The sequence below is a fragment of the Sturnira hondurensis genome, unplaced genomic scaffold, assembly GCF_014824575.4.
Source record: "Sturnira hondurensis isolate 20B ecotype Veracruz unplaced genomic scaffold, ASM1482457v3 Scaffold0007501, whole genome shotgun sequence".
Classification (NCBI taxonomy): Eukaryota; Metazoa; Chordata; class Mammalia; order Chiroptera; family Phyllostomidae; genus Sturnira; species Sturnira hondurensis.
In genome coordinates this window covers 37,328-181,506 of record NW_028080132.1, presented here as the reverse complement: position 1 = coordinate 181,506, position 144,179 = coordinate 37,328, and the positions used below count along the sequence as shown (strand labels likewise).

Here is a 144,179-nt window from a genome sequence, read left to right as displayed (position 1 = left end):
AAGATAGTTTATTCAATAAATGGTGTTGGGAAAATTGGACAGTTATATGCACAAAAAGGAAACTAAATCACCTTCTCAAACCACACACAAGAATAAATTCAGAATGAATTAAAAAACAAATGTTAGTCTCAAGACCATAAAAATCCTAGAAGAAAACATAGGCAGTAAAATCTCAGACATTGCTTATAGCAATATTTTATTCAATATATCTCTTCAGACAAGGGAAACAAAAGAATCTTCTATATCTTTACAGACTTTTTTATTTGTTTATTTTATCATTTATTGAGAGAGGTGCACTAAATCTCCCACTATGATTGTGGAGTTGTCTTTTTCTCCATAGAGGCTATATGGATTGGGTGCCTATAAATTGAAATTTCTTTTTACAAAAAAATCATTTTCATTATTATGAATGTACCTCTTTGTCTCTACTAATGCTTTTTCCCCTCAAGGGTTTTTGATCTGCTGTTAATATAGTGAGGTATGGCCCCAACTCTTAACCTTGCTTTAGTACACCCTTTGTGTTCACAGCCTTTGCCATGTAAATTTGTAATGCTCTCCTACCATAGGTTGACCAGCTCTTCATTTGCCTTTGACATCCTCTTCATGACATCCCTTGAAGTAAAGGCTGTAAATGGGCTTGCACATGGGAACTTGCTTTCTTAGGCATTTTCCATCTCCATGACAGTATGCTCAGGCTAACCTGGTTGGTGACACCCGGAACAGTGCTAGGTCACCGTGGTCATACTGGCTGAGCCCAGTCTGGATCAGCAGAACAGATACCATATTTTGCTGTGTATAATGCATACATTTTTTGCCCAAGTTTTTGAGAGAAAAATAAGGATGCACATTATACATTGGTAGTACCTGAAATACCTTGTATCTGTTCTTGTGTTTTATAATTATTTGTTACATAAAATTTCTTTTGTTACATAAAAATGCTAAAATTCCTTTATAATATAAAAACCAAGTATTTAAACATAAATAAATAAAAACTGAGTTAAAAAATTAAAATGAAAGATTTTTTATCCTGAAAGTTTGGGTCAAAAACATGGGTGCACATTACACATGGCAAAATATGGTAATCATTCAGCTCAGGTATGTCAACAGTAAATGCTTATTTTTATAGGTGACTGAGGTTTTGTCTCTGGTTGGTACATGACATTATTCTGGTAATGCAACACTGATAAACATCATATACAAGGTACATCTCTTTGTCCAGTCTTTTATCTTCTATCTTAAAGCAACCTCTTGTGAGGAGCACATGGTAGGTGTTGTCATTTTAACCCACTTAGACAATTTGTGTTGTTTTTTTTAACTGCACCACTTGCTTAGTCCATTTACCTAGAAAGGGATTGCTGATATATTTAGGTGTAAATCTGGCATTTACTATTTGATTTCTTTTTGTTTATTGTTACATGTTCCTTTTTCACTTTTTCTTGTTTTCTTTTGGATTGAATAATATTTATAATTTCTTTTTGTTTCCTTTGTTGGCTTATTATATATATATATACACACACACACACACACATACATACATATACATATATATATATATACACACCTTTCCCCAGAGGTTACTTTAACTTATCAGAATCTATCTTCAAGTGATTTAATACCAGTTCACATAAGTACAAAAGCACACATTCAGTTCCCTGCTTCTGATCTTCGAACTATTGTCATACATTTTACTTTTACAATTGTCATAAGCTGCGATATTCATTGTTATTGTTTTTGCTTCAATCTTTTATCTTCTGAAGTGATTTTATAAATAAGAAAATCATTATTTTACATCCACTAACATATTTAATATTTCCACTGCACCTCATATGTTCATGTACATGCCATTCCCACCTGGTAACTTTTTCCTTCATACTGAATGACTTTCTTTAATATTTCTTGTAGTATAAGTCACCTGGGATTAATTCTTCCAGTTTTGAATATCTGAAAAGGTCTTTATTTCACATTTATTTTTTAAAAATGTATTTATTGAGTGTTGAATTCTAGGTTAACATGTTTTATGTTTTTTTCAATTCTTTAAAGATGTGTAACTTTCTGTTTATGGACAAATTATATTGCATTGTGTATATGTACCACATTTTATTTATCCATTGAACAACTGATGAAAACTTAGGTTGCTTGTGTATCTTGGCTATTGTAAATAGTGCTGCAGTGAATATAGGGGTGTTTATATCTTTTGAAATTAGTGTTTTCATTGTCTTCTAACAAATACCCGGAAGTGGAATTGCTGGATCATATGGTTGTCCCATTTTAAATGTTTTTGAGGAATCTCCATACTGTTTTTCATCATGATTGAACCAGTTTACATTCCCAGCAATAGGGGATGAGGGTTCTCTTCTCTACATATTCACCAAACTTGTAATTCCTTGTCTTTTTGATAATAGCCATTGTGACAGGTGTCAGGTAGTATCTCATTGAAGTTTTGATTTGCATTTAACTCATGATTAGTGATATTGAGGATCTTTTCATGTACCTATTGGCCATCTGTATGTGTTCTTTGGAAAAATAACACATTTTTTTCTATTCAGGTCCTTTTTCCATTTCTTAATCACATTGTTTTTTGATACTGAGTTGTTTGTATTAATTCTTTATGTCTTTTGGATAGAACCCCCTATGAGATATAAACTTTGCAAATACTTTTTCTCACTCAGTAGGTTGCCTTTTTTTTTATGTGCAGAAGCTTTTTGGTTTGATATAGTTCCCTTCATTTATTTTTGCTTTAGTTGTCCTTACCCGAGGAAACTGGCCCAAAACATATTCCTAAGATTGATGTCAGAGTTTACTGCCTGTGTTTTTGTTTTAGGAAACTTTATGGTTTCAGGTTTTACATTTAAGTCCTTAATCCATTTTGAGGTTTTTTTTTTGGTATATGGTGTAAGACAGTGAACCAGTTCCTTCCTCCCTCCCTCCCTCCCTCCCTTCCTTCCTTCCTTCCTTCCTTCCTTCCTCTTCCTTTCTTTTCTTTCTTTTCTTTTTTTTTCTGCATTTAGCTGTACAGTTTTCCTCATACCATCTATTGAAGAGACTGTCTTTTCCCTATTGTATAATCTTGCCTTCTTTGTCATAGATTAATTGATGATGTAATGTGGATTTGTTTCTTGGTTCTCTGTTCTGTTCCTTTGACATCTGTGTGTCTGTTTTTGTGCCACTACTATGTTGTTTCCATTACTATAGCATTGTATTATATTTTGAAATCAGGAATGTGATACCTCCAGCTTTGTTCTTCTTTCTCAAGATTGCTTTGGTTATTTGGGATTGTTTGTGGTTCCATACAAATTTAGAATTCTTTGTTCTTGTTCTGTAAAAAATGCCTTTGGGATTTTGATAGGAATTGCATTGAATCTGTAGATTGCTTTGGGTAGCATGGACATTTAAAAATGATTAATTCTTCCAGTCCATGGTGTATCCAGCATGGTATATCTTTCCATTTATTTGTGTCATCAGTTTCTTTCGTCAAAGTCTTATAGTTTTCAGATCTTTTACTTCATTGGTTAAATTATGTTTAAGTATTTATTCTTTTCAATGTGATTGTAAATGGGATTGTTTTCTCAGTTTCTTTTTCTAATAATTTATTATTAGTATAAAGCAATGCACCAGATACCTGTATGTTAATTTTATATCCTGTAACATTACTGAACTCATTTTTTCTAATATTTTTTCGTGGTTTTCTGTATATAGTATCATGTCATCTGAAAACAGTGACAGCTTTACTTCTTTCATTCAGATTTGGATTCCTTTAACTTTTTTTCTTAATTGTTGTGGCTAGGTCTTTAAATACAAGATTGAATAAAAAGAGGTGAGAGTGGGCATCCTTGTCTTGTTCATGATCTTAAAGGAAAAGCTTTTAACTTTTCTTTTTTCCAAAAATTATTCTTTTTAAAAATATGTGCTTTAAGCCCTGGCTGGTGTAGCTCAGTGGATTGAGTGCGGGCCTGCTAACCAGAGTATCACGGTTCGATTCCCAGTCAGGGCACATGCCTGGGTTGCAGTCCAGTTCCCAGCAGGGGACTCACGAGAGGCAACCATACATTGATATTTCTCTCCCTCTCTCCTTCCCTTCCCCTCTAAAGATAAATAAATAATATCTTTAATATATATATATATATACAATATACATATACTTTATTGATTATGCTATTACAGTTGTCCCAATTTTTTCCCCTTTACTACCCTCCATCCAACAACCCCCATTCCATCTGGCAATCCCCGCCTTGTGTTCTTCCCTGTGGGGTCATACATGTAAGTTCTTTGACTAGTCCATTTCCTGTAGTGTTTTTAACATCCCCTTGCATGTTCTGCACTTACCAATCATGCTTCTTAATCTCTGCATGTTTCCCATGCCCCCCATTCTCCCTCCAAATGATCTCCACATCTGTGATTCTGTTCCTGTTCAGCTTTTTAGCCTAGTTTGTTTTTTAAATTCAGTTGTTGATAGTTGTGAATTTATTGCAATTTTAATGTTCATAGTTTTGATCTTTTTTATAAAGATTTTATTTATTTATCTTTAGAGAGGAAAGGAAGGAAAGAAGGAGAGAAACATCAATGTGTGGTTGCCTCTCGTGAGTTCCCTGCCGGGAAGTGGCCCGCAACCCAGGCATGTGCCCTGACTGGGAATTGAACTGCGATCGTGTGGTTCTCAGGCCCGCACTCAATCCACTGGGCTACACCAGCCAGGGCTGATCTTCTTTTTCTTAAATAAGTCCCTTTAATATTTCACGTAATAATGGCTTGGTGATGGTGAACTCCTTTAGCTTTACCTTGTCTGGGAAGCACTTCATTTGCCCTTCCATTCTAAATGAAAGTTTTGCTAGATAGAGTAATATAGGTTGTAGGTCCTTGCTTTTCATCACTTTAAATACTTCTTCCCAGCCCTTTTTGCCTGCCAAGTTTCTTTTGAGAAATCAGGTGACATTCTTATGAGAACTCCTTTGTATGTAACTATGTGCTTCTTTTTTGCTGTTTTTAAGATTCTATCTTTATATTTAATCTTTGACATTTTAATTCTGTGTCTTGGTGTGGTCCTCTTCGTGTCCATCTTGTTTGGGACTCTCTTTACTTCCTGGACTTGTATGTCTATTTCCTTCACCAGGTTAGGGAAATTTTCTTTCATTATTTTTTTCAAATAAGTTTTCAATTTCTTGCTCTTCCTCTTATTCTGGCATCCCATCCCCATGATGCAAATGTTAGTTCATTTAAGGTTATTCCAGAGGCTCCTTACCCTATCTTCATTTTTTTATTCTTTTTTTCTCCTTGCTGTTCTGATTGAATGTTTTTTTCTTCCCTGTGTTTCAAATCATTGATGTGATTCTCAGCTTTATCCACTCTACTGTGGGTTCCTATAAATTTTTCTTCATTTTGTTCAGTGTAACCTTTATTTCTGATTGCATCATTTTTATGCTGTTGAAGTACCCAATGAGTTCCTTGAGTGTCCTAATAACCAGCATTTTGAACTCTGCATCTGATAGATTGCTTATCTCCATTTTGTTCTTTTCCTGGAGTTTTGTTCTGTTCTTTCATTTGGGCCATGTTTCATTGTCTCATTTGGGCAGCCTACCTAGCCTTCCTGTGTTTATTTTTATGTATTAGGTAGAACTGCTTTGACTTCCTGTCTTAGTAGCATGGCCTAATGTCAGAAAGCACACCAGTAAGTTGGTTGAGCCAGAGCCTTCAGTCTAAGGTAGGGCAACCTGTGTGAAGCAGGTTGATGGAGTATCAGATACGGTGCTGCTGCTCTGTGGCTCTGTGTTAAGGAGTGCTTAGGAAAGGATCCTTGGGTGCTTCCTGGGCTCTGGAGTTTTGTCCAGGAGGAAGTTGTCCTCTAGCACTTTTCTTTCTCCCCATATGCCACTGGTGCCCTTCAAGCTCGAGCCCAGAGGGAGTGAGTCTCAGTAAGTCCTAAGTCCATTGTGGACCCTTTAAGAGGAGACACCTGAGAAGCCTGCAGTTTCTTCCTCTGCCCCAATCTGTACTGTTTTTCTACAGGCAGAAATTATGGGGATTTACCTTCTTGGCACTGGAGCCCTGGGCTGGGTTGTCTGATGTGGAGCTGGTATCCCTTGCTTCCGAGCTATCACTCCTGATTTTTATTCACCACATGTGTGTGTGGGGCCAGCCAGTTCTGCATCTCCATGTCTCTGCCCCTCCTGCCCATCTGAATGAATATGACTTCTTTAATTCCTTGGTTGTCAGATGTTCACACAGTTTGATTTCCTGACGGTTCTGGGTGATAGTTGTTTTGTAGTTTAGTTATAATTTTTGCTGTGGTTGTGCGAGGATGTGAGCCGTGTTTACCTGTGCCTCCTTCTTGATCAGAAGAAAAGCTTTTAGCTTTTAATCATTGTCTTATGTAGTGTTTATTATGTTGAGCTAAATTCCTCTGTGAGCACTTTATTGAGAGGCTTTATCATAAATGGATGTTGAATTTTGTCAGATGCTTTTCTGCATCTGTTGAGGTGATCGTAATTATCTCTTGTTTTATTAATGTAGTATATATCCTTGATTTTTTGGTGAATGTTAAAGCATCCTTGCATTCCTGAAATAAATTCCACTTGATCCTGGTGTATGATCCTTTTAATGTATTGTTAAATTTAATTTGCTAATATTTTATTGAGGATTTCTGCATCTGTGTTTGTTCATCAGGGATATTGGCCTGTAGTTTTCTTTTTTCTTTATAGTATATTTGTATGGTTTTGGTATCTGAGTAGAGCTAGCCATGTAAAATGAGTTTGAAAGTGTACCTTTTTCTTCAAATTTTGGAAAATCTGAGGATAGATTTTAACTCTTCTCTAAATGTTTTATGGGATTCACCTGTGAAGCTGTCTGGTCCTGGACTTTTGTTTTTAGGAACTTTTTTGATTAATGATTCAATTTCATTGCTAGTAATTGGTCTATTCAGATTTTCTATTTCTTTATGATTCAGTTTTGGAAAATTGTTTGTTTACAGGAATTTATCCATTTCCTCCAGGTTGTGCAAGGTGGTGTTTTATAATTGTAAATAGTAGTCTTTAATGATTCTTTGTATTACTTTGGTATTGGTTGTAACTTTTCATTCATTTCTGATTTTATTTATTTGGAGACCTCTCTTTTTTTTTCTTGATGAATCTGGCTAGGGGTTTTTCAATTTTGTTTATCTTTTCAAAGAACTAGCTCTTACTTTTATTGATCTTTTCTAAATGTTTTTAGTCTTTGTGTCATTGTTTCCACTCTTCATCTTTCCTTCTACTCACTTTGGGCTTTGTTTGGCTTTATTTTCTAGTGTTTTTAGGTGTGAGGTTAGGTTGTTTATTTCAGATTTTCCTGCTTCCTGAGGTAGGTGTGTGTTTCTGTGAACTTCCCTTTCAGGGCTGCTTTAGCTATGTCCAATAGATTTTTGAATGTTGTGTTTCCATTTTTATGTCTCAAGGTATTTGTTTCTTCCTTTTTCCTTTCTTTGTTTACCCGTTGATTGTTTAATACCATCTAGTTTAGTCTCCATATGTTTGTGTTTTTTCCATTTTTTCTTGTGATTTATAGTTTTATACCAATGTGATCACAAAAGATGCTTGATATGATTTTTATTTTTCTAAATTTATTGAGGCGTGTTTCGTGACTCAGCATGTGATCTGTCCTGTGGAATGTTTCATGTGCACTTGAAAAGAATGTATATTCTGCTGTTTTGGGGTGGAATTTTCTGTATATATCTATTAATTCTATCTGCTCTAATGAATCTTTTAAGTTTATTGTTTCCTTATTTATTTTCTGTCTGGTTGATTGATAAGTGGGGTATAAAGTCCCCTACTATTGTATTACTGTCATTTTCTCGCTTTATGTCTGTTAGTATTTGCTTTTTTAAAAAAAGATTTTATTTATTTATCTACAGGGGAAGGGAAAGAGAGAAGGAGAAAAATATTAATGTATGGCTGCCTCTCATGCATCCCCTGCTGGGAACTGGCCTGCAACCCAGGCATGTGTCCTGACTGGGAACCAAACCACGATCCTTTGGTTCGTAGGTCCATGCTGAATCCACTGAGCTACACCACCCAGGGCAGTATTTGCTTTATATATTTAGGTGATCCTATGTTGGGTGTATAAGTATTTATAAATGTTATAGCCACTTCTCGGATTGACCCCTTTGTTATTATGTAATACCTTTCTTTGTCTTTTGTCACACTGTTTGTTTAAAGTCTAATTTATCCTATATATGCATTGGTACCCCAACTTTCTCTTTGTTTCCATTTGCATAGAAGCATCCTTTTACTTTCAGTCTAAGTGTGTCTTTAGCTCTTAAATGGATCTCTTACAGGCGACATTTAGATGGGTCTTTTTTTTCTATTCACCACCTTATGACTTTTGTTTTGAGCATTTAGTCCATTTATATTTACAGTAGTTATTGATAGGTGTGTACTGATTTTGTTAGTTGTTTTCTGTTCTTATTCTCTTGCCTTGTGGTTTGATGACTTTCTTTTTTCTTTTTTTTTAAAGATTTTATTTATTTATTTATTTTTAGAGGGGAAGGAGAGAGGGAGAGAAACATCAATGTATGGTTGCCTTTTTGTGCATCCCCTGCTGGTAGTTAGCCTGCAAGGAACTGGTTTGCAACCCAGGCATGTGCCCTGACTGGGAATCGAACCGCAATCATCTGGTTCGCAGGCCTGCGCTCAATCCACTGAGCTACGCCAGCCAGGGCTCTGATGACTTTCTTTAGTGTTATGTTTGGATACATTGACCTTGACTTTTTTTTTAACTTTGTTATATGTTTTTGGCTTGTGATTATTATGAGGTTCACAATAAATATATATAATCTCAGTACCTTTTAATTTGGTGTTAGCTTAAATTCAAATGCATTCTACAAGCATTATGTTTTTACTCCCACGCCACTAACATTTATTTTATTTTATTTTATTTTTATTTTTTAAAATATATTTTATTGATTATGCCATTACAGTTGTCCCATTCCCCCCTTCATTCACCTCCACCCTGCACACCCCTCCCCCACCATTCCCCCCTTTAGTTTATGTCCATGTGTCACAAGTTGTTTAGATTCTATATTTCCCCTACTATTCTTGCCCTCCCTCTATTTTCTACCTACCATCTATGCTACTTATTCTCTGTACCTTCTCCCCCCTCTCCTCCTCCCACTCCCCTGTTGCTAACCCTCCATGTGATCTCCATTTCTATGGTTCCACTCCTGATCTAGCTATCCTCTTAGTTTGCTTTTGTTTTAGGTGTGGTTGTTAATAACTGTGAGTTTTCTGTCCTTTCACTGTTCATATTTTTTACCTTTTTTCTTAGATACGTCCCTTTAACATTTCATACAATAAGGCCTTGGTGATGATGAACTCCTTGAACTTGCCCTTATCTGAGAAGCACTTTATCTGCCCTTCCATTCTAAATGAAAGCTTTGCTGGATAAAGCAATCTTGGCTGTAGGTCTTTGGATTTCATCACTTGGAATAGTTCTTTGCAGCCCCTTCTTGCCTGTAAGGTCTCTTTTGAGAAATCAGCTGACAGTCTGATGGGAACTCCTTTGTAGGTGACTGTCCCCTTATCTCTTGCTGCTTCTAGAATTCTCTCCTTCATTTTAATCTTGGGTAATGTAATCATGATGTGCCTTGGTGTGTTCCTTCTTGGGTCCAACATCTTTGGGACTCTCTGAGCTTCCTGGACTTCCTGGAAGTCTATTTCCTTTGCCAGATTGGGGATGTTCTTTTTCATTATTTGTTCAAAGAAGTTTTCCACCTGTGGCTGTTCCTCTTCCCCTTCTGGTACCCCTATAATTCGGATGTTGGAATGTCTAAAGATGTCCTGGAGGTTCCTACGCCTCTCATTTTTGGAATTCTTGTTTCTTCATTCTTTTCTGTCTGGTCATTTTTTTCTTCTTTCTGGTCCACTTCCTTGATCTGAGTCCCAGTTTCCTTTCCATCACTATTGGTTTCCTGTGCATTTCCCTTCACTTCAATTAGTTTAGCCTTCATTTGTTCCTCTAATTTGTGACTAAAATCAACCAGTTCTGTGAGCATCCTGATCACCAGTGTTTTGAATTGTGCATCTGAAAGGTTGGCTATTTCTTGGTTGCTTATAATTATAGGCTCTGGGGCTTTGAGCTGTTCTTGAGCCATATTTTGGTCTGTTAGCACCTGTTATGTATGAGGGATGGAGCCTTAGGTGTTCACCAGGGCGGGGCAACCCCATTGCTAAGTTGTGACGCTGTACGTGGGGGTGGGGTCAGAGAGGGGAAAAAATGGCGCTTTGCTCCGCTCTCTCTGGATTTCTGTCCCCTCTGCGGCTTCCCACAAGCAAATTGGGTCCTTCTGGCGCTGGTTCCTGGGTGTGTGGGCCTGTACACCCTCCAGGACCCTGTGGGTCTCTCCAACGAACTCTTTGTGAGCCTGGGAGCCTCTCCCGGCCCCTGGACCCTGAGAAAGTCCAGTTGGTGCTTTCAGGCACTAATTCCTGTTGCTGGGGCCCTACCCAGAGCGGTCTGTCTCACTGTTCGCTCCTTCGCTTGGTTTATCTGCACGCGAATGTGTGACTGCGGTCAGTTAGCCGCCCTGCGCCCTCACTGGGTCCGCTTGTGGCCCCCCCATGCTGGGGTCCACCAACCGCTGCTGCCTACACTCCTGGGTCGGTAGGACCGAACGATCTTTCCTGCCTGACCCCACTCTGACAATGATTCTGCCCCTCTTACCGGTCTGGCTGAGTGGTTTGTTGTTGTCAGACTTCTGTACAGTTCAATTTTCTATGTTTTGCCTGCGTTTTTGTTACTAAAACTTNATACTTCTTTCCAGCCCCTTCTTGCCTGTAAGGTCTCTTTTGAGAAATCCGCTGACAGTCTGATGGGTACTCCTTTGTAGGTGACTGTCCCCTTATCCCTTGCTGCTTCTAGGATTCTCTCCTTCATTTTGGTCTTGGCTAATGTAATTATGATGTGCCTTGGTGTGTTCCTTCTTGGGTCCAACTTCTTTGGCACTCTCTGAGCTTCCTAGATTTCCTGGAAGTCTATTTCCTTTACCAGACTGGGGAAGTTCTCCTTTATTATTTGTTCAAATACGTTTTCCACTTGTGGCTGTTTCTTTCCCCCTTCTGGTACCCCTATAATCCGGATGTTGGAACGTTTAAAGATGTCCTGGAGGCTCCTAAGCCTCTCCTCATTGTTTTGAATTCTCATTTCTTCATTCCTTTCTCGTCGGATGTTTTGTTCTTCCTTCTGGTCTATTCCATTGATTTGAGTCCCAGTTTCCTTTCCATCGCTATTGGTTTCCTGGACATCTCCCTTCATTTCAATTAGTTTAGCCTTCATATATTCATTCCTCTAATTTGTGACTATAATCCACCAGTTCTGTGAGCATCCTGATAAACAGTGTCTTGAATTGTGCTTCTGAGAGGCTGGCAATTTCTCGGTTGCTGAGAGTTATCGGCTCTGGGACTTTGAGTTCTTCTTGCGCCATCTTTTGGGCTGTTCATGCCTGTTCCGTAGCAGGATCGGAGCCCTAAAGTGTTCACTAGAGCAGAGCAACTAAGTCACTGGGTTGTGATGTTGTATGTGGGGGCGGGATCAAAGAGGGACAATGGCTTCCTGTCTGCCGCCTGCCGCCACGTCCCCCACCGGTGCCACAGCCACCACCGTCACCAGGCCCACGCATTTCGTTCCACTGCACGCGAGTGTGCCACCACTGTCAGCCCTCCACCACTGGGTCCGCCCCCTGGGGCCTGTGTGGTCCGTCTCACTGTGTGCGAATGTGCAACCTTGGTCAGTCTGCCCCGCACCCCGCCTGCGCGCCTAAGTCTGTCCTGCCCGACCCAGCTCCGCTGCTGGTTCCGCCTCTCTTACCATCCCCGTTGAACGGTTTGTAGCTGTCGGACTTCCGTATAATTCCGTTTTCTGGTCTTTGTGTGTGTCCTAGTTCTCCAAAACTTTTGTTGTATTCAAACTTGGTTGTGGGAGAAGGCACAGTGTTTCCACCTATGCCTCCATCTTGGCGAAAGTCCTAAATATGGCATGCATCTCCTTTTTATCCTGGAAAGTTTTTGCTTAAAGATCTGCTGATAGCCTTGTGGAATTTCTCTTGTATGCAATACATTGTTTTTCTATAGCTGCACTTAAGATTCTTTGTCCTTAACTGTTACCATTTTAATTATAATGTGTCTTGGTATGGTTCTCATTATATCTTATTGGGGCACTCTGGGTTTATGTGACCTGGAGGTCTGTTTCCTTCTCCCGATTCGGGAATATTTCTGCCATGATTTCTTCAAATAATTTTCCTGGCCTTTTTGCTCTCCCTTTTCCTTCTGGAACCCTTATAATGTGAACATTATTTTTCTAGAGGTCCCTTAAGGTATCCTCACTTTTTAAAATTCTTGTTTCAGTTTGCTTCTCTGTCTGAGTGAGGTCTGTTGCTTTGTCTTTCAGCTCATTGATTCTTGCTTCCAATTCTTGCTTTCTGGTGTTGAACCTCTCTATGTGTGCTCAAGGGGCATCCCTCACGCACACTGCTCATTCTTGCTGGCTGTGGCTGGGCTGAGGTTGCTGCGCTGAGTGGGCTAGGTGCAGGGCACTTGCCTGACCAGATTGTGGTATGCCTGTTGCCCATCTCAGTTGTGACATAGCTGCTCTGTGCGGGTGGAGGTGGCACAGAGCACATACACTGATTTTAACAGTCTAGCAGGTGGACACCAAAAATGATGCCTACCCACTCCATCACCAGCAAGTCAGAATAAAACTGCAAAAATGGCACCTGCTGCATTTCCATCCCTGGAGAAATTCTCTAGAGGAACCTTCCTCTTTGGCAGGCATTTTAGGATTAGTAAGTGGGCCTCCCTCATTTATCAGCTCTGTGCTTTGCAAACTCGTGCTTTTGTGCTTGATCACAAAGTGGGTAGGTCTCTGTGCTGGCCCTCTCTTTTTTTAAATTATTTTTTATATCCACAATCGAGGTTATGTTATTGATTTGAGAGTGAGAGAGACTTCCATTGATAGGAGAGAGAAACATCAATTGCCTCCTTTATGTTCCTTGATCAGGGATTGAATCTACAACCTAGGTGTATACCCTGGCTGGTTTTTGAACCTGCAATCTTTTGGCATATAGGACAACACTCCAACCAACTGAACCACCCAGCCAGGCCTGTGCTGGCCCTTTAATAGTGGGTTCTTGGTTTCAGTGTAGTGTGGGTAGGGCACAAAGTGTGTCCACTGGTGCTAGTGGGCTACAGGAAGGGACCAAGAATGGCCCCTGTCTAACTCCATTACCAGTGAGTTAGAATGAGATTGCAAAAATAGCTCCAGCCAGTGTTTCTGACGCTGGAGGAAGTATGTGAAGGTTCTTGTGTTTCCAGCGGCCACTTTAGGATAAGTAAGTGGGCTTCCCTCACAGGTGGTCTAGAGGCTTTTCAAACTTGCTTTTGTGCTACATCTAAGAATAAGTGGGTCTACATGTGAGCACTTTAAGATCTGGTTTTCCATTTCCTACAGCTCTATGGTTCCCCTGGACTTAATTCCTGTTAGTTCTCCATATTAAACATATTGGGGGCATATCTTTATGTTGCTGGACTCAGGAGTCAAGGTGCTTGATGTGGGGCATAGTACCTTCACTCCTGCAAAGTAAGTACGGTATTTTTGAGATTCCACTTGTGGGATCACATATCTGGGGTGGAGTCCCAGATGAGTCTCTGCCTCTCTTCCCCATCTCCGTGTGGCTCTTCTGTGTTTTGTTTGTAGGCGTTGTTTATCCAGCACTCAGGTCCTTTTCTGAGGGAAATTATTCCATGCAGCTGTAAATTTATTGTGTCCATGGGAGGAGGTAAGTTCAGGGTCTTTTCTACTACCACCATGAATTCTTCACTGCTGGGTAATTTTTTATTGGATTCTAGGCATTGTGAATTTTGCTTTTTTGGCTGCTTCTTGTATTAAAAATACTCTTGAATTTTGTTAGTTGGAAACATTTTGATTCTCTTGAAGATGGCCTTTAAGCTTTGCTAGGCCAGACCATAGCAGACTTTAATGTAGGCCTACTTCTCCCCACCACCACGGCAATCCCCTTTTGAGTGTGCTACTTAGTGCCCCATGAATTACAAGGTTTTTCTGCTTCGGTGGAAACATCAGCTATCCCCAGCCTTTCATGAGACCTGGAGATTGTCTCACCACCTCCTTTTGTGTAGTTATTTCCTTCGCCTCAGGTAATTTCTTTACAAGCACGTGCTGATTAACATTCAGTCGGAGGGTCAGGGAAGGCCCAGGGAGGGCCCTTACTTCCCAGTCTTCGCTTCTGTCGGCTCAGTTCAGGGATACTGCCGAGCACCACCTGCTTCTGACTCTTGGTGCTTCATCCCAGAAACTCTGTAGAGACTGTGAATGGAACATTTATAATACTCAGCTCCTTTGTTTCCCTCTCTCAGGGACTGCTATTCATCACTGTCAATTGTCCACAGTTTGGAAACTGTTTTGGCATATCTTCTGCAGTTTTTAGTCACTTGGGTAGGAGGGTTACTTCAATCCCCACTCTCCATTTTGGCCAGAAGTGGGCGTTCAGGATATGTCCCATTAACCACAACCCTGTAGTGCCTTTCACAGAAACAAAGTGGGCATAACAGAGTTCTCAGAGGAAGAGACTATTGCCTGGGATCAGGTCCTTTAAGACTATTCGTGTTTGTTTTTAAATAGTTTGTACCTCCCCCCAAATTCCACACACTCTGAAAGATTCTATGTATGAGAACAATATTCTCCTATCACAGTGAGGTAAGAAAATGTAGTGACAGCCAGATGTCCCTCAATATCTGTTTTTCCTTTTTGTGTGTGTAAAAGGAAAGGAAATGTTTATTTAAAGCTATACAAACTTAAAGTAGTGACCTAATGTCTTCATTAAAATATCAAAGTCTTTTAAGATACCCAGGGAGCACACAGTCCTTCCTTCTCCCTCTGCCCTAATCTGGAGTACCATATCTCAGAAAAAGACAAAAGATGTAGTCAGTGATCCAGGCTCCTGGCACCATCAGCTGTGTCATCAGCCAGGATCTCCAGCTAATCCAATGCCATGTGGCACCTAGTCATGGCCTACTAGTGAAAGTCCTTTTACCCTTTTCCTCCAGGCAAAGTCTCTCCTATTTCTTAAAGCCACGTGGCCAAAGAGTGCACCCCAAAGCTGTGGGATCCTCACTCTCGCCAAAGCTGCGGAGGTCCCCACTCTGGCAAAACCACATGGTTCTCTCTGTTTTTCTTTTTTACTAGTAAGAGAACCCCTGTCTGCCAGTGAAATGTCGTGTTCAGCTTCTGTGCATGTCCTTAGAACACAGGGAGCACCTTCTCTGTTCCCTCCTCCTTTCTTCTAGTTGGAGTTGGGATGCGGATATGGCTTGAGCAGCCGCCGGGGCCCTGAGAAGGAGGCCCGGTGCTGCAGCAGAGCAGCAAGGTGGCCAGTGTCTGGGTCCTTCATGTGATGTTGTGAAGCCACGTACCACATACTTGTTCTTCGTGCCTTTGAAATGTTTTGTTGGCAAAAGAAAAACAAACCTGTCTTATTTCAGTCATTGCTGTCTTGAATATTCTTAATCCATTCTTCATGGAGGCTGCCCTCACTGATTCGGTGTGGGAGGGGAGAGAAAGGGAAGGCAGGCACCGTGTGAGAGTCACGTACTGGTCAGGGATCGTGTTTTTCATATACCTCACCCATGCCTCTAAGTTCTTAGGTTATTTCGAGAGCATGTTGCAGTTTAGAAAACATCATGTGATGCTGTCAGCATCTGTTAGTTGGCTAGACCAGAGGATATGGTCCAAAAAGAGAAAACCAAACCTTGAATGATGCAATGAACACTCAGTGAGTTAATGGGAAAGGTGGAATGAAGCTCTAGTCTTCTGCACCGAATCCAGTGCATTATCTTAGGTTATGATTTTTTTAACAAATCACTTATTTTTGTTGAATTTTTCTGCAAAATGGTAGGGTAGGAAACATTTAAAGGAGCTATTAGGGCCTCATTGTTTCATTTGTCGTTCCAGCAAAAGGGTGTATCATGCTTAAGAAAGTCAACAGGATTGAGGTAAAGAACCAGAAGAAAAGGCAGAAAAAGCATAAGCCATGGATTGCACGCATCTTCAACCACAAATGTTACGTCACCTACCTTACTGCCTGCTACAGCTGCAAGTGGAACGCTGAGCCGGAGAAAAAATCTAGATGTGGCCCCTGCTGCTGCTCTTGGGTACAGAGAGGGGATATGCACCACACTCTCTGACATGGGGAACTACGGGCTGGTCCCTGCCGCCAAGAGGGCTCTGTAGTCTCCAGAACTGGGCGAGCCCAGGCTATGGTTCTCCCGTGAAAGGTCTGCCACAATTCTGGAGCCAAAGTTAACCTTACTGAAACATGCTTGTCTTCTTTCACTTGCAGTCTTCACTTTGCCTTCTTACTACCTGTTTTATATCGCTCATTTATTCATTCATTGACTTTTGCTTTTATTCACTCAGTTAACCTTGAAGAAAAATGAGGTTTTGGTACAATTAAATGTTTTGGGCTGGGATTATAGGAATGCCTGAATATTTAACTTTCTCTTCATTGTGAGTTCCCAAAGGAGCTATGCTCGTGAGAAAAAAAAAACGACAGCCAGTGAGAAACAAGATGCCCCTTCATTATTGGTCAGACTAATGCCTGGTTTTCCCTAATGAACTCTGGTAAGGCTGAGTGGTGGCATGTGGCCTAGCCTCATTGCAATAGCAGTGTTCAAGGTAGGAGACATTGATGGCCTGGATTAGAATAGTGATGGTAAAGATGGAGAGGAGTGACTCGATTCAACGGATGCTTATTATGTAGGGATGTGGTTGTAAGGCACGTGAGAGCTATAAAAGGGGAAAGATAAGGGGAGGCTTCATGGGAATGGTGACATTCAAGGCGGTGTGGTAGAACTGAAAAATCTCTGAACCACAGCTCAGTAGTGCATTTGGGTCCTAATTCCAACTCTGCTGTTGGGCTGGTTGTGTGATCTCTGAGCCTCCCTACAGCTGGAGAATTGAAGTTGGTCATTCTCATGGCCCTGTTTTTGCTCAGGGGAAGGAGTATAGCATGTAACATAGGAGCTAAGATCTTTTGTCTGAGAAAGGCTGCCTGGATTCAATTTATGCCTTCACCACTGTCACCAAATTAGAGCTTTATCACTGTGGGGTCTCGGGCAGGTTAATTAACATTCTGGCGCTTTAGATTCCTCAGTTGGATAATGGAGATGCTAACAATAGTATTCATCAATAGTGTTTGTTGTGAGGATAGAAGAGATAATATATGGAAAACACTTAGAGTTGGGTTCAGCACAGAAGTGGCTCTCAATAAATATTAGCTATTTTTATTGATGTCTTAGAGTCCTTGACTTGTGGAAATGACCTTCCACATATAGAAACGATTGTTCAGGGGATTCTAAATAGGAAGAATAAGGTGGTCAGAAGTCCAGAGATAAAGAAGCACAGTGGTGTGTTTGGGGAAAAACAAATGTTCAATGTTGAATTTAGTGACATGTGAGTTAATAAATGGTAAGTGATGGGGTTGGAAAGGAATATTTTAATTAAATTATGAAGATTTTTATGCCACACTATACTATTTAAACTTAATTCTATAAACAGTGGGAAGCCTTTAAAAATTTGGGCGAGAATGGAAACAATGAGAATCAAAATACACAGATAGACTTAACAGAAACCGTTTTATTGAGTACTTACAGGATGCCACTGTGATTACTACCACTGAGGCCTCTGACTCTCCTGCATCTTCTAGTGAGATGAGTTAGGTAATAAACAACAAATAAAGAAAGGTGATTTCAGATAGCAGGAAGAGCTTTGAAGGGGATAAAAAGAAACATGTGCTAGAAACGGGGAAGGGAGCAAGATTAGAGGAGATCTCTTAGAAGGAGGGGAATGTGAGCCCTCCCCTCAGTGAAGAGGTAGGGCCCGCCATGTGTACGTCTGGGGGCAAAAGTCTTCCAGGCAGAAGAACCAGGAAGTACAAAGCTCTTGGTGGAAACAGATTGGGTTATGTTCTAGAAACTTGAGAGAAGGTCAGTGTGGCTGCAGTTCAGAAATGGAGTCAGTGTGTAGAGTGGGGTGAGGTCAGGGGTGGGCCAGGCTTGATCATGTAGGACCTTGTGGGCCACGGCGGGCAGGTTGGATGGTATTCTAGGACAACGGGGAGCTCGGGGAGGGTTGTGAGCAGGGGAGGGACATTATCTGATACATGTTCTTAAAAGTTCACCCAAGTTTTATGTGAAGAGTAAGACCTGAGTCAAATCCTGCACTCTTCATCCTCTGACCCTCAGAAGTGGGAGTTCAGTGAGTACCTGCTTCCTGTAACATCTCTCCTCTCTCTAGAATAGCCTTCCTGTGTTTTCTGTTTTATTTCTTCATCCTTATTCTTCACAATAACCCCGTGGTTGAGGCAGAGTGGGGATCACTGTACTCATTTTTAACAGAATAAAGGCAGTGTCCCTGAGAGATGGATTTCTTACTACCATGATAGAGACGTGTTAGGATTATAACTGAGGTAGCAGCCCAAACCTAATGTTTCAGGAAGGGTTTGGCAACCTCTGGCATGACTGGTGTGTGTTGTCATTTTTAGCGTAGGGGGTTGCCTTCAAGGCTCATTGCTGAGTTGACTATCTACTCGGCAATGACATTCTCTGTCATGGCTTTGGGCTCGAATTTCTGATCTGGGCAGTCTCCCTGTCACTTCTTGTCTGTGTGACCTTGAGTCAGTTACTTTCTCTGAGCGTTAGCTCTCTGTGCTGCAAAATGAGATTGACAATGCTTATATGTTATATTGAAAAATAAATGAATTAAGAAATATTGAGAAATAAACAACTGTAGCTTATAAAGTCCTAGCATTGTGCTAGCGCGAAATAGGTACTCAAAAACAGGTGTATTCCCTAACCCACTTACATCCCACCAACCCAAATGTTGGTAGATAAATGACTATATGAAGTGATGAACAGTGAGTTAATGAATTACTCACTGAATGAGTTATTAAAGAAAAATTTGGTAGATGAAGAGATGGATGAATTCATCAGATAATTGTTGAGAACCAGCTGCTTTTAAGGAACTTCATTAGATACTGGCGGTACAGAGGTGTGCAACAGAAGTTCTTTTCCTCAGAGCAGAAACTGCCACAACAAATATGGACACATAAACCCATAATTCTGTTTTAGTGTGATAAATGTTACAGTAGCTTATACAGAGTCCCATAGGGGTAAGAAGAATACAGTGTTCAGTGCAGCCCGGGGAGAGTCATGCATGGCACTGTGACTGCACAGACCTTTGGCAGGTGTACACAGGCACCGCTGAGGTAACGTGGATCAATGGAGTTAAATTTTACTTCCTTTTTTCTCTTCCCAGAGAGAGCAGTTATTTTGCCCATTTTTGGTTACTGCATTTTGCGTGTCTATGGTTTTGCTGTTGGTGTGGATAGAGACCTCAAATGACTATCACAGCTTTGACTGGTGAGTTTCACTTTTTGTATTTTCATTTGTGAAAGGGCTCTGTGGTCTGATAGCCACCTGGATCCTACCCCAGGTTGAAAGGATCTAACGGCGTAAGAGGGAGGGTGGACAGATTGGACTTTCCACACCTGGTGCATGAGAGGCCTGACCCGGGGCAGAGCGAGGATGCCCGCACCCTCACCTGCGGTACTTCCCGTCCACTTGTGCTCCTCTCCCACTTAGACCAAGTCTGGTATAGTGGGACGTTTCTTTGTTCTTCCAGTGTTTGCAGTCCTGTTCCTCAGTCTTTCTGTCTGGGTTCCTGATGCCTATGCCAGTTGGTCTCCATGGTGTCTATCCACGAACACCCATGTCTCACCTCCATCCTCTGCGTCTTTTCCTCTGGAGGCTTCCTAGGACTGTGAATCAGAAATGGCTGTCCCTTGTCAGCACCCTTGCGTGGCCAAACTCCTACTCCTGGACTGCTTCCAGCTCTTGGAGTTTCTCTGACAGGTTGTTGTAAATCTCACCCGTTATTTGGTATTTAGGGGAGAAGGAGTATATTTGAGTATGAAGCTTTTTAAATGGAATACAGTTTTTTCCCCTTTATAGTTGTAAAATGTGGTTTGTTATTTTAAATGTAAAATGGACAACAGTGTGTGATTGCTGAGGGGAGGGAGGTATAAGGGGACTAGATGATAATGGAAAGAAATACAGTAAAGATTGTATTTTTAAAAAATCAGAAAATAGAAAAATTTGCTTAGTCTTAGTCACTCATTGGCCTCATTCCCTGCCTTTTTTGTATGCTTATTTTATATTATTATGCTCATACAATATATGTAATTTTGCTTTTGCTTTTCACATAATGTAATTATAAACATTTTGGTTAATTATTGAAATTCTCTTTTAAAATATATTTTATGCTCTGTATGCTATTTTAATAATAATATGCTATTTTATAATAATATGCTATTACAGTTGTCCCAGTTTTTCCCCCTTTGACCCCCTCTGCACAGCACCCCCATTGCCTCCAGCATTCTCCCCCTGCTAGCTCATGTCCATGGGTCATGTGTATTAGTTCTTTGGTTTTTCCACTTCCTATACTATTCTTAACACCCCCCTGTCTAGTTTATACCTACAAATTATGCTTCTTATTCCTTGTATCTTTCCCCCCATTCTCCTCCTTACCTCTTTCAGCTGATAACCCTCCAAATGATCTCTATATCTGTGATTCTGTTCCTGTTCTGCTTGTTTGCTTGGTTTTGTTTTGTTTTGTTTCTTAGATTCAGTTGTGGATTTATTGCCATTTTATAGTTGTGGATTTATTGCCATTTTAATGTTCATAGTTTTTGATCTTCCTCTTTTTCGTTGTAAGAAATCTTTAAATAAGTCCCTTTACATTTCATGTAATAATGGCTCGGTAATGATGAAATCCTTTACCTTATCTTCTCTGGGAAGCACTTTATCTGCCCTTCAAAATGGTAGCTTTGCTGGATAGAGTGATATAGGTTGTAGGTGCTTGCTTTTCATCACTTTGGATACTTCTTACCTGTCCCTTCTAACCTGCAGAATTTCTTTTGAGAAATCAAGTGACAGTCTTATGAAAACTTTTTTGTAGGTAACTATCTGCTTCTCTCTTGCTTCTTTTAAGATTCTTTCTTTATATTTAACCTTTGGCATTTTAATTACGATGTATCTTGATGTGGTCCTTTTTGTGTCCATCTTGTTTGGGACTCTCTTTGCTTCCTGGATTTGTATGTCTATTTCCTTCATCAAATTAGGGAAGTTTTCTTTCATTATGTTTTTCAAATAAGTTTTCAATTTCTTGCTCTTCCTCTTCTCCTTCTGGCACCCCTATGATTTGGATGTTGGTACATTGGAGATGTCCCAGAGGCTCCTTACTCTATTCTCATTTTTATTAAAAAAATCTTTTTTCTTCTTGCTGTTCTGATTGAATGCTTATTTCTTCCTTATATTCCAAATTGTTGATTTGAATCCTGGCATCATCCCCTTCACTATTGGTTCCCTATAGACTTTTCTTTATTTCACTTAATGCAACCTTCATTTCTGTGTGGGTCTTTTTTACAGTGTCGCAGTAGCCAATGAGTTCCTTGAGTGTCCTGATCACTAGTATTTTTAACTGCATCTAATAGGTTGGTTATCTCCATTTTGTTTAGTTCTTTTGCTGGGGTTTTGTTGTGTTCTTTCATTTGGGCCATGCTTCTTTGTTTCTTTAGTTTAGCAGCCTTCCTGTGTTTGTTTCTGTGTATTAGGTAGAACTGCTTTGACTCTTTGTCTCAGTAGCGTGGCCTGTTGTAGAAAGCATACCTGTAAATTGTGTGCAGCAGAGCCAGGGCAGGGTAACCTACTTCACTGCTTTGTGGCTCTGTGCTGGGGGAGGGCTTACAGAGGGGACAGTGCTGCTGCCTGGCTTCTGGAGGCTTCCCCAGCACTTGCCCTATTTCCAGTCACCTCCTTTACTCCCTGTATGTGACTAGTAACCTTCCATTGGTTGTCCATGTGCTGTATCCCAGAGAGGGTGTGGCTATGTATGTTCTAAGTCTGTGTGGGCCCTTTAAGCAGAGTCTCCTGAAAATCTAGCAGTTTTTTCTGCCACCCAAACCCCCACTGGTTTTTACAGCCAGATGTTCTGGGGATTTAAGCTAGAACCCTGTGCTGTGTGGTCTGGCCTGGGGCTGGGGTCCCTGCTCCCGAGGTGTGCCTTCTGGTTTTGATCTATGAATGTGGGATGGCTTGTTCTGCCACTGCCACCACCTCTCTGCCAATCTCCGTATCTTGGCCCCTCCTACCGGTCTGGATGAATGTGGCTTCTTTAAATCCTTGGTTGTTGGATTTTCATGTAGCTTGGTTTTCTGACACATCTGAATGTTTTTTGTTTTGAGGTCGAGTTGTAATTTTTCTGTGGTTGCATGAGGAGGCAAAGCGTGTTTACCTATGCCTCCATCTTGACCAGAAGTCCAGGAATGAATTGGTAAATTTCTTAATGAATTAGTATTTAAAATCATTTCAAAATATTTCCATATATGGAGATGCTATAATACAGTAACTTAACCACTTTTATTATTAGGAATTACAAATCTTTCCAATTTTCTTGTTTTTATAAAATAGGGGTGCAGACAAATCCTTATATTCTGACTAATGTTCTTAAAATAGAGTCCCACAAGTAGGTTCTCAAAGTTATAGCAATTTCTGTCCTAAGAGAGGTGTATGAAAGTTTTCATTTTCAAGTCCTTTTTCTTTTTTCTTTTTTTTTTTTGCTCTATCCCTCCACTCCTTCATGAGCTGTCAGCCTGCTCTCTATATATGAATCTGTCTCTATTTTGCTTGTTAGTTCATTTATTCATTAGATTCCACAAATGAGTGAAATTATATGTTATTTGTCTTTCTCTTACTGGCTTCTTTTACATAATGTTCTCTAGGTAAGAGGAGTTTCCATTTTTAAACTGCCATCAGCAGCATTAACTAATCTGATTTTGAAAAAATTTAAATTAATTTTCAAGATAGAATTTGTTAAAATTTTAATGTCATCATTAAGTTTCAAAACTAGTTTATATAACTAATTTATTTTCTTTTTAGTTTTCTTCTATTCCCCATTTATATTTAATAACTATTTAGTAAGTATCTTATCAATTAACATGTAATTTTTATTTATGGATTAGTTCTAAATTATTCTATAACACTTGAAATAAAATTTTTTTCATTTATTTATTTTTATTAAAATTTTCCCAATAAGAAAACTTTCATTAGGATATGATTGACATATAACATTTTATTAGTTTCAAGTGTACAACATAATTATTTGATATTTGCATATATTTTTGTGAAATGATCACCACAATAAGTCTAGTTAACATCTATCATCACACATAGCTACGTTTTTTGTGATGAGAACTTTTAAGATTTACTCTCTAAGCAACTTTCAAATATATATATTAATAACTGTAGTCACCATGGCCTGGAAGTCACCATGCTGTACTTACATCCCTATGACTTACAGAATAAATAACTGAAAGTCTGTCCTTTTTTTCCACCTTCACTCATTGTCTGTCACCCAGGCCCTGTCTCTTGCAATCACCAATCTATTTTCTGTTTTTACGATTTTGGTTTTCTTAGATTCTACATAGAAGTGAGAACATGCAGTATTTGTCTTTCTCTGTCTGACCTGTTTCACTTAGCGTAATGCCTTCAGGTTTCATCCAGGTTGTTGCAAATGACAGAATTTCTTCTTTTTTATGACTGAATAATATTTCATTGTGTGTGTATATGTGTGTGTTGAGTGTACGCATGAGGTGTGTGTACACATAGTAAAAATGACTTGTTGGCATCATTCCCAGCCTTTTTTGTATGCTTATCATTATATTATTATGTTTACAACACATGTGTAATTTTGTTTTTCCTTTTCACCTAAAATAGTTATAAACATTTTGGTGAATTATTGAAACTCTTAATGAACAGCATTTAAAATGGTTTCAGCCCTGCCTGGTGTGGCTCAGTGGATTGGGCGTTGGCCTGTGAGCCAAAGGGTCGCTGGTTCAATTCCCAGTCAGGGGACATGTGTGAGTTGTGGGCCAGGACCCCAGTAGCAGGTGTACAAGAGGCAATCACACATTGATGTTTCTCTCCTTCTATTTCTCCCTCCCTTCCCCTCTCTCTAAAAGTAAATAAATAAAGTCTTTTAAAAATGGTTTCAAAATATTTCATCATATGAAAATGCTATAAATACACTTAATTTTCTTTATCCATTCATCTATTGATGTACACTTAGGTGGTTTTTGTGGCTGAGCCACAAAAAAATAACAGTGTTATTGTTAATAACACTGAATGAATCTGTGGATACATATATATTTTGAATTAGTGTTTTTGTTTTCTTTGGATAACTGCCCAGAGTAGAATTGCTGGATTCTGTTTTTAATTTTTGAGGAACCTGTCATACTGTTTTCCATAGTGGATGTATCAATTTACCATCCCATCAACAGTGTACATGGATTTCCTTTTCTCCACATCCTCGCCAACATTTGTTATTTCTTTTCTAGTAGCTATCCTAGTAAGTATGCAGTGGTATGTCATGGCAGTTTGGATTTGCATTTTTCTGATGATTAGTGATATTGAGCACTTTTTCATGTACCTGTTGGCCATTTGGTTGTTTTCTTTGGAAAAATATCTATTGAGATCCTCTGCATATTTTTTAATTGGATTTTTTTCCCTTTTGAGTTGTATGAGTTCTTTATATATATTGGATATTAACCCCTTATCAGGAACATGATTTGCAAATATTTTCTCCCATTTGGTGGGTTGCCTTTAACTTTGTCGATGATCTCTTTTGGCATACAGAGGCATTTTCACTTTATGTAGTCCCAATTGTTTATTTTTGTTTTTGTTGCCTTTGATTTTCTTGTCAAATCCAAAAAATCATTGCCAAGATTGATGTCAGAGAGCCTATCACCTGTGTTTTCTTCTGAGGTTTATGATTTCAGGTTTTATGTTCAAGTCTTTAATCCATTTTGAATTGATTTTTGTAAATGGTTTAAGATAGTGGTCCAGTTTCATTCTTTTGTATGTGGCTCTCCAGTTTTCTCAACACCATTTATTGGAGAGACTGTCTTTTCCCATTGTATATTCTTGGCTGTTTTGTCATAAATTAATTGATCATATATGCATGGGTTTATTTCTGAGCTCTTTATAATGTTCTGTTGAACTATGTGTCTGTGTTTTTTCCAGCACCATATTATTTTGATTGCTATAGCTTTGTAATATTGTTTGAAATTAAGAAACATGGCATCCCCAGCTGTGTTATTTTTTAAGATTGTTTGGCCATTTTGGGTCTTTGTGGTTCCATACAAACTTTAGAACTGTTTCTTTTATTTCTGTGAAAATGCCATTGGAATTTTAATAGGGATTGCATTGAATATGTAGATTGCTTTGGGTATGATGGACATTTTACCCAAACAAGTTCTTTCAAACAAGAGCATGGAATATCTTTCCATTTATTTGTCCTTCTTCAATTTATTATTAATGTCTTTTAGTTTTCAGTGGACAGGTCATTCCCCTCCTTGGTTAGATTCATTCTTAGATGTTTTATCCTTTTTGATGCAATTGTAAATGGGATTGCTTTTTTAAATTTTTATTTCTCATAGCTTATTATTATTGTATAGAAATACACCAGAGTTTTGTATACTGATTCTGTACCCTACAACTTGACTGAGTTTGCTTATTAATTCTAACTTTTTTTGTGCAGTCTTTAGGGTTTTCTATATATTGTATAACATTTTGTTACCTACAAATAGTAATAATTAACTTCTTCCTTTCCAATATGGATGCATTTTATTTCTTTTTCTTGCCTAATTGCTCTAGCTAGGAGCTCTAATAATATGCTGAATAAAAATGATGAGAGTGGGCATCCTTGTCTTGTTTCTGATCTTAGATAAAAAGTATCTTGCTTTCTGCCATTGAGTATTATGTTAGCTGTGGAGTTGCCCCAGTTTAATTGGATGTAATTGACATAAACCATATATATTTAGTTATATAACATAATGATTTGATATATGTATATATTGCATAATGAATACCACAATAGTTAACATTTATCACCTTACATAGTTGTGAATATTTTCTTATGTGGAGCCCTTAAGATATACTCTTTTAGCAACTTCAAATATATAATACACTATTGTTAACTATAATAGTCATGATGCTATATATTATATTCCCATCATTTATTTGTCTTATAGCTGGATATTTGTATATTTTGGCTACCTTCACCAACTCCCTGACTCTCCAGCTCCTGCTTTTGGCAACCACCAATCCGGTTTCTGTTTCTACGAAGTTCTTTTTTAATCCTCACCCAAGGACATTTCCTCATTGCTTTTAGAGAGAAACTAAAGGAGAGATACAAACATTGACATGAAATAGAAACATCTACTGGTTGCCTCCTGTATGCACCCAGACTGTGCCTTGACCAGAGATCATATGTGCCTGGACTGGGGATTGAACCCACAACCCAGGTATGCACCCCTGGAAATTAAATCTGCAACCTTTTTGTTTATGGGGCAATGCTCCAAGCTACTGAACCACATTGGCCAGGCATCTATGAAGATGGTTTAAAAAAATTCTTACCTAAGAAGTAAGATTATAAAGTATTTGCCTCTCTGTCTGACTTATATCACTTAGCATAGTGCCCTTTGTTGTTGCAAATGGCAAGATTTCTTTCTTTTTATAGCTCAATTATGTATATGTAAATATACATATATATCATGTTTTTTATCCATTCATATATCAGTGGACACTAAAATTGATTTCATGTCTTGACTGTTGTGAATAAAGCAGCAGTGAACATGGGGTTGTAGATATCTCTTTGGAATATGACTTCATTTCCTCATCTGTGTACTGTGAAGTGGAATTGCTGGATCATATGCTAGTTTTAAAAAAAATTTCTTCCGTGGAAACATTATATCATTTTTCCATGGTGGCTCTAGCTATTTACATCCCCACAAACTGTACAAACTGCCTTTTCTCCACATACTTCTGGGCTTATGTCTTGTATTTTTGTTAGTAACCATTCTAACATGTGTGAGGTGATAGATATCTCATTATTGTGGTTTTGATTTGCATTTTCTTGATGATTAATGATGTTGAACATCTTTTCATGTACCTTTGGCCACTTAAATATCTTCTTTGAAAAAATCTCTATTCATTCTTTTCCTGCTTTAAATCAGCTTGTTTGTTTTTTTACTATTGAGTTTGTATGAGTTCTTTATATATCTTAGATGTTAAACCCTTATTAGACATGTGGTTTCCTAATAATTTCTCTTTTGTTACCTCTTCATTTGGTTGGTCATTTCTTTTGCTATGCAAACACTTTTTAGTTTGATGTAGTACCACTTTTTTTTGTTACTTTTGCTTTAGGTGTCATGTCCAAAAAGTCTTTGCCATGACCAATATCAAGGAGCTTTTCCTCTATATTTTCTTGTAGGAGTTTATGGTTTCACATCTATTTTGAGTTAATTTTTGTGAGTGGTGTAATATAGCAGTCTGTTTCATTCTTTTGATTGTGAATTTTCTATTTTCCTTGCACTGTTTACTGAAGAGACTCTTTCTTTCATTAAATAGTCTTTGCTGCCTTGTCAAATATTAGTTGACTGTATCTGCATGGATTTATATCTGAGCTCTAGGCTCTGTTGTATTGGTCTGTCTTTATGTTTTTATGCCAATACTATACTATTTTGATTACTATAGCTTTGTAATATAGTTTAAAATGAAGATTGCTTTGGCTATTCAGGGTCTTTCGTAGTTCCATATGAACTTTAAGATTTATTAATAAAAATGCCATATATATGGACACTATGGGATTTAGATAGGGATTGTATAGAAGTAACAAATGGCTTTGGGTAGCATGGAAATTTTGACAATATTAATATACTAATCCATAAACAGGGGATATCTTTGCCATGTATTTGTGTCTTTCAGTTATTTCATCAATGTCTTATAGCAGCGATTTTCAACAGGTGTGCTGTAGAGATTTTTAAAACATTCAATACCTGACTATGTAGTCAGGGGCACTGACCTCTTTTCCCTTAGATTGTCAAACAGGAAAATGGCAGCAGCCAATGCAACAATAGCTGTCTGGTGTGAATGAATCAAAATTATGCCTATTTTTGTCAGATCAGTAAAAATATATTTTTTAGTGTTCCGCAGACTTTAGTAATGGGATTATGTGTGCCATGAGATGAAAAAGGTTGGAAATTGCTGCCTTATAGTTTTTAGTGAACAGGTCCTTCACCACGTTGGTTAAATTTATTCCAAGTATTTTGTTGTTGTTGATGCTAATGTAGGGATTTTTTTCCAGAAAATTCATTATTAATGCATAAAACACTGATATTTGTATATTGATATTATATCCTGCAATTTTACTGAATTCGTTAATTAGATGTACAGTTTTTTGTTTAAGTCATTAGGATTTTTTTATATAAAATCATGTAATCTGCCCCTGGCTGATGTGGCTCAGTGGATTGAGTGCCAGTCTGTGAAAAAAAGAATCGCAGGTTCAATTCCCAGTCAGGGCACAGGCATGGGTTGCAGGCCAGGTCCTAAGTAGGGGCACACAAGAGGCAACCACACATTGATGTTTCTCTCCTTCACTTTCTCCCTCCCTCCTCTCTCTAAAAATAAATAAGTAAAATCTTAAAAACAAAACCATATAAAATAAAATCATGGAATCTGCAAATAGAGATAGTTTTACTTGTTCCTTTCTAATTCTGATGCCTTTTATTTCCTTTTCTCACATAATTGCTCTGGTTAGGATTTACAATACTATGTTGAATTGGAGTAGAGAGAGTGTGTACCCTTGTCTTGTTCCTGATCTTAGAGGAAAAACTTTCAACTTTTTTATTTAAATTTTTATTTATTTATTTTTAGAGGGAGGGGAAGAGAGGGAGAAAGAGAGGGAGAGAAACATCAATGTGTGGTTGTGTCTCACGTGGCCCTCACTGGGGTCCTGGCCGACAACTCACTCATGTCCCCTGACTGGGAATTGAACTGACGGCCCTTTGATTCACAGCCCACGCTCAATCCACTGAGCTATACCAACCAGGGCTCACATTTTTATTGTTACGATGTTAGCTATGGGCTTGTTGTATATGGCCTTTATTATGTTGAGGTATATTCTTCCTATATCTAATTTGTTAAGAGTTTTTATTGTGATTGGATCTTGGATTTTGTCAATTTTTTTGCATCTATTGAGATGATCATGTGGTTTTTGTCTTTCATTGTGTTAATATGATGTATCACATTTACTGACTTGTGTTTGTTGAACCATGCTTGTATCACAGGGATGAATCTTAATTGATCATGACCCTTTTAATGTGCTGCTAAATTCAGTTTGATAGCATTTTATTGTGAATTTTTACATCTATATTCACCAGGGATATTGGCCCTTAGTTTGCTTTTCTTTTAATGTTGTTATTTGGCTTTGGTATCATGGTGATGTTAGCTTTGTAATATGAATTTGGGAGTGTTCTCTCCTCTTCAGTTTTTTGGAAGAGTTTGAGAGGGATTGGTGTTAATTCCTTAAGTATGTGGTAAAATTCACCAGGGAAAGTGTGATCCTGGGTTTTTCTTTGTTGGAAGGTTTTTGATTACAGATTCATTCTCTTTACTCTGTGTTGGCCTGTTCAGATATTACAGTTCTTCATTATTTGGTCTTGGTAGATTGTATATTTCTAGGAATTTATTTGTTTCTACTAGGTTGTCTAGTTTGTGGTATATAGTTGTTCATTGTAGTTTCTATGAGCCTTTCTATTCTATGGTATGTTTGTAATGGTTTCTCTTTTATTTAGAATTATATTTATTTGGGTCTTTTCTTTTTTTTCTTAGTTAGTCTTGCTAACAGTTTGTTAATTTTGTTTATCTTAGTTCCATTAATCTTTTCTGTGGTTTTTCCGTTCTCTGTTTCACTTATTTATGAAATAAGTTGGCACTTGAATGAAGGGGAGGCCTTGAGGAGGGACCGAGCTAGAGAGCCAAAAGTGTGTCCTGTCGGTCTCCCTCCTCGTCTCCCACCAAAAGACTCTGGCCACTCACCATGGTGGCTGTGCAATGGGGGAGAAGAAACACTTTCAAGGAAATCTGTGGACACCAATTCCGAACTGACATTTATTCCTAGGGAGATAAACACCACTGTGATACCAGTCGGAGTAGGGGACTTTTGGATGTAGGGAAATCAATGGAGTTTTGGCTCAAGCCCATCTCTATAGTGGATCCCCAAACCCACCCTGTGGTTATTTCTCTAGTTCTGGAATGCATAGTTAGGATAAACGTACTCAGCAGCAGACAGAATTTCCATAGCAATACCTCATCTTCAAATAGAAGTTGTATTTGTGAGGGTGAACTCCAGTAGGTCCTGAAGCCACAAGTAGTTTAATGGGTAGTTTTCCATTGCTGCCACAACAAATTACCACAGATTGAGTGGCCTAAAATATTATTCATTTATTATCTCACAGTTCTGTAGGTTAGAAGTCAGGGATTCTTGGCTGGGTAATCTACATAGGATCTCATAAGGCTGAAAAAATTGTGCTGGTTGGACTGAACTTTTACCTATAGGTCCTGAGTGAGAATCTACTTTTAGGGTCATTCAGGTTGTTGCTTGAATCCATTTCCTTCTAGTTGTAGGAACAACATGCCCTTTTTTTTTTGAGTTTTTTAAAAAAATTTTAATTGTTGTTCAAGTACAGTTTTCTGCCTTTTACTCCCATCCCAGCCCACCCCCAGTCCTCCCCACCTCCCTCCTATTTCCATTCCCCCCTTGTTTTTGTCCATGTGTCCTTTATACTTGTTCCTGCAAACCCTTCCCCCTTTCCCCTGAAATTCCCTCCCCTCTCCCCTCTAATCACTGTCAGCCTGTTCTCCATTTCAGTGTCTTTGGTTACATTTTGTTTGTTTGTTTGTTTTGTTGTTTAGCTTCCTATTAAAGGTGAGATCATATGGTATTTGTCTTTTACTGCCTGGCTTATTTCACTTAGCATAATGCTTTCCAGTTCCATCTGTACTGTCACAAAGGCTACCACATGCGCTTTTTTAATGGTTGTCAGATGAGAGTTTTTCTCAGCTTCTAGAGGCCAGTGCATTCCTTCACTTGCGGCCTTCTCTGTCTTCAGAGCTGGCAACGGTGTGTCAGTTCCTTCTCATATTTCAGGTTGCTCTGACTTCTTCTTTCAACTCATCTCTCTGACTTCCTCTTCTGAGACTAAGAGCTCATATGATTACATTGGATTCACCTAGATGATTCAGGAATATCTTCCTATTTTAAGTCAGCTGTTTAGTAACATTAATTACATCTGCAGTTTTTTTTCTTTACCATCTAACATAATATCATCACTGGTGTGACATCACAGGACAGAGGTCACAGGGCCAGACTTTTGCCAGTGTTTACATATATGACATAGATTTATGACATGTGTATATCATATGTAAGATTACATACATGAAATTTTCTCTTCTCCCATTCCTCTATCATTGAAAATAAGATGTGTTTATAGTTAACCATATATCAGTACTTAAATTAGAGGTATAAAACACCATCTGGTGGTGATAAAGGTACACTGTATTTTTTTTTAATAAAGAGGGTTGGTGTGGTTGTGGTTGTGGTTGTGGTTGTGGTTGTGGTTGTGTGAGAGAGAATTGCGTGCTGGCAGCCAGAGAGGAAGGAGGACTACTGGAGCTGTGTACAGACATCAGGTGGCTAGAGGGGAAGGTGGTAGTGCACTGGCTGGGGCCGCTTAGCTAGACTGAAGCTGCACTTCCCAGGATTCCATTCTCACTATGGGATTGGGTTAGGGTTAGTCACAAGAGAAACTCACATAAAATTTGGAAGTGGGGAGTGAATCAGAAACCTTTTTTTTTCTTTCTCACTCCGAAGACCAGTGGTGGTGGGCCCAGGCATTGCAGCAGCCCTGGTGCAATGTCAGTGTCTGGTATTTCAATTAGTGCGCACCGAGCGGCACCTGTGCCTGCATTCTCCCTGTGCCTGCATTCTCCCTGTGCCTGCATTCTCCCTGCTCCTGCCAGATCTTCAGGTTCTCCATGTCCTAGGCCAGATAAGTTGCAGCTCAGTGATGAAAGGTACCAGGTTCTCCTGCAGGTCACCCTTATCATCAAGTTTGGAGTCAGTGTCTTATGACTTTGTTAAATTAACGTTTGTTAACTGGAGCACAGAGTGCTGGATGGTGATTCCAGGCTACAAAAAGGGTGTTTGGGTGGTTAAACAGCAGATCAGAAGAAAAATTGAAACTGAGATATTTATCACTCGTAAGTACTGGACAAAGTACATGGCAGGCCTTGAGGGGCCATCCTGGGCCAGGGCCAAATCAGTCAATTCAAACTAAAAGAGCAGGGTTTTGGTAAGACCCATGTAGTTCTGACCTAGGGTGCATAGGGCATCCAGGCTCTGGCAAGCAGGAAACTGTTGATCTCAAGTCATATCAGGAACTTACATTTGCTTCTGACTCAGTGAGCCGCTATCTAGGGCACACACTTCCCTGGGGCTTCTTGCTGAAGCATGATGTTTGCAGATACAGCAGTGCCACGGAGCTGCTTAGCTCAACTCGACACAGTAAGAGACAGGCACAGACTTTGTGTTTTCTCTGTCCACTCATGGGTTTCAGTCTGTCCTCAGGTGTTTTAGTTTTTTACTGTGGGTTTGGTTTCTTCTCAGGGTTTCATTTCTTTTATATGTTGTGTTCAGTTTTCTTTCCCAATTGCTGGCCTGTCTGACTTCTGGCAACGTTAGGCCAGATTATCAGAACAGATGTAACAGCCTCACATAGCTTTTTTTCTATAATAGCATAAGGTGTAATCCCAACAATAAATGCATTTCTCAGTGATCCCAGACCAATACAATATTTTTTAATTATTTTGGAAGAGTTTTCAACTATTACCTTTTCACATTGCTTTTACCCTATTTTCTAGTGCCTCTATTTTTGAGATTTCAATTTTATGTACATTAGAACTTTTTTCTTTATCCCCTAGGTGTTTTGGACTTTCTTCTGTATTTTCCATATTTTTTATGTGTCTCTGTTTAATTTTTTATTTTTTAACTTTTTGTTTAACAAGTTCTTATTAGCTTTGTCCTAACTGCTATTAACTCCATTCACTGAGTTCTTAATATTTGTTGCTGTATTTTTCTTTCTAAAATTCTTAATTGACCCTGTCTTTAATAGTACCTTACTGAAATTTTAATGTTTTCCTAGTCTAAATATTTTAAAGATAATTATTTAGAAGTCTGTGTCTGATACCTCTATTCTCTAGATTTGCTGAAGATCTTTTTATGTTGTCCATTGTTTCTTTTGGCATTCACTAATGTGGTCTCCTCTCCTGGTATGCCTTTCGCTTGAGCTCCAGACATTATATATAAAAAGTTGTACAGGTCTCTTTGGCTGGGTGGCTCAGTTGGTTGGAATGTTGTCCTGTACACCAAAAGGTTGCAGGTTTGATTCCCTGTCAGGGCACATACCTAGTTTGTGGGTTCAGTCCTGGTCTGAGTTAGTGTGTGAGGCAGCCAATCAATGTTTCTCTCTCTCTCTCTCCCTCCCTCCCTCTCTCCTTCCCTCTCCCCATTCTTCTCTCTCTAAAATCAATAAACATATCTTTGGGTAAGGATTTTTTAAAAAGTTGTGTAGGTAATTTACATTATGTCTTTTCAGAGAGTTACTCTGACAGATAAGTAAGGGTATTAGCAAACACTATTAATTTTAACCCAGTTTTACTCCTAGATGGTTCAAAGCTAGGATTCAGTCCCCAAAACGCAGTCTGTTTCCAGTTTGTACTTACTCCTAGGCTGTCGCCCTGAACAGCCCTAAAATGAAGTATATTATGTTTCCCAGATTTTTTTCTCCCCTGTTTGTCCTCTTAGTGCTGCAAGGTGCAGGAAACCCTCCTTCCTGTGTTTCACCCACTACTTATATAGAAAAATCACCTGAAATGCCAAATTATAGCACTGGATTTCCTCTGTTATTTGCATCTTGGTTCCTTAGCTCTTTTATATTGTTGCTGTTGTTGTGTGAAAGTTTTTGTTAAGCTGTTTTTGAACTTAAAACTGCAGCTTACAGCAAAGTAGTTAAGAAATAAATAGTATTTCAGGATGTTTTCCAGTTCTTTCACACAGTAATAAATCAAAATCTTGTCACATTTGGAAAAGAACACAGATCGGGTATCTAAATGTTCGAAGTGTCGTTAAGGAATACCCTTCTCTCTCTGGAACAGTGAGTTCAATATTACTAACATGGCTGCTTAGTGGGGTGTACTGTAGCATCTTAGACCCGGGAAGTACTTTGCAAATCGTCCCTCAGTGTTTTTCCCACATCAACAGAGATTTCCTTTACTTTATAAAGAAGGGCTAAAGTTTACCTGGTGAAAAATTTTAAGGCGAATTATGTCAATTACAAGCCAACACCAGTCTGTTTTGTTTCCAGCCCTCACTTTTTTCTTTTTTTTAAAAAAAGATTTTACTTACTTATTTTTCAGAGAGAAGGGAAGGGAGGGAGAGAAATACCATGGTGTGGTTGCCTCTCATGCACCCCTCCACCAGGGGCCTGGCCTGCAGCCCAGGCATATGCCCTGACTGGGAATCAAACCAGTGACTCTTTGGTTCCCAGGCCAGCACTCAGTCCACTGAGCTATACCAGCCAGGGCCCCAGCTGTCACTTCTTGTCTGTATCTGTCTTGTCCAGGTATCTGAAGAAACAACTTTCATCTGAGATTTTCTCTTCTCTCTAACATATAGGTTCTTTCTTCTTCCAAAGCTTGTCTTCCTTTTCCTATTAATGATATTTATTTATTTAAAATTTTTATTTTTCAATTATAGTTTACATTAAAATTATTTTGTATTAGTTTCAGGTGTATAGCACGATGGTTAGACAATCACCTACTTTACTTGGTTCATTTATTATGCCCTTGAGATTCCACATATAAGTGAAATCATATGGTAGTAACCTTTTTTTGTCTTATTTCACTTAGCATAATACCCTCTAGGTCCATCCATGCTATTGCAAATGGTAAGACTTTGTTCTTTTCTTATGGCTAAGCAATATTCCATTGTGTATATCTACCACCACTTTTAAAAAGTGTTTTATTTATTTAATTGTTGTTCAAGTACAGTTTTCTGTCTTACTCTCATCCCAGCCCACCCCTCCAGTGCTCCCCACCTCCCTCCCATTTCTACCTCCCTTAGTTTTTGTCCATGTGTCCTTTATACTAGTTCCTGTAAAGCCTTCCCTTTTCCCCCTGAAATTCCCTTCCTTCTCCCCTCTGGTCACCATCAGCCTGTTCTCTATTTAAGTGTCTTTGGTTATATTTTGCTTGCTTGTTTGTTTTGTTGTTTAGGTTCCTGTTAAAGGTGAGATCATATGGTATTTGTCTTTCACTGCCTGGCTTATTTTACTCAGCGTAATGCTTTTCAGGTCCATCCATGCTGTTGCAAAGGGTAGGATCTCCTTCTTTCTTTCTGCTGCATAGAATTTCATTGTGTAAATGGAGCATGGTTTTGGGATCCATTCATTTACTGATGGGCACCTAGGTTGCTTCCAACTCTTGGCTATTGTAAATTGTGCTGCTATGAACATTGGGATGCATAGGTTATTTTGGACTGGTGTTTCAGGGTTCTTAGGATATAATCCTAGCAGTGGAATTGCTGGGTCAAAAGGCAGATTCATTTTTAGTTTTCTTAGAAAATTCCATACTGTTTTCCATAGTGGTTGTACCAGTCTTCAATCCCACCAACAGTCAACTAGGGTCCCATTTTTCTCCACAACCTCTCCAACACTTATTGTTTGTTGCTTTGTTTATGATGGCCATTCTGACCAGTGTAAAGTGGTATCTCATTGTGGTTTTAATTTGCATCTCTCTGATAGCTAGTGATATTGAGCATCTTTTCATGTACTACCACACCACTTTTTTTAATCCACTCATCTTAATGGGCACTTGGGTTGCTTTGTACCCTAGCTATTGCTTTTGATTTGGTATTTTGGGTTTCTTCAGATATTTATATCCACAAGGGGAATTGCTGGGTAATAAGGCAGTTTCACTTTTAATTTTTTGAGGACCCCCCATACTGTTTTCCATGGTGGCTGCACCAATTTGCATTCCTTCCAGCAGTGCACAAGAGTTCCCTTTTCTCCACATCCTTGTCAACATCATTTGTTGTTTTATTAATGATACCCATTCTGACAGGTGTAAGGTGGTATCTCATTGTGGTTTTAATTTACATTTAGCTAATGATTATTGATATTGAACATCTTTTCATATGTCTATTGACCATCAGTATGTCCTCTTTGGAGAAGTGTCTATTCAGGTCCTCTGCCCATTTTTAAATTCAATCATTTATTTTGGGGGGAGTTGACTTGTATGAGTTCGTTAGAGATTTTGAGTATTAACCTCTTATCAGATGTGTCCATGGCAAATATCTTTGCCCATTCAGTAGGTTGTTTTTCATTTTATTTATAGTTTCTTATTCTATGCAAAACTTTTTATTTTGATGTAGTCCCATTTGTTCAGATCATTTTGATTCCCTTCCCTGAGGAGATATGTCAAAAAAATTTTCTAAGAGAAATGTCAGAGATTTTACTGCCTATGTTTTCTACTAGGAGTTTTATGAATTCATGTCTTACATTTAAGTTTATAATAAATTTTCAGTTTCTTTTTGTATATGGTGTAAGAAGGTAGTCTAGTTTCTTTTTTTGCATGTATCTGTCCAATTTTTCCAAAACCATTTATTGAATAGACCATCTTTATCTCTCTGTATGTTGTTGCCTCCTTTGTTCTACATTAATTGACTGTGTAAGTGGGAGTTTATTTCTGGGCTCTCAATTCTGTTGCATTGATCTATGTGTCTGTTCTTATGTCATCACCATGCTGTTTTGACTACTGTAGCCTTACAGTATAGTTTGAGATTAGGTAGCATGATACCTCCAAGTTTATTTTGATTTTTCAAGATATCTGTGACTATTTGGGGACTTCTATGGTTCTGTATAAATTTTTGGATTATTCTAATTTTGTGAAATATGCCATTGATATTTTGATAGGAATTGTGTTGAATCTATAGATGGCTTTGGGTATTATGGGCATTTTAATGATGTTAAGTTTTCCTAGATATGAGCATGGTACATGCTTCTGTTTATTTGTATCTTCTTCAGTTTCTTTCATCAATATCATTACAATTTTTTCAATTAAAGTCTGCTTTCAATATTATTTAATATTGGTTTCAGGTGTACAGCATAGTAGTTAGACAATCATATACTTTACAAAGTGTTTCCACCAATATTTCTAATACCACCTGGCACCCTATGCAGTTACCACAATATTATTGATATATTTCCCCATGTTGTACTTGACATCCCTATGACAGTTGTATAACAACCAATTTGTACTTCTTTTTTTCTTTTTTTTAATTTAATTCTTGTTCAAGTACAGTTTTCTGTCTTATATTCCCAGCCCTGCCCCCACCCAGTGCTCCCCACCTCCCACCCATTTCCACCCCCAATTTGTACTTCTTAATCCCTTCACATCTTTCACCCAGCTCCCAACCCCCTTTCCTCTGGCATTTTTCAGTCTGCTCTCTGTGTCATTGAGTGTATTTCAATTTTGTTTGTTTGTTTTGTTCTTTAGATTCCACATGTAAATGAAATGATATGATATTTGTCTTTCTCTAACTTACTTCACTGAACATAATACCTTCTTCATTTATTATAATTTTCCTAATGCAGATCTTTTATATGCTCAGTCAAATTTATTCTGAGGTATTTTTTGATGCAATTGTAAGTGGGATTATTTTTTTTGTTTCCCTCTGATAGTTCATGATTGATGTATAAAAATGCAATCTTTTCTGATAATTATTTTGTATCCTGCTATTTTACTGAATTTATTTATCAGTTCTAGTAGTTTTTTGGTGGAATCTTTGGGGTCCTCTCTCTATATAATGTTATCTGCAAATAATGACAATTTTACTTCTTTACTTTTCAGTTTGAAATCTTTTATTTCTTGTTCTTGTCTGGTTGTTATGGCTAAGACTTCCAATACTATGTTGAAAATGGACATCCCTGCCTTGTTCCTGACTTTTTTTTTCATTTATTTATTCAGCAAGTATTTATTGGGCTTACGCTGTGCCAGACACTAAGTAAGGCAACAAAGAAACAAATCTGATAGGACACAGCTCTTCTGAAAATGTTTACAGTCTTGTAGAGGAACAGTCACAAGTACAAATAATTTACAGTATAATGTGAAAGATGCTCAGTACGGGTACAAACCCAGTATCGTATTGGTGCAAAGGAATGGTCCATTCAAACAACAGCAGTTTGGAAGGTGTGCAAAAGGGTGGAGAATATTTTTTGCCTGTGGTAAAATTCACATAATATAAAGTTCATGATTTTAACCACTTTAAAGTGTGTAATTCAGTGGCATTTTCTATATTCACAATGTCGTACAACCATCACCAGCATCAAGTTCTGGAATTTTCAGTACCCTAAAAGTAAACTTTATACCCATTAGAAATCAATTCCCATATCTTCCTCTACCCCAGCTCCTGAAAACTAGCAATCTGCTACCTGTGTACCTGTGTATGGATTTGCCCATTCTGGATATTTCTTTTTTTGTTTGTTTTTTTCTTGTTTATTTTATTTTTTAATATATTTTATTAATTATGCTATCACAGTTGTCCCATTTCCCCTACTTCACTCCCATCTGCCCAGCTCACCCCCTCTCACCCACATTGCCCCACTTTAGTTCATGTCCGTGGGTCGTACATATAAGTTCTTTGGCTTCTACATTTCCCATACTATTCTTACCCTCCCCCTGCCTGTTTCCTACCTACCATCTATGCTACTTATTTTCTGTACCTTTTCCCTCTTTCTCCCCCTCCCACTATCCTGTTGCTAACCCTCCATGTGATCTCCATTTCTGTGGTTCTGTTCCTGTTCTAGTTGTTTGCTTAGTTTGTTTTTGTTTTTGTTTTAGGTATGGTTGTTAATAATTGCAAGTTTGCTGTCATTTTATTATACATGGTTTTTATCTTCTTTTTCTTAGATAAGTCCTTCTAACAGTTCATGTAATAAGGCCTTGGTGATGATAAACTGCTTTAACTTGACCTTATCTGAGAAGCACTTTATCTGCCCTTCCATTCTAAATGAAAGCTTCGCTGGATAGAGCAATCTTGGATGTGGGTCTTTGGATTTCATGACTTGGAATACTTCTTTCCAGCCCCTTCTTGCCTGTAAGGTCTCTTTTGAGAGATCAGCTGACAGTCTGATGGGAACTCCTTTGTAGGTTACTGTCTCCTTATCTCTTGTGCTTCTAGGATTCTCTCCTTCATTTTAATCTTGGCTAATGTAATTATGATGTGCCTTGGTGTGTTCCTTCTTGGGTCCAACTTCTTTGGGACTCTCTGAGCTTCCCAGACTTCCTGGAAGTCTATTGCTTCTGCCAGACTGGGGAAGTTCTCCTTTATTATTTGTTCAAATGAGTTTTCCACTTGTTGCTCTTCCTCTTCCCCTTCTGGTACCCCTATAATTGGGATGTTGGAACATTTAAAGATATCCTGGAGGTTCCTAAGCCTCTTCTCATTTTTTTTGGATTCTTGTTTCTTCATTCTTTTCTGGTTGGATGTTTCTTTCTTCTGGTCCACACTGTTGATTTGAGTCCCAGTTTCCTTCCCATCACTATTGGTTCCCTGTGCATTTTCCTTTATTTCACTTAGTGTAACCTTTATTTTTTTTTTTTTTGTCTAATTTGTGACCAAATCCAACCAATTCTGTGAGTATCCTGATCACCAGTATTTTGAACCGTGCCTCTGATAGGCCAGCTATCTCTTTGTCACTTAGTTGTATTTTTTCTGATACTTTGATTTGTTCTTTTGTTTGGGCCATTTTTTTTGTCTTGATGTGCCTGTTACATAGTGAGGGGCAGAGCCTTTGGTATTCACCCAGGAGGGGTAACGCATGTTGCTGTGTTGTGACGCTGTATGTGGGGGAGGAGTCTGAGAGGGAACAATGGCACTTGGTCCCATCTTTGCTGGATTTCAGTCCCTTCCCCTGCTGCCCACAAGCAAATTTGGCCCTTCTGGTGCTGATTCCCAGGTGGGTGGGCTTGTGTACATTCTAGGACCCTGTGGGTCTCTCCAACGAACTCTCCTGTGAGGCTGGGAGTTTCTCCCACTGCTGCCTCAACCCCCATGGATTTTTTTCCCATGGATGTTTTTAATCGGTGCTTTGAGGCTTTATTTCCCAGAGCTGGAGTTCTGGGTTGCACCATCTGCCTCGCTCCCCAATTGTTCCTCCTGATTTATCTCTTTACGAATGTGAGTCCGTCCACTCCACCAGTTGGCACCGAGGGCTTGCTGTCCAGCCACAGCCTTGTGCACCATGCTCCACAATCCTGCACTGGGTCTGCCAGCTGCTGCCTCGCCATGATCCTCTCTGTGCACCTGTCTCCACCCCTCCTACTGGTCTGGATGAATGTGTCTTCTTTAACTCCTTGGTTGTTGGACTTCCATACAATTCAGTTATCTGTCAGCTCTGGTTGCTTTTTGTTTTAAAATTGTTGTCCTTCTTTTGGTTTTGCGAGAAAGCACAGTGTGACCTACCTATGCCTCCATCTTGGCCAAAAGTCTTCCGAATCTTAAGGGAAATGCTTTTAGTTTCCCCCCATTGAGTGTGATGTTGGCTGTGAGTTTCTCATTTATGGCCGATATTATGTTGAGGTTTGTTCCCTCTATTCCCTCTTTTCTGTGAGTTTTTATTATAAATGGGTGTTGGATTTTGTCAAATGCTTTTTCTGTACCTTTTGATATGATTATATTATTTTTAGCATTCATTTTATTTGTATGATCTATCACCATTGATTTGTGGATATTGAACCAACCTTGTATCTCAGTAGTAAATCCCACTTGATCACGGTGTATGTTCTCTTAGATGTATTGCTATATTCGGTTTGCTAATATTTTGAATATTTTTGCATCTATTTTTATTAGGGTTAATGGCCTATTATTTACTTTTTTGTAGTTTTTTTTATCTTGTTTTTGAATTAAGATAATAGTAACCTCATAAAGTGAGCTTTGGAGTCTTCCCTCATCTTTAATTTTTTTGTGATAGTTTAAGAAGGACAGCTATTAGTTCTTTAAATGTTTGATAAAATTCACCTTCGAAGCCATCTGGTCCAGGATTTTGTTGGGAGTTTTTTGATTGCTGCTTCAATTTTATTGGTTATAGTTGGTTTGCTGTTTCTTCTGGATTTAGGCTTGGAAGATTTTATGTTTCTAGAAATTAATTCATTTCATCCAGATTGTCCAATTTATTGGCATGTAGTTCATAATATTTAATTATAATCATTTTTATTTCTTTTATGTCAGTTGCTACTTCTCTTTCATTTCTGATTTTATTTATTTTATTATATTGCATTGATTATGCTATTACAGTTGTCCCATTTTTTCTCCCTTTTATTCCCCTCTGCCCTGCATTCTCCCCCCAACAACATTTCCCACCCCTTAGTTCATGTCCATGGATCGCACATATAAGTCCTTTGGCTTCTCCATTTCCTATATTATTCTTAACTTCCCCCTGTCTATTTTGTACCTACCAATTATGCTTCTTATTCCCTATATCTTTTTGGCCATTCTCTCCCCACTCCCTCACTGCTGATAACCCTCCATGTGATCTCCATTTCTGTGATTCTGTTCCTGTTCTAGTTGTTTGCTTAGTTTATTTTTGTTTTTGTTTTAGGTATGGTTGTTAATAATTGCGAGTTTGTTGTCATTTTACTGTTCATAGTCTTTGATCTTCTTTTTCTTAGATAAGTTCCTTTAACATTTCATATAATAAGGGCTGGGTGATGATGAACACCTTTAACGTGACCTTATCTGAGAAGCACTTTATCTGCCATTCCATTCTAAATGAAGGCTTTGCTGGACACAGTAATCTTGGATGTAGGTCCTTGCCTTTCATGACTTCAAATACTTACATCCAGCCCTTTCTTGCCAGTATAGTTTCTTTTGAGAAGTCAGCTGATAATCTTATGGGAACTCCTTTGTAGGTAATCGTCTCCTTTTCTCTTGCTGGTTTTAAGATTCTCCCCTTATCTTTAATCTTGGGTAATGCAATTCTGATGTGCCTTGGTGTGTGCTTCCTCGGGTCCAACTTCTTTGGGACTCTGAGCTTCCTGGACTTCCTGAAAGTCTTTTTTTTTTTTTTCTACCACATTGGGCAAGTTCTCCATTAGTTTTTCAAATAAGTTTTTAATTTCTTGCTCTCCTCTTCTCCTTCTGGCACCCCTATGATTTAGCTGTTGGAACATTTAAAGTGGTCCCAGAGACAACTCATTAGGAATAGCATTTTAAAGTTGTTCCTATCCTCGCCTAATTTTTTGAATTCTTGTTTCTTCATTCTGTTCTAGTTGAATGTTTATTTTTTCCTTCTGGTCCAAATCATAGATTTGAGTCCCAGTTTCCTTCCCTTCACTGTTTGTTCCCTGTATATTTTTTCTTTATTTCACTTTGTATAGCCTTCACTCTTTCCTCTATTTTGTAACCATACTCAACCATTTCTGTGAGCATCCTGATTACCAGGGTTTTTTTTTTTTTTAAGATTTTATTTTATTTTTAGAGAGAGGAAGGGAAAGAGACAGAGAGGGAGAGAAATACCAATGAGTGGTTGCCTCTTGCATGCCCTGTACTGGGGACCTGGCCTGCAACCCTGGCATTTGCCCGAGTGGGAGTCAAACTGGCAACCCCTGGTTTTCAGGTTCACAGACTGGGAACACTAGCTGGGGCTTGTTACCAGTATTTTAACTGTGCGTCTGATAGATTGGCCATCTCTTCATTGCTTAGTTCTGTTTTTGGAGGCTTGTTCTCTTTTTCACTTGGGCCATATATATTTTTGTCTTCCCATGGCTGTTATATTGCAAGAGGTGGAACCTTAGGTATTCACTGGAGCGGGGCCACTCACATGTCTGTGTTGTGGTGCTCTGTGTGAGGAGGGGGTCCCAGAGGAAACAATGGCACTTGATCAGCTCCTAGTGGGCTTTTAGTCACTTCCCCTGCTACCCACAAGCAAATTGGGCCCTTCTGGTGCTGATTCCAGATAGGTGGGTTTGTGTTTGTTCTAGGACCCTGTGGGTCTCTCCTATAAACTTTCCTGTGAGGCTTGGAGTTTCTCCAGCCACTGCAGCCCCACAGATTTTTACAGCTATAAGTTTTGAGGCTTTATTTCCTCACACTGGAACCCTGGATTGCACGGTCTGTCCTGCTCCCCACTTGTTCATCCCAGTTTATCAGCACACAAATGTTGGACTGCCTGGTCCTCCAGCAGCTGCCTTGCTGCATGTCCTCTCCATCCCAGTTTCTGGTCTCCACCCCTCCTATCAGTCTGAATGAATGTTTCTTCTTTAACTCCTTGGTTATTGGACTTCCATACAGTTTGATTTTCTGGCAATTCTGGTTATTTTTTGTTTTTAAATCTGGTTGTGTGAGGAAGCAAAGTCTATCTACCTGTGCCTCCATATTGACCAGAAGTCCTCCAGATTTTATTTGTTTGAGTCCTGTCTCTTTTTTTCTTGATGAGTCTGGTTAAAGGTTTATCAATCTTGTTTATTCAAAGAACCACGTCTTGGTTTAGTTGATCTTTTGTTTTATTTTATTAGACTATATTTTGTTTATTTTTATTCTGATCTTTGTTATTTTCTTTTTTTTCAACTCACTTTGGGCTTTTTTGTTCTTTTTCTAATTCCTTTAGGTCTAAAGCTAGATTGTTTAATTTCCATAGCACTTGACTACCCATTGGCTTTTTGTTTCCTTCATTTAGGTGTTAAAAAAATACATTGCTCATATTTGTAGTTGTTACCCTTAGCTAGTGAGAGGTAAAGCAGAATTTTGGATGGCACAGCTGTTACTTTTCTCCCCATGGCAGTGTGTTGTGGAGTTAGACTTGCCTCCCTATTCCTTGCTCTGTGAATGTTCCCAATGCCTCACTACTAGGTGTTTTTTCCCCACCATTACTATCAGCTGACAACTGGTGCTGATATATAAAGCATTGTGGTTTGTACGTATGTATTGGGAGAGGATGCAAGACAGCTGCATCTTTCAGCGATGGGAAGGAGTGAAAATGTCCTGTAGATTTCTTTTTTTTAAGATTTTATTTATTTATCTTTAGAGGGGAAGGGAAGGAGAGAGGGAGAGAAATATCAATGTATGGTTGCCTCTCATGTGTCCCCTGCTGGGAACTGGGAACAGGCCTGCAACCCAGGCATGTGCCCTGACTGGGAATCAAACCGCGATCGTGTGGTTCGCAGGCCAGCGCTCAATCCACTGAGCTACACCAGCCAGGGCCCTGTAGATTTCTTTATGTGTTAGTGCAGAGAGTGTGGATTTAGGTGAGGGGATTGCCTCAAGAAGGCTGTCTGCGTATTAGGTAGATCTATATCTCCCAGTCTTGGCAGGATGGCTTTTTATAGTAGGTGTATTATGGGCCTAATGATTCAGTCTCCCTGGTTACCTGAATTGGGTGCTTTGGGTGTGTCCCTTATTTGGGTGTTGTGTGTGCCCTGCTGTAGCAGTTAAGGCTGTTGAGCCTTAATTGCTATTGTATGTCAGTGAGTGGTATGGAACCTCAGTCTGACTGGCTGTGAGCATGGGCTATGGCTACAGTGGATGAGTTGTTTTGTGGGACCTGACCCTGTGGAGTGGGATTTGCTTTAGTGGGGCTCTGGTGCCTGACAGGTCCACCCTTTTTGTGTGTTGTTTGTGTCACTAGTATGGTGGTGGTCTGGTGTGGTGAAGCCAGCCATCATGTGTTGGTTCTGTGGTCTTTGGGGAGGGTTTCTGTTGAAGGCTAAGGTTAGCCACTGTCTGTGTCCAACCCAGGCCACCTATAAGGAGCTATAAAATGATCCAGTTGCTAGCATCTGTGCTGGACTTTGAGGCACCTGGGAGTGGTTATGCTGTGAACTGAGGCTAGCTGCCACTAGTGCTGGGCTTTGTACAATTTAGCAAGAGTTACAGGGCATGCTGAGGCCAGCCACTGCTAGTTTTAAATTTGTGGACCTTTTAAGAGATTTTAGGAAAGTATGCAGCTTGGACCCAGTCCACTGCTTGTATGGATTAGCCTCTGAAAGTGTCAGGCCCCCTGCATGAATTGGGTAGGATAGGGTCTCAGAGAATCACCAGGGTGGGGTGAGAGCAGTGTTAGCCAGGTTAGTGGAGACTCAGATTTGGTGTGTGTGCACCAGAGGGCTGCATGTGTGCGTGGAGCTGGGTAGGAGTGCTCAACAAAGGAACAATGGTACCTGTTGGAACGTTAGTCCCAGAGAGTGCTGCCTTTCCAGGCCTCCCCCTGAATCCTGATTCTTCTGTTTCTCCTCCTGTGTCCTTCGTATTTTTTGAGCTGCTGTCCATTCACTTGAGCTTAGGGTGAGTGTTTGTGAGTCAGTGAGTCTGTTCTTGAGCCCTTTAAGAAATTCCTGGATCTACAGAAGCTCTCCATTTCACTGTGTGCAGTCCCTGCTGATTTTCATAGCCGACTATTTGGAAACTCTTCTTCCTGGCACTGGTGCTTGAGACTGGAGAGGCTGGTGTGTGGTTGGGACCTCTGGCTCCTCAGTTGGGCCTTTATGGCCAAGATATCCCTCCTGATTTTTCATTGCTACACATTGTTTTGGAATCAACCTGTTTTTCCTCTTGGCCCCTCTTACCAGTCTTGACATAACTTTTTTATGTCCTTAGTTACAGGAGCTTTGTTCAGCTAGTCTTCAGGTGGTTCTGTAATTTAGTTATAATTTTGATTTGATTGTAGGAGGAAGCAAGCACACTTTCCTATTCTGCCACCTTGTTGGAATTCTGAAGATCTTAAATATACTTATTTTGTGGTTGATTTCTGAATTATATTTTCTTGGGTGCATGTTACCCTATTAGTTGGATCCATTGCATTCATTTTTTGACATTCTTCATGTTTTCTGATTTCTAGTTGTAAATTCACCTTCTACACAGTACTCTTACCAGTGGCTTGATCTGAGGTGGCTCTTGCCAGGGTGGCTGCTTGCCTGTTTCTTTCTTCTTGGTGTGTCTTATAGCCCCTGACCAAAAAGAATTCCTGTTTTAATTTTAATGTGCTTATATGTTTACTAATTTATATATTATGTCATCAAAATTTAATTTCTCCAGGTTTTGTATGGAGAGAAGCTACTTTCTGTTATCTTGAAATGTAATCCAAATATTTAGTTTTTTATTTTTTAAATTATTTTTTATTAAATTTTCCATTATAATTTATCCCCTCTATCCCATTATCCAACTCCACTCACTCCCTTCCCCCTGCAACCACCACATGGAAGAGTCTAAATTTTTTGACATATGATACCTAGACAAAGTGTAATACTGTTTCTCTTAGCAAATAATCAGTAGTTTTCTCTCATAAACTTTTGGAAAAGAACCCATCAAGACTGTTTTAATGGCCCAGATATCTTACATGGAATAGAGCAATTACCTCTTGCCTGATCTGTGGAGCTTATGACCTGCTGAGAAGTCAGCTGCCTTGGCCAGGGTGTAGAAGTCTGGGCAGACTTGGGGTGTCTGTGACTGAGTTGAGTGACTTTGGATCGGGGCCACTTCCTGTGAACCTGACTGGCACTTTCTCCTCATGGGAGATCCTCTAGAACCATCCTTTAGGCTTCCAGCAGATCCACCCTCTGGGCTCCAGAAGCTCCACACACCTGACATCTAGTGACTGCCTTGCTGAGGTCAGAACCAAGTCTGGGACAGATTGAATTGTGTGGCTCGGGTGCAGGGGCCACATCCCCCACCTTCTCTGAACAACGACCAGCATCTCTCCATAATGGGACAATCACTTGAAACTTCCCTGATGATTCACTGTGAGCCTGCCTCATGCAACTCAAGTACCACCAGAGGCTCTTTCAGTGACTGAGTCTAACAGACACCTGACAAGTGAAGGCAGGCAGAGGCAGATCTTAGAGTGCCTTGGGAGTTTTGCTCATCTGCACCTGGACCTGGTGCTTGTAAAGGCTGTCCTTGGTATCCAGTGTGGCTCTTTCTGTGTGCAACCATGCCCAGCAGGGGCAGTAACATCATAATTAAAATGACAAAGGTTAAAGACAAAGAGAGAATTGTAAAAGCCACAAGAGAAAGACAATTGGTTACCTACAAGGGAGCTCTAATAAGACTGTCAGCTTATTTCTCAACAGAAACATTTTAGTCCAGAAAGGATTGGCAGGAAATATTCAGTTATGAAAAGCAAGGACCTCCAACCAAGACTACTTACCCAGCAAGGCTATCATTTAAACTTGAAGGAGGCAGCCCTGGCTGGTGTAGCTCAGTGAATTGAGCGTGGGCCTATGAAGCAAAGGGTCACTGGTTCGATTCCCAGTCAGGGCACATGCCTGGGTTGCAGGCCAGGTCCACAGTAGGGGACACAGGAGAGGCAACCACACATTGATGTTTCTCTCCCACTCTTTCTCCTTCCTGTCCCCTCGCTCTAAAAATAAATAAAATACTTTTAAAAAACCTTGAAGGAGGCATAGTTTTCCAGAGAATAAAAAGCTAAAGGAGTTTGTTACCACCAAATCAGCATTACAAGAAATGTTAAAAGGCCTTGATTTAAGAAGGAAAAAAAAACCCAGAGGAACATAGTTTACAAAATAAAATAGCAATAAATAGGTATCTGTCAATAACACTTAAATGTAAATGGCTTAAATGCTCCAATCAAAACATGTAGGTAACTGAATGGATAAGAAAATGAAACCCATGTATATTCTCTCTACAAAAGACCTGCCTTAGATTAAAAATAATCACAGCCTAAAAATAAAGGGATGAAGAAAAACATTTTATGCAAGTTGAAATGAAAAAAAAAGCTGGGGTAGCAATACTTACATCTGACAAAATAAATTTTTAAAAAACGGTAAAAAGAACAATCCATTAAGAGAATATGGCCCTTGTAAACATTTGTGCACCAAACATTGGAGTACCTAAATATATAAAGCAAGTTTTGATGGACATAAAGTAGAGATTGACAGTATATAATCATAACATGCCCTTTTAACATCCCATTAATGTCAATGGATAGATCTTGCAGACAGAAAATCAACAAGAAAATGGTGGCCTTAAATGACAATAGGTCAGATGGATTTAATAGATATGTTCAGAGCATTTCACCCTAAACAGCAGAATATACATTCTTTTCAAGTGCACATGGAACATTTTCTGGCATATACCAGTGTTAGGACACAAACCAAGTCTGAGTAAATTTAAGAAGATTGAAATCGTATCAAGCATCTTCTCTGACCATAATGATATAAAATTAGAAATCAGTCACAAAAAAGAACTGAAAAACACACAAAGACATAGAAGTTAGATAACATGGTACTAAACAGTAAATGGGTTAACAAAGATCAAGGAAGAAATCAAAGGATATCTTGAAACAAATGAAAATGAAAACACAACAACCTCAAGTCTATGGGACACAGCAAAAGCATTGCTAAAAGGGAAATTTATAGCATTACAGGCCTACCTTAGGAAAAAAAAGAAAAAACTCAAGTAAACAATCTAAAATTACTCTTAAAGGAATTGAAAAAGAACAACAAGCCCAAAGTGAGTTGAAAGAAAGAAGTAACACCAATTCAGAAGAGCCTATGCACCCCAATGTTCATAGCAGCACAGTTTACAATAGCCAAGTGCTTAGGTTGGAAGCAACCTAAGTGTCCATCAGTAAATGAGTGGATCAAAAAAACTGTGGTACGTTTATACAATGGAATACTACACAGCAGAAGGAAAGGAGGAGCTCCTGCCCTTCGCAACAACATGGATGAAACTGGAGAACATTATGCTGAGTGAAATAAGCCAGGTGGTGAAAGGCAAATACCATATGATCTCACCTACAAGTGGAACCTAATCAATAAAACAAACAAGCAAGCATAATTATAACCAGAGACATTGAAGTAAAGAACAAACTGACATTAACCAGAGGGGTGGGGAAGGGGAATAACAGGGAAAGGAAGGAAAAGGGTCATTAAGGAACATGTATAAAGGACCCACAGAGAGAGTCAAAGATGAGTTGGATTGAGTGTGGGAGGCAGGGATGGATGGGGCAGGGGAAAGTGGTGGGGGAAAATGGACATAACTGTACTTGAACAACAATAAAAAAAAAAGAGTCAATGAGACAAAAAAATTAGAGCAGAAATAAACAGAATAGAGTCTAAAAGAAACAATACAAAAGATCTATGAAACCAGAGCCATTTCTTTGAAAAGATAAACAAGACTTTATCAAGATTCATCAAGAAAAAAAGAAGACCCAAATAAATAAAATCAGAAATGAAAGAGGAGAAGTAATACCTGACACCAAAGGAATAAAAAGGATTGTAAGGAAATATTATGAACTTCTCCATGCCAACAAATTGGACAATCTGAAAGAAATAGATAAACTCCTAGAAACAACTTTCTAAAACTGAATCAGAAAGAGTCATAGAATCTGAATAGACAGATTACAACTAGTGAAATCAAAGCAATATTTAATAAAACAATCTCAACACACAGGAGTTCTTACCTAGATGGCTTCACAAATGAGTTTTACTAAACATCCAAAAAAGAACCAATACCTTTTCTTCTTAAACTATCACAAAAAATTCAAGAGGAAGAAAGACTCCCAAGCTTATTTTATGAGGCCACCATTATCCTAAGTCCAAAAACAGATAAAGACGCTACAAAGATAAATTATAGGCATATATACCTGATGAAAATAAATGCAAAAATCTTCAACAAAACATTAGCAAACTGGATCCAGCAATGTGTTAAAAAGATCATCTACAATGTTCAAGTAGGATTTATTGCAGAGATGCAATATTAGTGCAATATCCACAAATCAGTGAATGTAATACACCATGTAAACAAAATGAAAATCATAGGATCATGTCATTAGAAAAAACATTTGATAAAATTCAGCATCTATTTATAATAAAAACACTCATAAAAATGGGAATAGAGGAAACACACCTAAACACAATAAAGGCCATATATGACAAACCCACAGCCAACATCATACTCTATGGGCAAAAGCTACAACTGTTTTCCTTAAGATCAAGAACAAGACAGGGACGTCCACTTTCACCACTCTCATTCAATATCGTACTGGAAGTTCTAGCCACAGCAATCAGACAAGAAGAAGAATTAAAAGGTATCCAGGTTGCAAAGGAAGAAGAAAAACTTATTATTTGTAGATGACATGATACTATATAGAGATAACCCTTAAGAACTACTAGAACTGATAAATTCAAGAAAGTAGTAGGATGCAAAATAAATATCCAGAAATCAGTTCCTTTTTTATACAGCAATAATGAACTGTCAGAAGGGGAAACTGAGAAACAAATTCCATTCACAATTGCTTCAAAAAATACCTCAGAATAAACTTAACCAGTGATATATAAGACTTGTTTTTTTGAAAATCATGACACTGAAGAAGGAAACTGAAGAAGATTCAAATAAGTGGAAGCATATACCATGTTCACTACTAGGAAAAATTAACATAATTAAAATGTCAATCTATATCTCCAAGGAGGACATACAGAGGGCCCATAGATATATGAAAGGATACTCAGCATCATTAGCCATCAGGGAGATGCAAATTAAAACCACAATGAGATACCACTTTACACCAGTCAGAATGGCCATCATAAACAAAGCAACAAACAACAAGTGCTGGCAAGGTTGTGCAGAAGAGGGAACCCTATTGCACTGTTGGTGGGAATGCAGACTGGTGCAGCCACTGTGGAAAACAGTATGGGGTTTCCTCAGAAAACTAAAAATGGAACTGCCCTTTGACCTGGCAATTCCACTGCTGGGATTATACCCTAAGAATCCTAAAAAAAACAATTCAAAAGAACCTCTGCACCCCAATGTTTATAGCAGCATTATTTACAATAGCCAAGTGCTGGAAACAGCATAAGTGCCTATCAGTAAATGATTGGATCAAAAAACAATAGCATATTTACACAATGGAATTCTATGCAGCAGAAAGAAAAAAGGAACTCCTACCCTTCACGACAGCATTGGAATTGGAGAGTATTATGATAAATAAGCCAGGTGGTGAGACAAATACCATATGATCTCACAAGTGGAACCTAATCAACAAAAAAGAAGCAAGCAAAATAGAACCAGAGACACTGAAATAAAGAACAAACTGACAGTAACCAGACGGGATGGAGGAGGGGTATAAAGGGGTGAAGAAGGGGAAGGGTTATCAAGGAACGTGTATAAAGGACCCATGGTCAAAGACAATATGGTGGGATGTGGAGGGGTGTGTAGGTCAGGGGAGAGTAATGGGGGGGGGAAATGGTGACAATTGTGATTGAACAATAATAAATTTTTAAAGAAATCTAAGAAAAACCTTTTTAAAATGTCAGTCTATAGATTCAGTGTAATTCCTATCAAGATACCAATTGACATATTTCACAGAACTAGAAAAATATTTCAAAAATTTATATGGACTGTAAAAGACCCTGAATAGCCACAGCAATCTTGAAAAAGGAGAATACAGTTGAAGGAATCATACTACCTGATATCAAACTTTATTATAAGGCTATAGTGATCAAAACAGTATGATACTGGCATAAAAACAGAAACATAGACAAACAGAACAGAATAGAGAGCCCAGAAATAAACCCTCACCTTTATAGTCAGTCAATATTTGATAAAGGAGGCAAAACATACATTGGGGTATAGTCTATTCAATAAATGGTTTTGAAAAAATTGGACAGATTCATGCAAAAAAAAGTGAAACTAGACTACCTTCTTCCACTGTACACAAGAATAAACCCAAAATGAATTGAAGACTTAACTGTTAGACTTGAAACCGTAGAAGTTTTACAAGAAAACATAGGCAGTAATATCTCAGACATTCCACATAGCAATATTTTTTCAGATGTCTTGCCTTGGGCAAGGGGAACAAAAGAAAAAAATAACCAAATGGGATTAACAAATTAAAAGTTTTTGCACAGCAAAGGAAACCATCAACAAAATGAAAAGACAGCCCACTGAATGGGAGAATATATTCATCAATGATACATCTGATTAGGGGTTAATTTCCAGAATATGTAAAGAACTTATACAACTCAACACCAAAAAAACCCAGTCCAGTTAAAGAATTAACAAAGGACCTGAATAGCCACTTATCTGAAGAAGACATACAGCTGGCCAATAGCTAGCTGTATGTCCATCTCAGGAAAAGATGCGCAACATTACTAATCATTAGAGAAATGCAAATTAAAACCACAATGAAGAGTTCCAGCCAAGATGGAGGCATAGGTAGAAACACTTCACTTCCTCGCACAACCAAGAGAAGGATAACAACCAGTTTAAAAACAAAGAACAACCAGAACTGCCTGAAATTCGACCTGTATGGAAGTCTGACAACCAAGGAGTTAAAGAAAAATTCAGTTAGACTGGCTGGAGGGATGGAGTTAAGTAACCATTGGGTAGAGAGGACACACAGCAAGGCTGCAGACCACATGGGCATGTCAGGGGTTGACTAACCAGGGGTCCCACATTCATGTGCAGAAAAGTTGGGAGAAACAATGGGAGTGAGACCACAAAACCCATGGTATCAGCATGGGAAACTAAAGACTCAAAACCTCTGGCTGTAAAACTTGTGGGGGTGGCAAAGGCAGGAGAGACTCCCAGTCTCACAGGAGAGTCCATTAGAAAGACCTATAGGGTCCTAGAATGTACACACACCCACCCACCTGGGGAAGCAGCACCTGAAAGGGCACAATCTGCTTGTGGGGAGCGAGGGAAGTGATGGAAAGTGGGGCAAGAACCAAGCAAGTGGCATTGTTCCCTCTCTGACTTTTCCCCCACATACAGTGCTGCAACACAGCAAAGAGGGTTGTCCTGCCCTGGCAAATACCTGAGGCTCTGCCTCTTACAATGTAACAGGCATGCAGAGACAAAGAAATATGGCCCAAATGAAAGAATAGATCAAAACTCCAGAAAAAGAACTAAGCAATGAAGAGATAGACAACCTATCAGAATCAGAGTTCAGAACACTGGTGATCAGAATGCTCACAGAAATTATTGAGTTCAGTTGCAAAATGAAGGAAGAAATGAAAGCTAAACAAAGTGAGATAAAGGAAAACACACAGAGAACCGACAGTGAAGGGAAGGAAACCAGGACTCAAATCAATGATTTAGAACCTAAGTGGCAAACACAAGGCCCACAGGCCAAATCTGGCCCTCCACCTTGTTTTATCAGCCTGGCACTTTGTTTCTACCCTGCAGCAGTGCCAAGCTCTTACTTAACTATTAAGGAGTAGTTACATTTACACAGTCCTAAAATTACATTCAGCCCTTTGAAGGCAACCTTTAGACTGATGTCGCCCCTGGTGAAAATGAGGTTGACACTCCTGATTTAGAACAAAAGGAAGGAATAAACTTCCAAATGGAACAGAATGAAGAAACAAGAATTCAAAAAAAAAAATGAGGAGAGGCTGAAGACTCTCTGGGACAACTTTAAATGTTCCAACACCCAAATCATAGGGATGCCAAAAAGAGAGAGGAAGAACAAGAAATTGAAAACTTATTTGAAAGAATAATGAAGGAGAACTTCTCCAATCTGGTGAAGGAAGTAGACTTCCAGGAAGTCCAGGAAGCTCAGAGAGTCCCAAAGAAGTTGGACCCAAGGAGGAACACATCAAGGCACCTGAAAATTGCATTACCCAAGATTAGAGATAAGGGTAGAATCTTAAAACCAGCAAGAGAAAAGGAGACAGTTACCTACAAAGGAGTTCCCATAAGATTATCAACTGACTTCTTAAACTGCATCAGCAAGAAGAGGCTGGACATAAATATTTGAAGTCATGAAAGGCAAGGACCTACATCCAAGATTACTGTGTCCAGCAAAGCTTTCATTTAGAGTGGAAGGGCAGATAAAGTGCTTCTCAGATAAGGTCACATTAAAGGAGTTCATCATCACCCAGCCCTCATTATATGAAATGTTAAAGGGACTTAGAAAAAGAAGAAGATCAAAGACTGTGAACAGTAAAATGACAACAAACACAACTATCAACAACTGAACCTAGAAACAAAAAAATAAACTAAGCAAACAACTGGAACAGGAACAGAATCACGGAAATGGAGATCATATAGAGGGTTCTCAGTGGGGAGGGGGAGGAGAGAGATTGGGGAGAAAGGTACAGGGAATAAGAAATATAATTGGTAGGTGCAAAATAGACAGGGGTAGGTTAACAACAGTATATGAAATAGAGAAGCCAAGGAACTTATATGTGCCACCCATGGATGTGAACTAAGTGGAGAAGGGAAGGGAATACTGGAAGGTAGTTGTTTGCAGGGCTGACGGGTTATAAAATGGAGAAAAAAATGGGACAACTGCAATAGCATAATTAATAAAATATACTTAAAACATATAAAACTATAATGCAATATCACCTCACATCACCACCAGAATGATTGTCATCACTAAATCAACCAATAAGTATTAGCAAGGATGTAGAGAAAAGGGAACTCTCATGTTGGTGGTGATGCATTAGTTCAGCTAATGTGGAGAGCAAAATGGAGTTAAAAAATTTTAAATGCAGATGCCTTTTGAGCCAATGATTCGACTTCTGGGAATATATCTGAAGAAATCTGAAACATTGAAAAGAATGTACGTGCCCCTTTGTTTATTGCAGCATTATTTGCAGTAGTGAAGATTTAGAAGCAGCTTTCGTGTCCATCAGTGGATTAAAAAAGCTGTGGTACATTTATACAGTGGAATACTATGTGGCCATAAAAAGGAAGGAAGTCTTACTCTTTGTAACAATGTGAATGGACCTGGAGAGCATTGTGCTAAGTGAAATAAGCCAGTTAAAGAGAAAGACAAGTACTATATGATTTCACTCATGTAGAGTCTAATCCACAAAATAAAATAACAAACAAAATAGAAGCAAGCTTATCTATAGAGAACAGACTGAGCTGTCAGAGGTGAAAATGGTGAAGATATCAAGCATAAGAAAAACCCTAAAATATATGTAAAGTGAGTAATTAATGTAGTGTCCGTGATGGCATTTATGTAGGGGAACATACAGGCATGTAGACAAGGAAACTGCCAAACTGGAAAGCATTCATTTTATTAAGGTGGTGAACTTAAGGGTGACTTTTCTCTTTTGGAATTTCAGAATTTCCATATTAATATATTACTTTTGAAAGAGGACATCATTTTTAGTATATATTCTAAATAACAGAAAATCCATACCATTACACAGATCCCCATTAAGGTATCACATTGTGTATGGGTGAAAGTTAAAATGCCTGACTAAATGTCCCCAAGCTCTTTACAGATATGTTCCTAAATGCTTCTCTTCTTATCTTCCTCAGTGTTTTTATGCCACACTCGTCCAGTCTTGACACAAAGCTCCTATTTTCTTGTATATTTTAAGGACTGAAACGTGTTTTTGCAGGGTTATTTATCTAATAACAAGGTACTGGTTCTTATGGTCCCTTCTTTTGCTGAGTTTATTTGGAATCCTGGCTGCCTACACTGCATTGCTGTTGGTGAGTAATGTTCCCCGTTTCTCCCACTCCCTGAGTAGCCTCACAAGGTATGGTATGGTATGGTGCTCAAATGGGGCTGGGAACCCTCAGAACCTAAGATTGCTCTTATCTAAGCAGAGTTAGGTTTGCAACAACTGCTTGAATTTTAGGCACAGGGGATTGATGGAGAAAAATGGACTTGTGCTATTAGAAAATGAATCTTGTCACTTTAGCCCTTTGAAAAGTTGGCGGAACATCCTTTTTCTGTTCCCCTGTTTCATAGCCTATTTTATGGTTCACTCAATATTGTTATTTTAGGCACCCACAGCTTTACCTTTAGGCACCCTAGCAGTACCTTTACACATTGAACTAACTAATTTCATTTCCTATCTCCTGAGAATCAGTCTTTCTGGGCCTTACAAATTAGCTAATTTTTTAAACCTGTTACAATGTGCAACTGCTAGTCTGCTAGTCCAGGTGCAAATTACATTTTAGCAAAAGTATTTTGGCAATAGTGACATTGCTTCTGTTGTTACATAGTGGTGTCATGTAGGGGTAGAAATTCAGACTAGGCCAGAGAAAGGCCTGTGGAAGTGGATTGGAAAACTTCTGGGAGAGTAACTTCTAGGTAATGGGAGTTGTTTGGTGCCCAGTTATGGGTAGGGCATATGCATCTGTTATATCACAGTTTCTTGTTCCCGCTGATACCTGGTTTGATACAGAGGAATGAAACCTTCAAATCAGATGCCATTTGCATTAATTTTTTTCAACAAAATATATTAATCATTGTGAGTGATAATTACTGAGTTATAGAGAGATTTAAAAAAACATAAGCAGTTCTTGTTTCTAGGCATTGCATTTCAAAGGATATGTATGAGATAGAAAGTTACAATAGTCCCTTAATTCAATGAGTTTAGAATCTAGAATCTAAATCTAAATCTAAATCTAAATCATAGACAGAAGTAACTAACACAGGCAGAGCATTTTCATTGTCATTAGAGAGACCTAAGTAAAGTTCTGCATGGATTCTGGAAAAGAGGTGACTTCTGCCAAGAGGATTAAATAAGGCTTCTTGGAAGAGTCGGCACTAGAGTGGGATCATGAAGGGCTGTTGGACTTGAACCTGAGTGTATGCGGGTGGAGAGGAGCATCCCAGGTGAGAGACAGCATGACAAGGTTGGTGAGACAGAACAGTACGGGTGTGACAGTGTAAGAGGGAAAGGCCAGTCTGTTGGGGTGAAGGGTTTGATGAAGAAAAGGGGAACGAGGCTGAAAACATAGGCCTGTGACGGCTTTGGAAGCCTGGAAAGTGAGTCTAAATCTTTGGGCATAAATCAGATTTCCATTTTAGGAAAATTGTCCTAGGAGTTGTGGTGTGGAGGGTGACTATAGGCAGAGAGACAAGTTAGACACTTTTCTTTATGAAGTGGAAAATGCAGATGAATGAGGTGATGTGGGCTGGGCTCCGGCCACTGAATGGGTTGCTTTCACACACAGTAAACGTGAACTGCCGTAGCTGGCTCTTGTGGGGGAATGAGTTCTACTGTCTAATAACCAGTATACTTTAACCAACCCTACTCTACCTTTTCTGCATGCATACAGTGGCAACAACAGGAACAAGAGGGAGAGCTGAGTTCTATTTCCAGCTCTATCTTTGGGTTACTTTTATCTTGGTCAAGTCATATTACTCTTCTCAGACTCAGTTCCTTTTGTTTGAAATGAGAATGATCATATTTAATAAATTGGTATTTTACAGGACTGGGTAAATGAAATTATGTACATAAAATTATTTTGGTAAAAAGGGAAGTGCCATATACATTCCTACACTTAATTATGTCCTAAGCATCTGAGAACTCCAGTTTTGCGTTTTCATCTCCACACAGACTGAGTGCCTGCCTAAGTTGACATTGAAATCTAACTAAGACTTATTGACTAAATCCAGCGTTCACAGCTGAGGTTAAGAGTTGTAACAGTGACACTGGTTCCTCAAGAAAGAGCTTTTAAATAACCCTTGGACATGCTGTCCCCTGTCCTCTGTTCTCTCACAAGTGGGTCTAAGTAATAATTCCAGGACTAAGGTCCATCACAGGGAAAAGAAGTTAGAGGAACTTAGGAAGGATGTTGCTGCATGGAAAGCACAATAATTAGTTCTTCCTGGGGGTGCTGGCAATAGTTACCAGAGGAGGGGGCATTTGAACCTGCTTTGAGAGGTCAGTGGCGTGGGGAGAAAGAGCTTTTGAGGCATCGGAACAGCGTGGCAAACTCCCAGAGGCTGAAAAGTGCAGGTATGGCAAGAAGTGATGGAAGGGAAACGCATTTGAATACAGAACAGGGCTGTGGGGCACAACTTGGTGATGTCACAGTAACCTCCATTTTCTTCTTTGCTTTTTCAGGTACTTGGATTTTTGCTGATTTGGGAAGGCTATGAACTCTACCTGCACTGGGGTCATAAGGTGGGACATTTGAATCTTCACGGAAACCTCAGACCAGGACCGAATGTGCCTTTTTGGCACTCACTGTTAATGCAGAGTTGTGCTTTCTTCATTGTTCCCACTAGAAGGAACAGGTCTACTTACTGTGTTTCAACTGAAATCATTAAATTTCTAACAGATAGGACCGATTTTCTGAAGGATCTGAGCATGAACTTTATTTTCCTCACCGCTTTATTAACCTACTCTGTGACTCTCTTCTTCCCGTCCCATTCAAACCTGAGGCCAGCTCCGTTCCTTTCCCAGGCCTATATAGTCACAAGGACATTCCCATTTCAGTCATTGAAAGTTCGTTTTGTTGTGGTAACCCAAACTCCCACTGGGTGACTTTCCCCATCCCCCACTGGTGGAGAGAGCACATTGCCCCATGACCTCTGTCACCACAGGAGGGCGCAGGGGAACAGGAGATGGGATCAGAGAACAGTCCCACAGGGAAGGGCTAGGGGGTGCCTGGGGTTGACCCATCAGGACCAGGTACACACACTCCTGTTGGCCCTCTGCCCCATGGGCTTTTCCTGAGTGTGTTCTCAGAGACCCTCCTGCTGAGCACCTGCTGAGAGTTGACCACAGCTCTCTTGGTGGGGCCAGTGCCTGTCTTCCTATACCCCCCAAATTTGTCTGTTGAGGTCCCTTCACTTGGGGCTTTTTAAGGTACCACCAGCATGACTTCTGTCACAGGATCAGGGTTTGGTCCCCAGGGAGCAGGCCTCAGTGCCCCACCATCTGTGGACATGCAGGTCATCCCAGCATGGCCACCCCTCGTTTTCTGCCATGTGCTTGAGCGGCTCCACCACAGCCCCTGGCTTTTGTGCAGACCGCTTCAGGCATGGGTTTGACACATTCTTCATGTTGCCTGAAAAACACGTCAGACTCTGAAGGGTCCCCTTTAAGTTCTATGTACTCAAGATGTGTGAACTGGAACTCGAGACTTAGTAAGCGCTGGCAGCGGTGGCGGCGGCGGGCGCTGGAGAGAAGCCATAGTCCCTCTTTGACCCCGCCCCCACATACGACGTCACAACCCAGCGACTGAGTTGCCCTGCTCCGGTGAAAACCTAGGGCTCCGTTCCTGCTACTTAACAGGCACAAATAGCCCAAAGGATGGCTCAAGAAGAACTCAAAGTCCCAGAGCCAATAACTCTAAGCGACCAACAGATTGCCAGGCTCTCAGAAGCCCAATTTAAAACACTATTTATTAGGATGCTCACAGAATTGGTAGAGTACAGTCACAAAGTAGAGAAACATATGAAGACTAAACTAATTGAAATGAAGGGAGATGTCCAGGAAACCAATAGTGATGGAAAGGAAACTGGGACTCAAATCAATGGAATGGACCAGAAGGAAGAACGAAATAAATGACCAGAAAGGAATGAAGAAATGAGAATTCAAAAAAATGAGGAGAGGCTTAGGAACCTCCAGGACATCTTTAAATGTTCCAACATCCAGATTATAGGGGTACCAGAAGGGGGAAGGAAACAGCCACGAGTGGAAAATGTATTTGAACAAATAATAAAAGAGAACTTCCCCAGTCTGGCAAAGGAAATAGACTTCCAGGAAATACAGGAAGCTCAGAGAGTGCCAAAGAAGTTGGACCCAAGAAGGAACACACCAAGGCACATCATAATTACATTAGCCAAGACTAAAATGAAGGAGAGAATCCTAGAAGCATCAAGGGATAAGGGGACAGTCACCTACAAAGGAGTCCCCATCAGACTGTCAGCTGATTTCTCAAAAGAGACCTTACAGGCAAGAAGGGGCTGGAAAGAAGTATTCCAAGTCATGAAATCCAAAGACCTACAGCCAAGAGTGCTTTATCCAGCAAAACTTTCATTTAGAATGGAAGGACGGATAAAGTGCTTCTCAGATAAGGTCAAGTTCAAGGAGTTCATCATCACCAAGCCCTTATTATATGAAATGCTAAAGGGACTTATATAAGAAAGAGATGATGAAAAATATGAACAGTGAAAGGACAACAAACGCACAGTTATTAACAACCACACCTAAAACAAAAGCAAACCAAGAGGACAGCTAGATCAGGAGTGGAAACATAGAAATGAAGAACACATGGAGGGTTAGCAACAGGGGAGTGGGAGGAGGAGAAGGGGGGAGAAGGCACAGAAAATAGCATAGATGGTAAGTAGAAAATAGATAGGGGGGAGGGTGAGAATAGTGGGGGAAATATAGAACCTAAAGAACTTGAGACACGTGGTTATAAACTAAGGGGGGGAGAAGGGTGGGGGAGGGAGTGTGTGGGTGGAGGGGAAAGAAGGGGGGGAATAGAACAACTGTAATGGTATAATCAATAAAATATATTTAAAAAAAGAGTTGTTAATTGCAGGTGGCTGGAGAAAACAGAATTATTAGAACAGTTGGAAGTTGGAGTCATAAGGTCTCATAGGGAAAGAATGCAGATTGAGAAGCAAAGAAAACAGGTCTCATGAGATCACCGCCTTTTGTTGAGTTGGGGCACTGTGATCCTCTGGGGTGAACAGTCTGATTGCTAAGTCCCAGGCTCATAGAAATCCCGCTCACCTTGGCTCTGCATCTACATGGCCTCTGCCACAACAGGACCCTGTCGTCACCTTGAAGTCAGGAAGCCGGTTTCAATGGCAGCATCTCTCAGCTTTCCTCAGGCACAGGGGAGAGTCCCTGCAGCATCTGTCATGGATGCTGACGCTTTCCTTACCATGTAGTTCTCAGCATCCTCTGAGACCCGTCCCCCTGACAGAACGTGACAGGGAGAGGGTAGGCTTATCATGGGTGAGAGCATTCCAGCACACTTTCCTCATTACATCTTTGGGCACTTGCTTCTGTATTACACCGATCTCATCAAGCCTGGGCCACTGTTGAGCCAAGGTTTCCAATAACCAAAGAGACAATTAGAACCACTTGGAGATGCATAATACCAGGGTTCTGGTAACCTGTTCAGAAGCTCAGTCTAGTAGGTATACTCATATTCAATACATTTTCAAACCAGTGGAGGATAGGCTCATCATATTCGAGAGGAGAGACTGCTGCTGTAGGCAAGGGGGATCCTGTTGGCTTGGAGTTTTAGTTTTAGTGTACTTGGAACAAACCCAGGAGAAAAGGGTTAGCCCCAGGCCTGTACCCCATTCCACTTCTACTTAGGGGTGCTCAGAGAGGAATGGATCAATCAAAACTCCTTGTTAACATACTAATAACCCAACCTTCTATGAAACATACACACTGAAACACTTCTTAGCTAAAGATAACAGAGAATCGTTATTTGTGAAAATTTCTAGGAGGTTATAACTTAGTATATCTGAGTTGTTTATTTTAAAGAACCCTGGAATTTATAGATCTATAGGATGGGAGGCATGGCTGGCTGGAGTTGTGTAATTCATGGATATCAGATAAGCATGTTCCATAACCGTCAAAGACGCCCTCTGTGAAGCACTCTCTCCACATACTTTGCTCAAAATGCAGCACACATTTGAAGTCCAAGATCAGACAGAATGTATCCTATTAGAAGACAGGGAAGAACTTTTTATGAGTATCTGTATTTGGCAAAATCAGATTTCTCCAAGGGAAAATGTAATATTTTCCTATAATTTTAAACTTTTTCTTACAATTCCTTTTGCCATTTAAGTTATTAGTTAAGGTTTGTGATGATTAAGATCACAGAATCCCATGAGATTCAGATGAGTCTGATATGACAATGAAACCATTGTGTGGTGATGCGTTAAGTTTGCTAATGGGGCATTTAGGATTTTTGCATGGGTGAACATAGGAGAGATTGGCCTGTACACATGCCACTTAATGACAAGGATACATTCTGAGAAATGTGTCTTTAGGCAGTTTCATCATTGTGCATACATCACAGAGTGTACTTACTCAACTCTAAATGGTAGAGCACACGTGTCCCAAAGCAATGTGGTGTAGCACATTGTTCCTTAGCCACGTATCTGTACAGCAAGTCACTGTACTTGATGCTGTAGGCAACTATAACACATTGGTAAGTATTGGTGTATCTAAACATATGTAAACTAGAAAAGGTACTATGCTTTTATGTCTTTGGCAATGTGGTACGTTTGTTTACACCCCATCACCATTAACCCTTGACCAGTGCATCATGCAGTGACGTTACCGCAGCAACAGCCTCTCTGGGCAGAGGAAGTTCTCCCCTCCATTTTAACCTTACAGGACCGCCATCACATACGTGGTCTGTTGTTGACTGAAATGTTATTGTGGCACATGACTCTGCTTTTCCTTTCTTGTCATGTTCTTGTAGGGATTGCATGTTAATGTTTTGTTGGCTTCATGAAAGAAGTCAGAAAATGCTACTTCTTTTTCTATTTTCTGGAGGAGTTTGGTAAAGATTGAAAAATATTATTTTCTTAAAGGTTTGGTAAAATTAAGCATTCATGCCAGAAAGCCCTGGAGTTATTTTGGAAGAAGGTTCAATTATTGATACAATTACTTTAATAAATATAGAGATTATGGAAATAAAGGAACTAAGAAGTCTCTAGAGGGCAGCACATTTGTAAAAGACTACATTTTAAGGGGAAGAAGTTAGAGTTACATTACTTGGTCTCAGTGTTTTTCCTCTGTGAAGTATATAGTGTCTGTCAGGTGGATTCTTTTAATCTTTCCAAAAACTACTGAATGCTTAAAATGTGATTATGATTACATCCTCACTGCATTCTGCAAGGCAGTGTGGATGTAATCATAATATTATCCTTGATGTCATGAAGCTTACAGTCTGTTGGGAGAACATACATTGCAAAGGTAATTACAAAATATTATATACCTGTGATGGTATGGAGTGGAATAAAAGAAGTAGTGAATATTTGTAATGGTCATTGTTAAAACCGAGTGAGAGATTCCAGAAAACGCTGAGGGCCAAACAGAGGCTGGAGATGATAGTTAGTAAAGGCGTCAGACCACATACCTGTGTGATTCTTTCCCCAGCCATGCTATACAACAAATACTTGGGAGCAAAGAAGGTAAATGATTGGATTTATCCAACATTGGGGATTGCAGGATGGTCAGAGTAAATAAAGGATGAGGCAATGAGGTCCCTGACATTGTGGGGACACATACAATTCCCAAGGACAGTTTTGATCATCAAAGCCTAGTGCCTAGCAGTCAGGAGATCCTGTTTTGTTTCCCCAGATCCTGACTGTGCTAGTGATTGGGATATGCACCTTTTTTATGACGGTTTTATTCAAATTCTGGAACGACCGGTGGCTGACACTGGGGCTCTCACTGAAGGTACGCATCGTCCTGCAGGGCTAGCACTGTTTGTCCAGTGCGGTCAGCCTGACTTTCGGCTTTTTCCCAGATCTTTGCTCCCTACATACACCTGAGCAGCATAACCGTGATGGTTCTCCTTTCCTGGCCTGTGGCCTTCTACTTGGTCCATTGGGAACAAGAAGGTATGTCGTGTGAGTGGAGCCTCATCCTTTCAGCTCTGGCTTTAGCTTGCATAGTCCACTCAGCAAAACACGAGCTTGGTAAATAGCCACTGCTCTGCCCCTTTGGGATTCATTTAGCTTATTACTCAGGCATGTTCCTGTGGTCAAACTCACAAGCCCACATGGCTTGTCAGCACATTTTCCTGACCAAACAGGACAGCTTCTTAAGAGAGATTCTCCTAGGAAAGTAAGAATGGTCTCGATGTTGTTAACACAGTGAGTGTCTGAAATGGAGTGGGGTTAGGGGGAGGGTGGAGGCCACTTTCATTTTATTTGACACAGTGGTGTTACTAGTTCCTCTGTTCTCTTAGATTGTGTTCAGACATTACTAGTTTCACTAGTGCGCTTATACTAGGTCGGAGATCCCTGGTTGCACTGTAGTAAGGCAACACAGGCCACTGTGAGTCGCTGTCACATTGGGGACTTAGAGCAGGAGGAGAGATGTCTACCCCTGCCACTGGCTTCCTCTCCATTCTTTGCCCTAATATCATGAAAACAAAAGAGAATCAGAAATTGTTTTGAGAATGGCATTATCCCTCAGCACCCTTAATAAGAAACCAGCAGGCTCTTTTTTTTCTATGTCTCTTTTCACTCTTGGTTAAACAAGGAGTGTTTGCTTTCTGACTGTACAAGGCTTGAGACAAGAGCGTGACTAGATTGGTAGTGTTGCCATTGTGTGTGTGTGTGTGTGTGTGTGTAGGATGAATTATTGGAAATGTTTTGGGGCAAGAGCTTTAAGGGGCCAATAATGAACTCTTTCTTATTTCTGAGATTTTAGCTAGATTCAGAAGAAAGAAGATTACACATCAAAGGAGAGAAAGAGTCCAGAGATGTACTAGACTCGCAAAGCTGAGAGGTTAGAGCTGCAGATGCGGATTTGAAGTAACTGAAGTAGAGGTGGTAACTTAAAAATGGGCAAATGGGTAAAACCCTCAGAGGTCCCCTTAGAAGTGCTGGGGAATGGCCAGTGATGACAGGCACTGTGGATGAGCAGTGTGTGTGAGAGAGACAGAGAGAAACAAGCAAATGTGGTGTTAGTGTTTATTGAGTACCAGTGTGAGTCGGCACAGGCATATGGACTCTATGAGGCAGACGGGAGCAGCAAGATAGCCCCAGTTTTCAGAATGAAGAAAATGGAGAGCCAGAGAGGTTAAGCAATGTGCCCTTAGTCACACAGTTTGACAGTGGTAGTGTCTGGCTTTGAACTCAGATTTCTCTCAGCAGTGCCCCTTCCACTGTCCTGCACTGCAGTATATTTGGGGCGTTTAAGGTGGATCTTTACAGGCTTCAGGGCTTTCTCATTACCAGCCATTCTGCCCCTACTCCTGAGAAGGAATTCCCAACCATGCCCTCTCCTTCCTTCCCTTCCCTTCCCACTCCCTGCGCAGTTCATGTCCTGTAAATTTTCATTCGAATGATATTGCCTCCCCAGTAACGCTTACATTTGGATGGTCCTGTTCTTTCAAATCACTGAAACTAAACGGGATGTGACGGAACTAGAGAGTGCATCAGGCAACCCACAGAGTCCACGGAACCCACACACTGGGTGTTTACTGGCTGCTGCTCTGGGAGAGTTAGTTGCTTTGAATGGGTCTCCATCCTCTTTATCTTTTTCTTCTTACTCTGCCCTCCTTCCAACTTTTTCAGCTGTACAAGTGGCTATTGGATTGCCATTTTTTCTTATCCTTTTCTGTCTCTTTGTGGTGCCATTGGGGATTTATTCTCCCTGCCTTCAGGAGAAGGATGAATTGGGACCCAAGCCGGGCCTCTTTGGACATAGAGGTGCACCCATGGTAGGTGTGAGCCTGATGGACGTTGGTGAGTACCTGTGTGCGTGGGCTGTATGGACAAGGGGAGGGGGCCTCAGAATCTCGGGAATCTCTGGAGAAGAGAAGGGGTTGGCTTCAGATGACAAGATGAAGAGTTAATTGTAGAGGTTGCACTTGAACCCAGGTCACCTCTCAGTCCATTTTTCATTACTGTGCCCGGTGGCATTGCCTCAGAAGCTCAGATGAGCAGAGTCCCTGATCCATATTGGATGGAGGAGAATAAAGGCAGGCCCTTTGAAAAAAAATCTCAGAGGGAGCCAAGCACTGCTCCAAAAAAGCTGAAGCTTTTTTGTCACTGGGTTTCCTCCCTGCTATTAAAGGGATGCTGGGAGGAGGAACTCTGAGGTAGATGGTCTGATGTCCTTTTCTTCCACAGCTGGGGCCTGAGAATACCATGATGTCCTTTGAGAAAGCTGTTGAAAACGGGGCCTTTGGGCTGGAGTCTGACATATATGTGAGGTAGGAAAGCAGGGGTTGGTAGGGAGGAGAGAAGGCGGATGAGATGGAAGATGACCAGCCTGGCCGAGTTGTAGACAGGACAAGCCCCAGGGGTACCTCCCGTGCTCATGTGCCACAGATGCACAGAGCACACTCACACAGACCACTGCTCCCTTCCAAGTCAGTCTCTGAGTATAAGCTCAGAAATGATCGCACTCTGTATAGACTCCACACATAATTCATAGTTGTCCTCCACACATAATTCATATTTGTCCACTTGCAAACCATGCTTAAGCTTAAACTCTGTGCACTTACCTAGCAGTGTGCTTACCTAACAGTCCCTGGACACCCACTGTATCCCAGGCCTTCTTCTGAGTGCTGTTGGGAGGCAAATGAGTACAATGCACTCCTGCCCAGGAGATGTTCCCAGCCAGTGAACATGGCATGTTTACCACAGTATAAGACCATCTGTGGGGTGTACCTTTCAGAGAAGATTGAGTCAAATGCAGTGGAACCTCATTGGAGCAAAAGGCCTCTTCCTATTGTGTGGAAAAGACCTGTGTACTCTGAATTGTGTTTGGTTGGGTCTTGAAGGAAAAAATATTATTTTACCAAGTGTATACACGGAAAGATGGTATTCCAGGCAGAGGCAGCAGCTTATTCAAGGGCATATAAATGAGAAACAGCAGCGTGGTAGATCAGCTCACTAACCTGCACGGACGCCAAATTGGCATGCCGTGGGGACAGGAGAGGGCCACGTGAGGAGGAGGATTGGCTGCAGGGCTCACTGAGGCTGCACCAAGGAGATGTTTCCATGTGTAGAGGGCAGCCCTGGTAGGTCTTAACAGATTACCTTCTTGTTTTAGACAGACTGGTCGGGCGGTCTGTGAGGGAGCCTTCTCAGGGGGATGGGTGGTGGGCTGTAGCAACGTCCAAGGGAAAACAGAGGGTCAGAGCAGGCGTGTGGACAAAAGACCTGCTAGCTGTAAAAGTCTATGTGCCTGAGCACCTGGCAGGAGGAAGGCTTCATCTCCAGCAGGAATAAGTTAGTGGATGTGGTGAGTGCAAAGTCCCTTCACAGCCTTTGTGTGAGGCAAACAGAAGAGAAATGGACATTTAATTCAAAGACGAGGAAAGGTGGTTTGAAATGTGTTGGTCAGGTCGTCGGGCTGGAATGTCCAGGACACAGCCAGGGTCGGGACTAGGTGTCCCCTCCCTCATGCCCTTGCAACCCCTATGCTGGTTCCTCTCTGAGAACTGCTCTAGCCCATACCAGTGGTATTATATGGTGTTTGTCGTCTTGTTTTTGGCTTATTTTACCTAGCACAGTGTCGAGTTTCATTTATATTGTAGCATATGTCATAATTTTCTTCCTTTTTTATTGTGTTAAAAAACGTAGAACTTAAAAGTTCATCATCTTCACCATTTCTAAGTGTACAGTTCAGAAGCATTAGCTATATTCACATTGTGAAATATCTCAGTGATTTTTTCATTTGGAAATCTGAACCTCTAAGCATTATACAACTCCCTCTTGCCCTCTCTTCTTAGCCCCAGTAACAACCATTCTACTCTTTGTTTCTATGTGTTTTACTACTTTAGATACTTTATGTAAGTGGAATCATATAGAATTTGTATTTTTCTGATTGTCTTATTTCACTTAGCACAGTATCTTCAAGGTGTATCCCTGTTGTAGCATGTGACAGACTCCTTGTTTTTTCAGGCTGACATGTTTTATTGTTTGTACATACCACATTTTGCTTACCCATTCATCTGCCAATGGACATTTTTTGTATTTTGTTATTTTGATCAAAAGGCTTATTTAAAAAATATCATATAACATTAACTGTCTATTTATTGTTATACTTTATAAATAGCTTTTTATTGTTTATTTTATTAGTTGTCCCAATTTTTTTTTGCCTACCCCCTCACCCAGAGTCAATTGCCTCTCTGTTCTCCATGTCTGTGAGTCATTCATACAAGTTCTTCATGTTCTTTGACTAAGCCTTCCCCTTCCTTCCACTATCCCCCCCTTCCCTCTCTCCTCCTGTAGCTATCAGTCTGTTCCATGTTTCCATGTCTCTGAATATGGGGGATTTTTTCATTAGTTTATCGTGCTCATTAGATACCGGTTATAAGTGAGATCATATGGTATTTGTCTTTTGCTGATTGGCTTATTTCACTTAGCATAACAGTCTCCAGTTCCATTCATGTTGTCACAAAAGGTAGGACTACTTTTTGCTACGTAATGTTCCATTGTGTAAATGTACCACAGTTTTTTAATCTACTCATCTACTCTTTCCAACACTTGGCTATTATAGATAGAGCTGCTATGAACGTTGGGGTGCATAGGTTCTTTTGAATTAGTGTTTCAGGATTCTTAGGGTATATTCCCAGCAGGGGAATTGCTGGGTCATAAGTCAGTTCAATTTTTAATTTTTGAAGAAATTCCATACTGTTTTCCACAGTGGCTGTACAAGTCTGCATTCCCACCAACAGTGCACTAGGGTCCCCTTTTCTCTACATCCTGGCCAGCACTTGTTTGTTGATTTATTAATGATGGCCATTCTCACAGGTGTGAGGTGATACCTCATTGTGGTTTTAATTTGCATCTCTCTGAAGGCTAATGATGCTGAGCATCCTTTCATATGTTTATGAGCCATCTCCTTGGAGAAGTGTCTATTCAGGTCCTTTGCCCATTTTTTAACTGGGTTTTTCGCCGTCCTGGTGTTGAGTCATATGAGTTCTTGATATATTTTGGAGATTAAACCCTTATCCAATGTATCATTGGCAAATATGTTCTTCCATATGGTCAGTTTCCTTTTCGTTTGATTATGTTTTCTTTAGCCATGCAAAAGCTTTTTAATTTAATGTAGTCCCATTTGGTTATTTTTTTCTTTATTTCCCTTGCTCTAGGACATATATCAGTAAAAATATTGCTATGTGAGATGTCTAAAATTTTACTGCCTGTGGCTTTCGCTAGGACTTTTATGCTGTCACAACTTATATTTAAGTCCTTATCCATTTTGAGTTTATTCTGGTGTATAGTGTAAGTTGGTCATCTCTCCTAACACCATTTATTGAAGAGACTGTTTTTACTCCATTGTATACTTGTGCCTCTTTTATTGAATATTAATTGACCTTAGAGACATGGGTTTACTTCTGGGCTCTCTATTCTGTTCCATTGGTCTCTGTGTCTGTTCTTATACCAGTACCAGACAGACTGTCTTGATTACAGTGGCCTTGTAGTATAGTTTAATGTCACACATTGTGACCTCTTCAACTTTGTTCTTCGTTCTCAGGATTGCTGAGGCTATTTGGGGTCTTTTTAAGTTCCATATAAATTTTTGAAATATTCTAGATCTGCCCTGGCTGGTGTAGCTCATTGGATTGAGCACAGGCCTGCGAACCGGAGGAGCGCGGTTCGATTCCCAGTCAGGGCACATGCCTGGGTTGCAGGCCGGTTCCCTGCAGGCCAACTCCCAGCAGGGAACGCACAAAAGGCAACCATACATTGATGTTTCTCTCCCTCTCTCCTTCTCCTGTAAAGATAAATAAATAAAATAAATAAATAAAATCTTTAAAATAAAAGAAATATTCTAGATCTGTGAAATATGCCATTGGTATTTTAATAGGACTTGCGTTGAATCTATAGATTGCTTTGGGTAGTATGGACCTTTTAATGATGTTGATTCTTCTCACCCATGAACATGATATATGCTTCCATTTATTTGTATCTTCCTCAATTTCTTTCCTCAGTGTACTATAGTTTTGTGAGTACAAGTCTTTTACACCCTTGGTTAAATTTTTTAAAAATCATTTATTGCTGACACTATTACAGGTGTCCCCCATTTCCCACCTGCCCCCTGCTTTGTGCACCTCAACCCAGCCCCTTTCACCCCCTCCCATGGCCTTCACCACACTATTGTCTGTGTGCATGGGCTATGCATATATGTTCTTTTGCTAATCCTTTCACCTTCTTTTATCCAGCCCCCCCACCCCTACCGCCACCCCTCTGACATTTGTCAGTCTGTCCCATGTCTCCATGCATCCGGTTCTGTTTTGTTATTTTGTTTATTAGTCAGATCATATGGTATTTGTCTTTCTCTGACTGGATTGTTTTGCTTAGCATAATAATCTCCAGGTCCATCCAAGCTGTCTCAAAGGGTAAGATTTCCTTTATTACAGCCACACAGTATTCATTTTGTAAATGTACCACAGCTTTCTTATCTGCTCACCTTCTGATGGCCACTTGGGCTATTTCTAGATCTTGGCTATTGTATATAATGCTGCTATGAGGGGTACATATATGTTTTCTGATTGGCATTTTAGGATTCTTAGGATATATTCCTAGAAGTGAAATAACTGGGTCAAAAGGCAGTTCCATTTTCAATTTTTTGAGGCAGTTTCATTTTTAATTTTTTTAGGAAACTGCATACTGTTTTCTGAAGTGGCTGCTTCCATTGGCATTCCCACCAGCAGTGCACTAGGGTTCCCTTTTCTCCACATCCTTGTCAGCAATTGTTCTTTGTTGATTCATTGATATCAGTCATTCTGACAGGTGTAAAATGACTTCACTGTAGCTTTAATTTGCAACTCTATGCAAATTTAATTTGACCATCTCTATGTCCTCTTTGGAGAAGTGTCTATTTAGGTTCTTTGCCTATTTTTAATTGGATTGTTTGTCTTTCTGGTGTTCAGTTGTATAAGGTCTTTTCATATTTTGGAAATTAACCCCTTATCAGATATATCACTGGAGAATATGTTCTCCCATTTGGTGGGTTCCCTTTGCCTTTTGTGCCTGGTTTCTTTTGCTGTGCAGAAGCTTTTCAGTTTGATGTAATTCCATTTGTTTACTTTTTCCTGTGTTTCATTTACCCTAGGAGACATCAGCAACAATATTGCTCTGAGAGATGGCTGAGATTTTACTGTGTTTTTTTCTAGGATTTTTATGGTTTCACAACTTACATTTAAGTTCTTTATCCATTTTAATTATGTGTATGGTGTAAGTTGGTGACAAAGATCCTATCTTTTGCTTCATCGATCCTGCTTTCAATTCCTTCTACTGTGTTCTTAAGTTCAGAAATTGCATTCTTCATTTCCTCTTGGCCCTTGTTGATAGTTTCTATTTCCTTTTTCATATAGTTGATATAGTTTGCCGTGAGTTCATTGTAGTTTCCCTGTAGTTTTTGGTAATTCTCTGTGAGCTCATTGAGCTTCCTTATAACCATTGCTTTGAACTCAGCATCTGGTAGTTGAGTTGCCTCTATTTCATCTAGCATTCTTTCTGAGGCTTCCTCCTTTCCTTTCATTTGGGGATTGTTTCTTTGTCTTCCCATTGTTAGTGAAACTCTTCTTGTTGGCCTCAGCTTCTTAAATTGGTCTGTTCTGACTCCCTGGGTTAGCCTTAAATTGATCTGTTCTGGCTCCCTGGGTTTATGGTGTGAACTTCTGTGGTAGAATACCTGTGAGATTCAGTGTTGCTGTCTCGATCTCCCGAGCTCGCTGGTCTTAGGCTGTCGTTTAAGTTGGTTCTGTCTATGTCATTGGGTTTTGATTGTTGTTGGATCTTTCTTTTGTGGGTCCTTCCCACCAGCTAGTTAACTGAGGGTCACTCTGTCCACCGCCTCTTGTATTTTGTTGTGCTGGTGAGGGCAGCTTGTGTTGAAGCTGGTTCCTCTGTGTGCACAAGGTTTTGAGGATTCTCTCTTGCTCTTGTTCAGTTGTTCATTCTGGGTAATTTATCCAGTATTTATTTATCCAGTATTTATTAAGGATTAATTTGTCCTTAATAAATACACTATTAAGTTGTATTTCTGGATAGGTCCTGGGTTGAGTTAGTGTGGCTTTCACTCCCTCCTTCACCTTCTTCTGTTGTTATCTGTTGGTGGTTCCTTTGTTCGTGGGTTTCCTCTTCCAGCAGTTATCCTGGTGTTCACAGCTTCCACCTGCTGTCTATAGAAATCCATTTCTTCCTCTAAAAGTGGTGTCCAGGAGTAACTTCTTCCCATATGTGGCCTGGGAAAAGGTAGAGTTCCCCAGTACCAATGGTGTCCTGAGAAAGGTCCATCATCTTATCAAGACAAACAACATTTTTGTCAGGATGACCAACAAAGAAAGTCTTTGCTTTCTCTTTTCTGGGATCACAGGCTGTATTTCAGTGTTCTTGTGATTGATTTCTAGTTTCATAGCATTGTGGTCAGAGAAGATGCTTGATATGGTATCAACATTTTTAGATTTACTGAGACTTGCTTTGTGTCCTAGCATGTGGTATATCCTATAAAACATTCCATGTGCACTTGAAAAGTATGTGTACCCTAGTGCATTGGGATGAAATACTCTGAAGATATCAATTAAATCTATTTGATCTAATGTGTCCTTTAAAGCCACCATTTCCTTGTTGATTATCTGTCTGGAAGATCTATCCATTGATGTTAATTGAGGTGTTAACATTTTCTACTATGACTGTATCACAGTCAGTCTCTCCCTTAATGTCTATCAAGGTTTAATTATATGGTTCTGTCCCTAGTCTAGACTGATGTGGGAGGGAACTGATCGATTTTTTCTCTCTCACATCAATGTTTCTCTTTCTCCCTTCCTCTCGCCTTCTGTCTCTAAAGAACAGTGAAAACAGTGTCCTCGAGTGAAGATTTAAAAAATATAACTGTTTAGTCTGTTACATTCAGGACACTAGTTCTTACTTAATAACATAGCTTTTTAAATTTATTTATAAACCTTATTGCATTTATAAGTCTAACATTTTAATCATCTTATTTGAAGGTCTTTGAATAATACTTAATTGTATTTTGTTAAGTAAATACTTTAGATGTTTTAAATAATAAGATTTCTAGTTTTACTCTGTATATGTAGAGATTGATATTTAGTCATTTGTGAAGGCATCTATCTGTACTTATTTCCCTAGAAATCTATTTATGTATTTAATTACTTACCTGCATCATCTTTGGGACCCCAGCGCACAAGTTCTAGCCATCTTGACCTCTCCTTAAGCTGACCTCTTTCTCCCCAGTTCAGCGTGGTAGCTGGGCGCACATTAGGCTCGCCCTGCCTGTGCCACAGTCCTGTGCTCATTGGCTACAAGGAAGCCCAGGTAATGGTAGAGCTTGTTTCATTTGTTCGTCTTTCCTAGAGATCATCCTGCTGTGTGCTCCCTGTTGTCCTTTGGCTGAAATGTTATGTCCCCCATTTTGTCTGGTTTTCTGGTTGTTTATGGGTAGGAGGCTAAACCTCATCCCTGTTACTCCTTCATGGCCATTACAGATTTCTCTTGTGTATTTTAATGGGAAAGGAAGAGAGAGGTTTTCACAAGAGCAGAGATTGTTCAAGGCAAATAGCAGATAAGAGAACCAGGAACTCTTGTAATGATCCCATCGAGTGTGCATGGTCTAGTACGAGAAACACTGAGGGCAGGTGCCTAGCTGGTAAACGGGCCATGAAAACTCAGGGGGATTGTACAGACGCCTGCTTAGTGTTGTTCTGGAAGCCCAGGGCCTTGCCCCATAACCACCCACTCACCTAACACTCAGGTCAACACTGTGCCTACTGGTTTTTATGGGGGTTTTTTGTTTGTTTTTCTTTTGGGTTTTTTTTTTTTTTTTGGTGCCAAAAAGCCCCTGGATAGGGAAGCTCATCTCTCACCATTAATGATATGGTTATTATATGCCACAAAAAAATTATCACTAGGGCAAAAAAATATGGACATCAAAGTATAAATGACTAGAACCTAGGCCTTTGCTGAGATTTAGGAGGGAGTACAGAACCCTACTAAGACTTGTGACCTTGATGGGCTTTCTGAGAACCCTGTCTGCCAAGGTGGCTGACTTCAACTTACTCACCAATTCCCCCTTTCCCCGCCTCGGCCTACAGTTGTGACGGGGTGCCTTTTCTCATGCATGACTATGACCTGAGAAGAACAACCAACATCAGGGAGATCATGCCAAATGCCTCCAACACAACAACTAGCCTCTTCTACTGGGATTTCCTGTCAACTCTGAATGCTGGCCGCTGGTTTGTACAACCACAGGTAAGACACATTCTCCAGCTCGACAACCCTGCATTGATTCCCTCTCTAGTACAAGGCCATGTGCTGCTCCTGGAGGTAAAGGCTTTTAGATGAAAATAGTCAAGAATACACACAATTCACCCTGCTCAACTGGTTGGGGTGTTGTCCTGTAAACTAAAAGGTAATAAGTTCAATGCCTTGTCAAGGTACATGCCTACATTGCAGGTTTTGTCCCTAATGGGGGCACATGTGAGAAGCAACCGATTGATGTTTCTCTCTCTCCCTTTCCCTCTCTGTAAAATCAATAAACATGTCCTTGCGTGAGGATTTAAAAAGAATACACACAATTTCATTCCAGTTGGGTGGCAGGATTATGTAGCATTGTCAGAAGGGCCTTTCCAGTAATGCAATCAATTTCTTTACTGCTTTCTGTACTCACTGGAAATTCGGAAGACAAACTTGTAATCTTATGATTGCCACGTAATTCTCTTCTTTCCAAGAATTTCATAAATTTTCACAGCATGCCTACCATGTACATTACACTTTCCTGGCCATTTTGAATAGCTCAAAATCACAGATAAGGAAGACTAGGAAACATTTTCTCTTCATTCTCTCTTCTTACCATTCAAAAATATTAATTGAGTACCTATTGGGTACTAGATACAAGGAATACAATGATGAATAAACATAGATTTAGACTTAATGGAGTTCTCTGCTTAGAGTAAGAAACTGGCAATTACCATACATTGTGATAAGCACTAAACTAGAGTCAATTTCAGGTTGCTAGTTTGTGTTTTATAACTCACCAAGTTTGCAGTAACTTGTGATAGCAGCCCTTGGAAACTAATGCAGTCAGTACAACACGTCTGTATTACCTTCCATTATTTCTATATGTAACATTTGACTCTGGTCCTCTTCATAGGAATAACTAACTGTTTCTGATGTTTGAGCCTTTAAAAAAATGTATACCATAATATTGCATTAGCAAGTGTAACCTATAAAGAGAAATATGATTGGAAATTAGACTGATTTCTATAATCAGGTTGAGTCACAGTCTTTTAAGTGTGGCAATCCTCTACTGGCTGTCCATATGTGTGTCTGTGTGTCTGTGTCTTTATCCATCCATCCATCTATCCATCCATCCATGTCACTTGATAGCAGTCTAACATTTGTGGATTAAAATATTTTTTTATCAAATTCACTTTAGAAGCATTCATTTCAAATTTTGTAGGGGTTTACAAAGTATGGTATGTTCAGCATATTTTCTTTTATTTTTGTATTATTTTATTTTTAATTAAAGTTTACATTCAGTACTATTTTATGTTAGTTTCAGGTATACTTGTAGTGCTTAGACAATGATATACTTTATAAAGTATTCCCCCTGATATTTCCATTACCCACCTGGTAACATACATAGTCACTACATTATTATTGACTCTTTTCTCTATGCCGTACTATACATGATCATCTCTACTGTGTAACTGCCAATGTGTACTCCTTACTTCTTTATTTCTTTCACCCAGTCCTCCAAACTGCTGCCCTCTGGCCACCACCAGTTTGTTCTCTGTATCTATGAATATGGTTAAATTTTGTTTCTTTATTTTGTTCTTTAGATTCTACATATAAGTGAAATCATATGGTATTTGTCTTTCTCTGACTGACTTATTTCACTTAGCATAATACCTCTAGATCCATCCATGCTGTTGCAAATGGTAAGATTTTGTTTATTTTGATGTCTGAATGATATTCTACTTTCATGTCATTGATGTAACTTTGCAGCCATGGAGAGTGGACTGGGATGTGCATGCATGAACAATGACAACCTCACTGTACAGTCAGTGGGGGTCATAGACATTGTTGAGTGAGCATGTGTACAGTGTGGCCATTGCATTCAAAATGACTGAGCAAGTGGAACAATGAATCTGCATCAGATTTTGAGTTAAGCTCGAGCATTCCTCAGCAGAAACTATTCGGGTGATTCAGAAGGCTGCAGGTATGGGCAACTGATGAGTGGCAGCTTCATCACAACAATGCACCCACTTGTGTATCACATCTTTGTGCAGAGATTTTTGGTGAAACATCAAATCCCCCGAGTGACTGAGCCCCCTACAGCCCAGATTTGGCACTCTGTGATGTCTAGCTTTTCCCAAACCTAAAATCACCTTTGAAAGGGAAGAGATTTCATACCATTGATGAGATTCAGGAAAATATGATGGGCAGCTGATGGCAACTGAGAGAACTGTGTGAGGTCTCAAGGTGCCTACTTTGAAGGGAACTGAGACATCATTGTCCTAGGTACAATGTTTCCTATATCTTGTATCTCTTTTAAAATGTCTCTATTTTTCATATTACATGGCAGAATACCTTTTGGACAGACCTCATATGTACCACAGCTTTTTATCCACTTATGTGTCAATGACAACTTGGTTTGCTTCCATAGCTTGGCTATTGTATATGATGCTACAGTGAACATAGGGGTGCACATATTCCCCTGCATTATTGTTTTGCTTTTGGGGGGGTCTATACCCAGAAGTGGAATCATTCATCCAGTGTATTTTCAAGATGTTTACAGTAGTAATAGTTTGGTGGAGCTGAATTTTAGTTACAGTGATGGTTGTCTAGAAAATCACAGAGTTGGACAAAGTACTGTTTTAAGTAAGAGGAACACGATAGGCTAAGTCAGCAGTGTGTAACTTGAGTTCAAGGAGAACAAAAGTATGACCACAAGATAAAGAACAAAAGCATTAAAGGCAAGTTTGGCATTTATCAGGAGAATCTTTTCCTAGTGCTTTTTCATGACTGCTGTTCTACTTCAAGTCGTTGTTTGCTAGTTACAAGGACCTTGGGTGAGCTCTTGACTTGCAGTGGTTCCCTGAGGAACGTAGGTTTCTGATCTCTACTGGCTGAACCTCTCCTATTCTTGTGGATGGGTGATGTCGTTTTAGTTGGGAAGTGTGCATCCAAGGATGAATTCCTTCCACTTTAACTGCTCTGCTGGAGTGCAGAGTATCTGGTATGGTCGTTCCCAATGATGTTCAAGGGCAGTCTTCCTGTGAGCTGCTTTCCAGCGTGTTCCTCTAATGACAGGGCTGAGATCTCTTGGTTAATCCTTTATGATATTTAACTAAAAGAGGTTTTTATAAAAGACTGATAGGAATTTTGAGTGGAGATGTTCCTAAAACATGGGGCTGCACTGAGTAGTTGGTAGAGAGATAACCTAGGACCTCCTTGTGAGAAAGAACGAAGTTTAAGAGAAAAGGGCAGTGCTTGAGGGCATGGGATTTCCAGGGTATCTGGTAGTTTGGCTGACTTCAGTGTTCACATTTCGTGTATTCTTTCCAATTTCGAGGGTATGGTGTGTATGAGGACAGGAGGTGTTTTAGTAAGAAGCAAAGTTTTGCATAATTTAAAATTTCCAAGTAAAATGTTTTCGCCTACTACAATATAGTAAGGTAGAATGGCTTAGGTAGAGAAAACAAATATATAATACTTTATAAAGCCATTTTAAGTTTACTTTTTTATATATATATTTTTATTGATTATACCATTACAGCTGTTCTATTCCCCCCCTTCATTCCCCTCCACCCACACACTCCCTCCCCCACCATTCTCCCCCCCTTAGTTTATAACCACATGTCTCAAGTTCTTTAGATTCTATATTTCCCCTACTATTCTTGCCCTCCCCCCTATCTATTTTCTACCTACTGTCTATGCTATTTTCTGTACCTTCTCCCCCCTTCTCCTCCTCCCACTCCCCTGTTGCTAACCCTCATGTGTTCTTCATTTCTATGTTTCCACTCCTGATCTAGCTGTCCTCTTGGTTTGCTTTTGTTTTAGGTGTGGTTGTTAATAACTGTGTGTTTGTTGTCCTTTCACTGTTCATATTTTTCATCTTCTTTTTCTTATATAAGTCCCTTTAGCATTTCATATAATAAGGGCTTGGTGATGATGAACTCCTTGAACTTGACCTTATCTGAGAAGCACTTTATCCGTCCTTCCATTCTAAATGAAAGTTTTGCTGGATAAAGCCATCTTGGCTAGAGGTCTTTGGATTTCATGACTTGGAATACTTCTTTCCAGCCCCTTCTTGCCTGTAAGGTCTCTTTTGAGAAATCAGCTGACAGTCTGATGGGGACTCCTTTGTAGGTGACTGTACCCTTATCTCTTACTGCTTCTAGGATTCTCTCCTTCATTTTAATCTTGGCTAATGTAATTATGATGTGCCTTGGTGTGTTCCTTCTTGGGTCCAACTTCTTTGGGACTCTCTGAGCTTCCTGGATTTCCTGGAAGTCTATTTCCTTTGCCAGACTGGGGAAGTTCTCCTTTATTATTTGTTCAAATAAGTTTTCCACTCGTGGCTGTTTCTTTCCCCCTTCTGGTACCCTTATAATCCGGATGTTGGAGTGGTCAACCTGCCGCCTTGCACACTCACTGGATCCACCCATTGCTACCCCATGGCTGGCAGTGCGCCTACGTCAGGGGATCTTTCCTGCCCAACCCTGCTCCACTGCTGGCTCCGCCCCTCTTACTGTCCCGGTTGAAAGGTTCGTTGTTGTCGGACTTCCATATAACTCAATTTTCTGTTCTTTGGCTGTGTCTTTGTTCTCCAAACCTTTGTTGTATTCAAACTTGGTTGTGGGAGAAGGCACAGTATTTCCACCTATGCCTCCATCTTGGTGGAAGTCCTTAAGGTTACTTTTTAATAGAGAAATGCTTTACCCTGTCCATAAAATAACTGTGAAATCAATAGTACAAATTCATTACCCACAGAGGGAAGAAACTGTACAAAATCTGTTTTGAGTGGGTCCCTTTGGACAAGGTTCCAATCCATGTCTCACTTTTGTAGTCTTTTCAGGATTGTGTTAGTTACAGCTGATGAAGAAAACTGGTCACATATGTTGATATTTTAGAAAAGTTGCCCATCAGCGTTTGTTTAATACCGCAGTCAGTTCCCCCCCTGTGATGAGTTGTGTCCTGGAGGATTTGGGGAAGTATCTGTTTGAGGTTAATTGGTGCTACCAGGTGGCCATCAGGAACCTGACAGCCTGCTTAGTTCTAGTGTTTTGTTTTGTTTTCCAGAATTGGGGCCACATTTTGTGCATTAATGATGTAATTATTGAACTCCATGGAATGGTCTTTCTTCTCTCTGAGAGGCCCTTCCTTGTCTGAGGACTTTATCAGAGCGTTCTGTTCAGTGTGGTGGTATGACAAAGCACTTCCTCTCCTGTCTCTCTCACTGTGCACCTCCACCTTTAGGAGCACAATTTATTTGGGAAGCTTCAAGGCCTGGGTAATTTGTTTATTTACTTACTTTTAATATAGATAACTGAGAAGGCTAAATTCCTCTGTTTTCCCTCCATCACATTCTATAGTGAACTGCTTCAGAAGCAGACAAGCAGTCGTGGAGAAGAGTCACCGTTTTATTTTTAACAATCTCACATGCTGTAGGGAGGGCTGTGTTTTGGCCACTTGAGTCAATGTGATTTCTGGGAATAGATTTGAGTTTCTATAAGAAAATGTAGAAACATTATTGCATAGTCAGCCTATTACTATTTTTGTTCATTAAAAAATACACAACCTATCAATAAATAATATTAAATCCAGATTTGATACAGGAGCATCCAAAATAACTGTTCCTGGCCTGGACCATTATCAAATTACAGAAATGCTGAGAGTCTTTCTCACTGGTAAGGATAATGCTGTTGCTGTATTAAGAGTGTTACTCTGGCGAGTGGTCACATGAGAACTGTGTGGCAATTAACCAGCTAACATAAAAATATCGGGTATTTTCAGTTAACGACAGGGATTGTATAAATGTGGTACCGCACAGTAGAAAGGTGAAGCTAGGACAGGACCTGAAGGCATGTGGACTCGTTCAGCCAGGACTGCATCTTTTTCTGAGGAGAGAAAGAGGCCTTGCTGCTGGAACGGGGCACAGGCAGTGATGGCGACAAGTCTTTGATGTGTGCCAAGCTGCTGAGTTAGTGCCCCTAGAGCACGACCTCCCCTTTTGTTTACTTTCAAAAAGAAAGGTTTGCGATGATCTGGAAGATCAGCAAAGATGATTGTTGAAGAAATATTTGAGATCGCCGAAGGTCTTTGGTTTCTGTGATTCATGAGAATGGTTCCAACTTGTTGAAGTCAAATCACAGAGGCCTCTTTCAAAAAAGCTTGCTACCTATACTTTACATCCAGTTAATCCCAGAAATCATCTTAATTGTCTTTAGTGGTTGGTTTTGGATAACTCTGAAGACTTTGTAATCTCTCATTATATTATATCCCCCCTTAGCCAGTACAGCATGGCCTAGATCAAAGATTGACAAACCATGGTCAGTTTCCAAATCTTAGCCCACAGCCTGTGAGCTAAGAGTTGTTTTTTCCCCCACACTTTTAATTGTGGGGGAAAAAACAAAAGAATGATGTTTCATAATGTGTTAAAAATATATAAAACTGAAATTTCATTGTCAATAAGCAAAGTTCATTGGAACATAGCCATTCTTATTCACTTATGAATTGTCTATGGCTATTTTCATAGTCTAGTAGCAGAGCCGAATAGTTGGGAGACAGAATGTCTATCTCACAAAGTCAAAAATATTTGGTATATGGTCCTTCACAGAATCAGTTTCCTGAACCCTGGATAATGAACTATTATCTTGTAGAATTAAATTTTTTCCTTAAAAGTTTTGATTACAGTTACAGAGTCAGTCTAGAATTTCAAGATGGGCTGCTGAATATCCTTAAGATCTTGGTTGGCTTGAGAAGAGTAGGATGGGCCTTCAATAAATGCCTGAAGCATAAGTTCCCAGGAAAACTGTTGATTTTTTCCCTAGTTGAGGTAATAAATATTGGCAATTTCATCAGCTAGGGCATAAAAGAAAGTAGAAATGGGACCAACGGGAGTATAATTGGGTAGGCAGTACTAGAAAAGTTATGAGGTATAACTCTTTGGTTAATAGCTCAAAGATATTGAATGAATCTGTATCTTCCACCATCTCAGTTTTTTGTTTTGCTTTTAAGCAGATAAGTAGAGTAATTGCTTGGATAATGAAAGGAACACTTAATTCTTCTTACATCAAGCCTCTTACAGTTGGCTTAGAACTTCTGCACCTTCAGCATTAAGAGGATGTTAGGCAACAGTGTCAACAGAGTCGATCTGAATTCTTACAAGTTTGGTTTTAATTATTCTGCTTCTTTTCCCCTCAGGGGTTTTGGTAGCATGGCCAATTATTTGGTTATTTGTTGAATCAATATACTAATACGCATCACTATAATTTGATAATGTGCAGTAGAATTTTCTGTGGCTGTTAAAAATAATTTGTCTGCATACATTTCTTCCGGAGGTAATTTTTACAGAGCAGATTCCTCCTGATGAAGTTTATGGAAAAGCACCATAGAGAAGAAGAAGTGTGTCTGACAATGGCCTCAAAACCACAGTTATAGCTTGGGATGAAGGCGAGGGCTTGGGACTGTTAGAAAGCCCCACTACTTCACTGCTACTCTGAGCACTGAGTTTCTGTGGTGTGGGGGTTAATAGTAAAGTGGTGGCACCTGTATCAACAGAAACTGTACTGTTGTTCCTCTGTGTTTACAGACACTTCGCAAATGGTCTGTTGAGTGGCTTTCTTTATGTGGGTTATTGGGCAGATTTAGACAATCATCCTTTCTTAAACAGTTTGATACCTTGAATGATCCAGTTCCCTCCTTATTTCTCTATGCATAGAGAACCGATTTTATTTATTTATTTATTTAAACAGAGAGGTAGGAAGGGAGAGAGGGAGAGAAACATCAATTTGTGGTTTCTTCTCACATGCCCTCTATAGGAGACCTGACCTGGCCCACAACCCAGGCATGTGCCCTGACCGGGAACCAAACCAAAGGAACGTGAACTCTTTGGTTCACAGGCCGGTGTTCAATCCACTCAGCCATAGCAGCCAGAAATAAACTATGGTTTAATTCAGCTTCTATGATCTGCCTTCCAGTCTAGCATGGGGATATTGTGCAATGTCTTTGTTACTGAGAGAAAGTTGAATAAGGGCAGCTTGCTAAGTAGGTCAAAGGAAGGAATACAAATAGAAAGGATGAGAATAAGAATGAAGATAATTGAGACTCACTACCTGGATGACCAGGTAAAATCCATCAAAGAACTGGGTGACCACACAAACAACTTGTGCAGGTTGGAAGCTCCTGAGTCTGGCGTGGTACAGCATCTCTTTGACAAGCACACCCTGGGAGACAGTAAGGAGAACTCAGCCTCGGGCTGCCTTCCCATGGCCACAGGGGGGACTTCCCTGTCATCAAAGCAGTACATGCATGTCAGAGTGACCTTTACCTTTTCTGTAACTTGTACCAAATCATCCACTTATGTTCTCCATTTGTACCATTCCTTCAAATAAAGTAATTTGATACCACCTCAAAAAAAAAAAAAAAGAATGAAGATAAAGTTGTACAGAGAGAAGATCATCTGAGTTAAGAAAATGTGAGGTGGCTGCTGCTTGCTTTACTGACCTCACCCAAAATAATCTACAATCAGTAAATGACAATAAAAGCAGCCATTTGTATGGGCTGAGGTGTAAGATGAAATGCTGTGCATCACAAAGACAGATTATAGTTCCTGCTGTATAGGGAGTTACACTGCAGTTGAAGCAGTAGAAAGTGAGGGAACTAAGTGAATTGTTTACTGTTCTGTGTAGCAGACATGCTCCTAGACTCTGTAAATATTTTATTATATTTAATCTTTGAAATAAACTTGAGAAATTCATAGATTATCCCTTTTCTCCAGTTCCCTACTTTAGCAATGAAGACCTGGAGAATGTAAGTGGTTTTACAAGGTTACATAGCAAGAAGCACATGAAACCAGGATTTTCATCTGGTCTAAGACAAATAACTGTAGAAAACAGGAGACATGATTACAGAGGCAAAAAAAAATGGGCCACTGAGTTTTACACCATCAAAGTCTCTTTAGTTGAGGAATGTTTAAGGAAGGCTTCATGAACGAGGTAGCATTTGAACTGGACCTTGCAGGTGAAGGGCAGAATTTTAAGAGGCAGATATGGCCCAGAAGGCAAATGAGTGATGGAGCTGGGATTGACTCCAATTCAGTCTGAAGCCATAGCCTATTTCTACAACAGTGAGAGCAATTATTGGAAGCCAGTGCAACTGAAAAGGAATTGGATTACCTTCAATTAGAGAAAAAAGTCTAAAAAGGAAGGTTAAGACAGGAACATGAAGGACTTTCAGTGCAAATATACTGGTACCAGGTTCTTTGACATAGACCATAATTACCTATGGAGATTGCATTTAATTTCTCTCCTTGGTAACTCTGAGCTCAGGACCAGTATTTCAGGTGGCCTGGTGGGCTGAATGGTAATGGAGTAACACGTAGGTAGGAGCAGGTGTCAAGCTATATAGCAGGAGTATTGTAAAATGCTTCTGATGGAAGCCAACGCAATCTCTTTTGTATTTATTCTTTTTTAGCTCAAACCATTTCATAATATGGACCCCTTATCAGAAGCTGATAGAGAAAAAGCAAGAAATCAAAAGATTCCAAAACTAACTGATTTATTGGAACTTGCACAGAAGGAGAGAAAATTTGTGATATTTGATCTAAATAAACCTTCAATAGGTCATCCTTTCAGAAATATGTTTATCCAACAAGCAGTACGTGTGATCCTTGACTCTAAAATTGAGCAACATCTGGTATGTCTATCTCAGTATTTATGGTAGAGGTTGGGAGGTGGGTAGGTTGTCCCTGGAGCGTAGCAGTTGAAACTGACCAACTTGTAGATCTTTCCTGTCATCCTAAAATAATTTTGTTCCCTATAAGAATGGAGATTGTTTCCTTTTTAAAATTTATTTTAGAGAGAGAAATGTTGATTTGTTGTTCCACTTATTTATGCGTTCATTGGTTGCTTCTTGTATGAGCCCTGACTGGGTATTGAACCAGCAACCTTGGTGTAGAGGGATGACCTGGACAGGGCTTGAGACTGTTTCTTATACAGCTACATGTGGCAACCAAAAATGACCCACTGATATTTATCTCAGTACAGAGAAACCCAAAGCAAATGAAATATCACCACTCTGGTAAAAAGGAATGTGTACAATGACTATCTGATGTGATCCCCACTATACACCGAGGCAGCACTATTTGAAAGGGCCTGGGGAACACTAAGGCTCTGAAGACTTGGCTTGAATTAATGATGGATATACTTATTCTCATTTGAGCAGAGATTTGTTCATCACATTTTTCAGAAGCAGCTCTTTGCATTGGGGTAGTCAGTCATTCCAAATCTCTTAAATTCTCAAAATATGGAGGAGTGCTATGAGTGAAAAAATGGGTCTTTTTAACAATGGAACTATTTGCACAGATGAGTCATAATAGCATTCCCTGGTGGCAGGAAATGAGCCCTGTCAAAGGTGGTGTTTAGCAGCAGCATCAACCAGAGAAGATGTTGATGATTCTCACCTTTCATCCGTACCTCCACCCCTCATCCACCTTGTCAGTGTGAGGCTATTCACACATAATAGCCTCACATGGAGGGCTCTTGACCCCCATGATGTTACCTGAGAAAACTCAGCTGCAGAACGACTGGTGAAAGCCCCATTGTAAGAGTTTATTAGACAATATTATGCCAAGGGCTGGAATCCCTCTCTGCTCCCTATAGACTGTTACCAGTGCTGGAATGGGGCTCTATCTATCCTACATGGGACTGTTTGTACCTAGACAGGTACACACAGAAAGGTTTCCTGTTTTCTTTCTTTTTTCTTAATTTTTATTTAACTCTTGTTCAAGTACAGTTTTCTTTCTTGTTTTCCCAGCCCTGCCCCCTCCCAGTGCTCCCCACCTCCCTCCCATCTCCACCCCCCACCTTAGTTNGCCTAGTGCCTAGCAGTCAGGAGATCCTGTTTTGTTTCCCCAGATCCTGACTGTGCTAGTGATTGGGATATGCACCTTTTTTATGACGGTTTTATTCAAATTCTGGAACGACCGGTGGCTGACACTGGGGCTCTCACTGAAGGTACGCATCGTCCTGCAGGGCTAGCACTGTTTGTCCAGTGCGGTCAGCCTGACTTTCGGCTTTTTCCCAGATCTTTGCTCCCTACATACACCTGAGCAGCATAACCGTGATGGTTCTCCTTTCCTGGCCTGTGGCCTTCTACTTGGTCCATTGGGAACAAGAAGGTATGTCGTGTGGGTGGAGCCTCATCCTTTCAGCTCTGGGTTTAGCTTGCATAGTCCACTCAGCAAAACACGAGCTTGGTAAATAGCCACTGCTCTGCCCCTTTGAAATTCATTTAGCTTATTACTCAGGCATGTTCCTGTGGTCAAACTCACAAGCCCACATGGCTTGTCAGCACATTTTCCTGACCAAACAGGACAGCTTCTTAAGAGGGATTCTCCTAGGAAAGTAAGAATGGTCTCCATGTTGTTAACACAGTGAGTGTCTGAAATGGAGTGGGGTTAGGGGGAGGGTGGAGGCCACTTTCATTTTATTTGACACAGTGGTGTTACTAGTTCCTCTGTTCTCTTAGATTGTGTTCAGACATTACTAGTTTCACTAGTGCGCTTATACTAGGTCGGAGATCCCTGGTTGCACTGTAGTAACGCAACACAGGCCACTGTGAGTTGCTGTCACACTGGGGACTTAGAGCAGGAGGAGAGATGTCTACCCCTGCCACTGGCTTCCTCTCCATTCTTTGCCCTAATATCATGAAAACAAAAGAGAATCAGAAATTGTTTTGAGGATGACATTATCCCTCAGCACCCTTAATAAGAAACCAGCAGGCTCTTTTTTCTATGTCTCTTTTCACTCTTGGTTAAACAAGGAGTGTTTGCTTTCTGACTGTACAAGGCTTGAGACAAGAGCACAACTAGATTGGTAGTGTTGCCATTGTGTGTGTGTGTGTGTGTGTGTGTGTGTGTGTGTGTGTAGGATGAATTATTGGAAATGTTTTGGGGCAAGAGCTTTAAGGGGCCAATAATGAACTCTTTCTCATTTCTGAGATTTTAGCTAGATTCAGAAGAAAGAAGATTACACATCAAAGGAGAGAAAGAGTCCAGAGATGTACTAGACTCGCAAAGCTGAGAGGTTAGAGCTGCAGATGCGGATTTGAAGTAACTGAAGTAGAGGTGGTAACTTAAAAATGGGCAAATGGGTAAAACCCTCAGAGGTCCCCTTAGAAGTGCTGGGGAATGGCCAGTGATGACAGGCACTGTGGATGAGCAGTGTGTGTGAGAGAGACAGAGAGAAACAAGCAAATGTGGTGTTAGTGTTTATTGAGTACCAGTGTGAGTCGGCACAGGCATATGGACTCTATGAGGCAGACGGGAGCAGCAAGATAGCCCCAGTTTTCAGAATGAAGAAAATGGAGAGCCAGAGAGGTTAAGCAATGTGCCCTTAGTCACACAGTTTGACAGTGGTAGTGTCTGGCTTTGAACTCAGATTTCTCTCAGCAGTGCCCCTTCCTGTGTCCTGCACTGCAGTATATTTGGGGCGTTTAAGGTGGATCTTTACAGGCTTCAGGGCTTTCTCATTACCAGCCATTCTGCCCCTACTCCTGAGAAGGAATTCCCAACCATGCCCTCTCCTTCCTTCCCTTCCCTTCCCACTCCCTGCGCAGTTCATGTCCTGTAAATTTTCATTCGAATGATATTGCCTCCCCAGTAACGCTTACATTTGGATGGTCCTGTTCTTTCAAATCACTGAAACTAAACGGGATGTGACGGAACTAGAGAGTGCATCAGGCAACCCACAGAGTCCACGGAACCCACACACTGGGTGTTTACTGGCTGCTGCTCTGGGAGAGTTAGTTGCTTTGAATGGGTCTCCATCCTCTTTATCTTTTTCTTCTTACTCTGCCCTCCTTCCAACTTTTTCAGCTGTACAAGTGGCTATTGGATTGCCATTTTTTCTTATCCTTTTCTGTCTCTTTGTGGTGCCATTGGGGATTTATTCTCCCTGCCTTCAGGAGAAGGATGAATTGGGACCCAAGCCGGGCCTCTTTGGACATAGAGGTGCACCCATGGTAGGTGTGAGCCTGATGGACGTTGGTGAGTACCTGTGTGCGTGGGCTGTATGGACAAGGGGAGGGGGCCTCAGAATCTCGGGAATCTCTGGAGAAGAGAAGGGGTTGGCTTCAGATGACAAGATGAAGAGTTAATTGTAGAGGTTGCACTTGAACCCAGGTCACCTCTCAGTCCATTTTTCATTACTGTGCCCGGTGGCATTGCCTCAGAAGCTCAGATGAGCAGAGTCCCTGATCCGTATTGGATGGAGGAGAATAAAGGCAGGCCCTTTGAAAAAAAATCTCAGAGGGAGCCAAGCACTGCTCCAAAAAAGCTGAAGCTTTTTTGTCACTGGGTTTCCTCCCTGCTATTAAAGGGATGCTGGGAAGAGGAACTCTGAGGTAGATGGTCTGATGTCCTTTTCTTCCACAGCTGGGGCCTGAGAATACCATGATGTCCTTTGAGAAAGCTGTTGAAAACGGGGCCTTTGGGCTGGAGTCTGACATATACGTGAGGTAGGAAAGCAGGGGTTGGTAGGGAGGAGAGAAGGCGGATGAGATGGAAGATGACCAGCCTGGCCGAGTTGTAGACAGGACAAGCCCCAGGGGTACCTCCCGTGCTCATGTGCCACAGATGCACAGAGCACACTCACACAGACCACTGCTCCCTTCCAAGTCAGTCTCTGAGTATAAGCTCAGAAATGATCGCACTCTGTATAGACTCCACACATAATTCATAGTTGTCCTCCACACATAATTCATATTTGTCCACTTGCAAACCATGCTTAAGCTTAAACTCCATGCACTTACCTAGCAGTGTGCTTACCTAACAGTCCCTGGACACCCACTGTATCCCAGGCCTTCTTCTGAGTGCTGTTGGGAGGCAAATGAGTACAATGCACTCCTGCCCAGGAGATGTTCCCAGCCAGTGTAGGAGACATGGCATGTTTACCACAGTATAAGACCATCCGTGGGGTGTGCCTTTCAGAGAAGATTGAGTCAAATGCAGTGGAACCTCATTGGAGCAAAAGGCCTCTTCCTATTGTGTGGAAAAGACCTGTGTACTCTGAATTGTGTTTGGGTTGGGTCTTGAAGGAAAAAATATTATTTTACCAAGTGTATACACGGAAAGATGGTATTCCAGGCAGAGGCAGCAGCTTATTCAAGGGCATATAAATGAGAAACAGCAGCGTGGTAGATCAGCTCACTAACCTGCACGGACGCCAAATTGGCATGCCGTGGGGACAGGAGAGGGCCACGTGAGGAGGAGGATTGGCTGCAGGGCTCACTGAGGCTGCACCAAGGAGATGTTTCCATGTGTAGAGGGCAGCCCTGGTAGGTCTTAACAGATTACCTTCTTGTTTTAGACAGACTGGTCGGGCGGTCTGTGAGGGAGCCTTCTCAGGGGGATGGGTGGTGGGCTGTAGCAACGTCCAAGGGAAAACAGAGGGTCAGAGCAGGCGTGTGGACAAAAGACCTGCTAGCTGTAAAAGTCTATGTGCCTGAGCACCTGGCAGGAGGAAGGCTTCATCTCCAGCAGGAATAAGTTAGTGGATGGGGTGAGTGCAAAGTCCCTTCACAGTCTTTGTGTGAGGCAAACAGAAGAGAAATGGACATTTAGTTCAAAGACGAGGAAAGGTGGTTTGAAATGTGTTGGTCAGGTCGTCGGGCTGGAATATACACGACACAGCCAGGGTCAGTGCTAGGTTTTCTGATCCTAGACTGGGTTCTTGATATCACCCAAGAATGACACGCATTCCATGCAGACTGCTGAATCAAGGTTTTGACACTGGATGTTTCTCCCAGAGCTTCTGGGTTCAATTGTGGAAGTACTTGGTGGTCATGACACAATGTGGTGAAGGCGCAGAGCCATTGAGCTCCTGGGTCCCAGTCTGTCTTTTCTTGTGTCTGTGACTTCGACTCTGAAGCAGATGATCCTTCCAGCACCTCATTTTCTCTATGTGATGACATCTTCCTCTCCAGTGTTCATCTCCACATTCACCACCATGTACACTGATGGTCACACCCTAAGCTTCATCACTTCCAAAAACTGCATATCAGTCAGCACATGAGTATCACACCAGTAACTTGAATAGGAAAAATGTAGTATCAACAATTACTAAGTGGCAAGTGTGTTGAACTACTTACGGACATTAAATAATACCCCATGAGTATAAAACTAGCAAGTGCAGCTACTATACCTTATGTTCCAGAGGAAATGGAGTAAGTACATTCCACCCTATGCTTTCCAAGAATTATACATTAATTAATTAACTAATTAATTAATTTAAAATTGGGCAGAAATTCACAGAGCAACTGACACAAGATTCTGAAAGGTGAAGAAATAAAGGTGACTGGCTAGGTAGGGTTCACAAGACTAACAGAACTACCAAGTAGGTAGTGAGTTTCCTGTTTTTGTTATTGTTTTATTTATTTTTTTATGTATTTGTGACATGAACTCTGGAGATAGCCAAAACACAGAAACACCTACAGCTGCAGACAAAAAAATAATACCCCCTCAAAAGGATACTCTTTTTAGTGATAGACTGGGAGAAGTGTACCTGGCAGGATATAAACATGTTGACTATACCAGCCCTGCTCAGGTGAACATCACAAAACCTCCACTCACTCCCCACTCTCTCGCTTCCTGGAACTTTGGCCCCGGAGGCTGTGAGGGGATCTCTGTCTTCCATTCCCGCCCTGGGTAAGAGGGGTGCCCCTTTCCTCCCTCCCCCAACTAGAGATGAGGAGAGAATTATTGAAAGAAATTATCTAGTGATCTCTTCATTGCCATGAAAATACACTTAACATGATATTTATCAGTTTAACCATTTTCAGTTATACAATTCAATGGCATTGAGTACATCTGCCTTGTTTTATTACCATCACCACCATCTATCTCTAGAACTTTTAATTTTCCTAAACTGAAACTCTACACATGAAATAATAACTTCTTGGTCTCTCCTCCCTCAGGCCCTGGCAACTGCAGTTCTGTTTTCTGTCTGTATGAATTTGATACACTAGTTATCTAATAAAGTAGAAACATACTCTATTTGTCCTTTAGCAGGTGGCTCATTTTACTTAGTGCTAGGTTCATCTCTATTTTAATATGTCTCAAAATTTCCTTCTTTTTATTGCATTCAAAACCACGTATATGTCCTGACCCACGTGGCTAGATGGTTGGGCATCGTCCCACAGAGCGAAAGGTCACCAGTTCCCTTCCCAGTTAGGACGCATGCCTGGGTTGTGGGTTTGGCCCCCGGTCAGGGCGTGTACGAGAGGCAGTGGATAGATGTTTCTCACATCGATGTTTCTCTTCCTCTCTTTCTCCCTCCCTTTCCCTCTCTCTAAAAATAAATAAGTAAAATCTTTTAAAAGGATTGAGGATCAGCCATTCAGGGGCAGGGTGGTGGTGCTCTGATGTGCTCTATAGCTGTCCATTGGGTGTGCAGGCTCTGGTTTCCTGGGTGGTGCCAGCTAAGATCAGCGCCACCTGTGTTTTGCCAGAGGCCACCCTGCCTGAGTTATAAAGCAATCTGAGATGGCTGCTACTTGTGCTGGGCTTGGAGCTTCCTAGGCGAAGCCAAGCTGTGAATCTAGGCTGGTTGCTGCTAGTGATGGCTTGGGACCACTTAGCAGGAAGTATGGAAGTTGGGGGCTCACTTAGGCTGGCTATCACTTGTTTGACAGGATTTAGGAAGTTGTGCAGCATGAGGTAAGACCAGCTATTCATATGGAAAAGCAGCTTGTGTGGTCCCATAAGTTGGGTGGGATGGAGTCTCTGGGGATCTCCAGGGCAGGGAAAACAGGATTCCATCCAGATTGATGGAATCTCAAATATGACACCTGCCTGTCAGTGCTGTGGCTGTGTGTGGGGAAGGCTCAGAAAAGGGTCAATGGCCTCTGCCCACCTTTCTGTCTGGGAGAAAGCTGTACTCCAGGCTTGCCTTGATGCCAGACAGTTCAGTTTCTCCCTGAATGTCCCACTGGTGCCTTTCAAGCTACTGCCCTGGTGCTAGAGCTCAGAAGGAGTAAATCTGAATGCCTGTGTGGGGGTTCTTTAAGGGGAACTACTTGGAGTACAGAAGTGTTTTCCACTGACTCAATCCCTGCTGGTTTTTGCAGCCAGAAGGTGTGGGGATTTTTCTTCCTGGCACTGGAATCCTGGGCTGGGGTGCCTGGTGCAGACCTTGGACTTCTTGCTCCTGAGATATTTCTCCCAAGTTTTTACCCACAACACGTGAATGTGGGACCAGCTCATTCCAAATTGGCTGCGCCCCTCCTACCAGTCTGGCTGGATGTAGTTTCTTTAATTCCATAATTGTCAGACTTACATTCACTCGATTTTTGATGGTTCTGAGTGATGGTGGTTCTATATGTTAGTTGTAATTTTCATGTGGTTGTGCAAGGAAATTAGCCACGTTTACTTATGCTGCCATCTTGACCAGAAGTCTAATTTATTATATAAGTTATAATATATACAGTATATAACATAATAATTTCGTATTCCACAATGGCTGTATGATCTTATGTTCCCACCAACAGTGCACAAGAATGTTCCTCCACATTCTTGCCAATGCTTGTTGTTTTTTGTTTTGTTTTTGTTGTTTAATTTTATACTTTCACCCAAGAACATGCTTATTGATTTTAGAGAGAGTAGAAGGGAGGGAGAGAAATAGGTGAGAGAAATATTAATGTGAGAGAGTAACATCGATTGGTTTCCTCTCGTATGCACCCCAGATGAAGATGGAACCTGCAACCTAGGCGTGTGCCCTGACCAGGAATTGAGCCTTTGACCTTTTGGTTGACTTGGTTTGGTTTACCAACCAACCGAGCCACATTGGCCAGGGCCGTTTTTTTATAGTAGCCCTCCAACTGGGTTGAGGTGGCATCTCATAGTTTTGATTTATATTTTTGTAGTGATCAGTGATGTTGAGGATCTTTTCATGTAGTCTTAGCCATTCACAATTTTTTTCAAAAAAATTTGTTAGTATGTCTATTTAAGCTTAGCCCAATTTTTTTTTCTGTTCAGATTTAGGAGCTCTCTATGTATCTTGGATGTCAATCCCTTATCAGATATATGGCTTTCAAATATTTTTCCCATTCTTTAGTTTTGCCTTTTTACTTGGTTGATAATGACTTCCTACACATGAAATATTCATGAAGCCAAATTTGTCATTTAGTCTTTTACTATCTGTGTTTTTGTTGTCGTATCCCAAAATCCTTTTCAAATCCAGTGTCATGAAGATTTCCCCCGGTTTTCATCTAAGAATTTTATTGTTTTATTCTTACACAAGGGTCTTAGATTCACTTTGTGTTAATTATTGTATGTGGTATTAGGTAAAGGCCCAACTTTATTCTTTTCATATGAATACCCAGTTTTTACTTTTCAACCACAGTTTACATTCAATACTAGTCCACACCAGTTTCAGATGTTCAGCAAAGTGGCCAGAAAGCCAAGCACTCTAATCCCCATGTTGTCCCAGCACCCACCTCACCCCATAACCGTTATCTCAGCATTTTGACTCTATTCTCCACGTTGCAATCCACATGTCTGTGGCTATTCTGCAAGTACCAGTTTGTGCTGCTTAATCCCTTCACCTTTTGCACCCAGTCCCCAAACTCCCCCACCCTCCTGACAGCCTGTCAGTCTGATCTCTGTATCTATGAGTCTGTTTCTATTTTGTTTATTTTGTTCATTAGATTCAACATAGAAGTGAAATTATATGCCATTTGTCTCTATCTAACTGGCTTACTTCACTTATTATAATAACTTCCTATGTCCACAGTTTGAATGCCTCTTATTTCCCTGTGTTGCCTAATTGCTCTGACTAGAACTTCCCATACTAGTAGGAACAGAAGTGGCAAAAGCAGACATCCTTGCTTTGTTCCTAATTTTAGAAGAAAAGCTCTTAACCGTTCACCATTGAATATGATGTTCACTGTGGGTTTTTAATATATATGTCTTTTATTATGGTGGGGTAGTTTACTTTCATGAGTTGGTGAGTTTTTTTTAAATTGTGAAAGGGTGTTGAATTTTGTCAAATGCTTTTCTGCATCAACTGAGATAAGCATATGTTTTTTTTCCCTTTCATGGTGTTCATGTGGTGTATAAAATGGATGGATTTGGGTGTGTTGAGCCGTCTTTTCACTTCGGGAATAAATTCCACTTGATCATGTTGTATAATCCTTTTAATACAATGCTGAATTCTGTTTGTTAGGGTTCTGTTGAGGATTTTTGCATCAATATTCATAAGGAATATTGGCCTGTGGTTTTATTGGTGTCGCAGTATGCCTCAGACTCTGTTCACCTCCTACAGTCTTTCCTCAGACTTAGTAATGTTTATTGTTCCATCTTTATTATTCACCAATTCTGATTCTTCTGCCTGCTGAATCTGCCTTTAAATTCCTCTCATCAGTTTTTCATTTCAGTTATTGTACTTTTTTGTTTCTTTTTAGGTTTTTATTTTCATTTCTTGTTCTCTTTATTAGATTTCAATTTTTCACATACTGTTTTCTTGACATTATCCACATATTTCTTTACTTCTTTAAGTGTCTTTAAGAAAATTGTTTAAAACTCTTTGTCTAATACATATGCCGTAAGCTCTCTTTTTCAGGGACAGTTTTTGTGGATTTCTTTTTTAGTTACGAATGAGCCATACTTTCCTGTTTTTTATATTCCTTGTTTTTTGTGTGTGGGGTTTTTTTTGGTAGAAAATTGGACAGTTTAATCTTATAGTGTGGTAACACTGGAAATCAGATTTCTCTTTCCTGGAGTTAACTGTTTTTTGTGTTTGTTTTTCAATTATTGTAAGATGTCTCTGTGACATGGGTCATGTTGAGGTGTAAACCTAAGGTCTTATTAGGTTTTTCTGATCCTTTCTTTTGGCATGCACAGCCACTTTCTAATTTTCCCTGTATGTGCAGCTGTTTTTAATGTGCTGGACCTTAATGTCTGGCTTCCAAGGGGGTAAAGAAAAAAATGATGAGGTGTAAAAAGGGTGCTGGACCTTTAAATAGCCTGGAAATCACATTAGCCAGAAGGTGAGAGCTTTGCAACAGTGGGGGAAGGAGCAACAACGGTGATTGCCTGCCTCTGCCTGCCTTCCTGTGACAAGAGGCAGCCATCTGCAGCTAGAGCACAGATCCCTTTTATGTGGAGTCTAGGAACTTCTTGCCACACAGTTCTCACCAGCTGCTTACTTACTGTACAAGCTGTCTCAGGAATCTGTACACAGTTGCTCCCCTTGGGGCTGGGATTCAGAGATGGGTAGTGGCTGCTGGGCAGAGTGCTGAAACCCACTGAAATTAACCCTACCTTACTTCCATGATTTCCCCTGAAAGTTGCAAGCCTTCATTAGTTCCAAATATTATGTCAAAGTCAGCCAGTGCAGTTGTGGTCAAAGTGGGGAGGCAGGTGCTCCTGACTCTGCCGTCCTGGCCTTTTCTCTTCTTCCCTGCAGTCTGAAGAATCTTAAGTGGGCAGGTGATTTCCTTCAGAATACAAAATATGTTGTTTCATTGTTTTAGATCTTTCATATTTTTTGATAAGTCTGTTCTGTGCATATCTTTATTTCTGACAAAATATGCCATTTTCCCTCCTCTGGCTAATTTCACAATTTTCCTCATCAGTTTTTCACCCATTTCATTATAATATTCCTCAATGTTGGGATGTATATGTGTATCCTTATATTTATCCTTCTTGGTATTTAGATTATTGGATCTGCTCATACATAATTTTCAACAAATTTTGAAGATTTTTATAAGATTTAATCACACAAAATTTATGTCTGCTGATATTTTCTCTCGGGTCATTTAGGTTTTATTGCTCCATTTTGAAATTTATTGATCTTTACGTGATCTCTAATATCTAAACTTTTAATTTTATCCAGTGAAAGTTCCATGTCGGTTTCTGTATTTTTTCAGCTGTAGGATTTCCATTTTTTTACCGTCTTACATTTGTCATCCTTATGTTCATGCTTTTCTCTATACCTATTATATAACTCATGTGTATTTTTGTTTTACATAACTCAGTGCCCTTATTTTACTGCTCGTGTCACCTCTTTCCCTTTCAAGTTAGTCTTACTGGGTAATTTCACTCGCTTATGGCTACACGTTCCTGCTTCTTTTTACATGTCTGGTAAACTTTTGTTGTATGATGAATAACAAGATTCCTAGAGTTTTACTCTGCATTTGTAGAGATTGATATTTAGGCATACATAAAGACATCTGTACTTATTTCCCTAGAAATCTATTTATGTATTTAATTACTTACCTGCATCATCTTTGGGACCCCAGCACACAAGTTCTAGCCATCTTGACCTCTCCTTAAGCTGACCTCTTTCTCCCCAGTTCAGCGTGGTAGCTGGGCGCACATTAGGCTCGCCCTGCGTGTGCCACAGCCCTGTGTTCATTGGCTACAAGGAAGCCCAGGTAATGGTAGAGCTTGTTTCATTTGTTCGTCTTTCCTAGAGATCATCCTGCTGTGTGCTCCCTGTTGTCCTTTGCCTGAAATGTTATGTCCCCCATTTTGTCTGGTTTTCTGGTTGTTTATGGGTAGGAGGCTAAACCTCATCCCTGTTACTCCTTCATGGCCATTACAGATTTCTCTTGTGTATTTTAATGGGAAAGGAAGAGAGAGGTTTTCACAAGAGCAGAGATTGTTCAAGGCAAATAGCAGATAAGAGAACCAGGAACTCTTGTAATGATCCCATCGAGTGTGCATGGTCTAGTACGAGAAGCACTCAGGGCAGGTGCCTAGCTGATAAACGGGCCAGGAAAACTCAGGGGGATTGTACAGACGCCTGCTTAGTGTTGTTCTGGGAGCCCAGGGCCTTGCCCCATAACCACCCACTCACCTAACACTCAGGTCAACACTGTGCCTACTGGTTTTTATGGGGGGTTTTTTTGTTTGTTTTTCTTTTGGGTTTTTTTTTTTTGGTGCCAGAAAGCCCCTGGATAGGGAAGCTCATCTCTCACCATTAATGATATGGTTATTATATGCCACAAGAAATTTATCACTAGGGCCAAAAAATATGGACATCAAAGTATAAATGACTAGAACCTAGGCCTTTGCTGAGATTTAGGAGGGAGTACAGAACCCTACTAAGACTTGTGACCTTGATGGGCTTTCTGAGAACCCTGTCTGCCAAGGTGGCTGACTTCAACTTACTCACCAATTCCCCCTTTCCCCGCCTCGGCCTACAGTTGTGACGGGGTGCCTTTTCTCATGCATGACTATGACCTGAGAAGAACAACCAACATCAGGGAGATCATGCCAAATGCCTCCAACACAACAACTAGCCTCTTCTACTGGGATTTCCTGTCAACTCTGAATGCTGGCCGCTGGTTTGTACAACCACAGGTAAGACACATTCTCCAGCTCGACAACCCTGCATTGATTCCCTCTCTAGTACAAGGCCATGTGCTGCTCCTGGAGGTAAAGGCTTTTAGATGAAAATAGTCAAGAATACACACAATTCACCCTGCTCAACTGGTTGGGGTGTTGTCCTGTAAACTAAAAGGTAATAAGTTCAATGCCTTGTCAAGGTACATGCCTACATTGCAGGTTTTGTCCCTAATGGGGGCACATGTGAGAAGCAACCGATTGATGTTTCTCTCTCTCCCTTTCCCTCTCTGTAAAATCAATAAACATGTCCTTGCGTGAGGATTTAAAAAGAATACACACAATTTCATTCCAGTTGGGTGGCAGGATTATGTAGCATTGTCAGAAGGGCCTTTCCAGTAATGCAATCAATTTCTTTACTGCTTTCTGTACTCACTGGAAATTCGGAAGACAAACTTGTAATCTTATGATTGCCACGTAATTCTCTTCTTTCCAAGAATTTCATAAATTTTCACAGCATGCCTACCATGTACATTACACTTTCCTGGCCATTTTGAATAGCTCAAAATCACAGATAAGGAAGACTAGGAAACATTTTCTCTTCATTCTCTCTTCTTACCATTCAAAAATATTAATTGAGTACCTATTGGGTACTAGATACAAGGAATACAATGATGAATAAACATAGATTTAGACTTAATGGAGTTCGCTGCCTAGAGTAAGAAACTGGCAATTACCATACATTGTGATAAGCACTAAACTAGAGTCAATTTCAGGTTGCTAGTTTGTGTTTTATAACTCACCAAGTTTGCAGTAATTTGTGATAGCAGCCCTTGGAAACTAATGCAGTCAGTACAACACGTCTGTATTATCTTCCATTATTTCTATATGTAACATTTGACTCTGGTCCTCTTCATAGGAATAACTAACTGTTTCTGATGTTTGAGCCTTTAAAAAATGTATACCATAATACTGCATTAGCAAGTGTAACCTATAAAGAGAAATATGATTGGGAATTAGACTGATTTCTATAATCAAGTTGAGTCACAGTCTTTAAGTGTGGAAATCTTCCACAGACTGTCTGCATGTCTATTTATCCATCAGTCCATCCATTAATCAGCTAATAGTAGTTTAACATCTTGTAAGGCTGTTGACTCGACTTTTTTTTACCAAATTTATTTTAGAAGCATTAACTTCATATTAGCTAGGAGTTGGCAAGGAATGTATGTTCAACATAGCATATATTATTTTAATTTAATTTAATTTTTTAATTTTAATTTTCGATTAAACTTCACATTCTGTGTTGTTTTGTATCAGTTTCAGTGTACACATAGTGGTTAGATAGTCATATACTTTATGAAGTATATGACTGAGATTTCTCCTACCTACCTGGCAACATACATAGTCATTACACTCATTACTCATGACTCATGTAATGAGTCAATCCACTCATTACATTATTATTGACTCTATTTATTCCCTAATGGTACTGTACATGACCATCTCTATTCTTTAACTACCAATCTGTACTTCGTACTTCTTACCTCTTTTACCCAGTCCCCCAAACTGCTGCTCCCTTGACTACCATCAGTTTGTTCTCTGTATCTATGAATCTGTTTCAGGTTTGTTTGTTTATTTTGTTCATTATATTCCACATATAAGTGAAATCACATAGTATTGACTTTCTCTGACTGACTTGTTACACTTAGCATAATACCCTCTAGGTCCATCTGTGCTGTCACAAGTGATAAGAAACCATTCCTTTTTATGGCCAAATGATATTCCATTGTATATATGTACTACAGCTTTTTTGTCTGCTTGTGTATTGATGGAAATTTGGTTTGCTTCCATAGTTTGGCTATTGTATATAATGCTACAGTGAACATAGGGGTGCACATATTCCCCTGCATTATTGTTTTGCTTTTTGGGGGGTCTATACCCAGAAGTGGAATCATTCATCCAGTGTATTTTCAAGATGTTTACAGTAGTAATAGTTTGGTGGAGCTGAATTTTAGTTACAGTGATGGTTGTCTAGAAAATCACAGAGTTGGACAAAGTACTGTTTTAAGTAAGAGGAACATGATAGGCTAAGTCATCAGTGTGTAACTTGAGTTCAAGGAAAACAAAAGTATGACCACAAGATAAAGAACAAAAGCATTAAAGGCAAGTTTGGCATTTATCAGGAGAATCTTTTCCTAGTGCTTTTTCATGACTGCTGTTCTACTTCAAGTCGTTGTTTGCTAGTTACAAGGACCTTGGGTGAGCTCTTGACTTGCAGTGGTTCCCTGGGGAACGTAGGTTTCTGATCTCTACTGGCTGAACCTCTCCTATTCTTGTGGATGGGTGATGTCGTTTTAGTTGGGAAGTGTGCATCCAAGAATGAATTCCTTCCACTTTAACTGCTCTGCTGGAGTGCAGAGTATCTGGTATGGTCGTTCCCAGTGATGTTCAAGGGCAGTCTTCCTGTGAGCTGCTTTCCAGCGTGTTCCTCTAATGACAGGGCTGAGATCTCTTGGTTAATCCTTTATGATATTTAACTAAAAGAGGTTTTTATAAAAGACTGATAGGAATTTTGAGTGGAGATGTTCCTAAAACATGGGGCTGCACTGAGTAGTTGGTAGAGAGATAACCTAGGACCTCCTTGTGAGAAAGAACGAAGTTTAAGAGAAAAGGGCAGTGCTTGAGGGCATGGGATTTCCAGGGTATCTGGTAGTTTGGCTGACTTCAGTGTTCACATTTCGTGTATTCTTTCCAATTTCGAGGGTATGGTGTGTATGAGGACAGGAGGTGTTTTAGTAAGAAGCAAAGTTTTGCATAATTTAAAATAAATATCCAAGTAAAATGTTTTCCCCTACTACAGTATAGTAAGGTAGAATGGCTTAGGTAGAGAAAACACATATATAATAGTTTATAAAGCCATTTTAAGGTGATGTTACTTTTTAATAGAGAAATGCTTTACCCTGCCCATAAAATAACTATGAAATTAATAGTACAAATTCATTACCCACAGAGGGAAGAAACTGTACAAAATCTGTTTTGAGTGGGTCCCTTTGGACAAGGTTCCAATCCATGTCTCACTTTTGTAGTCTTTTCAGGATTGTGTTAGTTACAGCTGATGAAGAAAACTGGTCACATATGTTGATATTTTAGAAAAGTTGCCCATCAGCGTTTGTTTAATACCGCAGTCAGTTCCCCCCCTGTGATGAGTTGTGTCCTGGAGGATTTGGGGAAGTATCTGTTTGAGGTTAATTGGTGCTACCAGGTGGCCATCAGGAACCTGACAGCCTGCTTAGTTCTAGTGTTTTGTTTTGTTTTCCAGAATTGGGGCCACATTTTGTGCATTAATGATGTAATTATTGAACTCCATGGAATGGTCTTTCTTCTCTCTGAGAGGCCCTTCCTTGTCTGAGGACTTTATCAGAGCGTTCTGTTCAGTGTGGTGGTATGCCAAAGCACTTCCTCTCCTGTCTCTCTCACTGTGCACCTCCACCTTTAGGAGCACAATTTATTTGGGAAGCTTCAAGGCCTGGGTAATTTGTTTATTTACTTACTTTTAATATAGATAACTGAGAAGGCTAAATTCCTCTGTTTTCCCTCCATCGCATTCTACAGCGAACTGCTTCAGAAGCAGACAAGCAGTCGTGGAGAAGAGTCACCCTTTTATTTTTAGCAATCTCACATGCTGTAGGGAGGGCTGTGTTTTGGCCACTTGAGTCAATGTGATTTCTGGGAATAGATTTGAGTTTCTATAAGAAAATGTAGAAACATTATTGCATAGTCAGCCTATTACTATTTTTGTTCGTTAAAAAATACAACCTATCAATAAATAATATTAAATCCAGATTTGATATAGGAGCATCCAAAATAACTGTTCCTGGCCTGGACCATTATCAAATTACAGAAATGCTGAGAGTCTTTCTCACTGGTAAGGATAATGCTGTTGCTGTATTAAGAGTGTTACTCTGGCAAGTGGTCACATGAGAAAGAGACTGTAACTGTGTGGCAATTAACCAGCTAACATAAAATATCGGGTATTTTCATTTAACGACAGGGATTGTATAAATGTGGTACCGCACAGTAGAAAGGTGAAGCTAGGACAGGACCTGAAGGCAGGTGGACTTGTTCAGCCAGGACTGCGTCTTTTTCTGAGGAGAGAAAGAGGCCTTGCTGCTGGAACGGGGCACAGGCAGTGATGGCAACAAGTCTTTGATGTGTGCCAAGCCTCTGAGATAGTGCCCCTAGAGCACGACCTCCCCTTTTGTTTACTTTCAAAAAGAAAGGTTTGCGATGATCTGGAAGATCAGCAAAGATGATTGTTGAAGAAATATTTGAGATCGCCGAAGGTCTTTGGTTTCTGTGATTCATGAGAATGGTTCCAACTTGTTGAAGTCAAATCACAGAGGCCTCTTTCAAAAAAGCTTGCTACCTATACTTTACATCCAGTTAATCCCAGAAATCATCTTAATTGTCTTTAGTGGTTGGTTTTGGATAACTCTGGAGACTTTGTAATCTCTCATTACATTATATGCCCCCTTAGCCAGTACAGCATGGCTTAGATCAAAGGTTGACAAACCACAGTCAGTGTCCAAATCTAGCCCACTGTAATTTTAATCCAGTCCAATTAAAATTACACTTTTACCTGGCTGGTGTAGCTCAGTGAATTGAGCTCTGGCCTGCGAACCACACGATCATGGTTTGGTTCCCAGTCAGGGCACATGCCTGGATTGCAGGCCAGTTCCCAGCAGGGGACTCACGAGAGGCAACCATACATTGATATTTCTCTCCTTTCCTTCCTCTCTAAAGATAAATAAATAAAATCTTTAAAAAATGTGGTCTTTAAAAAAATTACACTTTTAATTGTGGGGGAAAAAACAAAAGAATGATGTTTCGTGATGTGTTAAAAATATATAAAACTGAAATTTCATTGTCAATAAGCAAAGTTCATTGGAACATAGCCATTCTTATTCACTTACGAATTGTCTATGGCTATTTTCATAGTCTAATAGCAGAGCTGAATAGTTGGGTGACAGAATGTCTATCTCACAAAGTCAAAAATATTTAGTATATGGTCCTTCACAGAATCAGTTTCCTGAACCCCAGATAATGAACTGTTATCTTGTAGAATCAAAATTTTTTCTTAAAATTTTTATGAGAGGAGCTATGTTATGGGAGAAAACCCTGGTTCTTCTCTCACCTACGCAGTAAAGAATTACTGATCAGTAGCCTATTAGCATGCATGCATAGTTTATTACTGCTAAGTTCTAATGGGAGAGCAAAAGCAGGGTGGCCAGAAGCCAGGTGCCAACACCGAGATGTCCAGAGCCCCAGGTTACCAGGGATTCCTGGGCCAGAGGTTGAGTGGCCAGGAGACCCCCAGGTGGCAAGAAAGAGCCAAGAGAAGAGAGCAAGTCCTTTGTTCTGAGGACTTACTTGTTGGGAGTGGTGGGAGTGAAGAAGTTACATATTGATTGATGGGTAAAGGTGGTGCCAGTTTTCCTTCAGGGAGACATGATTACCCAAATGTAGGTATGGGTGGGGGTCTGTTAGCCTGAATTCTTATTTTGCTCCAGACTCTGCTCATTCTGCATACATGACAGGGGACACGCAATTAACCAAAGTTGTTTCATGGACCTTTTCTCCGGGCACTGTAGACCTCCTCCCCTTCCAGGCCTTGTAATGAATACACAGTCTCAAGGCTTTCCTTTTCCCAGGAGAAAAGGAAAGCCCACACTCCTCTTTCTTAAAAATTATGGTACCTTGAATCACCCAATAGCTGGCTTTTCTACTTGTGATTTCTCCAAGCACAGGAAAAGAGAAGTGAGGACCCTTCAGTCCTTAATTGAGGAACCTGGTGTCTTCTGTGGAGAATTAGAAATTTGTTGTCATTTCTCCATTGTTACTTCCTTTGGCTTTTGAAAATACACAACCACACATTGGAGATAGTCTAAACTGGCATGGTTCCATTCCAGTTTATTTTTTTACTAAGTCCCCTATGTTTTTACTTCAAAAAAAAAAAGACTTTACTTCAGCTGTTATATCTGCCCCATAGTACCACTTACAGGTTACTGGATCCTATATAGCAGGGGTGTGAACCTCATTTTCACCAGGGGTTGCATCAGCCTCACAGTTGCCTTCAAAGGGCTGAATGTAATTTCAGGACTGTGTAGATGTAACTACTCCTTAACAGTTAAGCAAGAGCTCGTCACTGCTGCTGGGTAGAAACAAGGTGCAGGGCCATATGAAACAAGGCAAAGGGCCGGATTTGGCCCACAGACCTTGTGTTTGCCACCTGTGCTATATAGTTTTAAGCTCTGTTGTTAATTAATATTTATTTATCTATCTATCTATTTATTCATTACTTTGAATTTTTCATACAGTTTATCCTTAAAGGAAAAGCTTCATATGTGTCTTCCTATAGTGCTTTTCCTATTCTTTTTGTCCATTCAGGGACATTTTAAATATTATGTACAGACTACTTACTTAAATCCTGTCTTGGCCTATCCCATTTTTTATTTTTAAAAAATTATTTTATTATTGTTCAATTACAGTTGTCTGCATTTTCCCCCACCACTCCCCCCAAAGCCAGCCAAACCCAATTCCCTCCCTTGCTTCCACTCTTCCCCTTGGTTTTGTCCATGTGTCCTTTATAGTAGTTCTAAAAACCCTTCTCTCCGCTGTCTGCTCCCCCTTTCCCTCTGGCTATTGTTAGATTGTTCTTACTTTCAATGTGTCTGGTTATATTGTATTTGCTTTTTCCTTTTGTTGATTATATTCCATTTATAGGTGAGATCATATGGTATTTGTCCCTCGCCTCCTGGCTTATTTCACTTAGCATAATGCTCTCCAGTTCCATCCATGCTATATTGCAAATGGTAGGAGCCACTTCCTTCTCTCTGCTGCATAGTATTCCATTGTGTAAATGTACCATAGGTCTTTGATCCACTCATTTACTGATGGGCACTTAGGTTGCTTTCAGCACTTGGCTATTATAAATAGAGCTGCTATGAACATTGGGGTGCATAGGTTCTTTTGGATTGGTGTTTCAGGGCTCTTAGGATATAATCCCAGCCGTGGAATTGCTGGGTCAAAAGGCAGTTCCATTTTTAGTTTTCTGAGGAAATTCCATACTTTTTTTCACAGTGGTTGTACCAGTCTGAATTCCCACCAACAGTGCACTAGGGTTCCTTTTCTCCACATCCTGTTGTTTGTTGATTTGTTTATGATGGCCACTTCTGACCGGTGTGAAGTGGTACCTCATTGTGATTTTAATTTGCCTTTCTCTGATGGCTAGTGATGCTGAGCATCTTTTCATGTGTCTCTGAGCCCTCTGTATGTCCTTTGTGGAGAAGTGTCTGTTCAAGTTTTTTGCCCATTTTTTAATTGGGTATTTTGTTTTCTTGGAGTGGAGTCATGTGAGTTCTTTATATATTTTGGAGATCAAACCCTTGTCTGAGGTATCATTGGCAAATATGTCTTTCCATATAGTTGGTTCTCTTTTCATTTTAATGCTGCTTTCTTTAGATATGCAGAAGCTTTTTAATTTTATGAGGTCCCATTTGTTTATTCTTTCCTTATCTCACTTGTTTTAGGGGTTATATCAGTGAAGATGTTGCTGCGTGGAATATCTGAGATTTCCCTGCCAATGTTTTTCTCTAGGACTTTTATGGTATTATGACTTATATTTAGGTCTTTCATTCACCTTGAATTTATTTTTGTGTATGGTGTAAGTTGGTGATCGAGTTTCATTTTTTTCATGTATCTGTCCAGATCTCCCAATACCATTTGTTGAAGATGCTATTTTTACTCCATTTTATGCTTCTTCCCCCTTTGTCAAATATTAATTGACTGTAAAGACTTGGGTTTATTTTGGGGCTCTCTGTTCTGTTGCATTGGTCTATGTGTCTGCTATTATACCCGTACTAGGCTGTTTTGATTACAGTGTCCTTGTAATACAGTTTGATATCAGGTATGGTGATCCCTCCTACTTTGTTCTTCTTTCTCAAAATCACTGCAGCTATTCAGGGTCATTTATTGTTCCATATAAATTTCTGAAATGTTTTTTCTATATCTCTGAAATATGTCATTGGTACTTTGGTAGGGATTGTAATGAATCTATAAATCACTTTGGATAGTATGGCCATTTTGATTATGTTAATTCTTCCAATCCATGAGCATGGTACATGCTTCCATTTGTTTGTGTCTTCCTTAATTTCTTTCTTCAGTGTTTTATAGTTTTTTCAGTATAGGTCTTTTACCTCCTTGGTTAGGTTTATTCCTAGGTACTTTATTTTTCTTGTTGCTATATCAAATGGGATTTTTCTCCTGATTTCTGTTTCTGATATTTCACTGTTGGTATACAAAAATGCCTTTGATTTTTGAATATTGATTTTGTATCTGGCTGTTTTGCCAAATTCATTTATCAGGTCCAGTAGTTTTTTTGTAGAGTCGGTAGGATTTTCTATGTACACTGTCATGTCATTTGTAAACAATGACAGTTTTACTTCCTCCTTTCCAATTTGGATGCCTTTTATATTTTTTCTTGTCTGATTGCTGTGGCTAGGATTTCCAATACTATTTTGAGTAGGAGTGGTGAAAGTGGGCACCCTTGTCTTGTTCCTGATCTTAGTGGGAAAGTTCTAAGTTTTTGTCTATTGAATATGATGTTGGCTGCAGGTCTCTCATATATGGCCTTTATTAGGTTGAGGAATGCTCCCTCTATTCCCACTTTGCTGGGTGTTTGTAATCATAAATGAGTGCTGTACCTTATCAAATGCTTTTTCTGCATGTATTGATATGATCATGTGATTTTTATCTTTCTTTTTGTTTATGTGGTGTATTACATTTATTGATTTGCAAATATTGTACCATCCTTGCATCCCTGGTTGGCCTATCCCATCTTGTTTTTTTTAACAATCTTCTCCACACTAAGTTCTAACAGTTAAATGAGTCAGTTGTCCTAGATTTGGTATAGAGTCAAACAAAATCTTGAATCCTGAAGGAAATTGTTATTTTCCTGAAAATGAAAAAAAAAAAACCTCTTTTTAAACTATGATTTAATTCAGCTTCTGTGATCTGCCTTCCAGTCTAATATGGGGGTATTGTGCAATGTGTTTCTTCCTGAGAGAAAGCTGAGAAAAGACAGCTTGCTAAGTAGGTCAAGGAAAGGAGAAGAAATAGAGTGAGAATGAGAATGAAGATAAAATTGTACAGAGAGAAGATTATTCGAGTTAAGAAAATGTAGTGGCTACTGCTTGCTTCTTTGACTTCACCCACAAATAATCTACAGTAGGTAAATTATGATCAAAGCAACCATATGTATGGGTTAAGGTGTAAAGTGAAATGCTGTATATTGCAAAGACAGACTATAGTTCCTGCTTTAAGGGAGTTACACTGTAGTTGAAGCAGTAGAAAATGAGGGAACTAAGTGAACTGTTCACTGTTCTGTGTCCCAGACATGTTCCTAGACCACAGGTAGCAAACACAGGGCCTATGGGCTGAATCTGGCCATCCACCTTATTTTTTCTGGTTTGGCACCTTGTTTATACCTGGCAGCAGCTCCAAGCTCCTTGCCCCTAGTTAAGGAGTAGTTACATTTATACAGTCATAAAATTACAGTCGGCCCTTTGAAGGCAACAGCAAGGCTGATGTGGCTCCCTATTAAAATGAGTTTGACACCCCTGTCCTAGACCCTATATATATTTTATGATATTTGATCTTCAAAATAATCTTGAGAAATCTATAGACTATTCCTTCCCTTCTGTCCTCTACTTTATGTTTGGGCAATGAACACCTTGAAAATGTAAGTGATTTTACAAGGTTACATAGCAAGAAGCATATGAAACCAGGATTTTCATCTGGTCTAAGACATCCACAAATAACCATAGAAGACAGAAGGAGACATAAAATTACAGAGGCAAAAAAAATGGGCCACTGAGTTTTACACCATCAAAGTCTCTTTAGTTCAGGAATGTTTAAGGAAGGCTTCATGAATGAGGTAGCATTTGAACTGGACCTTGCAGGTGAAGGGCAGAATTTTAAGAGGCAGATATGGCCCAGAAGGCAAATGAGTGATGGAGCTGGGATTGACTCCAATTCAGTCTGAAGCCATAGCCTATTTCTGCAACAGTGAGAGCAATTATTGGAAGCCAGTGCAACTGAAAAGAAATTGGATTACCTTCAGTTAGAGAAAAAAGTCTAAAAAGGAAGGTTAAGACAGGAACATGAAGGACTTTCAGTGCAAATATACTGGTACCAGGTTCTTTGACATAGACCATAATTACCTATGGAGATTGCATTTAATTTCTCTCCTTGGTAACTCTGAGCTCAGGACCAGTATTTCAGATGGCCTGGTGGGCTGAATGGTAATGGAGCAACACGTAGGTAGGAGCAGGTGTCAAGCTATATAGCAGGAGTATTGTAAAATGCTTCTGATGGAAGCCAACGCAATCTCTTTTGTATTTATTCTTTTTTAGCTCAAACCATTTCATAATATGGACCCCTTATCAGAAGCTGATAGAGAAAAAGCAAGAAATCAAAAGATTCCAAAACTAACTGATTTATTGGAACTTGCACAGAAGGAGAGAAAATTTGTGATATTTGATCTGAATAACCCTTCAAGAAAACACCCTTTCAGAAAAACATTTATCCAACAAGTAGTACGTGTGATCCTTGACTCTAAAATTGAGCAACATCTGGTATGTCTATCTCAGTATTTATGGTAGAGGTTGGGAGGTGGGTAGCGTGTCCCTAGAGAGTAGCAGTTGAAACTGACCAACTTGTAGATCTTTCCTGTCATTCTTAAATAATTTTGTTCCCTATAAGAATGGAGATTGTTTCTTTTTTAAAAAATTTATTTTAGAAAGAGAGAGGAAGGGAGAGAGAGAAATGTTGATTTGTTGTTCCACTTATTTATGCATTCGTTGGTTGCTTCTTGTATGAGCCCTGATTACATATTGAACTAGCAGCCTTGGCATATTTGGATGATTCCTTAACCCAGCCAGGGCTGGAGATTCTTTCTTATACAGCTACATGTGGCAAGGAAAAATGGCCCACTTATATTCATCTCAGTGGGTTATATTTATCTCATACCAATGGAACTGTTTGCACAGATGAGTCATAATCGCATTCCCTGTTGGCAGGAAATGAGCCCTGTCAAAGAGATGTTTAGCAGCATTAGCCGGAGGAGATGCCTATGATTCTCACCTTTCATCCACACCTGCTACCCCCTCATCCACCTTGTCAGTGTGAGGCTATCTGCCCACAATGGGCCCTTGACCCCCATGATGTTACCTGAGAAAACTCAGCTGCAGAACGACTGGTGAAAGCCCCATTGTAAGAGTTTATTAGACAATATTAGGCTAAGGGCTGGAATCCCTCTCTGCTCCCTATAGACTGTTACCAGTGCTGGAATGGGGCTCTATCTATCCTACATGGGACTGTTTGTACCTAGACAGGTACAAACTGAAAAGTTTCCTATTTTCTTACAGATTTATTGGCTGCCAGGTAGTGAAAGGAATTATGTCAAGTCAGAAGCTCCTGGTTTTCAGCAAGTGGGCCAGCTAAACCCCATTGAAGTACTTGCGAGAGAAAATATCAGTATAATAAATGTTGACTACAAGAAGTTGTTCTACAGTGGGTTGAGGTAAGTGCCTGGCCACACCTCTCTTGGCACATATTGCCTGCCTTGCACAAAAACCTGCATTCTGACCAAACTGCTTAGCTTCCCCTTTCCATCTCAGGATTTCTGTGTGCGGCTGTCTGTTTGGAATCCCCTGTCGTTCTCTTCTTGCTCTTCCCTCTCTTTCCTTCTTTCTCCCTCTACCAACAAACCTTCACCAAGTGTAGACTAGCCCCTTCTCCTTTGTGCTTCAGTCTCTCATCATTCAACACTCATTTTTGTATGCTTGGCATTTTTTTTATAAAGTTATTGTTGAAAAGTCAGAACTCAAAAAGGTGTTAATTTTTTTAAAGTGTTTATTTCCTCCTACCATTACCAGTTAGATTGCAGTACCTCATAAATAGCTTAGCGGGAAGCAGCCAGTGTTGATGTACAGTGGCAGCAGGTTATCCAGAAGATCTAGCTGAGATAATTAATGAAGGTGGCTATACTAAAAAAAAACGGGTTTTCAGTGTAGATTAAATAGTTTTATACTGGGAGAAAATGCCATCTAGGACTTCCATAGTTAGAGAGAAGTCAATGCCTGGCTTCAGAGCTTCAAAGGACAGGCTGGTTCTTCTGTTAGGGGCTAATGCAGCTACTGAAGTTGAAGCCAATGCTCATTTACCATTGCAAAAACCCTAGGCCCTTAAGAATTACGCTAAATATACTCTTCCTGTGCCCTATAAATGGAATAACAAAGGCTGGATAACAGCACATCTGTTACAACATGATTTACTAAACATTTAAACTCACCGTTGAGAACTACTATCCAGAAATAAAACATCCCTTTCAAAATATTACTGCTCATTGATAATGCATCTTTTCACCCAAGAGCTCTGATGGAGATTAGTGTTGTTTTCATGTCTGTTAATAAAACATCTATTCTTCAGTTCATGAATCAAGAGTTATTTTGACCTTTTAAGTCTTATTTAAGAAATACATTTTGTAAGGCTCTAGCTGCCATATATAGTGGGTAGCGTGATTCCTCTGATGGATCTGTACAAATTAAATAGAGAACTTTCTGTAAAGGATTCAGTATTCTAGATGCCATTAACAACATTTATGATTCATAAGAAGGGATCAATATATCAACATTAATAGGAGATTGGAAGAAGTTGATTCTAACCCTCATGGAAGGTTTGAGAGGATGGCTCCAATTTTAGAAGAAGTTCTATGGGTAAATGCTATCAAACAGCATCATTTGCTGCAGAGAAATTATTTGTGAAAGGGAGAGTCAGTCGATGGGGTGGACTTCAGTGTTTTATTTTATGAAATCGTTGCAGCCATGTTAACCTTCAGTAACTGCCACCCCGACCAGTCAGTGGTCACCGACATTCAGGGAGGACCCCCACCAGAAAACAAGGTCATGACTTGCTGAAGGATCCGGGGATGGTTAGCATTTTTTTAGCAATAAAGAATTTTTAAAATTAAGGCATGTACATTGTTTCATAGACAGAATGCTATTGCACACTTAATAAACTACAGTGTAGTGTAACCATGAATTCTATATGCACTAGGGAACTGAAAGATTTGTGTGACTGGCTTTATCGCAATACTTTCTTTATTGCAGTGTTCTGGTACCAAACCCAAAATATCTTCAAGGTATGACTGTTACACCCAGAAATAGTATTGCTGGATCATATAGTAGTTTTATTTTTGATTTTTTGAGCAACTACCATACTGTTTTCCATAGCAGGTCTACCAACAGTGCCCAAGGTTTCTAATTTTTCCACATCTTCCATGTCCTTATTGACATCTGTTTCATGCAGCCATTTTAATGAGTTGGTATCAGTTCTTCTTTTGATGTTTGGGAAATTCAGCAGTAAAGTCATTGGGTCCAGAATTTTTTCAGGAGATTTTGGTTAATATTTAATCTCTTTACTTGTGTAGACCTTCACATGTTTTATTTCTTCATGAGTCAGTCTTGATAGGTCTTGATAGGTCAGTCTTTCTAGAAATTTATTTATTTAATATAGCTTATCCAGTTTGTTGGGGGAAAGTTTTTCATACTTCGTACTCTCTTATAACCCTTTTTGTTTCTGTAAAATTGGTAATAATGTCCTCACTTTTATTTCTGAGTTAAGTAATTTGAGTATTTTCTCTTCTTTTTAGTTCATATAGCTAAAAGTTTATCATATTGTCAATCTTTCCAAAGAAATAACTGTTGGTTTCATTGATTTTTCTCAGTTTTCTGGTCTTTAGTTTGTTTGTCTTTTCTAATTTTTATCATTTTCTTCTGCTTATTATGTTGGGTCAGTTTTCTCTTAATATAATTTTTCTGAAGTTTGGTTGTTGATATGAGTTTTTTCTTTTTAAAATGTAAGCATTGATTCTCCCCTAGAACCACTTTTGCTGCATCCCATGAGTTTTGGTATGTCGTGTTTTCATTTTCATTCATTTATGTATTTTCTAATTTCCTTTGTGGTTTCTTGGTTGATCCTTTGGTTATTTAAAATTGTGTTGCTTAATTTTTGCAAATATGTGAATTTTCCAGTGTTTCTTCTGTCATTGACTTCCAACTTTATCTTATTGTAATTAAGGAAGATATTTTGTATGGTATCTATCATTTTACATCTGCTGACATTTAATTTGTAATTTAACATATGGTCTGTTCTGAAAAATGCCCCCTGTGCAATTGAGAAGAGTGTGTATGCTGTTATTTGGGGGTTTGATGTTCCGTATATGTCAGTTAGGTATAGTTGGCTTCTTCTGTTGATTAAATCCTCCATTTCCTTAATTTCTGTCTGCTAGTTTGATCAATTATTGAGAATGGGATATTGAAGTCTCCAACTATTATTGTACAACTGTCTATTTCTTTCTTCAATTCTGTCAGTTTTTGCTTTATAAATTTGGCTGATCTGTCATTATGTATGTAAATGTTTACAATTGTTATATCTTCTTGATGTATTGAATTTTTTACTGATATATAAAATTCTTCTTTGTCTCTCATAACCTTTTTTGGTATAAAGCTATTTTGTCTGATAATAGTACAGCCACCCCTGCTGTTTTTGGTTACTCATTGCATGGAGGGTTTTCTTTTTCATCCTTTTACTTGAAATCTATCCGTGTTTTTGAATGTGAAGTGAGTCTCTTATAGACAGCATAAAGTTGGTTAATGTGTTTTTATCTATTCTGTCAATCTTTTTCTTTTGATTGGAAACTTTAAACTATTTACATTTAAAATAATTACTTATAGGGAGGGACGTTTAGCATTTTGTTACTTAAGTCATTTCTGTAAATGTCTGTTATTTTGTTTCCATCATTTAATATTTTATTTTGTTGTTTCTATATGCATTATAGCTTGGTTGTCTTTTATTTTCTGCATTATTGTTTTCTTTTATGTTTAATTGATTTTTTTGTAGTGAAATGTTTAAATCCTTTGCTCATCTTCTTTTGTGTATACTTTGTGCCTTTTTCTTTGTGGTTACCGTGGGCATTACATTTAACTTAAAGTTATAATATTTTGAATCTGTAACAGCTTTACTTTAATAACATGTAAAACTGTGTTCCTTTCCGGCTCCATTCCTACACTTTCAGTTGCCTGTCCAGTTGCTCCTGTACCATTTGTTGGGGAAAAAAACCCTCCTTACTCCACTGAATTGCTCTTGTACCTTTGTCAAAATTCATTTGGTTCCTGGCTGGTGTGGTTCAGTGGAGTGAGTGCCAGCCTGTGAACCAAAGGGTTGCCGGTTTGATTCCCAGTCAGGGCACATGCCTGGATTACAGGCCAGGTCCCTAGTGAGGGGTGAATGAGAGACACCACACATTGATTTTTCTCTCCCTCACTTTCTTCTTCCCTTCCCTTCCCTCTATAAATAAAACTATTTAAAAATGTCATTGAGGCATATTTGTGTGGGACTATTTCTGGGCATTATTTTTTTTTAATTTTATTTATTTATTTTAGACAGAGGGGAAGGGAGAGAGAAAGAGAGAGAAAGAGAGAAACATCAATGTGTGGTTGCCTCTCATATGCCCGCAACCTGGCCTGTAACCCAGGCATGTGCCCTGACTGGGAATCTAACCAGCGACTCTTTGGTTCACAGGCCAGTGCTCAGTCCACTAAGCCACACCATCCAGGACAATCTCTGGGTATTAAATTATATTCTACTGATTTATGTGTCTATGCCTTTCACTACCATACTGTTTTGATTGCCGTAACTGTATCATAAGCCTTCATATGGAATAGGGTCATTCCCTCTCAATTTAATATTCTTTTCCATGATTGTTTTAGTTTCTTTTGGGTTGTGCTTTTCCATATAAATTTTGGAATGAGCTGGTTCATGTTGAGCCTTCCAATCCATGGACATATATACCTCTCTGTTTATTTAACTAATTGTTGATGACTTTCATCAGCATTTTTTAGATTTCAAGTTACTGTTTCTATGCTTAGTTTGTTAAGTTTATACTTAAGTTATTGATTTTCTTTGGGGTGGTTTTAAATGATATAGTGTTCTTTTAAATACATTTTATTGATTATGCCATTATAGTTGTTCTATTTCCCCCCTTCATACCCCTCCACCCTGCACACCCCCTCCCCCACCACTCTCCCCCTTTAGTTTATGACCACGTGTCTTAAGTTCTTTAGATTCTATATTTCCCATACTATTCTTGCACTCTCCCATCTATTTTCTACCTACCGTCTATGCTACTTATTTTCTGTACCTTCTCCCCCCTTCTCCTCCTCCCACTCCCCTGTTGCTAACCCTCCATGTGATCTTCATTTCTATGGTTCCACTCCTGATCTAGCTATCCTCTTAGTTTGCTTTTGTTTTAGGTGTGGTTGTTAATAACTGTGAGTTTGCTGTCCTTTCACTGTTCATATTTTTATCTTCTTTTTCTAATATAAGTCCCTTTAGCATTTTATATAATAACGGCTTGGTGATGATGAACTCCTTGAATTTGATCTTATCTGAGAAGCACTTTATCTGTCCTTCCATTCTAAATGAAAGTTTTGCTGGATAGAGCAATCTTGGATGGAGGTCTTTGGATTTCATGACTTTTTTTTTTTTTATCCAGGTTTTTTATTTTTTTTATTTTATTTTTTCAATTTTTTTATTTAATTATTTTTCAAGTACAGTTTTCTGTCTATTACTCCCATCCCATCCCACCCCCTATCCTCCCCCTCCCTCCCATTTCCACCCTTCTCAGTTGTTGTCCATGTATCCTTTATATAGGTTCCTCTAAATCCCTCCCTTATTTCCCCTGGGCTGACAGTGACCAGAGGGGAGAGGGGAGGGATTTCATGACTTGGAATACTTCTTTCCAGCCCCTTCTTGCTTGTAAGGTCTCTTTGGAGAAATCTGCTGACAGTCTGATGGGAACTCCTTTGTAGGTGACTGTCTCCTTATCTCTTTCTCTTTCTAGGATTCTCTCCTTCATTTTAATCTTGACTAACGTAATTATGATGTGCCTTGGTGTGTTCCTTCTTGGGTCCAACTTCTTTGGCACTCTCTGAGCTTCCCAGACTTCCTGGAAGTCTATTTCCTTTACCAGACTGGGGAAGTTCCCCTTTATTATTTGTTCAAATAAGTTTTCCACTTGTGGCTGTTCCTCTTCCCCTTCTGGTACCCCTATAATCCGGATGTTGGAACGTTTAAAGATGTCCTGGAGGTTCCTAAGCCTCTCCTCATTTTTTTGAATTCTTGTTACTTCATATTTTTCTGTTTGGTCATTTTTTTCTTCCTTCTGGTCCACTCCCTTGATTTGAGTCCCAGTTTCCTTTCCATCACTATTGGTTTCCTGTGCATTTCCCTTCATTTCAATCAATTTAGCCTTCATATGTTCCTCTAATTTGTGTCTAAATCAACCAGTTCTGTGAGCATCCTGATCACTAGTATTTTGAACTGTGCATCTGAGAGGTTGGCTATTTCTTGGTCACTTAGAGTTATCAGCTCTGGGGCTTTGAGTTCTTGAGCCATGTTTTGGACTGTTTGTGACTGTTACGTCTGAGGAGCAGAGCCCTAGGTGTTCACCAGGGCCGGGCAACTCAGTGGCTGGGTTGTGACACTATATGTGGGGGTGGGGTCAAAGAGGAGCAATGATGGTCCCCTCTGCTGCTTCCCACTGCTGGGGCCTGTGATGTCTGTCTCACTGCTTGTTCCTTCACTGTTTTATCTGCAAATGTGTGACCACGGTCAACCTGCCGCCTTGCACCCTCACTGGGTCCGCCTATTGCTACCCCACGGCTGCCTGCGCGCCTGGGTCGGGGTATCTTTCCTAACTGACCCTGCTCCACTGCTGGCTCTGCCCCTCTTACCTGTCTGGTTGAATGGTTCGTTGTTGTCGGACTTTGGTATAGTTTCAATTTTCTGTGTTTTGGCTGCGTCTTTGTTTACTAAAACTTTGTTGTCTTTAAACTTGGTTGTGGGAGAAGGCACAGTGTTTCCACCTATGCCTCCATCTTGGCGGAAGTTCAGTGTTTTTAATATCAGTCTCTGTATGTTCACTATTAATATACAGAAATAGGATTGTCCTTTGTGAATTGTTTAAAATAATTTTAAAGTATTTTTTAGATACTTGGGATGCTTCTATATCTTGGCGATTGTAAATAACACTGGAATGAACATAGGGTGCTTATGTACTTTCAAATTAGTTTTTTGAGTTCCTTCAGATATACTCCCAGAAGTGAGATCACTGGGTCAAAAGGCAGATTCATCTTTAATTTCTTGATGTATCTCCATACTGCTTTCCACAGTGGTTGCACCAGTCTGCATTCCCACCAACAGTGCAAAAGGGTTCCCCTTTCTCTACATCCTCAGCAGCACTTGTTTGTTGATTTATTGATGATAGTCATTCTGACAGGTGTGAGATGATATTATGTTGTGGTTTTCACTTGCATTTCTCTGATGATCAGTGACATTGAGCATCTTTTTATGTTTCTATTAGCCATCTGTATGTCCTCTTTGGAGAATGTCTCTTCAGGTCCTTTGACCATTTTCTAATTGGGTTGTTTGTTTTTTTGGTGTTGGCTTTTGTAAGTTCTTTATAAATTTTGGATATTAACTCCTTATCATATATATTGGTGAATATGTTCTCCCATTCCATGGGTTGTCTTTTTATTTTGTTGATGGTTCCCTTAGCTGTGCAAAAATGTTTTAGTTTGATGTAGTCCCATTTGTTTATTTTTTCATTTCCCTTGTCTGGGGAGATATATCTGATAAAATATTGCAAGGAACAATGTCTGAGATTTTGCTGCCTATGATTTCTTCTATAATTTTAATGGTTTTGGGTATAACATTTAAGTCTTTGATTCATTTTGAATTTACTCCTGTGTGTAGTGTAATAAGGTGGTCTAGTTTCATTTTTTTGCATGGATTTGTCCAGTTTTCCCAACACCATTTATTGAATAAACTATCTTAAGCCCATTTTATGTGTTTGCTTCCTCTGTCAAATATTAATTGACTGTAAACATGTGAGTTTATTCTTGGGCTCTCTATTCTGTACCACTGATCTATGTGTCTGTTTTTATGCTAGTACCATGCTGTTTTGATAACTATGGCCTTATAGGTTAGTTTGATATTAGGTACCATGATTCCTCCAACTTTGTTCTTCTTTCTCAGGATCACTGTTGCTATGTGGGCCTTTTGTGGTCCCATATAAATTGTTGAGACATTTGTTCTAGTTCTATGAAATAAGTCCTTGAAATCTTAATTAGTAGATGAGTGGATAAAACAACTGGGACATTTACTGAATGGAATACTACTTGACTGTAAAAAAAGAAGAAGGTTTCAACTTTTGTGACTGTATGGATGGACTTGGAGAATATTATACTACATGAAATAAGCCAATCAGAAAGGCAAAGACCATAAGATTTCATTCACATGTGGAACCTAATGAACAAACTGAACTAACAAGAAAAATAGAGACAGACTCATATAGAGAGCAGGCTGAGGCTAAGGAGTACAGGGACTGATCAACAAGTAAAAAAGACTCATGGGCATGGACAACAGTATGGTGATTGTAGAGGTGGGAGAGGAAGTGTGGGGGACTAAATGGTAATGGAGAAAAATAAATTTAAAACATTTTGTTAAGTAGCTTTTTACCACTGTTTTCTTATTTCTGTTTATCTTTAGTTGATCTGTAGAATTGTCTTAGAGACATACCAGGTCACTAATTGACAACCCTCCTGCAAAGGTGGTGTTACTACTTTTATCTTAATTTATATATTCAGCGTAAGAACCTGCCTCACCAGCATATGACAGAGCTGGGATTGAAACCCAGGCTCGTACAGAGCTGCTACCAGTATGGTATACCAGCTTTATTTTAAAGAAAATTTTTGACATTGCTGAAGGATGTCTTTTCTAAGAAATTCAGGGTCAGGATTACATGACAGCAACTGCAGCAAAGCAAGAGCCTCGAAGACTCCACTGCCCCCAGCACAGCCGAGACCTGAGCCGACACTGGGGGCTGTCTGTGGGCCCCTCACTCCCTTGATGAGTCGATGAGTCGGAGAAGTCCCGTTGTATTGGAGTGAGATGGACGGTAGCTTTGACTGCGATTGTGGTGAGCTGGAGCCACCTGATCGCTAACAAAAGACATCTGTTAACTAGCAGCTACCAGGGCTTCCTGTTGAAATATACAGCAACAAAGGAAGAAAAGCATAACAGAGATAGTGCTTACTGGCACCTTAGAACGATGCTGCCCGGGACCAGTCCAACACTGAATGTATCTGCACTGTGAGGAGAATGTTCATAGAAGCCTATTGTGTGCATATTTATTCACATTTTTGTCAAATGTTAAATCATTTAGCACAGTAAATCTGAGTGCATAGTATGTCATTTCAGTCCATTTGAGTTTCTTGAATTTTTTTTTAGATGTCTGCAGAGTTGCTGCCCCTTCCTTAAGCTACGTGTACTGCAGTCTATTTAATGTTCAATATGAGGAGAGCTTTTTAGCTTTAAATCTAAGGGGAATTCAGTGGGCCTGGTTGGCATATGCAGTGAACATCAAGAAACCTTCTTGCTGTGGAAGCAAAATTATTCTTCTTCTCCCTTTTTGAAAGATCTTTTCTTTTGATGCCAATTTTCTTCCTTGTTTACACAAGTTCAGCAATTTGAAAGGAAAAGGCAATAGTAAGAGTTTCAAAATGGCAGAGAAATTTGAGTCTCATGAACATTCATGGTTTTGATCTGGGCTCTAGATATATGGACTTTAAAGCATTGGGTAGTGGAGGCAATGGCTTGTTTTTTTCTGCTATAGACAATGATGGTGACAAAAGTGTAGCCATCAAGAAGATTGTCCTTACTGATCTCCAGAGTGTCAAACATTCTCTATGTGAAATTGAAATTATTAGAAGACTTGACCATCATAACATTGTGAAAGTATTTGAAATTCTTGGTCCTAGTGGAAGCCGGTTACTGACGATGTGGGCTCTCTCACCAAGCAGAACAGCGTTTCCACCGTTCAGGAGTACATGGAGGCACATGTGGCACACCTGCTGGAGCAGCGCCCTTTACTGGAAGAGCATACTGGCTTTTCCTGTATCAGCTGCTGCCTGGGCTCAAATATATTCACTCTGCAAACATACTGCACAAAGATCTCACACCAGCTCATCTTTTCAATGACACTGAAGACTTGGTGCTGAAGATAGGTAACTTTGGTCTTGAGCGGATCACAGATCCCCATTATTCCCATAAGGGTCATCTTTCTGAAGGATTGGTTACTAAATGGTACAGAGCTCCACGCCTTTTACTTTCTCCTAATAATTATACTAAAACCATTGACATGTGGGCTGCATGCTGCATTTTGCTGAAATGCTGACTGGTAAAACCCTCTTTGCAGGTGCACATGAACTTGAACAGATGTAGTTTATTGTAGAATCTATTCCTGTTGTACATGAGGAAGATCATCAGGAGCTTCTCAGCGTAATTCCAGTTTACATTAGGAATGACATAACTGAGCCACATAAACCTTTAACTCAGCTGCTTCCAGGAATTAGTTGAGAAGCACTGGATTTCATGGAACAAATTTTGACATTAGCCCCATGGATCAGTTGACAGCAGAAGAGGCGCTTTCCTATCCTTACATGAGCATATATTCTTTTCCAATGGATGAGCCAATTGCCAGTCATTCTTTTCATATTGAAGATGAAGTTGATGATATTTTGCTTATGGATGAAACCAATAGCCACATTTATAACTGGGAAAGGTATCATGATTGTCAATTTTTAGAGCATGATTGGCCTATACATAACAATTTTGATGTTGATGAAGTTCAGTGTGACCCAAGAGTTTTGTCTGATGTCACTGATGAAGAAGTACAAGTTGATCCACGAAATTTGGAGATCACAAAAAGTATTTGGAGGATCCTGCTTTTGATAACAGTTACTCTACTGAGCCTCACTGGCAGTACTCAGATCATCATGAAAACAAATACTGTGATCTGGAGTGTAGCCATACTTGCAACTACAAAATGAGGTCATCGTCATATTTAGGTAACTTAGTTTGGAGAGAAAGTAAAGTTAACCATTACTATGAACCCAAGCTTTATTATAGATCTTTCCAATTGGAAAGAACAAAGCAAAGAAAAATCTGATAAGAAAGGCAAGTCAAAATGTGAAAGGAGTGGGTTGGTTAACGCCCAGATAGCTCTAGAGGAGACATCACAGCAACTGGCTGCAAAGGAAAGGGAAAAGAACCAGGGATTTGACTGTGATTCTTTTATTGCAGGAACTATTCAGTTTAGTTCACAACATGAGCCTACTGATGTTGATAAATCGAATGACTTGAGTAGCTCAGTGTCCCAACTAGAATTGAAAAGTTTCATATCAAAGTCAGCAAGCCAAGAAAAACAGGAAAAGGGAATGGCAAATTTGGCTCAGTTAGAAGCCTTGTACCAGTCTTCTTGGGATAGCCAGTTTGTGGGTAGTGGGGATGGCTGTTTTCTCATAAATCAGTTTTGTTGTGAGGTAAGGAAGGATGAACAAATTGAGAAGGAAAACACTACTCTAGTTACTTGGACACGTTCTGTAGTAGGGAAAGAAGATACTGAAATGCTAGAAACTGAGCCTGTACAAGATGGGAAGCTTGGGAGCAGGGGTTGGGGGGCGGGAAATGAGGAAGGATTTCTGAGTAACAGTGGTGAATTCCTCTTTAACAAGCAGCTTGAATCCACAGGCATCCCACAGTTTCACAGTCCAGTCGGGTCACCACTTAAGTGAATACAGGCCACATTAACACCTTCTGCTATGAAATCTTCCCCTCAGATTGCTCATGAAACACACAGCAGCATTCTGAAACATCTGAATTAAAACACTCACCAGACATTTCTCTTTGTATTCTTCATGAAATGTGTTTGTCTTTTATATTACTAGTTTTTAAGTCATTTTTTTACTTGCATCAGTAAAAAAAACTTGAATCTTGTGTCATTTAGAAAGGATTTTATTATTTCTTGGTTTTTAAAATCCAGACTTTTTTCTACACGTGAGATGGTTTTCATTTTAACTGGCATGTCGTTTGCACACAAAAATAAAGAATAGAGCAAAATAATGCAATGCAAGAGACAAAAAAATGCACTAAAACAAGTAAAAAACATTCTCTATAAAACAGTGATCTGTTGTACAGGAAACAAAAATCTTGCCTTGAAATGTACACAGTGAGTCTGTACATAATTGTGTACAATTATCTTTTTTCCTAAAACATTTTTCATTCATAAGTATTTCCAAGTTTTTCATACAGTACACATTTCTTCAAACACGTGTTACCAGTAGCAACTGAAAAGGAATGCCGAATTTGGTATACATGTGTTATCTACCTCAAGGTAACAAAAGTATGTGACAAAACATACACCACCCCTAGTGCTTCCCAGTATGCACTTCTCTTTAGCCAGCATCTGTTGTAGTAAACTGTTCATAAGATTCACTCACCATTTATAAATGTTCTGGTGTGCCTTCTTTATAGTGAAGTGTTACTACATCACATCTTATTTATTTTAGCAAATCAATATATTTTTTGCATTAAATGGTAAAAGTTAATTTAGCTTTTGAGATTTATTTGCAAATACACTTTTTCCATTTAGCACTATGGTTTGTTGCCTACTTACCTGAATATATAATGTCAGTTTATTCTAAGGCTGTCTACTTGCTTAATTTGCTTAAGTATTCATTTTAAGTAAAGTGCTCAATGTGTATAGGAATTTGTGTTTTGGAGGTACTTGATCTATCTACAAAGAAAAATTAGGAGTTACTTTATTATAAATTGCTCCTAGAATTCTTAATTGTGTTTATTTAAAAGAAAAACTGTAATGTCAGACTTGTGTGCATGGAAGTAATTAATGTACATCATTATTGTAGTTTAAAAGTTGTACATGATAGTCCTGGTTGGTGTGGCTTGGTGGATTGAGCAAGGGCCTGTGAACCAAAGTGTTGCTAGTTCCATTCCCAGTCAGGGCACATGCCGGGGGTTGCAGGCCAGGTCCCCATGGGGGCCATGTGGGAGTCAACCACACACTGATATTTCTCTCCTTCTCTTCTCTCCCTTCCTGTCTCTCTAAAACGATAAATAAAATCTTAAAAAATATAAAAGTTCTTTTAACAAACAAAAACAAAGTTGTATATGATGAGACGTATTTTGTTCTTACTCTATGTTTTCACTGAATGATCTATTCCCATCCCAAGGCAACCATGAATAAAATTAGGTTGAATTGTAGCATGTGGCATTGCAGTTTCTTAGAATTTGTTTCATCCATTTTATTTCATTGAATACTGTCTGTATCTTTGGTTATCTTGTTTGAAGACAAAGGGCAAATAAAATGTGGCCAGCCAAAAAGAAAGAAATTTAATCCCCCAAAATGACAACTTGAATGACTAAATATTTCTCTACTTATCCTCTTCCTGTCTCTCTAGACAGTGCAGGAGTATTTACTGACATTTAGTGCATTGGGGAAAGTCTGGTTGAGTTTCCTTTACTCAGTACTTGTAAAAATTCTTTGTATTTGAAACTTAAATATTCACCAGATTGGTATTCATTTCTTCAATTACTATTTTAGAAGGCAGGTATTATCCTAGGTTCTGTATATATAAAGATGAATAAGATACTGTCTCTGCCTTTCATTTGCTTATACTCAAGTAAAGAAGATCCATAGGAAAGCAGATGGTGTGTTGTCAAGTGCTTTGGTGGAAGTAAGTATAGCCACTACCCAACAGTGTGCTAGAGCTTGTTCTCACTCTTATGAGAGCCAATTATTAACTACTCAGGAACTTTGAAAACCTGTTTTACCAGTGGTGGCTTAAACTGACTGTGACAGGAGTACTTACACCATGGAGGTTAGCAAATACTGCGTATGGAGCTTCCCTTTTGCCTACCTTTCCCTGTCCCTTTTCCTTCCGTTTCTCTTTTCCCGGTTCCTTTCCTTTCCTCTTTTCATTTCTATCCTTAGGCCGTCCAGTTCACTAGCGTGCCACTGCTGGTGTGGGGGTAGAGGTAGTAAACCCGCTCCTTTATCTCATTGCAAAATGGACCACCTGCAGGTCATATCTTAAGTGGTTTATTAAGGACTGGGTGCTCCTGGTGATTTAAGCCTTTCACAAACATGGTAGCCATGAGGCTAAGATTAAGTCTCAATCCCCCGTGGGTCCTGTTTTTGTTCCAGAGATTACAAAGCAGCTAACATCACCATCAACTTGTACCTGGTCAATGAGCCGTGGCTCTTCTCACTGGCGTGGTGCTCCAGGATTCACTCAGTGACCACCGACAACGTTCAGCTCCTGAGGCAGATCAATCACCCTTACTACTCCATGGTGAGCTGCCTGGGAGATTGTTCTCCCTAGTCTGATATAGTAGGAGTTGATGTCCCCTGCCCCACCTGTGCATTGCCCACTGTGTAGTCAGCTATCAGGACTGTTAAGAGCACAGACCTGTATTATATTGGAGATGTAGCATTCTCCCTTTTCTCACCCAGGTCCTTTTGTGATTTTCTGGGAGAAATTAGTATAATTCTAATAATTACCATTTACTGACTCCTTACAGTGTTCTTTTCATGCATTATGTAATTTAGCCCTCTGAATTTGCCACTATTATTATCCCCACAAGAAATGAAGCGTGAAGACATTAAGATTCTTGCACATTTTTGCGTGATGCAAGATTCACATTGAGGTTGGAGCCAAGAGTTTTGTTATCACTGCCCCCACCTTTCTAGAGGCATGGCACAATGATAACGGCATGATGTTTGGGGAGAAAAACAAGTGTACTCGACTTCAAAGTGCCAACTGTGAGACCTGAACAAGATGTTTTCTGAAGAAGAGAGCCATGATCCAGTCACCTAGTGATTTCCCATTCTGGCCCTGCTACTGCTACTGCCAGAGGCTTGGGGACCTGCAGGCCCGAGGTGAAAATCCCAGTGTAGCCTCATCACTTAGACAGAGCCTGGCTAACCGGTTAACTGCCACAAAGACTGTTTTTCTTACCTGTGTGTAGTAGGCTTCCTGAACGGGACACAACAGCACACACCAAATACAGCTTAGTTTCTCTCTATTGCCACTTTAAACTGCTCTGTGAGTTAGGCCTTTCTGTTCCCCTGAATGAAATCTTACTCAGGTCCCATAGCTTTTCTAGTGACCCTTAGATCATTTTTAAAAGTTCATTTTAGTACACCAAAAAGCCTCAATTCAGAATCAAATGTGTCCACTTCAGAGTAATAACCCAAACTCCAAACTGCCTTGAAAGTTAAAGCTTTAGGCAAAAGAAGGCTAACTATTTCAGGTTGTCGTCTCCATCCTCCAGCCTGACTAGCCTCCTTTGCTGACCTGTTCAGGGCCAGGGCCAGGAGAAGGGCATCCATGTCGAGGACACAATCTCACAGGGCCAGTGGTGCACTGAGGCCCTCTGGTGGCGGTGTAAAATTGCCGACCCATTCCAGTGACCTGACAGTTTTTTCAAAGTGACCCTGAAAGAAACCTTGGATGGCAGGTCCCCCCATCTGTCCTTGTAAAATTCCCATTCATGTATGTACTATATATTTTTCTAACATTTTTGTTTTTGAAATTGATTATAAGAAAACTTGTTTCTCATATAAAATTTAATCATTACAAAAATACATAAATCAGAAAGCCATATACTCCTCCATAATCCTATCCCCCTACATCAGTAATGTCTCAAAGTTGTTTCTTTGGATATATTAAATAAAATTTTAAGTAAAACTTTATTTTAATACTTGAATTGATAATGAATTCATGTGATTCGAAATTCAAAAAGAAAAAAAGGTGTGTGAGTTAAATACAAGAAACTTTCTTCTACACCAGGTGGGTGCCGTTTTTAAAGGCCCTGTGTCACTTTGTCCAGGGAGGCGGGGCAAGTGGCCCCAGGGCTTTCCCAAGCAGCCCACGCTCTGGCAGTAGAATATGCAGATTCAAATCTTGGCTTTCCCACTCGTTGTGTGAACTTGAAGTTAGTTAACCTTCTGTGCCACAGTTTGTTTATTTGTAAGCCAGTAATGATAGTGGTACACAGAAGCACTTTTATCCAACACAGTCATTGGTCTGTTAGTTGAAAAAGCTAAAGTGGGGAATCATAAAAAAAACATATAGTCTATCAGCTTTTCCTACTTAGAGAAAAAAGAAAACCCACCTAAAATTTAGTGGCTTAAAAACGAACATTTGTTATATTCTGTATGATGGCTGGAGTGGTTCCTCGGGTCTGAACCAGCTTTGCTGGACTATCTGATCTAGGATGGCCTTCTTCATATGTCTAGAGTTTTCCCTGGGACGACGGGGTGAGTGTCTCTTCATGGGGCCAGTCATCCTTAAGGTTTGAGCTTGTTTCCCTGGTGGTAATGGGTTCCCAGCAGCAGGAGAGGTCAACCCCAATGTGCATGTACTTTTCAGAATCCTCCCAGTGTGTCGTCTGCTGATGTTCTGTTGGCCAAAGAAAATCACATATCCAAGTACAGACTCAAGGTGGGCCAGGGTAGAGACACACTCCACCTCTTGATGGGGAGGAATAGTGATGTCACATTGTGCACAGGCTTGCATTTTGGGAGGAATACTGTGGTCATTTTATAATCTACCACACACATACTTTACACATTTTATTTTTAATTTAAAATATTCATCCACCTTTTGACAGAGAGTCATAGTCTATGAGGATAATTTAACTGATTGGATTATGTATTCTCTTGCTTATTTAAATATCCAGATGAACCAGCTATGGTTTCTAAGTTTCATTTCATTAAAGCAGACCAAGAATATCATCATAGGGAGAAACAATCTGAATGAAGACTACACCCAAAGTTTTATAATCTTCCTGCCTCATCTCTTCTAGTGTTCTACTCATACCTAATTCAAAGGCGGTTTATTTTCTAATGACCTACTGCTATTCATTGAGTTTTTCAACTCACTGACTTAGTTTTCTTGAAAATGACACTTTTATTTCCCTCAAATTCAAGTAAATTTAATTACACAGCACAATTATACAATGGATGTACCTGTTCAAAGCCATTTAGGAGCAAGAACAACTTAATCTTGGCGTTGCTTGCTGATGCTCACCTGGTACGCATTGCAGAGCGGGCCAAAGCCCCAGTTAGTGTGTTTCTCAGGGGCCAGTAACAGCCTCAGTTTAGTGAACTTCAGTTTAGAGCTTCTATGGTACTAGCTTAGCAGGGCTGTTGTGAGGATTCGATGTGAAAATATCCTAAAAGTGCTTAGAACACTTCCTTAGGTCCTGTAAATGCTCATTAATTGCTCATTGTTGTTATTATCATGATCACTAGTATTTTTATTGATATTATTATTCAGTCCAAGAAATTACCTTGGGGTGGGAGAATGGCCTAAGAAAGTAAGAAGTGCTACCCAGTAGCATCAAGTAAAACTGGAGGGGGAACAGAGGAAGGGGAAAGGAAGGGTCCAACCAGGGAGTTAGGAAAGTCACACAAGAGGCCCCAGGAGATGGAGCTCTGGGACAGGGGCAATTCAGGAGAGGAGCATGGAGGAGGGGGCATGTTCAGGGAGAATTATGATTTCAGCCTATTTACTTGAAGCATCGTGATGTAGAACAGTGATTTCTAAATGCTAGCTCACTGACTGAGGAGTTGTTAAAAATGCAGGAGTTCTTATTCCTGAGGTCTGCAGGCAGACTTGGGACCTGTGTTACTGCAGGTATTACTGTGGATCTGCACACACAGCCAGGTTTAGGAAGCTGTACCAAGAAAACACAGGGCACGGGAGCCCACAGAACTTGGGCTGTAGTCCTGGGTTCAGAGCAGAGTTGCTGTGTGACTTCTCTGGGACCTCCCAGGCCCCTGTGTGGAGGGTGTGCACTTGCATCCCTTGTAGAGCCCCCACACGTGGAGGGTCACTGGTAGGTAGCAGCAGGTGTTGTCTGTGTTGGAGGCCACGCATCAGACAGGCTCCTGGGTGGGTCTGTGGCCCCTCCACTCCACCCCCAGGCCTGGCAGCAGACAGGGGGCTTGGCCCATGTGATCAAAAAACCCCTTCCATCTGTAAAGTTCTTTGACTGTGTTTTTTTTCTTTTGTAGACACCAAGTTATTATAAGTTCATATGGTTTCTCATGGATGTTGTTTCTACAGTTTTCATTTTTGCCATATTTTATTTTCATTGGTAGGTATATGTTTATAATTTTTTAAATTTATGTTTTACATTAAGTATAGTTGGTATACAATCTTGTATTCTTTATATTAGTTTCAGGTGTACAATATAGTTGTAGGTTGAAGAGGAATCCAGGGCTGTTTTTCTTTTTTTTTTTATTTATCTTTAGAGGGGAAGGGAAGGAGAGAGGGAGAGAAACATGAATGTATGGTTGCCTCTCGTGAGTCCCCTGCTGGGAACTGGCCTGCAACCCAGGCATATCCCCTGACAGGGAATCGAACCTCCATCGTGTGGTTCACAGGCCCGCACTCAATCCACTGAGCTACACCAACCAGGGCTCAGGTGTACAATATAGTAATTAGACATTTTTGTACCTTAAAACATGATCACCCTGCTATTTCTAGTATCACCCATCACCATGAAAATTTCTCACAGTATTATTGGCTCTATTCCCCTTCGCCTTTTCACCCATCCTTTCACCCCTCCCTTCTGATACCACCTCATTGTTCTCTGTTTCTGTTCATCTTTCTTTGTTTTATTTGTTTTTGGATTCCACATATACGTCAAACCATATGGTATTTGTCTTTCTCTTCCTGACTTATTTCACTTAGCAAAATACCCTCTAGATCCATCCACCAAGGTTGCTTCCATATCTTGGCGATTGTAAATAATGCTACAGTGAAAATAGGGGTGAATATGTCTTTTGAAATCAGTGTTTTCATTTTTTTGGGGTACATACTCAGAAATGGAATTTCCGGGTTGTTTGATATATCTATTTTGAGAAATGTCCATACTATTTTATATTTATAATTTTAAATTTAATAAGTAAATTAATAAAAGTATAGCCCTGGGTGAGTGGCTCAGTTGGTTGGGCATTGTCCCACAAATCTAAAGGTTGGGTTCAATTCCTGGTCAGGGCACAGACCTAGGTTGTGGTTTCGCTCCTGATCTGGACACATATAAAAGGTGACAGATCAATGTTCTCTCTCATATTGATATTTTTCTCCTTCTCTTTTTCCCTCCCCCCCTCTCTCTAAAACCAATAACCATATCTTCAGGTGAGGATAAAAAGAAAACTAAAATAAAAATGAAAGTGTAAATGGTTCCTAGGGAAAGTTGAAAAATACTTAAACTTCTCTTCTATAATCCATCCTGAAAGGACAAAGCCAGCGCATTTGCTGTTGTGGCGCCATCTGCTGAGCAGGCCTGTGACCTTGTTCAACATGATGCCATTGTACTCTCCTGAGCTTGTCCCCAGGACTGGAAATTACTGGAAGTGAGAACAGAACTGACTGTTCCTACAGCCACAGGAGGAAGATAACATTGGAAGAGACCGTGGCCCCTGTTACGATGTCCCAACAGCCCCCCCGCCCCTCTTTTTAATCCAATACTAATCCAATAAAAGCTCCAAGTCCCCGGCCCTCAGTGCTGGTGTATCTCTCTACATCATGCCCTTCTCTTTTCTTGGAGAGTGGATAAGAACTTTACCTTCTACACTTTCTTCTTTTTGTGATTTCTTTCACAGCCTGCCTCACCAACCACCCTAACGCATCCCCTAACGCTTCCCCTGGCAAGTTCTGAGGAAGGCAGGTTAATAATCTGAGCCCTTCATTTCCTCTCGTGCTGCCTGCAACTCCTCACACCTCTTCCACCTCCTCAGCACGAGACAGTATTTTAGGGGTAAGGGCTGTCATTCACGCTCAGTTACAGCCTGTTGCCACCCTCAGTGCGATTCCCCTGAGAGGGGACAGAATTGTGCAGACTGTCCAGAACTCAGCAGGATGCAGTGCAAAGAGCAAGTCCACAGATGCAGAAGCCTGGCTTTCAGCCCTGGATTTATTGGTGACCCGGGAAAATCACTGCCCCTCCCCAGACAACAGTGTGTATCTATCCAAGGAAATGGCATTTGAGGGTCCTTGCCCAGAAAATGCTACAGGATTGCCAGGTTCGGGTGGGAGAGGAGACACCCTGTAGAGGGACTTAGCTAGAGTGTGTGGGCCTCGTCACACCCATCATGTCTTTACTTGTGAGTTTTCCTTTGCAGGGGAAGTGCCAGTTCTTAAGTGAGAACTTGACTGGGTAATGTTTCTTTTCTGGCTACTGCCTTAGATTATTGTTATTTCTGGAAGAGATCTGTGAGAGTCAAGGATGGTCTGCTTCCTTCCAGGTGGAGAGAGAGCCTAAAAGAAAAAGTCTTTGAAAGCACCAGCAGTTACACAGGTAAAGCCAGAGGCCACCCCAGGGCTACCCCGTGCCTGCAGATGATAGGGCCTCCTTGTCGTGTGTGTGACAAGGGCCGAGGGAGTGTGGGAAATTGAGGGTGGGGACCAGGAAGAATTTGGGAGGTGTGGCTGGGCACAGATGCTGGAGGACCCTTGACATCAGGCCTCATTTTGGACTTGAGTCTTTAAGCAGTGGACCCCTTGGAAGTGTTTGAACATGGTGTTTATTTGTTAACTTGTTCATATATTCTTTCATCACACTTTGTACCAGGCACTCTGAGAAGGGCTGAAGCTAACTGAAAGTGTCTGTGAGGGTGGCCCAAGAGAGCAGAGGGTTGGCCCACAGAGAACAGTGAGGACACAGACAAGAAGATAGCAGTTGACACCATGGGCCCAGCACCTAGGTCCAGGCCAGAGAGATTTCTGTGCCTGTCAGGGCTGAGTGTGCTTCGTGGGTGGGACTTCAGCTGTGGGTGAAGTGTGTTGTAGTGGGGGGAACACTGTGGACGTCCTGAAATGCTGGACTGGAGTCTGGGCTCTGCGTGTAAGCAATGGGGAGATGGCAAATGAGATTCAAACCAGGGAGCGATGTGCTGGATTTCTGTGGAGAGGGGTGGAACCACAGTAATGGATTATTCAGCAGGAGAACTCGGGGGCTGAGGAAGTGCCATAGGCCAGTAAGGGGAAGGGCAGCTGGCTTTAATTTTCCAAAGGAAACAACCAGGCAGTGCGTTGTGGGTTCGGGGAGCCAGTGCAGTGGCAACAGGAAGGCCAGTCAGGAAGCAGGGGACTGCAGCACACGGTGGAGTTTCCTTACACAGCCCCTGGAGCCTTAGTAAACTCGAAAAGGCATGAATTAATTCAATTTCTGTGGACAGGGGTGACTGTCCCGAGATGCTGTGCACCATGGGCGGGGGTCTGGGTGATCCAATGCTTAGAGTCAGGAATGGATCGCAGAGATGGTGGAAAAAGAAGTTCAGAAATTGGAATAAGTTAAATGGAAGGCAGTGGTGTTTCCTGCTGTGGAACTGAGGGTTCGAGCCGAGGTTGCCCGACTCTGCAGAGGGGCAGAGAGTTCTCAGGTGACTGTGAGTTACACGGGTCTTGAGATCGCTGACCTGGCGGCAAGAGGTCTGAAGGCTACATTCCAGAGGCCTCGGTGTTTTCAGTAGTTGTGTGACTAAACTAGGGCTGTTGTGACAAAATGTCCCAGACTGGATGGGGAAACAACAGGAATTTATTTATGTCACGCGTACTGAGGCTAGAAAGTCAAGATCAGTGTGTCAGCAGCTTCAGTTTCTTCTGAGCCCTCTGTCCTTGGCTGGCAGACAGCCCCCTCCGTGCTGGGCCCTCCCGCAGCCTCCCCTCTCTGTTCGCACCTGTCTTCAGTGTTTGTCTCCAGATTTTCTCTCCTCTAGTCAGAGTGGCTCAGGGCCCACCCTAACGGCCTCACTTTAGCCAACTCTTGAAAGGCTCTGTCTTCAAGTGTAGTGAATTTGGGGGCACACAACTCAGCCCATAACAGTAATCTCCAGTTATGAAGTGAGAAGAGCTTGGAAATGATGAGGGAATCATGGATGGGAGAGAAGTTTTGAAGGGAAATTTGGAGATGTGTTCACGTTAAATGAAGGATTAGAAAATTAACTTAGGAAAAGTTAACCTTACCTCAACTCCCCCTCATGTTGAAATCATGATAAGAAAATAAGGAGAGTAGAAAATAAATTTAAAGTGTTCCTATTTTTAAGTTTTTAGTTTGGTGTTACAGAAACCAGTTTTGCCTGAACTAAGCAAAAAGAAAATGCATCAAAAAGCTGTGCATTTGAGGACTAAGTCTGGAATCAGGGAAGGAACAGGAAGACTGGACAGAAGCCAGAACCTGTGTCCAGCGCCATCAGGTGGAAGGGAGTAGAGCTGCCAACACTGAAAACATCTTGCGCCACAGCCGCCTCAGCATAAGAAGTACAGCGGTATCTCGGTACTTGTTAGTTCGTCCAGGAACTCCTGACAAGTGCTGCAGCTGATGAGTGCCGAATGAATTTTTCAGGCAATGAGTGATAAAACATTTTCCCTTGCGGCATGGCATTGTGAGTCATACAAGTTCTAACAAGAGGGCAAGCGCCAAGTGAGCAAGCACCAAGTGCTGAAACATTTTTTTCTCATCAAAACATGACGAGCACAGGGTTTGACAAGTTCTGAAACCAATGAGTAGAGAGGTGTGACTGTATCTGGAAAAATACACTTGAAAACATTGAGTATTATTGGAAACTAATTTCATAATGATGAGTTTGCAAAATGAAAATGACACTTCGTGGATTACTTTCTCTGTAAGGCATAAGTGCTTCTTATGATTATTTTGACGTTTTCAAGAGCAAAAGCCAAATTTAAACTCTCTTCAGCCAACTTGAGCCTTTTCATCAAGTTCCATGTCACACACAGCCATAACTTCCCTTGGTCATTCTTCACCCTATGTCTTACATAATAAATTGTCTGTGGTCTTGATTCTGGATTTTAAAAAAAAAAAATAATGATGAAAGGTCACTATATCAGGAAGGTATTGATATTATAACTGTGTCAGAACTTAATAATACAGCTTCAAAACACATGAAACAACCCTGAATGAAAGACATTTATAGTCAGAGATTTTAATATTTCTCACCCTGGCTGGCATAGCTCAGTGGATTGAGCGCGGGCCTGCAAACCAAAGGATCGCGGTTCAATTCCAAGTCAGGGTGCCTGCCTGGGTTGCAGGCCACTTCCCAGCAGGGGACTCACGAGAGGCAACCATACATTGATATTTCTCTCCCTCTCTCCTTCCCTTCCCCTCTAAAGATAAATAAATAAAATCTTAAAAAAAGAAAATATTTTAAACTAAAGGATAATGCATATACAACAGTAAAATTTGTGGGGTACCAGCCAATGCAAGACTTAGAGGGAAATTTATAACTTTAAATGTTAAAAGGAAGAAATGTTTAATATTAAGTTTCTACCTTAAGAAATTTTTCCCAAGGAGGGAAAGGAGGGAGATACTAAAGACAGCAGGAATCAATGGTGTGAATAGAAAGGATACAAACAATAGAGAAAACAAAAAAATCGAAAGTTTCTCTGAAAAGAATAAAATTGATGTACTATTACCAAGATGAGAGGTAGGGAAGAGGGGAAGAGAAATTGCCAATATGATGAATGATAAATGCAACAGGGAATGTCTTTTTAAGAACCTAGACATAAAAGGATAAATTACAAACATTTTCATGCCATTAAATTTAACAAATTAAATAAAGTAGACAAATTCTTTGAAATACACAACTTGTCAGAACTGTGAGAGGAAATAGAAAACCTTAATAACCCACTATCACAATCAATTTGTATATCAAAAACCTCACCACAAGAAAAGTCCATTTTCCAAACAGTTTCACTCACTAATCAAATGCATAAGAGATATGCTAATCTTACACTAACTCAGAAAAAAGGAAGAGGAAGAAGAATTTCCGGCTGATTTTTGAGGCCAACAATACCCTCATATAAAACCTGACAAAAACATTAGGAGAACTAAATGTACACATCATCGTTATTTAGAACTTAGCCTTAAAAATACAAAGTATTAGCAAATGGAATCCATCAGTTTAAACAGGATAATATATCATGAGCAAGTGAGGTTTATCTCAGTAATGCAAGATGAATACATCATTTCAAAATTACTCAATATAATTTACCATATTCACAAAATAAAGTAGAAAAAGTACATTTGACAAGTTAGCACTGATTTATGAGAAAAGCTTTGGGAGAACTAGGAATAGGGATGAAACTTCCTCAGTCAGCTCAAAGACATTTACAAATATATTTACTGAAAACCCAATATCATTTTTAATGGTGAAACAATGATTATTTTCCCTGTAAGATCAGAAATAACACAAGGATACCTGTTCTCAGAACTTCTATTCAGCACTGTGCTGGAGATCGCAGCCAGTTTAATGAGATAAATGGCAGGCATAAAGGAAGAAATGAAACTCCTAATTTGCAGATACAATACTTTACATTTAAAAAATTTTAAGGAATCAAACAGCAATAATCTTACTGAAACATACATTAGTTAAGCAATATCTCAGGATACAGAAATCAATAACTTAAAAATTTTTTAAATATTATTTATAGCAGCATGAAAACACAAAATTGAAATGAATTTAAGGGAAAATTTGCAAGTTCTGGCAAAAAAGATACATGACAGTTCACTCAAAACTGCAAAGGTTTACTGAAAGAAGATGCAAATAAATGGAGTAGTATACCACATTCATAAAGGAGAGAATCTATCATAGATACTGGTTGTCATGGAATTGACCTACAAAGTCAACTTAAGAGCAAAAAAAAAATCCCCTTATTCCTGTGAAGTTGACAAAAGATAAAGCTCATGTGTACAGTTGCTTCTTCAAGATTGAAATTACTGGTGACATAGGTAAACACGGTTCACCTCCTCACAAAACACAACAAAATTACAACTAAACTATAGAACAACCATTACTCAGAACCATCAGTAATCAAGTTAAATAGAAGTCTGACAACTATGGTAAGAAACCACATCCAGCCAGACTGGTAGGAGGGGTGCAGATTCGGAATGAGCTGGTTCCACATTCACATGTCATGGGTAAAAACTTGGGAGGGATATCTCAGGAGCAAGGAGTCCCAGCCCCATACCAGACTCCCCAACCCAGGGTTCCAGTGCCAGGAAGATAAGTCCCCACAACTTCTGGCTGCAAAACCAGCAGGGATTGAGTCAGTGGAAGAAACTTCTGGAGTCCCAAGTAGTTCCCCTTAAAGAACCCACACACAGGCATTCAGATTTACTCCTTCTGAGCTCTAGCACCAGGGCAGTAGCTTGAAAGGCACCAGTGGGACATTCAGGGAGAAACTGAACTGTCTGGCATCAAGGCAAGCCTGGAGTACAGCTTTCTCCCAGACAGAAAGGTGGGCAGAGGCCATTGACCCTTTTCTGAGCCTTCCCTACACACAGCCACAGCACTGGCAGGATTAGAAGGATTAGGTCTGGCCCATCCTAACCCCTCACAGTACCCGCTGCTAATGGGGCAGCTGTGGTGAACATCAGCATGTAAATAAAGGCAGCCTTTCAGGAATACAGAGGTGGATGGTGTGTTCTTCAGAGCCCTCATGGTCACTAGGGTGACAAAGACAACATATCTGAGATTCCATCAACCTGGATGGAATTCTATTTTCCCTGCCCTGGAGATCCCCAGAGACTCCATCCCACCCAACTTATGGGACCACACAAGCTGCTTTTCCATATGAATAGCTCATGTTGCACAACTTCCTAAATCCTATCAAACAAGTGATAGCCAGCCTCAGAGAGCCCCCAACTTCCATACTTCCTGCTAAGTGATCCCAAGTCATCACTAGCAGCAACCAGCCTAGATTCACAGCTTGGCTTTGGCCAGGAAGCTCCAAGCCCAGCAAAAGTAGCAGCCATCTCAGATTACTTTATAGCTCAGGCAGGGTGGCCCCTGGCAAAACAAAGGTGGCGCTGATCTTAGCTGGCACCACCCAGGAAACCAGAGCCTGCACACCCAATGGACAGCTATAGAGCACATCAGAGCACCACCACCCTGCCCCTGAATGGCTAATCCTCAATGAAGGGGAGGGCAGGGGATGGTCAGTAACAACCAGCCCTTGCAGATGACTGGCCTGGGTGAATCCCTTCCATTGACTTGCCAACAGCAATCAAGTCTCAACTACAAGAGGAGGGTGTATTCATCCTACATAAAGTGTGCACCTTGAGTACTCAGCTTGGGTGATAGGGGAAGCTGTGCCACTGAAACCTACAGGAAACCTACTACATTAGGCCTCACTACCAAGGCAGGGAGTCATAGCAGCTCTATGTAATACATGGAAACAAACACAGAGAGGCTGCCAAAATGAGGAGACAAATAAACATGGCCCAAATGAAAGAATAGATCAAAGCTCCAGAAAAAGAACTAAACAAAATGGAGATAAGCAATCTATCAGATGCAGAGTTCAAAATACAGATATAAGGATGTTCAAGGAAATTAATGATGGCCTCAACAACATAAAACAGATCCAATCAGAAATGAAGGATACACTACTTGAAATAAAGAAAAATTTACAGGAAAACTAAACTAGAGTGGATTAAGTCAAGAATCAACGATTTGGAGCAGAAGGAAGAAATAAACATTCAACCAGAACAGAATGAAGAAACAAGAATTCAAATAAATGAGGAGAGGTTTAGGAACCTCTGGGACAACTTTAAACATTCCAACATCTGCATCACTGGGGTGCTTGTAGGAGAAAAGGAAGAGCAAGAAATTGAAAACTTATTTGAAAAAATAATGAAGGACTTCCGCCAAGATGGAGGCATAGGTGGAAACACTGTGCCTTCTCCCACAGCCAAGTTTGAATACAACAAAGGTTTGGAGAACAAAGACACACCCAAAGACCAGAAAATTGAATTATACAGAAGTCCGACAACTACGAACTGTTCAACAGGGACGGTAAGAGGGATGGAGTCAAGCAGCGGAGCAGGGTCGGGCAGGACAGATCCCCCGACCTAGGCGAGCAGGCAGCCCGGAACCAGTCGGGGTGTGGGGCAGACTGACCTCGGTTGCACATTCGCACATAGTGAGACGGACCACGCAGGCCCCAGAGGGCAACCCCAGTGGTGAAGGGCTGATGGCGGTGGCACACTCGAGTGCAGTGGAACGAAATGCGTGGGCCTGGTGACAGTGGTGGCTGCGGCGCCGGTGGGGGCCGAGGCTGCAGGCAGCAGACAGCAGACGGGACGCCATAGTACCTCTTTGACCCCGCCCCCACATACAGCGTCACAACCCAGCGACTTAGTTGCCCTGCTCTAGTAAACACCTTAGGGCTCCAATCCTGCTACGGAACAGGCACGAACAGCCCAAAAGATGGTGCAAGAAGAACTCAAAGTCCCAGAGCCAATAACTCTCAGCAACCGAGAAATTGCCAGCCTCTCAGAAGCACAATTCAAGACACTGTTTATCAGGATGCTCACAGAACTGGTTGATTATAGTCACAAATTAGAGGAATGAATATATGAAGGCTAAACTAATTGAAATGAAGGGAGATGTCCAGGAAACCAATAGTGATGGAAAGGAAACTGGGACTCAAATCAATGGAATGGACCAGAAGGAAGAACAAAACATCCAACCAGAAAGGAATGAAGAAATGAGAATTCAAAAAAATGAGGAGAGGCTTAGGAGCCTCCAGGACATCTTTAAATGTTCCAACATCCGAATTATAGGGGTACCAGAAGGGGGAAAGAAACAGCCAAAAGTGGAACACTTATTTGAACCAGTAATAAAGGAGAACTTCCCCAGTCTGGCAAAGGAAATAGACTTCCAGGAAATCCAAGAAGCTCAGAGACTCCCAAAGAAGTTGGACCCAAGAAGGAACACACCAAGGCACATCATAATTACATTAGCCAAGATTAAAATGAAGGAGAGGATCCTAGAAGCAGCAAGAGATAAGGGGACAGTCACCTACAAAGGAGTACCCATCAGACTGTCAGCTGATTTCTCAAAAGAGACCTTACAGGCAAGAAGGGGCTGGAAAGAAGTATTCCAAGTCATGAAATCCAAAGACCTACAGCCAAGATTGCTCTATCCAGCAAAGCTTTCATTTAGAATGGAAGGACAGATAAAGTGCTTCTCAGATAAGGTCAAGTTCAAGGAATTCATCATCACCAAGCCCTTATTATATGAAATGCTAAAGGGACTTATCTAAGAAAAAGAAGATGAAAAATATGAACAGTGAAAGGACAGCAAACACACAGTTATTAACAACCACACCTAAAACAAAAGCAAACCAAGAGGACAGCTAGATCAGGATTGGAACCATAGAAATGAAGAACACATGGAGGGTTAGCAACAGGGGAGTGGGGGGAGGAGAGGGGGGTGAAGGTACAGAAAATAAGTAGCATAGACGGTAGGTAGAAAATAGATGGGAGAGTGCAAGAATAGTATGGGAAATATAGAATCTAAAGACTTAAGACACGTGGTCATACACTAAAGGAGGAGAATGGTGGGGGAGGGAGTGTGCGGGTGGAGGGGAATGAAGGGGGGGAATAGAACAACTGTAATGGTATAATCAATAAAATATATTTTAAAAAAAGAAAAAATAATGAAGGAGAACTTCCCCAACAGGGTGAAGGAAATAGACTTCCAGGAAGTTCAGGAAGCTTGGAGAGTCCCAAACCAGATGGGCCCAAGGAGGAACACACCAAGGCACATCCTAATTACATTACCCAAGATGAAAGATAAGGAGAGAATCTTAAAAACAGGAAGAGAAAAGGAGACAGTTAACTACAAAGGAGTTCCCATAAGATTATCAGCTGATTTCTCAAAAAAAAAAAAAACCCTTATAGGCAAGAAGGGGCTGGAAAGAAGTATCCAAAGTCATGAAATCTAAAGACCTGCATCCAAGATTATACTATCCAGCAAAGCTTTCATTTAGAGTGGCAGGGCAGATAAAGTGCTTCCCAGATAAGGTCAGATTAAAGGAGTTCATCATCACCAAGCCCTTATTATATAAAATATTAAAGGGACTTATGTACGAAAAAGAAGATCAAAACTATGAACAGTAGAATGACAACAAACAACTATCTGCAAGTGAATCTAAAAAAACAAAAGGAAAAACAAAAACAAAGTGAATAACTAGAGCAGGATCAGAATCACAGAGATCACATGGAGGGTTATCAGAGGGAAGGGAGAGGGAGAGAATTGGGGAAAAGGTATAAGGAATAAGAAGCATAATTGGTAGGTACAAAATAGGGGAGGTTAAGAATAGTATAGGAGATGGAGAAACCAAAGAGCTTAAATGTACGACCCATGGACACGAACCAAGGGAAAGAGGGAATACTGGTGGGAGGGGTATGCAGAGCAGAGGAAGCTAAAGTGGAGAAAAGATGGGACAACTGTAATAGCATAATCAATAAAATAAAGAACAAACTGACAGTGACCAGAGTGGGGCAGGGGTGGTAATGGGGTAAAGAAAAGGAAGATGCAAGCAAAGGAACATGAATGGAAGACTAATGGGCATGGAAATGAGGGGGGATTGACTGTGGAAATGGGTGGGGATGGGGTAGGGGAGAACAATGGGGGAAAAGGCAGGAGAACTGTAACTGAACAACAATTAAAAAGTAATAAAATTTTAAAAAAGAAAAGATCAAAAGGATGAAGAATAAAATGCCAATAAATACACATCTATAAGCAATTGAATCTAAAAACTAAGCAAACAAGAACAGAGAAAGAATCATGGATATGGAGAGTGTCCGCATGGTTACCAAATGGGAGGGGTGTGTGATGAAATGAGTGAAGAGGTGAGGGGATTAAGAACTACAAATAGGCTGTTACAGAGTAGCCATGGGGATGTAAAGTACAGTATAGGAAATGGAGCAGCCAAAGAACTTATACCCATGACCAATGGACCGAACAATGGTGTGGGGATGGCCTGAGGGAGTAAGGGGTGCTGGGTGGAACAGGGCCAAGGGGGAAACATTCGGACAACTATAATAGGATAATTAATAAAATATAACTTAAATTTCAATTACCTTCAGCACAAAAATAACTGAGTTCTGGGCTTACCTCTCTGAATTCTCTCTTTTAGCTTTTGGTCCCATAGTTCCTCCCCTTATTGTAAATTATTATATAATTTAAGATGTTTTCTTGGTTTCATATATTATCCAGTTTTTAATTTGCCTTTGATAAGAGTCCCCATTTTCTAGTTCCATTACTAGAAGATATCTCCACCATCTAGTTTTTCTGTCAATTAGTTAGATAAAAATTGTTGCATGACAGATACTTCTGGGCACTGTGTGTATAGTGACAGGCAAGACAAAGTATTTGAACTTAAAAAGTTAACATCTTAATAGAGGATTATTGATTTTTCTATTCAAACTGATTTGGAAGCAGTGGTTGTAAAATGCATGAACTTTAGGCAGATGGCAGCTTCCATGGGGGGCTAGAACCTCACACAATAGACTCTTAAACTTCAGTACCATGCTGAACTGGTGGACCATGATCAGATCTGCACAAAGTCTGGGTTAGGGCAAGAAACAGTGGGGAAGAAGCTGAGACGATAGGTGAGAGACTGACATTTTAAAGATGACTAGGATCTTCAGCAAAGACTGAAGAAGTGACATGGGAGGCATCTGTGTTTTTGTGTTTTCTATCCCACAGATACTGAGAATATAAGCCTGGAAAAGAGAGAAAATAAACAAGCTTTAAAAAATGTCTCTGTAGAGCCACCCTCCTGAGTTGCAGAAGTACCTTGGACTGTAAAACCCCTTTACCCAGCCTTGCCGAAGAGCATACAACCTACCCAGCTTTCAGCAGTCCCCAAGTAGAAAGACAAACCAGAGGCAGTCAAGAACACCGTCAAACCCCACCGATGCCTGCCAGGACGACGCTAGACAACTGATACCCTTTAAGGATTCTGATTCCATCCAAACACCCACGTGGGAGCCACCAGGAAGGCCACCCTCCAAACGGCATTGCTTGCCTTGAAGGTGAATGAATGAACAATTTCCTCCATAGAGGTCCCTCATTCTGCAACAACCCAAAAGGACCTCCACTATTGAATCCTCCCAAGAATCATCTCTCATATTTTCTACCACAGCCATCATGTCCTCCTCTGAGGTGTCTTCAAAGAAGAATTAGCCCCATCTTGCCACCTTCTGTTTCCTTTCTGCACTAGTTTAGTGATAGTAGGGGTTAGTCAGGAAAGGAGTGCCGAAAAGCCGCTATGACTCCAGGATAATATTCTGGTCGAGCCTCTTTGCAAAGGGTGCAGTTCCAGCGCACAGGCAAGGAAAAAACAGCCGTCGTGGTCTTGGAGCTGGAGCTTGTTGTTCTCTGGGTGATACAGGGTCTGGCCCATCCTAACCCCTCACAGTACCCGCTGCTAATGGGGCGGCCGTGGTGAACATCAGCATGTAAATAAAGGCAGCCTTTCAGGAATGCAGAGGTGGATGGTGTGTTCTTCAGAGCCCTCATGGTCACTAGGGTGACAAAGACAAGGGCATGCGCACAAAACCAATGCTATCCTGAGTCAGAAAATAAGTAGCATGAGCATGAGTCAGAGGCAAAGATTTCACCTCACACACATATTCTGTGATCTAGTTTGCTGTGGGATGCATCCCTATAGCTTATTGATGGGTAATTCCCCTCTGGGAATATGTCATAGTCCTGAGCCCACACAATGATCTTTGGCCTTGAAGGGAAACTAAAGCTCAAACATGCCTCTGGAGCCCCTTTCTGCTGGTAGAGCAATGGTAGAAGTGGTGAACTGAGTTCCACTAGGTGACCACCACCTATTCACAGTTCCTGTCTGGGCCTCAGTATCCCCATCTGTATATATGATGGTGGAGGAGGGCAGACACTGCAGCGCTTTCCTCCTGGCTCGGATTTATCCTGGGCTGACTGAGTCATGTGACCACTGAGGACACGGGGAGGTCTTGGACAGCCACATGGTCATCCAGAGAGTGGGGCTGCCTGGTTTGGGGCCTTCAATTTCACTACCAGCCCCTCCCTTTCCACAGACAGCTGGGGAAAACAGGACTAGTCCCCCCTGTGGGGTGGCAGAGCACCCAGACATGTAGGGGTGTGAGGGTGAGCAGGACTTGGCTCTGCTGAGAATCAGGGGGACACTGAGGCAGGTCACAAGCACACCCACTTCAAGGGGGTTCGCCATTGTCACTTCTCTAGGCACTTATCCCAGCCACTGCCCCAAATCACACCTTCCCTGTCTGTAGCCCCCTCCCCAGACCTGCCCAGGTCATACATAGCCCAAGTTGGTTGTTCCATTCTAGTGACCAAGTAATGTTTTATAGGCACCCATTGGATTTAAACCAAGGCAGCATTTTTCTTGGGGTTCTTGGAGGTTTCTTGATGGGCCAGGGAGATGTTTCTGGCAGGTGCCAGTTAAACAGCTACCAGGTCCAGATCCTGTGGCATCAGTGCTGGCAGCTCCTACAGGGAGGCCATTCCGGTTCTGCATTTCCCCAGGCCCAGACAAAGGCCAGAGCAGCCAAGGCCACACGACAGATAAGGAGCCAAGGCAGACTGACCCAAGATCTGCAGTTCAGTCCCACACAGAAGCAAGAAATGAGATCCTCCACACAGGGTGAGCTGATGCTCTGGGGGCACAGAAGAGAGATGGCATAATTCCCTTTGGAACATTGGGAGGGGGCTTCAGGGAGGGGGAGTTCTTTGCTCTAATCCTGGAGGACACTGGAGGGGTGGGGGAGGCACACACTTAGGTGTGGAAGCCTGGAAGTGCAGGACGTGTTGAGTAACTTTACCCTTTTCCCTACTCTACCTTCACTCTGAGCTCTTTTCTGTTTTAGAAGAGAAATGGGTAAGTTGCTTACCTCGTGTTTTCTGGCTGATTAATTTGTGTAGTAGTTACCAAGTTCCTAGGTACAGGGGCTGTATCATCTGGGTGTTATCCTGCCCTGCCGCCTTCTTCCACGTACATAGCCACTTAGCTCATCCCTCATTTTAGGTGTGTGCTTGTTGTCAACATTGTGCACTTTCACCCGTAATTCTTATAAGATATTTATAAATAAATAGGCATCCAGCCCAATGTTCTACATGTGATAAAGAGGACTTTTAAAATAAAAAATTAACATTGTTTAAATGTTAATTTAAATTAAAACAAAAATTGTCTCTGCTGACCAACTACTAAGATGATAAGATTCCTGGCCAATGGGCATCATCAAAATTTGAAACTTTTATACCTCAAAAGACAAATGATAGTCCACAAAACTGGAGATAACTGTCCCAGATATATAAAGAGCTATTACAACTGAACAACAAAAAGATAACCCAATTAAAAAATGGACAAAGGATTTGAATAGATATCGGTCCGAAGAAGATACAGAAATGGTTAATAAGCCCATGAAAAATGCTCACAGTCATTAGCCTTCAAGGGAATAAAAACCAGAACTACACTGAGATACCTTTTCACATCTCCTAGGATGGCTTTAATAAAAATAAAGATAATTGAACAAGTATTCACAAAAACAGAGAAGTTAGAACTTTCATCCACTCCTGGTGAAAATGTAAAATGGTGCAGCCACTGTGAAGAGGGCTGGCGGCTCCTCAGAAAGTTAAACATGGAGTTGCCAGATGACCCGTAAGTGAAAATAGGTGTCCAAACAAAAACTGGTACATTGACGTTTTTAGCAGTATTATTCATAATAGTCAAGAAGTGAAACCACAAATATTCATCATCTGATGAATAGATAAGTAAAATGTGGTTTATATTCTTGCAGAGAAATATGACTTGCTGACAAAAAGAAGTGAAGTCCTGATCCATGCTGTGACATGGGTCAACCTTGACAACAGTGTCAGTGAAAGAAAGCAGTCACAAGGGACCACATTGTATGGTTCTATTTATGAAATTTCCAGAATGGGCAAATCCATAGACAAAAAGAGCAGAGGTTATGTAGGGCTGGGTGTGGGGCATGGTATATAGGATTGGGGGGTTATGGCTAAGAGTTACGGGGTTTCTTTTGTGTGTGATGAAGACGTCCTAAAACTGATTGTGGAGATGGTTGCACAGCTTCCTCAATATGCTAAAAGCCACTGACTTGTACCCTGTATGAGTGAATTGTATGGTATATGAATTATTTCTCAATAAAACTCTTTTTTAAAAAAAGAAGATGACTGACTCATCCAAGATGGAGACGTAGGTAACCACACTTCTCCCCTGTGCACAACTACAGCAAAAATTATTACTAGAATACAAAACAAATGTCACCTGAATTCATCAGAAAATCAAGATGTATGGAAGTCTGACAACCAAGGACTTAAAGAAGCCACATTCATTCAGATGGGTAGAAGAGGTGGGGACATGAAGGTGCAAAGAGGTGGTGGAATGAGGGGTCCCACCTCCATGTGTGGTGGAAAAAATTTGGGAGGGATACCTTGGGAGCAAATGATCCCAGCCTCAGACCAGACCACCCAGCCCAGGATACCAGTGCCAGGAAGATAAGTCCCCATAACTTCTGGGTACAAAAACTAGTCACATCTAGACACCTAGCCTTAGGTGTAGGACTTAGACACATAGATTCAGTCTTACCTCTGACATTTTTTAATGTATTTTATTGATTATGCCATTACACTTGTTCTATTTCACCCCCCTTCATTCCCCTCCACCCTGTACACCCCCTCCCCCACCATTCTCCTCCTTTAGTGTATGACCACGTGTCTTAAGTCTTTAGATTCTATATTTCCCATACTATTCTTGCACTCTCCCATCTATTTTCTACCTACCGTCTATGCTACTTATTTTCTGTACCTTCACCCCCCTCTCCTCCCCCCACTCCCCTGTTGCTAACCCTCCATGTGATCTTCATTTCTATGGTTCCACCCCTGATCTAGCTGTCTTCTTAGTTTGCTTTTGTTTTAGGTGTGGTTGTTAATAATTGTGAGTTTGCTGTCCTTTCACTGTTCATATTTTTTATCTTCCTTTTCTTAGATAAGTCCCTTTAACATTTCATATAATAAGAGCTTGGTGATGATGAACTCCTTGAATTTAATCTTATCTGAGAAGCACTTTATCTTTCCTTCCATTCTAAATGAAAGCTTTGCTGGATAGAGCAATCTTGGCTGTAGGTCTTTGGATTTCATGACTTGGAATACTTCTTTCCAGCCCCTTCTTGCCTGTAAGGTCTCTTTTGAGAAATCCGCTGACAGTCTGATGGATACTCCTTTGTAGGTGACTGTCCCCTTATCCCTTGCTGCTTCTAGGATTCTCTCCTTCATTTTAGTCTTGACTAACATAATTATGATGTGCCTTGGTGTGTTCCTTCTTGGGTCCAACTTCTTTGGGACTCTCTAAGCTTCCTGTATTTCCTGGAAGTCTATTTCCTTTGCCAGACTGGGGAAGTTCTCCTTTATTATTTGTTCAAATAAGTTTTCCACTTGTGGCTGTTCCCTTTCCCCTTCTGGTACCCCTATAATTCGGATGTTGGAACATTTAAAGATGTCCTGGAGGTTCCTAAGCCTCTCCTCATTTTTTTGAATTCTTGCTACTTCATATTTTTCTGTTTGGTCATTTTTTTCTTCCTTCTGATCCACTCCCTTCTGAGTCCCAGTTCCCTTTCCATCACTATTGGTTTCCTGTGCATTTCCCTCATTTCAATCAGTTTGGCCTTCCTATGTTCCTCTAATTTGTGTCTAAAATCAACTAGTTCTGGGAGCATCCCGATCACCAGTATTTTGAACTGTGCATCTGAGAGGTTGGCTATTTCTTGGTCTCTTAGAGTTATCGGCTCTGGGGCTTTGAGTTCTTGAGCCATGTTTTGGACTGTTTGTGACTGTTACGTTTGAGGAGCAGAGCCTTAGGTGTTCACCAGGGCCGGGCAACTCAGTGGCTGGGTTGTGACACTGTATGTGGGGGTGGGGTCAAAGAGGAGCAATGATGGTCCCCTCTGCTGCTTCCCACTGCTGTGGCCTGGGAGGTCTGTCTCACTGCTCACTCCCCTGCTGGTTTATCTGTGCGCAAATGTGTGACCACGGTCAACCCACCACCCTGCACCCTCACTGGGTCCGCCCGTCACCACCCCACACCTGGGATCCGTCCATGGCCGCCTGCACGCCTGGGTTGGGGGATCTTTCCTACCTGTCCAGTTGAACAGTTTGTTGTTGTTGGACTTCCGTATAGTTCAATTTTCCTGCATTTTTGTTTACTACATTTTTACTACATTTTTGTTTTGTTGTCTTTAAACTTGGTTGCGGGAGAAGGCGCAGTGTTTCCACCTATGCCTCCATCTTGGCGGAAGTCCTGACATTTATTTACTCTGTGATATTTTCCCCTCTTACCTTTTTATTTCAATCCCAGTATCTTCATTTGCAAAGTGGCAATAATTATAATGCCCATTCACCCCTAACATCAGTAGGCTTTTGTTATTTGACATAGTATAAAAGCATTTTCTAAATAGTAAGATAGCATACAAGTGTGAAGTGTTCTGTTTTGTTTTTTTTTTACTAGAGACCACATTTATTATTTTTATCTGATGCCCACAACTCATTTTTCATAGGAGTTTTGCCTCTCTAAAAAAATCTGGGAGGTAAGAAAAAAGAGTTCTCTGTGGGTGGTGGTGGTGACTGAGACTGAGTTGGCGGTGGGGAGAAGGTCTGTGCGCATTCCCCGATGCTGACCTGCAGCCCGGAGGCTTCAGGGGGAGCACTGGAAAAAGCCGTCATCGAGGGCCTGTCACAGGTGGTGCTGAGCCGCAGAATTCCACGTGGGGGAAGCCTGCTTCCTGTGGTTAGGATCTGGAGCCTTTGGTTTATTCTAGGAAGTTCTGCAGCATTTCGTTTGGAATCTCTTTCCTGGCTGCAGTATTAAAAATATTTTATTTTTCTTTTTTTTAAATATATTTTATTGATTATACCATTACAGTTGTTCTATTCCCCCCTTCATTCCCTTCCCCCAACACACTCCCTCCCCCACCATTCTCCCCCCTTAGTTTATAACCACGTGTCTCAAGTTCTTTAGATTCTATATTTTCCCCACTATTCTTGCCCTCCCCCTATCTATTTTCTACCTACTCTCTATGCTATTTTCTGTACCTTCTCCCCCCTTCTCCTCCTCCCCCCACTCCCCTGTTGCTAACCCTCCATGTGTTCTTCATTTCTATGGTTCCACTCCTGATCTAGCT

The 144,179-nt window shown here is 40.4% G+C and overlaps 1 protein-coding gene and 1 pseudogene across 1 annotated transcript; both read left to right on the top strand.

Moving 5' to 3' along the window:
• Positions 1-55,439: 55,439 nt before the first annotated feature.
• LOC118991428 (glycerophosphodiester phosphodiesterase domain-containing protein 4-like) lies at positions 55,440-127,564 on the top strand. Its single transcript, XM_037052644.1, has 12 exons — positions 55,440-55,515; positions 57,888-57,947; positions 63,117-63,215; positions 63,286-63,379; positions 65,066-65,211; positions 65,624-65,706; positions 73,567-73,723; positions 83,177-83,398; positions 107,537-107,691; positions 121,297-121,444; positions 125,176-125,258; positions 127,414-127,564. The coding sequence occupies exons 3-12, from the start codon at positions 63,156-63,158 to the stop codon at positions 127,562-127,564; spliced, it is 1,299 nt and encodes a 432-aa protein (XP_036908539.1). The 5' UTR covers positions 55,440-55,515; positions 57,888-57,947; positions 63,117-63,155.
• Positions 116,667-118,957, top strand: LOC118991427 (mitogen-activated protein kinase 6-like; annotated as a pseudogene).
• Positions 127,565-144,179: the final 16,615 nt, after the last annotated feature.

Bases quoted from the DNA above. Each gene is read 5' to 3' on its own strand.
- LOC118991428 (XM_037052644.1), top strand. From the start codon at position 63,156: ATGACGGTTTTATTCAAATTCTGGAACGACCGGTGGCTGACACTGGGG. The intron at 73,724-83,176 runs GTAAGACACATT...ATTCTTTTTTAG, and splicing joins GCTGGTTTGTACAACCACAG to CTCAAACCATTTCATAATAT. The intron at 125,259-127,413 runs GTAGGTATATGT...GCTTCCTTCCAG, and splicing joins GCCATATTTTATTTTCATTG to GTGGAGAGAGAGCCTAAAAG.